This window comes from Erpetoichthys calabaricus, chromosome 1 (genome assembly GCF_900747795.2).
Source record: "Erpetoichthys calabaricus chromosome 1, fErpCal1.3, whole genome shotgun sequence".
Taxonomy (NCBI): Eukaryota; Metazoa; Chordata; class Cladistia; order Polypteriformes; family Polypteridae; genus Erpetoichthys; species Erpetoichthys calabaricus.
This window is the reverse complement of record NC_041394.2, coordinates 118372164-118516342: the sequence shown is the minus strand read 5'-3', so window position 1 is coordinate 118516342 and position 144179 is coordinate 118372164. Positions and strand designations below refer to the sequence as shown.

At 38.8% G+C, this 144179-nt stretch overlaps 2 protein-coding genes across 4 annotated transcripts; one reads left to right on the top strand and one right to left on the bottom strand.

Moving 5' to 3' along the window:
* The first annotated feature begins 43472 nt into the window (after window positions 1–43472).
* On the top strand, window positions 43473–110232 carry LOC114654979 (cysteine-rich protein 1-like). Its single transcript, XM_028805863.2, has 4 exons — window positions 43473–43637; window positions 87685–87779; window positions 109245–109302; window positions 110014–110232. Exons 1-4 carry the CDS (start codon window positions 43598–43600, stop codon window positions 110046–110048), a joined length of 228 nt encoding a protein of 75 aa, XP_028661696.1. The 5' UTR covers window positions 43473–43597; the 3' UTR covers window positions 110049–110232.
* A 223-nt stretch (window positions 110233–110455) lies between these two features.
* On the bottom strand, window positions 110456–141063 carry yif1b (Yip1 interacting factor homolog B (S. cerevisiae)). 3 transcript variants are annotated; one of them, XM_028805837.2, is made up of 8 exons: window positions 140800–141063; window positions 135146–135372; window positions 133862–133966; window positions 128789–128867; window positions 125654–125711; window positions 124538–124693; window positions 122913–123006; window positions 110456–112518 (listed from the first exon to the last, which is right to left on the bottom strand). In XM_028805837.2, the coding sequence occupies exons 1-8, from the start codon at window positions 140846–140848 to the stop codon at window positions 112363–112365; spliced, it is 924 nt and encodes a 307-aa protein (XP_028661670.1). In that variant the 5' UTR covers window positions 140849–141063; the 3' UTR covers window positions 110456–112362. The 3 variants fall into 3 exon arrangements, with proteins under 3 accessions (XP_028661670.1, XP_028661677.1, XP_028661685.1); XM_028805844.2 differs by having other exon boundaries at window positions 140809–141062; XM_028805852.2 differs by lacking the exon at window positions 140800–141063 and adding an exon at window positions 140453–140760.
* Window positions 141064–144179: the final 3116 nt, after the last annotated feature.

Sequence of the window (144179 nt, the reverse complement as noted above, 5' to 3'; positions counted from 1 at the left end):
CTTGTACGGGCCGCACTTCACCATCACCTCCTTCTGCTGGGCCCCTCAGACTCGTGTTTAAATAGCCCCATTCACTGGATGTTAAGATTCTGAAGAGCACTCCATAGATGGATGAGGAACAGATGGCGCTTCTATAAAGTTCGCTGTCACTTACATCACTCAGTGTCATCGCTTAAGTTGTGTCCCCTTGCAGTAACACTGCTGCCACTGAATGACCCCATGCATCTCAGAAGTAAAGAATTATTATTATTATTATTATTATTACAACAACAACAACATTTATTTATATACCACATTTTCATACAAAAAGTAGCTCAAAGTGCTTTACATAATGAAGAAAAGAAAAATAAAAGACAAAGTAAGAAATTAAAATAAGACAACATTAGATAACATAGAATAAGAGTAAGGTCCGATGTCCAGGGATGACAGAAAAAAAAAAAAAAAAAACTCCAGACAGCTGGAGAAAAAAATAAAATCTGCAGGGGTTCCAGGCCACAAGATCGCCCAGTCCCCTCTGGGCATTCTACCTAACAAAAATGAAATAGTCCTCTTTGTATTCAAGGTTCTCACGAAAGGACTTGATGATAATGGTCATGCAGACTTCTGGCTTTTAATCCATCAATATCCATCATATTATTATTATATGAAGTACTTTTGTCTGTTAACTGCTATAATATGTTGTCATTTTGAGTATTGTGTAACTACTATATATGGCATAACAACAGCAAATAGCATTTAGAGAAGCATTGTGGCTAGTATTTATACTATATGTTGAAACACTGGAACTACAGTATATTCTAGTGTGGTAGGTTTGGCATTTACAATTAGGTCCAGGGTATATACTTGATGCTACACAACGTGTACACTTGTGGATGCTGCTGCTACGCAAGCAGTGTACTGACTATACTTGCACGTATATTTTATGTAAATGTGGAGAACTCAACCAGGTAGCAGTGAGAGACATTGTTGCGAAGGTGCAAAAAACTACAGCAAGAGTGACACAGAAAATGATATGTGAGACCTTTAAATGTACCGTGTCATTATGATGGGATGAAGAAATGCACCATGAATACCTTTGTATGTCAGCATTTAAGTTTGATGATTTGCTTCACCACATCAAACCATTCATCAAACAATGAAGCACACACACTAAACTGATCCTGTTGGAACTGCAATGCGACTTGCCTTCACTGCATTACCTTGCAACGGCTGAGTCCCCACTTCTTTTCTCTGACATTTTCTACTTTGCACAAATGTATCTGTCTGGGAAAAGGCAGTCACAGTGCAGTGGGTGTTAAAAGTTTTAATTTAGTAATTTTTGAATTTTTTTTTTTGGTTGTTTGAAGGTTTAGATTTCATGCCCGGGGATGTGTGAAATGTAGTTAAGTTAGTTTGAGTGTAGGTGTAAAGTAATCATAAGGGAATGGATTCCCCTGTTTTTTCAGAATGGTATGAGACCATTGCCTTAGGTGAGCGTGACAGAAGTAGTTTAAAAGCCCCTGTGACAATAGTTTGGGGTCAATGCTTTTTTTTTTTTTTTTAACTGATAGCGGTTTAAAAGGTACTATACAACCCGCGGCGTACCATACGGCGCATAATCAGGCCGCTTTTTTAATGATTTTTAAGCACAGGGAAAAAATTAACATTTGAAAAATCCGTAATTTAATAAACCACCAAGAAAAGTAACATTGTAACAATGCACGGTACGAACCAACATACAATTGTCCGTGACTGACAACTGGAGGACCGCCGTCGCGCCTTCTCCTCCCAGAGCGAGGGACATGGGTGGACGGCACTCGGGCGCGGAGGGCAGAACGGGAGGAGAGGGGAAGGACGCCCATTCCACCCCCTCCATCATGCTAGTCTGCTGATTTCTCGTTCAGTATGCACTTCCTGCTCATTTGCCCACCCCCAACTCGTCACCTGAGTCGTTTTCGTCTTTGCACAGTCCACATGCACCTGCGAGTCACGTAGACTTTTCATAGTTCTTTGCGGTTGGCTGCTTTTCTATATATAATCCACCAAGTCACCCGACCATGGTAGTAGCGAGGGGGGGGGTGGGGGGATGGGGTGTACAAAGGGCAGGGACGTAATCAGTGCGAGCTTATGACCCGCACTTACTGGGAATTCCTCGTTCGTGGGGAACAATTGCAAGCCCCGGTTTCCAGCACGAATGGGGTTCAACGGCTTACCCACGCCTCTCTGCGGCGGGTAGACACACATTGATCCATTCAGTGTAGTGCGCGTGCAGTAAATGAAGATCTCATGGCAAGCCTGAAAGCATAAAATTGGAGCTGTGTGACTTGCGTTCTTTTTGCGGTTCACTTTTCCTCAACATGGGTCAATTGTATGTGCCAGCCTGGATCTCCGTAAGGGAATAGCAGTGGATAAACCATAGGGTCACAGTTCATATTGAGAACAGAGATACGCTTGCAAGCATCTCCCCTTGGATATATGCAAATGTCGCGTTGTGCAGGAGGTTCCCCGTCTTCACCTACAAAGATAGCAGCAACATCAGTTTGACAGGATGGGGCGTTATACCTTCTCATAACCAGACTTGGATATTCCATGAACACCATTAGTACAGCAGTAACAGGGTTACCGTGAGTGATAATGTCATGCATTTGCATGTAAGACTTTGCGAAGGGATTAACCTGTCGTATCATGTTGTCTAGTTGAAGCAACAAAATGTCACTGCAAGCGCTATTACATTCCTTTTGCAAACGTTGACTGGTAGCCTCAGCAGAATCGAAGATATATAGCTGACCGTATTGTGGTGACGTGTCAGGATTGGTATATAAAGGAGAGACTTGGTGATAAATTTGACCGTGGATTCTGAAAGCATACGGTCCTTGTCCAGATGGTTGAGCGATGTGTGCGCCCATTCACGCCAAAGCTAAAGCAGAGTTGTATTCCCTGATATGATCACAGTAATTTCGGAACAGCGGATTCTTGCCAGTCAAGAGGTCTTCTAAAAAAAGAGGGGGTTTGGATAGTGGTGGCAAAGACACCTTGCCAGCATGACAACACTTAGTGTAATATCCAGATTTGTTGACCTCTGCTGGCCAATGAAGAGCATTGCAAGAAGCACATAGTGCGGTAGGTAGGCCAATGTTATGTTCTTGGACGTGAATGGCGGTATCTTCTTCAAAAGCTGCAGAAAACTGAATGCGATGTTTGTGCATGAACGATTTAGTGCTGTGTTGACACTGAAGGGAATTGGAATGAGTTGTTTCGAAGCATTGCTGGCAATGTTCACATTGCATAATTCGTTCAGTGGAGTGTGTTTTTAAATGCATGTTGAGATATCTCTGCACTCGGAACATTTTTGAACAAATCGTGCATTGAAAGATCTGTTTGGAATGCGTTTCTTCAGTGGAGTGTGTGTTTAAATGTGCTTTGAGAGATTTCTGGCACGTGAAGGTTTTGGAGCAGTGTTGACACTGAAAAGAATTAATCAGGGAATGTGGTTTAAAAAGGTTAGTAAGGTATCTGTATGCGTGAAAGTGTTTGTCGCAAAGTTTGCATACAAATGTTTGTGTTGAATGGATCTGCATATGGTTATGGAGATCCATCTCACCTGTGAAGTCCTCGTTACAAAATGTGCAATTGAAGGTGAGAGTGGAATGAGTTTGTAAGTGTTTCTTGAGAGAAAAGTGGTTTGAAGCATTGCTGGCAATGTTCACATTGCATCATTTGGTTAGTGTTGTGTTTTTTTAAATGTGCGTTCAGATATCTCTGCACTCGGAAGCTTTTGGAACAAAAGGTGTATTGAAAGTCCTGTGTGGAATGCGTGTGTTCAGGGGAGTGTGTCTTTAAATGTTTTTCAGGAAGAGGAGAGTGGGCAAGTGACGTGACATTAGTGTGGCGAGCAAGTGGGTGTGCACCCTGTGTGCACATACCGACAGCGTCAAAAGATGTCACCAGAAGGTTATCACGTGTATATTTGAGAGGCATGAGAACCTCGTAATGCTCATGATCCAAAGGACAGCTAAAGAGCCGGGATATGGAGAGACATTGGGCCGGATTGTAAACTCGAGGAGAGGCATGAGGACGTTCTTGGAAGTAAATGGTGATAGTAGCTGGAAGGATTTGGGACACTGCCACAATTTCTGCCTCGCCACCATAGACTCTGGACGTATTCATGTAATCAGCGTATTGTTGAGCAGACTGTATAACAATGCCTCTGTGACTAACACACCACGTCGCCGAAGTTATCCCAATGTTGGCAAACAAAGCCAACAGCCATGTTGAGAAGTCTGAGAGCAACAGTTTCGTCAATGACATTTTTCCAGAAAAACCCAACTGATAGAAACAAACAGTTACCTGATGCAGGAATTTCTATAACATTAAAAGAAGTGTTGTTTCCATGAAATACATTTGAAGTGGTAGCCATGGAGGGCAAATGAACAGTCAACGTGGTTCACAGCTGGATTTGGACCTCAGCACAGTGAGTGAGTATGTGTTTGATGAGCTGTTCGAGTTGGCGGGCAGTGCTCTGAGGTGCGTTCCCTATCACGTGGCAGGAGGGGTAGAGTTTCTGGGCGGGGCTTCGTTGTTCCTTTCCCATGGTTTTTGATGGTGGACGCGGTCAGGTGTCGTAACCGAAAAGAATAATGAAAAGTCAACGTGGCTGAGGGGTGTATGTGGACTCCTAGCACAGACGAAAGCGACTTACGGGGTGGTCGGTGAGTTGTTGTGTCCGGGCACATGAGCAGGCAGTGTGAATGCCTAGAGAGCGAGGGTGGACGCGGGCCGGGGAATAAGGAGTGTTGGTGGGCGGGGAAACGTTTTCCGTGTTCCTGCAGGACCATCTAAGAAGACGCATGTTTGTCGTGGATGGGATGGATGCAGGCCGGGGAATAAGGAGTGTTGGTGGGCGGGGAAACGTTTTCCGTGTTCCTGCAGGACCATCTAAGAAGACGCATGTTTGTCGCGGATGCGAATTGCTGTATGTAGCGTGTAAAAAATGGTGCACAAGGTCGTGCGTTGTAACCGAAAAGTCAACGTGGCTCAGAGGTGCATATGGACTGTAGCACAGATGAACAGAAATGACGGCGTGTTTTCCGAGGCATCACGTCCGAGTTGGTGGGCGTGGCTCTGCGGGTTGTCGTCGTATCCAATGGTCTTAGAGTTGGTGGCCGTGGCTGTGTTGCGTGCTTTCTATGGGTGTCTAATTGTCGGCGGCTTAGTGAATTATATATATAGATATTTCAGCCTTGTTAAGCGAGGGTGCCTCCTAGTTTTTAGGAGTGCTTCAGCACTGGTGTGAAATATACATTTTTGAGCCATTTGATCAATTATCAGACTTTTGTTTTTTCCACTATTATTTTTTTATTTTGGCGGCTTTAGACTATCTGCATTGTCAGAGCCCTTGCCAGTAACTACAGTGAATGAAAGTTTTAGTTATTTATTGAATTTTTCATTTTTTCTCTGAAACAACTATTTTGGTTTTGCTGGATTGCTGCATACGTGTATTATTTTTATGGATTGTTACCTTACTCTTTTTGTTGATCTCATTTTTGTTGGTTTTTTTTTCTCACCAACAAATACTGAAGTGTGACTATTCATACTATAAACATCTATGAGTGTGTTTTCTAAGTACTTTGTGTGATATCTGTGTCTGGCTATGAGCTACTAGCAAGCACCGGCACATGCCAGTGTACCATGACAAAGTGTCCTCTGCACACAAAATATATTTTTAGGAGACTTATCATCCATAAGTTTATCCATTGTAACCACAGGCTTGTTTTTTAGCTGGGTCATGTTATAAGAGAACCACTTCTCTCTGCTGTTTAAATCGCTGCCCCTACTTTGAGCTATGCATTCTTTAGTGCCAGACTGGTTTTGAAATTTCAGTGTCAGTGAACTATTTTGTTCGCACCCAGTTTTAAGCTAAAGCCACTCATAGTTGTTTTCAGACATATAGTATGTATTACACGTCTGGCTCTCCAAGACTCATTGAGGTGTATTTCGGCCTCCATTTAGGAGCCTCAACTTATTCTTAAAAATAATCTTTGTTTAAAACTAATTTCTTATTCAGGTACATTATACAGAAGTTGCGGCCTGAATGTTGTTACAGCCCTCTCCTTGCTTGATGTCAATCATTTTGTGTTTAATCAGCAGTTGTATTAGTTGTATTCGTAACAGACATAAGACTTGACCAATCAGATGTCCTGTAATTAAGAAAGTCACACCTTTGACAAACCACTTGCAGGCAATGCAGCTTACGTAAGACATGTATGCATCTTGTGAAAACTGTGTAAAGTGAAAATACAGAACTCAGAAACAGAACAACCAAGTTTTAATGTGAAATATGAACATCAAAATCAAGGCCAAACAACCAAGCATTTTCAGCTAAGCAAGAACATTTTAAAATTCTCGTGCAAAGACCCCAGTTCCCGTACGACTGATTTAGATGTAGCTGAGCACAATGGAACAGCTACCGGGTATCGGGTCGCATAATCCATGAGGACTAATACAGTATATATTTGTGTCTTCGGGGTGAGGGCTCTAAGGGTCCTACTATATCGACCCCTATTCTTTCAAAGAAAAGGTCAATTGGGGAAGGGGAACGAGAGAAGCATAGTCCCTCTTGGGAATTTGTCGTAATTGACACTCCGGACAAGAAGTACAAAAACGTCGAACCTCCTCATTAATTCCCGGCCAATAAAATCTGAGCTTGATCTGCTCTAAGATTTTGTTGGTGCCCAAATGGCCTCCAAGGAGGTGAGAATGCTCTAATTCACAAACCTGCCACCAGTAGGTTCGTGAAATTAACAACAATTTTCAAACTTCCCCCTTATGCTCAGCGACCCAATATAATAAATCATTTTCTATTACAAAGTGAGGTCCTTGTGGCATGGACTGATGCCTGCATTGGCCATTAACGAGAAATACTGCGTTCTTTGAAAATTTTAGGGAGTCATCGTTCCATTGCTCCCTTTTAAATGAAGCCATCGTCTCTCTAAATTGAAAATGAATCTGGGAGAGAGGGTCTGGGTTGCCCTCAAGGGGTGGAGATTCATCCCAACTCGTCGAGGTGCGGGTGGATGACGTCATCCTTATCTATAACTAGGCCCAAGTGTGGATTGAGGGTAGTCAATAGTTCACTGCATTTATTATCAGACCAGTCCGGTCCCAGAATCACTGGAAAAGGTGGATTGGGGAGGACTGCCACAGGGAATTTTTTTAGTGATCCTCCCTGAGAAATGAAAACTAGGGCGGATTTATATTTACGGACTTCACCATGAATACATTTAATGCTGGTCTTTACTTTCATCCACTGTTGTGGTAAGACATATCTGCCATCAACAATGCAAATGTTGCTACCGGAGTCAAACAACACTTTGAGTTTGTAACCATTTATGAACACCTTTCCTGTATGAGAAACGGACAGGGGATTGTTAAGGGCACACAAACCATCCACCCCCTTCCACCTGCATCCCACCTCGCTCCCGGACAGGTTATCTGCCAAGCGGCCTGGGTACTTCTGAACAGGCTCCGGTTTATGCGGAAGAGACTTATGGTGTAGGACGTAATCTCTAGGGAATCCACTAGAGGACCATTCTGCTCTCCCAGATTTTGAGGCTGGCTTAGGTCTTTTCATGAGCTGTAATAGCTCTTCCATAGATTGGAAATCTCCCCAGACCGGCTGGGCAAAGTGCTGGGGAAGCCGTTGCAAAAAAATAAAGCAAGCTACTTGCTGCACTATCTTGCATGGGTTTTAATTCAAATGGTTGTAACCATAACGCCACCTGCTCCCAAAGTGCCATAGCTTGGTCCTGAATGGATCCCTTGGAATGGAACCTCCAGGTTTTTATTCTCCTTGCCTGCTGGTCTGGGGATAACCCATTTTTATCTGGGTCCTTAATCCCAATGGGTGGCTCAGCTCTCTCGTCCAAGAGAACATCATAAGCCCTTTTCGTTCTCCCCCAGAAACCAGCCTACATCTGTATGTCTCCTCTACACTCTCCTTCTGGTAAGATTTTAGCCTGGAGTTGTACTTAAGGAGCAGAGCCTGCACCGTGTCTTTCCTGACCACTGGACGAATACTTTCCTACCTTGTTCATGTGTAGGTCCTGGGACGAAATCCTGCCAACTATGCTACTGTGATAAGAATTGAGACCAGACCACATGAAAAAGGTTTGGGGCAGCCAACCATATAATCTCCCTGGCTGCAAAAGACTTTTAGAGTAGAACAGAGTTGTTCCTTTGACTGAGTCTAAGATAGAACTGACTCATTGATGTTAAGATGGCGGCTTTAAAGGCCCGCATGGGAAGTGACGTCATTGAAGGGGCTGGACCCGAAATTGACATCTTCTGTATGGGAAGTGACATCATCGAAGGAACCGGAAGATATGTCATCAACGGCCCCGGACCCGGAAGTGACATCTTCTGAGGCACCGGAACCTGGCAGGAATTCTTGGGGAAGGTCTGCAAGGAAGTGAGAAAGACAGTGCACCCCACCGCCCCCTGGTCGGATGTTGTATTACTGTTACTTAAGCCCTTTAGCTGCCTCCTACTTGCATATGTGTGACATACTCCAAGTCCTTTCAGTTGATGTGTGTACCACTCATAGTATTTTGTGCAGGTAAGAGCTCAAAAGTGTCTCTAGCCCAAGGGGCCCCCATCCTCATTTATCCTGCCCTGGTTATGCCACATATAATTTATCAGATTCAGACCTCAAAATACACTTTTCAGCAAAAACACAAATTCCGAAATATGTAATAAATGTTAAAGATATTGGGAGCACTTGTAAAATCCCTAAAAGCAGAATGCCAAAGAGGACAAAATGCCAAGTGGAAGAGATATGACGGATGTTCAAAAAGTTTCCGCACTTTTTTTAACTCTATTAGAAAGAATTTCAAAAACAAATGACATCACTTTTCTACATAGTTACCTTCGTTTGCGATGCAATTTTCCCAGCGTTGTACCTTTTAATGCCCAATTACTACTCCTCCCGCCTTCACGGTTTCCAATGAAAGTATTAAAGTGCAGAAACATTTTGAACATCCCTCATATATAAATGAAAATAAGTAACAGGAAGGGCTAACAAAGGAAAATCAGTAAGTGGTTACTGTCTGGCCATATTCATCAGACTGCACCTAAAACACTGACTGGACCTCTTTATCCTTCTTCTATTACAAATTGATGTAATTTGTAATTCTGATCTTGTAGTGAACATTTTTCAATAAAGATTACATTTTTTAGTCCAGGTTTTAAGGAATCACAATAGTCCTTTTCAGACATGACAATTTTCCAGTTTCCTATCTGAAATGAAATTTTGCCTTTATGAAGTTTCTTCAGAATTTTCAAATTATGCCATTTAATTATTCTGTGAAGTTTATTATGCCTATCATGTCTATCATGAATTTTTACCTTACTTTACATGTTTGATTAAATCACTGTTTTTCCTTGGTTTATCTGAGATGCATGTTTATTTAACATCTTTCAGGTAGTAGTGCAGGTGATAATTAGGGAAACTTGCTCATTTTCAGTAAATGTGCAGAATTACATGATTTCTTTCAAAAATACATTTGCATTTCATGAAATAGTTTTGTCCAGAAAGACTGGTGTTACATGGCCAACAAATACTTCTCTCTGTCCCTCTTCCTTTGGTTCTGAAGACATTTCCCCTTAAAGTTGTGAACTTTCCAACAGCTCTCTTTCTAGCTCGACACTTTCCTACCCTCTATTGGGAATATTAGGCTTTAAAACCCCTCCTAAGCTCACTTTTGATCTTCTCACAATAACTAAAGTATTCTAGGCAGCTCAATCTCTGTATTGGATACACCAGAACAGACCTCCTTCTAGTGGTGCCTGGGGTTCCTTTTGTCATGGGCAAACTATAGACTTTAAAGGGCCAGAGTTTGAGGGCAGTCCCCAGGTTGTATGCCTGGGTACTGATGTCTCCAACACCTAATATACTTTCCTAAACTTGTTAGGTGTTTTGAGGTCAGAGACTCCATCATGTTGAGTTAGCTGCACTTTGGCATCTAGCAGGAGTACTAAACTGACTTAAATGTATTTGTCTGCCTCTCCTTTTTTGCAGGTCCTTACCAAGCATTCATCTGGACCACCCACAAGACAATTTTGCACCTGGCAGTGTCTGGTTGTGCCTATATTTCTGCTGTTCACCTTTGTCCTCATATACTCTTTATTGAATTAGGGCAGTGGCAATTTCACTTGTATAGAGTAAATAATCATATAAATCAAGCTGCAAGCAATGTTGAACTGTGGCTGAACCTCCACAAACAAGGTTTCATTGCATTTTACTGCTATTCTACACATTGTCTTGCTATCTAATTAAAGAAGGAGTTTACTTACAAGCAGACATTTGTTTCAGATCACAAAAATGATTGTAATTGAAATCTGGTTTGGAGCAATAAGCTTGATGTTGTTAGTGTTTTGTGTGAGTATAAACAAGTAAAGATCTAATAGAGTAATTCCTTTGCTATTAGCTTTCAAGGGTTAAAAATAATAGAACAGTAGCATCTACACCTGTCTCCCTGTGGGTTTGGCAGGAAGTTGTGAATCAAGGTAAAACCCACTCCTCTGTCAAAAACCACATGGTTTACCTAAACCTCTGCTAAACTTTTAGGAAACCACATCATGTGTGGCTCTGCCCTGTTTGGCTAGTTTCAGAAGCTCCACTGTATATGCTTTTCTCCATTTCTTGGGAAAAAGTAAACATTTCCAGCATTAATAGAAGTGTAACACATAAAATAATTTGAATTGATAAGGAATCATATTTGTTCCCAGCACATATGAAACACATTTTCATAAATAATTAGTTTTAAAGCAGAAATACTTAGCTTATTAGTGTTTTTTCTACAAGGGGTACACGTGATCAGTTATAACCATTCCACTGTGTGTTCTGTCTTCATGTGGCACCTTGAAGTAGCTGCTGTTAAAGATGCAATCATCACACAACACATTTTAGTCCTTATTACAGTAATTTCACAAATTCACTGGTCATAGTAATGTGCCTTTTGGAAATTAATCTATCTGCCAGTATAGAAATATATGGTAATAACTGTCATATTTTAAATTAATACTTTACTGGGAGCCTTATATTACAATAGTGAAAAGAGCTTATAAAGAAAAATATATACATTAGACAAACAGGACCTGACAGCTGCAATATTACACAACCTTCTTTTTATTTTTTTCAGCATGCAAAAAACTTGAACCTATTTTTCTGTTAGGCAATTCAGTTATCTTTATTAATAAAATCCAAAAAAGTACAGATATACGGTATATGCAGTCAAAATAGATATTGTTGTGTTAATTTGTAAATCTAAATTAAACAGTAACAAGGCAGTATGGTTGTGTAGATAAAATATGTAGCCTCTTCAGTACTGGTTCAATCCCCCAGTCCAGTGCTCCTTGTGAACATGTGCTAGGCATAGTGGGTTGAGGAAATTGATTGATTAACTCAATAGTTAACATTCAGAACACCGTGACAGCATATAGATAAAAAATGTGGGGTGTTCTTAAGAAAAAAATGAAATAAAAACATGTTACAGTGTTATAGATCACATAGTGTCCATCACTGGGTAACGTGAGAAAGTATTCTAGCAGCCTACACTTAGTTCTTCAGTGGCATGGTGGGAAGGCAACTGTCTATGAGTCCTTCACAGACACTTGAGTCGCAGGAGCCCATTGGGCAAGAAAGAGAGCTTGTACTTTGATAAGCCTGGAAAGATGTTGAGAAAAAGAACAGAGACTTTCACAGAAAAAGTATAAATAGGAGCCCCATGAAGCCATTAGTGCTTGTGCTTGTGTCAGAAATTTTATAGAGCATTACAGTAGATAGCAGAAAGTGATGGTATTTACTGATACTATAATACTAACACTAGTCATTTGCAGGGTTACTGTCAAAATGACATGCATCTGTGTTCCATGCTCTTAACTAACCAGAACTGTATCTGCACACAAATATCACAGCACACAAATAGCTATTATAGCATTGGTGGTGTCTCATGAAAAGTGTCTGTGCATCATGATGTTGGTCAGAAGTACAAGGTGGTGTGGGTTTTTCTTGCAGATGGTGTATCTGTATGTGATCTGGTTTGTCTGGTAAGATATACATATCCTAACTGATAAAATTCTCTAGCACTAGTTTATTGTATTTCCACAGCACCTGAGTTAAGATTTCACTGTTCATCTGACGCTGCATGGAGCGCTAACAGGACCTCCTGAAGTCGATGGGGTATTTTGCACAATAATGATTGCAGCAACTACTGAAAGCAGGGACACATATAATGAAACAGTACATGTAAACCAATATCACACAATTTTTGTTTAAACTGGATGTTTCGCTATTCCTTGTTACAGTCTGTAACAGTTTATACAGCATGTGTGGTCATCTTACAGACTTTAGCAGCTTTTCTTCTCTTTTGGAATGAAGATATGGATTCTGGAATATAGAGATCCTTGAGCTACTTTTACATCTGCATTCACAATGTCTGCATTCTGCTGAAGCTGTGGACTGTGATATATTTAACTACATTCTTCTACCATTCATGATTATTGTGCTCATAAGAATTACTTGCTTAAAATCACTTTAGTATTTTTTGTCCAACACCTCCTGACTCACTGGTACAAAATAACACCCACTAATAAAATAATATTCATCTTGATGTCTAGTTATGCAACGCGGTTTTTGGGGTTCCCTGCTTTTTTTGGCCCTCCACACACACAAAAATCTAATTTTTGAACCATATTTTATGCAGGAAATTACACCTCTATGGTAAAAAGTAAACCAATAGATGTCTTCAGCAAAAATGATCAGAAGAACTTGCACTTGTGCATGCAACATCAACAGACCCCAGAAGTGAGCCCGAACCTCCACCACCAAGTTAATATCCGTAGGCTATGTGGGGTTTTCATTTTATGCTTTTTTGAAGTTGTTGATCACAAATATGATAATATTTTTAATATTTGATTCTTTACTGGTGGTCCAGTCCCTCTAAGAGACTCTCGCAGAAGGTTAAAAATGACAAATTTCAAACATATGTATATGGGGTATCTTTTTAGATCTTTTTTAGATCTTTTTAGATCATTTCAATGTCAGTGATAAAAAGAGAATTTGATTTTTGATTTTTGATCCTTTATTTGGATAAAAGATAGCCCCCTATGGACTTATATCATAGATAGATAGATAGATAGATAGATAGATAGATAGATAGATAGATAGATAGATAGATAGATAGATAGATAGATAGATAGATAGATAGATAGATAGATAGATAGATAGATAGATAGATAGATAGATAGATACTTTATTAATCCCCAAGGGGAAAATCACAAAATACCCTCTTATTTTTATCAGAGGGTAAAAATAACAAATCTCTTTTTTTTCCAGAATATTTAGAATTTAACATTTTTAGCACACATTTTAATATGTCAAATATTTGACGCAGCTATTCTTGTTTATTATTTACTTCTCCCTGATGAAGTAAATAATTAAATTTCTAATGAACACCCAGAATAAGGGTCTTTTTTCAATTAATTTAGAAAAAATATCTAAATTGTTTTTTTTTTCACTTTCATGTAATAGAGTACTCTGTGTAAAAATCTCAGTAAAGTATATTGTGATTACATCCTGTAACACAATAAATTGTGAAAAGTCCAAGGGGGTGAATATTTTTTATGGCCACTATGTGTACTTTACTTTTAATTGAGTTTAATTTTAGTGTTAACATGGTATTTTTATGTAATTCAGCATGAAATATATAAAAGCTAATTATACATAATTTTAAAATGGTTGAGCTTGCAATGCTTCTTGCTCTCACTGCTACTCAGATACAGTAGGTTCAGTGTATCCACAATCCTGTATTTGAAGTAAGATAAACAATGGATGGATATATAGATGATTGTTGGTAGTACTGTAAAACTGTACTGTACTGTAGTGGTTAAATACTGTTGCCATGGATGTTTAGGATGTTTAGGATCTCGGCCTGGTCACTGTCTTGGTGGAGTTTACATGTAATTTCTCCACATCTCAAAGACTGTTATATGTTACTCTAACTGACTTAACTGGCACAGTATGACTGAGTGTGGGTACCTGCATAACAGTGCCATGATATGAAAGATGCAATAATAAAAGATAGTTTGATTGGATTAGTTAGCAGTTCGACAATTTAAATATTATATTTACTTCTATCTAACCTTTTAACCAGATAAGTCATTCACTATGATTACTTGGTCGAAACATAACAAAAACACATACATTAATCATGGAAATACATTAAAAATGTTATTAATAGAAATAACAGAGTAAATCTGTTGACAGAGTATGTCTGTTTTTCAAGCTAAAAACGTTATCAAGTATAGATAACCGTCTTCAGATTACATAGGTATTGCAAAACAGTGTATTCTTGTCATTTGTAAGAAGGAAAAAAATCAAACATTGTTGTGACATTCAGTCATTTTAAAGGAACCTTTTCTGTGACAACCTTTCAGGGCTGGGCTTGTGGATTCACCTCATCACCAAGTGCCATTATTAAATATAGCAAAATACCCGCGCTTCGCAGCGGAGAAGTAGTGTGTTAAAGAGGTTATGAAAAAAAAAAGGAAACATTTTAAAAATAACGTAACATGATTGTCAATGTAATTGTGTTGTCATTGTTATGAGTGTTGCTGTGTTTTATATATATAATACACACACACACACACACATAAACATATATATACATATACTGTACATATATATACATATCTACATATACACATATCTACATATATATATATACATATACACATCCACATATATATATACATATATATATATATATATATATATACACATATCAACATATATATTCACACATACATAAACACACACATATACATACACACACACACACACATATATATATACACACACAGACACATATATATATATAAATATTTACATATCTACATATATACACATCTAAATATATATACACATATATATACATATGTACATATATATATATATATATATATATAGACATACATACATAGATAGATTGACACATATATATATACATATGTACATATATATAGGTAATTGTGTTGTCATTGTTATGAGTGTTGCTGTCATATATATATATATATATATATATATATATATATATATATATATATATATAGCAAAATACCCGCGCTTCGCAGCGGAGAAGTAGTGTGTTAAAGAGGTTATGTAAACATATATATACACATATACATATACACATACACATATATATATATACATATCTACATATACAGATATCTACATATAGCAAAATACCCGCGCTTCGCAGCGGAGAAGTAGTGTGTTAAAGAGGTTATGTAACTATATATACATAAACATATATACATATATATACATATCTACATATACACATATCTACGTATACATATGTATATATACATATACATATCCACATATACATATATATATATATATATATATACATATACAAATTTACATATCTACATATATATATAAATATAGACATACATATATACATACATACATTCACATATATATATATATATATATATATATATATATATATATATACTGTATATATACTGTATATATACATATCTACTTATTGGCTCCTGTATTTAGGATATAGCGGGTTGGATAATGGATGGATGGACATCTGTATGCATAGCCTTATTTGCCCGTTTTCATTTTTTTTCTTTTTTCAGTAATATTTCAGTAAACCCGGAGCTTGTCAGTTCAAATCCTGGTACTGACACCACTGTGTGACCCTGAGGAAGTCACTTCACCTGCCTGTGCTGCAAAAAACAAAAGTAATGTAACAAATTGTACCTCAGATGTTGTAAGTTGCTGGAATAAAGGCATAAGTAAAATAGATAAATATGTATTATACACATAGGAACTATTCATTTATTTTCAGTTAAGTCATCTGCAGCAAACTTTTATAAATGAGGGTTTCTCATTTTTAGATAGTGCAAACTGTTTCTTCTTCATTGACGTTTTCTCTTGGAGAGCTTTTTTCATTTCATTGAAAATTAAAGCAGCAGCTGCCAAAATATGTAGCTTTCTTATTAATTTTTCAACATTGTGTAAAATAAATGTATAAAGTAACATAAAAGGTTTAAATACTGGTTATCCGTTTACACTAAAATATTACTAAAGTGATACAAAAAAGTAAAATGGATATGTTCTTTTTCTTTAAGGAGATTAAATATTACTGAAGAAAGAAAAAAAAAATTAAACAGCCAAATGGGGCTATGCATACGAACTTAAAAGGTTTAAATAAAACAGAAATATATATTTTATTTTTACTTGCTTAACTTGTGGAGGGTGTATCCTGTAGCAAAGCCCTAACTTTTTTCGTGAAAGCCCATTTCAGTCAATAAGTCTTAAAAAAAGGTGTAAAGATATTGACAATAAGCTAAGCAAACCCAGGAAGACATGGAATCGTTTAAATCAAGTATCATTACATCTGCCTTTCTTAAAGAGAAGTAAGGCAGTACTTATAAGCTTACATATTTATATATAGACATACATACATATATATATATATATCTATATCCGAAGCCGTGCAAGCACACTCTTGAGAATGCAACGTATAGTTGTACAGAAGAAAAGCAATCTTGCCTCAAATGAATGGCAACCTTTTGTAGGTCTATGAACTTAATTTAAACTTTAGGTTTACACGGTGCTTTCTTTCCGAAGTACCTGCACTCATGAATATGTCTGTATGTGTCAGTCGGTCAAATCCACGCGCTTCGCACCGGCGAAGTACCGCTTTTAAATTTTTATTAAGAAGAAAATAAAACGTTTTTAAATTGAGGGAAAATATACTAATAACAGTTTGTTAAGGATCTGTTTTTTTGTGAAGCTGCCTTTACTCGAGTGATCACTTCGACCTGACTTGGTGGCCAACTATAAGCGTTACCTGGTAGGTAACCACCCATACAATCAGATTGTGAATCAGACTACGAATGCCGTGAATGTAATTACACACTCACTGCACTTGCTTACGGTAATCGAACCTCGGACGTCAGCGCTAGAGGGGCTTAGCAGCGGTGAAGTATTGCTTTTAAATTTTAATTAAGAACAAAAGAAAACCTCACAGGTTCGATTCCCGTAAGGAAGTGAAGTGAGTGGCTGGTTACCTACCAGGTAAAGCTTATGGTTGGACAGCAAGTGACGTAACATCAGCCACGGTGCCTTCAGTTGTGAGAAGCAGATCATAGAATGATTGAAAATAGTTTTGCATTTACCTTTTTAGTAAAAGGCGAGCTTTTAAGCCTGAGAAATCACCCCGTAAATGCACACGTTTAATTGCACATGTGTTAATATGTATGGTTACACAGTATTAAAAGACAGTGAACAACGTCATTTACCTTTGTTCCCGCGTTTGATAAAAGGCGAGCTTTTAAGCCTGAGAAATCACCCCGTAAATGCACACGTTTAATTGCACATGTGTTAATATGTATGCTTACACAGTATTAAAAGACACTCAAAAATTAACGTCATTTACCTTCGTTCCCGCGTTTGACTCGTGCTGTAAATCTCTTCCTTGTTTTTAGTTCACGTGATTACGTAGGAGGCGTGATGACGCGATACGTGACTCCGCCTCCTCCATTAGAGTATATGGACAAAAAACATGTTCCAGTTATGACCATTACGCGTAGAATTTCGAAATGAAACCTGCCTAACTTTTGTAAGTAAGCTGTAAGGAATGAGCCTGCCAAATTTCAGCCTTCCACCTACACGGGAAGTTCGAGAATTAGTGATGAGTCAGTCAGTCAGTCAGTCAGTCAGTCAGTCAGTCAGTCAGTCAGTCAGTCAGTGAGTCAGTGAGGGCTTTGCCTTTTATTAATATGTATAGATTGATGCACAGACGCAACACAAGCTACCAGCTGCTTCAATTTTTTGCCTACTCATGCACACAGCCCTGCTCCACCTCACTCTGCTTGCCCAGGGTCAGAGACAATTCGTTTGCCACACTTTCCCTTCAAGCTAAGTTTCCACACCTGAGGCTCGTCAGCACAGACACATCAGGTTTAATGGACTCTAGCAGCCAAGAGACACATTTGAAGTGCTCTCTATTGCAGTAGCTGTGTGCCACCCCAACCACCATTGCCACTCATGGACCTTCTTTTTTTCAGGTAGTGCAGAGCTGTCATTCCTGCCTCAGTGCCAGAGTCTGCATGATCTTAACATGTTCTCCCCACGTGTTTGCAGATTTATTGGAATGTGCGAGTCTCAGTGAGTTTACTCACTCACATGTATTGTATTGTCCTAAGCTCTTTTATTACCATATCCTCAGTAAAAGTGACTCATCATGCTTTAAAAAAGATAATTGGTTTGTGGCGCTTCAGTCTGTCTTAATAGACACTCTGCCTTTTTAATTTTCTGAGTGTTTTTTATTGTGCATTTTCCCAACACAGCATGGAAACTGCAGCATGCTGGTGGCTTGGCTCTTTCAAATGTCTAAGGCTCTTATTAAAAATACTATGCTGAATAATCAGTTAATTTCTGATTTACTGCTATTTGTACAAAGTACAATGAAACTCTTATACATTCTTTTCACTAAACGGCCACTTGGAATGAACCTTGCTCTGTAGGCTATGTAAAATATTAACACAGATTGTAATGGGCAAAATGTAAGCATTGTTTAGGGAAACATAAATAATTTGAGTGCACATCTCTCTTTTATTTTGAGCCATTGCAGAACATAACTGAAGAAGCAGAGTTGCAGGAGCAAAAGGATTATCAGCAGAATATACAGTACCTTGGCACTGGGGGCTTTTTGGTATTGTCATAACTCTAACTCTACCCACGAAGGCAGTTGTGAGCAGGCAAGTGAACAGGAAATGTATTCTTACCTCAAGAAAAACAGTTCCAAAACACTCTTATAAAGTAATAATTTCTACTTTCCTTTCATTATCACAAGGATGCCTTATACATGCAGAAAGCATGTTTTCTTACATCAAAACCCTTGCTGCTTCAAAACAGGTATATTAGTTCAATTTTAAGGCTTTTTATAAACCTATGGACCCCTTGGTCCCCATTGTAAGCTGCAAGAACAGACAAAGTATTTTTGAAATGTATAAAAAAGCTTCACACTAGAATACAATTTTCTGTTGCGGTACAATGATTGTGAAGAAATAACTTTGACTGGAAAATTACCAAACTTATCCTTTAAGGTAAATTGAATGTATGAAGCACAGTGAGCTATATTCAACGTATAAAATAAATTATATAAGTCATTTTATTAAATTATTATTTTCTGCCATGAGAACCAAGGCAATCAAATTGAATCAGCAGCTCTATTCTGAGGTAAGGTGCTATATAAATAAAATGTACTATTTTTATTATTACCCACAAAATGAAATGGAGCCATGTGTCTGCTGTTGTCAGATCTTCACTTTTAAAAGGAGAAGCTGAAATTGCCAGTACCCTTGAGTAAATATTTAATGTTCGTGATAGGAATGTGTGGAGCTTGTCAAAAATAACACCAGGAAATCTGAAAATCTGAGATCTTTTGTTTAAAAACAATGACGGTTTTTGGCTGTAATACAAAGCAAGTAACCTACACTGTTGATCAGAAATTGTAAATAGAAATACATAGTGTGCCTACACCCTTGACTAAATTTTCATTGTTACTAACAAAAATGTGTGAAGCTCTCTTAAAGCAAGATGAGAAAATCTAAAAAGCTGTCATACTTCAGTGAATAATTGCCTTCTTATGTTACAATTAAGTTATTTCCTGTAATTGTACAGTCTTCACTCATTCAGTTTCTCAACCTGCTTTATTGGTTATTGCTTCATTGAATCCAAGCAAGGATAAAATTTTGCGTTTCAAACCAGGTCACAATATTCACACTTCATGCAAAAATTGAATGACTTATGCTGCTGGTATACGCTCTCTCACTTTTTAATTTACTGTTGCTCTTGGCATTTTCAAAGCCATGATGTTAAGGAGAAAGCAGTATAAAAGGTTAAGGTTTGCTTTGGCAAATAAAATTCAATTTAATCAGTCTAACAGACTGTACTCAGTTGGCTAGCAGAAGTGAACACCAGCATCACATAATTGTACAGAGATTTATCAGATGTACAGTATGTGTTTCTTTTTTCCCAGTTAGCAGAGTTCATTCTTTCTTTCTTTTACTTGAAAAATATGGTGCTTAATGTCCTAAAATAAAATTCTAAACCTTCTCCTTTAGGCTCCATTTTTTAATCCAAGCTGAGAGTAAAGCAGCATTTCACAAAGTATTCTATATAATTTTAGGAAAGAAATATCACTATACCACATTGATGCTTGCATGATTCTGAGCTGTCAAGTTACCTTTAGATGAAACATTCAATGGATTGAATAATTTTGAATGGCATAAATTTATGTTGCTACATTTTGGATGCTTGCATACCGTTTTGAAAGCTTGAATTTCTGTGTTTGTGCATTCAATTAGTTGAGAACCTTCCTTAAAATGTTGCACTGATTGTTCCATTCCTCTGTTACACAAGTTTTTGTAGAATAGAAGGGTATGTGAGTATTGTGACAAGGCTGACAATAGTAAAACAAATTATCATTTATTATGCAATTACAATTACAGTATTATTCATATTTTCATTAAAGTTCCTTGGAACATTCTAGTTCATCAAGAAGTGTTTTACAGGCAGAGATTTACTGTAGATAACATCATCATAATCGAACAATGCATGGGACATACTAATCGACTATATAACATCTATTGTAAAGCACAACCTTTTGAAACCAACTCTTTGTTATAATGTATCAATTTCTACCCAAAACATATAAACGGTATACTCAAGAAACATTAATTATTTTTTTTGTCACATGTTAACCAGTACACTTCACATCTCAAAGGTCAGGGCCGTTTCTGAACTATTTCTGCCCCAGGCAAAAAAATGTGTCTACCCCTCATCCCCTTTTATACGACCATAAACAGACACACACACATACACAATATGCTAATAACACATGTTAATCACTTATTTAATTAAAAATAAATAAATGTAAATAGAATAATAAAATAATGTAACAATAAAACTTTTTTGCACATGCTGTAAATTGTGTATGTACCAAAAAATTACAAAAGTTATATAGACCAATAAATTAACAAAATAGAACCACTTTGTATGTAAGTAACTTATTTAACAAACTCTACAAACTTTATATAGAAAAAAGAAGTACAACAAATGAATAATTTTAGGAACATGTTGCTGGTAAATGCAACATTAATGTTGCAAATAAAAGTCTTTTTAAAATCAGACACAATTTGTCTTTCTTGCAGCAAAATCATATATAACATTATCATATGATATATTCCTAGACACGTCTCAGTTAATGCTCATTATTGCAACGCCATTGAGATGGTCTTGTGACATTGTAGACCCTGAGTATTTTTTTATGAGTTTCAGTTTTGAGAAGTTTCTCTCCGTAGAAGTTACAAGTAGTGGGAGTAGACCTCTCCTCAGGTTCATTCTCTCATCTTAGCACCTCCCAACCCAAGGAACAAATGATGCAGGTGGTGGTGATGACAGGAGGAAGCTACAAGGACTCAGTCACTCACTGGAGTTGGACTGCACCCAGCTTGGCTGTTGCTCACCATGTGGCACTGCACCTGAAGAGGAGGAGGAGGGGACTGGTACCCAGCTGCGTGTCCATCTGGCAGGCTGCACATCACATAGTAAGAGCAGGGGGTGAGTCTTGACTCCTGGTCCTGACTGCAGCTAACTGCTGAAGGTGAAGTTGCTGTGCCTCACTGTCACACATGCTGTGCACAGGTAGCGAGGAGGCTGCACTTCATACAAGATGCCTGGCACGCTGCCAGCACTAGTGTATGCAACAGCATAGAGATTATGCCACACATAGCTCAGACAGTGCAGACGCTGGTGAGGCGCACAACATAAACATTTCATTGTGCTCCGTTCTTGACAAATTTTTCTAAACAAAATAAAGATAGGAATCGCTACAGAGGGCTGCAGTAATATGCCCTGAGGCACTTGCCTGTATAGCCTATACCCAGAAAATATACCCTGCCAAAGGTGTTCAAGTTGGGATAAGTACTGGCTGTAAATTGTCCCAAAATAAATGATTATGAGTGTATAAAGAGATGATTTCTGCAATGGAAATACCATTTTGGATTCTGTAGTGTCTTTTTACCACTATCTCCATCTATCTATCTATCTATCTATCTATCTATCTATCTATCTATCTATCTATCTATCTATCTATCTATCTATCTATCTATCTATCTATCTATCTATCTATCTATCTATCTATCTATCTATCTATCTATCTATCTATCTATCTATCTATCTATTGTAATAAACAGCACAAAACACTCAGAAAGGTTTGGGGTTTTAGTCCCGTATACAGTAACAAAAAATTCCTGTCAATTGTTTTTACAAAACTCAAAAGACACTGAAGGGAGGGAGGACGGACAGTTTATAGGGAAGGACCGTAAATTAAACTGTGGAATGCTGGGAGAATCGTGGTGGAGTATGGGAGTATGATGTCATCAATCGGGAAGCAGAGGGAAGAAAGGGACCCGGAAGTGTGTGTCTCTTAAAGTCATCCAGGTGATCTTTACGGCGGCAGTGTCTCAGTCTTCCTGAAGAAGCAAAGAGAGAGAGATTAGTACGCTGCCGTTGTCCCCATACAGGACTTGTCGAGATGCAAAACGAGTCCTTAAGCTGCTCCCCAAGCGCTCATGCGTGACAGGACCTCCCATCACCCCCCCCCCCCCCTTAGCCCAGACCCATCAGGTCGGGCGGCCCGAACCGAGAGGTCGTGAGCCCGAGAGAGTGCATCAGTGTTGGCTTGCAGGTTACCTCAGCGATAAATGACAGTGAACTTGAATGGCTGCAGGTCCAAAAACCACCTGGTGACCCGAGGATTCGAGTCCCAGTGAAGGGCCATCCACTGGAGGGCAGCATGATCCATCACCAGCCCAACAGGTAGTACCGCAGGTGAGTTACTGCCCATTTGATGGCTAAAGCTTCCCGCTCCACTGCAGCATACTTCGTCTCCCGGTCTAACAGTTTCCGGCTCAGGTATATCACAAGGTGTTCGACACCATCGATGCTCTGGCTCAGCAAGGCACCAAGACCTGTGTCCGAAGCATCAGTCTGGAGAATAAAAGGAAGTGAGAAGTTAGGAGTCCTTAATACAGGTGCCGTTGTAAGGGCCATTTTTAAGTCACTGAATGCCCATTCCGTTTCCTCTCTCCACACCACATGTAAAGGGGCCCTTTTCTTTGTCAGGTCCGTCAAGTGTGCTGCCCTCTCGGAAAAACGAGGTACAAACCAGCGGTAGTAGCCCGCTAATCCTAAGAAGGCTTGCACCTGTTTCTTGACCATCGGACGGGGCCATTCCAAGATGTCTTTCATTTTGGTACACTGTGGCTTCACCAGCCCTCCTCCCACTACATAGCCCAAATATCGGGTCTCGTTCATCCCAAAGTAACACTTTCAAGGATTGATATGGAGCCCGGCTTTCGCTAGCGTCAGGAGTACTGTGTATACCTGCACTACATGTTCCTCCCAGGTGCCGGAATAGATGACTACGTCATCCAGGTAGGCGGCACAGTAGGTCTGGTGGGGCCTTAGCACTCTGTCTACCAGACGTTGGAAGGTCGCCGGTGCCCCGTGCAGCCCAAATGGGAGTATCTTGTATTGCCAGTGTCTGCTAGGGGTACTGAAAGCAGTTTCTTCTTTCACAGATGCCGTTAAGGGAATTTGCCAATACCCCTTCGTCATGTCAAGAGTAGTCAGATAACGGGCCATCCCTAGTCCCTCGAGGAGCTCATCCACTCGAGGCATGGGATAGGCGTCAAATTTGGAGACCTGATTGAGACGTCTAAAGTCATTGCAGAACCTCCACGACCTGTCTGGTTTGGATATGAGGACAATAGGACTGGACCAGGGGCTATGGCTCTCCTCAATGATGTCCATGTCCAACTTTCGTTGAACCTCTAGCTCCACCTCAGCATGTTTTGCCTCGGGGAGGTGATAGGGCCTTTCCCTGACAACCACCCCCGAGTCTGTCACGATGTTGTGCTGAATCAGCGAGATCCGGCCAGGTGCTTCACTGACCACCTCCAGGACAGACAGGATCGCTCTTTCGAGCTCCTGTCGTTGGAGGGGCAACAAATTGGTGCCGAGGTTAAGTGTGGTCTTTTCTGAGAAAAGGGAGAGAGCGGGGCCGGGAGGAGGGCCGTCTTCCCTGTCCTTCCACGACTTCAGTAAGTTAATATGGTAGACTTTCTCACTCGGCCGACGGTTTGGTTGACTTACCAAATAATCGACGAGTCCCTTCCTCTCCTTAACCTCGTAAGGCCCTAACCAATGGGCCAACAATTTGGAGTGGGAGGTGGGCACAAGCACCATTACGCGATCCCCTGGCTGGAATTCACGTAGGGAGGTGTTCCGATTATAATTCCGGACCTGCGCTGCTTGAGCCCTGGACATGTGTTCTTTGAGTAGGGGTCGAATTTGCTAATCTATCGCGTAAGGTTGGTGGAGGGAAGTGCCTCCCCTTCCCAGCCTTCTTTTAGTATATCCAATAGGCCCCGGGTTGGCGTCCATATAGCAACTCAAAAGGGGAATACCCAGTGGAGGCTTGAGGCACCTCCCTGTAGGCGAAAAGCACTAGCGGTAAAACTAGGTCCCAGTTCCTACCGTCGATGCTGACTACCTTGCGGAGCATCTGTTTAAGGGTTTGGTTGAACCGTTCTACGAGGCCATCCGTCTGTGGATTATAGACAGATGCCTTAAGATGCTTAACCCGAGTAACTTGGCAACCTTCCTGAACGTATCCGATGTGAAGGGCGTACCCTGATCCATGAGGATTTCTTTGGGTATGCCCACTCGAGAAAAAAGCCCTACTAGTTCCAGTGCGACGTTTTTCGTGTTAGCGGTTCACAGGGGGACTGCTTCGGGGTATCGAGTCACATAGTCAACCATAACTAAAATATACTTGTGACCACGCTCAAAAGGGAATATCTACAATCGGGATCAGAGGAGCACGGTCCCTTCAAGGTATCTGGCGCAGCTGATAGACGGGGCAAGACTGAGAGAAGCACCAGACCTCCTCATTGACCCTGGGCCAGTAAAACCGGAGTTATATCCTCTCCAGTGTTTTTTCGGCCCCAAGATGGGTACCTAAAAGGTGGGCGTAAGCTAGTTCACAAACCTCCCGCCGGTAGGTCTGCGGCACTAACAACAACTTCCGCACCTCACCTTCGTGCTCAGCGACTCGATAAAGCAGCTCGTTATCTAATACAAAGTAGGGTCCGTGTGGTGTGGAAGCCATTGACCATATGTCATCTGCGGACACGATAGCATTCCGGGCAAACTTCAGGGAATCATCGTTCCACTGTTCACGCTTAACACTAGAATTACCAGAGCCTACGAAAAAACTTGTAGATCCGGCACACCTTAAATCGCTTCTTAAATCCGTTCTCACCTCTTCTCCTGCATCCTTTGTCCTCTAAATGTGCTGATAAAAGACAAGCTGCCAGCCCCTGGCTATTCCATCCCCCCACTGACTTAGAGCGTGCACGAACTTTTCCCAGCTCATGCCTTGATTGATTATCTGGGAGTGAAGTGGAGTTTTAGAGTGGAAATAACAGATCGTTATTTGGAACACACGCATTTCATGTGTGTTCCGTTTCTACAGTAATCTGTGTAAACACATTGTTAAAACAGAAACTTTTTCATATTTTAGTAATAAATGTTACAAAATGTAGTAGGCATAAACTATAGAATGTGTAAAGTCCGAGTTCCAAAGATCAAATAAACACTTTCACAAAAGCTTCAAGGGCAACATAACAGTTTCTGTGGCGTAGCGCACTAAGATTTACTTCTTAGAGTACAGCAGCTTTGCCGTGCCTCACAGACATGAGTTCGATTCCCCGCTGGGGATAAAGTGTTCCTTTTTTTTTTCTTTTTAACCTCAAACAGACATAAAATTTATAAATTGGTATGCACTGTCAGTTAATGAGATCGTTATATTTTCATGTGGGATGCTCCTTTTAAAATATTTTTTTAACAATTGAGACTGCAATTAACATGAACAACTGTCCCTATATCTGTTATTTTTAAGATCCATAATACACAGACAGACAGAGCACTGCGTAATAGAGAGACAGACAGGCAGAGATATATAAATAAACAGGGAAGGCACATGTACTGAAAGAAAAAAAAATCAACATGTGCGTTGTTCCTGCTGCACTGAATAAGCTCACGCGCTCTAACATCACCCCTCCCCCCGATCTGACTAAGTAACAGCACAAGTACAGACACAAACCAAGTGCATGTGTGTACTGTATAATATTAACAAAAAGAGCAGCTTACTACTGAAAATGGCAAATATAGGAGTGAGTGGGGATCGAACCGGGGACTCTTGATTACACTTGGTTTGCGTCTGTACTTGTGCTGTTACGTCTTAGAGAGTCAGATTGCACTTCTGGGTCGAGGTCTGGCGCCGAAGAGAGCTCCCCTGGCCCCTCCACGTCATCACTAGTTGCCGAGGAGCACAGCATGGGAGCAGCTGGGCAGGCCCCTTGACCCTCCATAGTCAGACCCAAGCTAGGTATAGGAGTGGTGATAGTCCTACCGCATTTAGTTTCCGACCAGTCTCGTCCCAAGATGACTGGAAAGAGGGCTCCGGCATCACAGCAACCAGCAGTTGTTTAGGAGTCCCTTCCCAGGTGATGTAACACCTTGCAGACCTATATACCCTGGTCTCCCCGTGCACACATTTAACACTCGTACATTGAGCGAGCAATTGTCGCGGTAGAACATAACGGCGAGCAACAATCGTGATGTTACTCCCGGAATCAAACATTGCAACCACCGAGTGCCCATTTACCAACACCACTCCCATATTTGTGACCGCAAGGGGGTTCGACAGTGCACAATACCTCTCTCCTTTGGCCCAGCTGCAGTCCATGGGCTCCGCATTGAGAGGACATGCTGGCAGCCGGTGTCCCGGCTCACCACACTTGAAACAGCGCGGCAGCACGGGTTTCTGGTCTCTCGGTCTGGCCAGAGCCTCCGGGGCGCGGCGGGTGGGTTCAGGGGTGGAGACAAATCCCAGCCGGGACCCACGAGCTAGCCCCTCAGACCCCCTGAGTTGGGTGACCACCAGTTGTCTCTCCAGGACCTCCAGAAGGCCGCTCATGTCTTTGAACAGGTGCCTCCGGACCTGCTGGGCAAGGTAATCTGGCATTGCATGAATCAAGCCCTCACAAGCCACTTGCTCAACCACCTGGCTAGCCTGGTTTTTATCTGGCCGTAGCCAGCGCCTGAGCTTGCCCCAGTATTCAAATGTTTGGGCCGTAGCCGGGAGTGCGGGGTCAGATCTCCAGTGCTGCCAGACCATTGCCTGCTGGCCAGAGGTCACCCTGTAACGCTAGAATATCTCAGTCCTCAGGAGGTCGTATTGGGCAGCTTCCTCCTTGGGGAAGTCATGATAGGTCCGCTGCGCAGGCCCCTTTAGATACGGAGCCAAGATGGACGCCCACTCCATCCGCGGCCACTGGTTCCGGGTTGCCGTCTTCTCAAATATAGAGAGGTACGACTCAATGTTGTCAGTCTTAGTAAGAGGGATCAACGAAGGTGAAGGAGGCCTCGCAGGCTCCAGCCTTACCGCTTCTGCCGCTGCCGGCCACCTCTGGGTTTCGGTGAACTCTGTCTTAGTAGCCGCCTGCTCCATCTTGATGGCTTAGAGCTCTGCAACCAGGGTGTTGAGGACTGCGTTAAGGTCCTGTCCTTCACTCATTTTTACGGATCTTCAATCCTGCCAGCTACGCCACTGTAATAAAGAGCACAAAACACTCATAAAGGTTTGGAGTTTTAGCCCTGTATACTGTAAAAAAAATTCCTGTCAATTGTTTTTACAAAACTCAAAAGACACAGAAGGGAGGGAGGACGGACAGTTTATAGGGAAGGACTGGAAATTAAACTGTGGAATGCTTGGAGAATCATGGTGGAGTATGGGAGTATGATGTCATCAATTGGGAAGCAGAGGGAAGAAAGGGACCCGGAAGTGTGCGTCTCTTAAAGTCCTCCGGGCGATCTTTACGGCGACGGTGTCTTGGTCTTCCTGAAGAAGCAAAGAGAGAGAGATTAGTATGCTGCCGTTGTCCCCCTGCAGGACTTGTCGCAATGCAAAACAGGTCCTTAACTCTTTTAGGGCTAATTTTTTTTTTGTTTCTTTTCTCCCAGGGCTGAATATTTTTCCAAAAACTAACATTTTTTAAAAAAGAACACAAAGCAATTGTTTAACATATCAAATCAACAAAAAATAATTCCTTTTGACAAATGTTACTGTCTTGCATGTTGTATGAGCCTGCATACTCTCTGATTTCACATACATATCACATACATTTTACACAGCAAAGTCTGATCTCGCTCAAAGCAGCCAATTTCAGTCATTGCCACATTGCACTCCTTACAATACGTGTTGCTTTGGTGCCTATTTTTCAATTGTCTGTTGCTGCACTTTCTCACATATATTGTTAGTGTGTACTGTAGAGAGACAAGTCACCCATTTGCCATCGTGCCATGCCACTGCCACCAAGTTTTCTGCCTGCATGAAAACCGTATTGTCACCTCTTTTCATCTTCTGAAACTTTATGAACTTTATGTATGGCATTATAGCCTGGCTCACCCCATGGGATTTGCTTCTGTTTATTACAGAAGTGAAGAAAACTTTGCAGCAGCACGTACCTAAGCCAACAGGGGACAAAACACGTTTGGACCAATGCTCCCTGAAGTTATATCACCAGTTCTGTCCCATCTCTATTTGTAATGCCACAGCGCGCTTCATCTCGTCTTTCGTTGTGGGTTTCCACTTTGAAAAACGAGAATGCGATGCAAACGCAGCCCGCGATTCAAAAAAAATCTCTGCCTACCTGTTTGTCTCGTCTGACAGTAGCTGAAAAGCAGCATCAGGAGAGAGCAGCCTGAAGTAGTTCAGCGGCTGGTGATCTGTCGTGTCCAACAGCAAGCCATGCCATCTTGTAAACTCCGGTAGCCAGATCGGCTCTCAACGGATCAATGTCTGTGAATTTATCCCATGCGAACCTTGCCGTAGATGCATCGGCTGCGCGAAGGCACTCAACTGGCAGCAGATCCGCTGGCGCGGCATCGGCTGGTGTCTGATCAGCTGATGCCTGCTTCTCACTCTCTTGCTCGATCTCCTGATCACTGCCAATAAAGTCTGATTCTGAAAAATCAAGAGTGCGACTCCGCGATAATGTGCAAAACATCGTATGCCGAGTGTTTTCTTTTCTGCACTTGCTTCGCTGCCTTTTCACATGTCAGTGCCATCTTGCCTTTGTTTACATTTCGCAACTTACGCACACGCAAGGTTTAGTTGCCGAGTCAACGAGTCTAGCATTCCTCCAAGCACAGAGGGAATGCCTGTGACGTGACAGTGAGATTTGTCGCCATTAACAGCTGATTGTCGCCCCCTATCCCTGGATGTCGACTTTTGTCGACATTAGCCTTCAACCCCTCCTGTCGACAAAAGTCGACATCCGCCCTAAAAGAGTTAAGCTACTCCCCAAGCGCTTGTCCGTGACACTACAGTGCATCCGGAAAGTATTCACAGCGCATCACTTTTTCCACCTTTTGTTATGTTACAGCCTTATTCCAAAACAGATTTAATTCATTTTTTTCCTCAGAATTCTACACACAACACCCCATAATGACAACGTAAAAAAAGTTTACTTGAGATTTCTGCAAATTTATTAAAAATAAAAAAATTGAGAAAGTACATGTACATAAGTATTCACAGCCTTTGCCATGAAGCTCAAAATTGAGCTCAGGTGCATCCTGTTTCACCTGATCATCCTTGAGATGTTTCTGCAGCTTAACTGGAGTCCACCTGTGGTAAATTCAGTTGATTGGACATGATTTGGAAAGTCACACACCTGTCTATATAAGATCCCACAGTTGACAGTTCATGTCAGAGCACAAACCAAGCATGAAGTCAAAGGAATTGTTTGTAGACCTCCGAGACAGGATTGTCTCGAGGCACAAATCTGGGGAAGGTTACAGAAAAATTTCTGCTGCTTTGAAGGTCCCAATGAGCACAGTGGCCTCCATCATCCGTAAGTGGAAGAAGTTCAAAACCACCAGGACTCTTCCTAGAGCTGACCGGCCATCTAAACTGAGCGATCGGGGGAGAAGGGCCTTAGTCAGGGAGGTGACCAAGAACCCGATGGTCACTCTGTCAGAGCTTCAGGGGTCCTCTGTGAAAAGAGGAGAAACGTCCAGAAGGACAACCATCTCTGCAGCAATCCACCAATCAGGCCCGTATGGTAGAGTGGCCAGACGGAAGCCACTCCTTAGTAAAAGGCACATGGCAGCCCGCCTGGAGTTTGCCAAAAGGCACCTGAAGGACTCTCAGACCATGAGAAAGAAAATTCTCTGGTCTGATGAGATAAAGATTTAACTCTTTGGTGTGAATGCCAGGCGTAACGTTTGGAGGAAACCAGGCACCGCTCATCACCAGGCCAATACCATCCCTACAGTGAAGCATGGTGGTGGCAGCATCATGCTGTGGGGATGTTTTTCAGCGACAGGGACTGGGAGACTAGTCAGGATAAAGGGAAAGATGACTGCAGCAATGTACAGAGACATCCTGGATGAAAACCTGCTCCAGAGCACTCTTGACCTCAGACTGGGGCGATGGTTCATCTTTCAGCAGGACAACGACCCTAGGCACACAGCCAAGATATCAAAGGAGTGGCTTCAGGACAACTCTGTGAATGTCCTTGAGTGGCCCAGCCAGAGCCCAGACTTGAATCCAATTGAACATCTCTGAAGAGATCTTAAAATGGCTGTGCACCGATGCTTCCCATCCAACCTGATGGAGCTTGAGAGGTGCTGCAAAGAGGAATGGGCAAAACTGGCCAAGGATAGGTGTGCCTATATTCAAATACATATATATTCAAAAAGGCTTGAGGCTGTAATTGCTGCCAAAGGTGCATCGACAAAGTATTGAGCAAAGGCTGTGAATACTTATGTACATGTGATTTCTCAGTTTTTTTATTTTTAATAAATTTGCAAAAACCTCAAGTAAACTTTTTTCACGTTGTCATTATGGGGTGTTGTGTGTAGAATTCTGAGGAAAAAATTAATTTAAACCATTTTGGAATAAGGCTGTAACATAACAAAAGGTGGAAAAAGTGATGCGCTGTGAATACTTTCCGGATGCACTCTATCTATCTATCTATCTATCTATCTATCTATCTATCTATCTATCTATCTATCTATCTATCTATCTATCTATCTATCTATCTATCTATCTATCTATCTATCTATCCTGTATTTTGCTATTCACCATATTGCTTTACTAAACAAGTTGTTAATAATGGAATTTCTGCAGTTATCTTATCCTTCCTTGTTTTCATGAAACAACTTTTAAGTACTAAGGGATTAGTTAGCCACGTTGGTAATTTGGCTTACAGTACACCCAAGTGGTTTGTTTGGACATTGCAGGTTAATCCACAGAAATGACTGTACAGTGAAGGAGTTATGTGCTGACTTGAAGCACACATACAGCACATACTCTATATGATTATTCAAATTTTAAAAAAGGCTCCTATAATTATACCGTCTTTCATAACATTAGAAAACCTATTATAAATCACTCACTTATGTTTAAATGAGTAAGTAGCAAGACAGTGGTAGCAAATAAATGTAAATGCTTGTCACTGAATATAAGCATCCATTATGTTTATTTACATAAAGTATTTGTGATTGCTCTCTTATCTTTATCCAAGTCAGTTCTGTTTGCAATTCTTGTGTGTACTTGGGGGGTGTGGTGGTGGGTAGGTGTTATTGTAATATTTCTTGAGCTTCTATAAAAGGATAGATTCCCTCCTGGCACAAACAAAGTATTATCTATCTATCTATCTATCTATCTATCTATCTATCTATCTATCTATCTATCTATCTATCTATCTATCTATCTATCTACAGTATATATTTTGTATATATATTATAGGGCTGGGAAATATAACACATTAATTTTTGTGATGAAAATGGCCTGTTTAATGTGTTTAAAAATATTGTGGCATTCAGTGCAGACATCAAGGCGATTGCCTCTTGGTCAGGGCAGCATTTTCATATATTAATGTGTATATATGTATTTTTTACATTACGAAACAATAATAAAAAAAATTAAGTGTGAATGTAAAGAATTACATACTCATGCAGTACCTTATTTATATACTACATTTACATTTTTTGAAGACTAAAATTTTCATTTAAAGGCTTCAAATTTTGTATTATGAGGTTGACAACAGCTTGCCACATGTCAGTATGTGGTACTGGTGTTCTTTTTCTTGATTTATACATATCGACATAGATACAGGAAAGTGGGAGGAAAGGGGTTAGGGAGAGGGAGCAATACTGGAGAAATGTCACTAAAGTAAAAATTCTGCACTTTCCATTTCATGTTTTTGTAACGAGATTGAATCGATGTCATATCACATAAGTGCAAAATAAGTTATCTTTGAGTGGCACTAAAAGCAAAATAAGTCTTCTGTACCTCTGTATTTATTTTGCCAGTCTGCCAGATAGCTCACTGTGAGGACTATCCTAATGTAATGAAACAATTCTATGAAATAGACGTATTAAGATAATCCATAAACATGATTGAAATATCTTTTCTAATTCATAACATAAAGATTCAAAGTAATGCATGGTGTTTTTAAGTGATATAACAGCTCCAGAGTACTTTTTTAGTGTGTCAGGAGAAAAGGTGTAGGTAGAACAGTGTTTTCCAACCTGTGGTGGCACACTTTTTGTAACCCCCAAACAAATCCCAAGGCACATCATGATTCTACCAACCATAAAAACATTAAATCTATACACATGCTAAATGCTATGTCTGTAGGGGGGGACAGGGGGCAGCAAAAAAAGTAGCTCGGAGATTGCCATCTGTAGGCACAGAACTTAGTGACCACCTTGGATGCATTTTCCCGCTGTTCTGTCCCTTTACCTGCTCATACAGGCGGTCCTCTCTCTGCCAACTCGTATGCCCACTGTCCCTTGGCTCTGCAAGAGTCACTGGTGAACATGCACCCTGGCAGATGGACCTCGGACACGTCTCCTAGCTGTTAAAGTGCTCTCTAAGCACTGTGTCTAAAAGATGGCGATCACAGAGCAGCTTTATGTTGGCTTCTCCTGTATTTATATGCAATGTATAATGACCACTAGATGTCAGTAATGGAGATATGTTTATGAGAGTTATAAATGTTAGCTATAAGGTAGTTCTGAGAAAACTAGGGCAATCATATTAAAACAAGTGGTATAAAAAATTGTTGGCATCAAAAAATTGTTTGTTTCTTTATTCGAGTAAAAGAAGTGAACAAAACAGTCTCATCCTCCTCAGACAGGTTTCAACCACCTAAAGAAGGCGTCTCTCTCAGATCTGGACAAAAGGGCACTACTCTATTATTTTCAGAGCATACCTGGGTAGCTCTCACAGTGCACCAATTGAAAATATTTGGGTAGAGTATAATTATCAAGTCGTTAATGTTGATGAACAATTGATGATAGTATCATCAGTCTTTAGCAGTGCATTCAAAGTCTACGGTTGCTTTGATTGTTTAATTTTATTTTGACACGTCTGTGTCTCATACAGTATGCTATGTCAATTTGAGAATTAATACATTGGCATTGTTTTCTTTTTGCCTTCTTTTCATCTTGTCTTTTAGGAAGTCATCCAAATACAGGTTGTACTTCCTCAAGTACAGTCATGGCCAAAAGTTTTGAGAATGACACAAGTATTAGTTTTCACAAAGTTTGCTGATTCAGTGTTTTTATATCTTTTTGTCAGATGTTTCTGTGGCATACTGAAGTATAATTACAAGCACTTCATGAGCTTCAAAACTTTTATTAACAATTGTATTAAGTTTATGGAAAGAGTCAATATTTACAGTGTTGGCCCTTCTTTTTCAAGACCTCAGCAATTCTCCCTGACATGCTGTCAATCAACTTCTGGGCCAAATCCTGACTGATGGCAGCCCATTCTTTCATAATCAATGCTTGGAGTTTGTCTGAATTTGTGAGTTTTTGTTTGTCCACCCATCTCTTGAGGATTGACCACAAGTTCTCAATGGGATTAAGGTCTAGGGAGTTTCCTGGCCATGGACCCAAAATTTTGCTGTTTTGTTCCCCGAGCCACTTAGTTATCACTTTTGCCTTATGGCACAGTGCTCCATTATGCTTGAAGTTGCTCTCGGACGATGTTTTGGTACCATTCTTTATTCATGGCTTGGGATTATGGCTCTGGGGATATACATAATATATAATACATACTATATTAAAAATGTTTTCCGTTTTGTCCGTGTTATTCAGCCTTGACCACTTCTCTCCACACCGCTCGCCCAATCGCTACTTCTACTGTACACTTACTTTCTTCATATCACCCTCAGTGACACTCTCAGTGGTAACTCGCCCTTGAATGCAGTTGGTTATAATGGCAAGGCAGAAAAGCAAATTATCTATTCAAGAATGTCGAATTTTACATCACAATAGAAAAGGAGCGGCAAGAGCTGATAATGAACATCAAAAACAAGAAAATTAAAAAATAGAGCTGCATATAATAAAAATCAAGAAAAAAGGGAGTCGTCCAGTAATCAAAAAAAATTATCCTGAACAATATGCAAACAGAAATGTGAAAAAGCATGTTTATAGAATGTAAGCTAGAGGATAAAGTAATTCATAATATTGTTTTTGGTGAGGTGTTAATGTAATTTACTTTTTTACTTTTACTTGTAATAGTAAAAGTAAAAGTACAAGTACTTGTACTTGTAATAATAAAACTTGCTATGTTTTATTATTCATTGGTATTTAAAATAGACAGCTATAGTGAAATACTCAAGTACAGTAACTGTTTTTCTTTCTGTAATAACTAAAGACCAAACCGTGTTCCTCCCGCACCCTACATACTCTTCTATGTACCATCTATTTAAATACAATTGTTTTGTCTGATGGAGGAGCATCCTGATGCCCTTTAAGATGGTGGGTGCCCAGTGCCCTCCCCAGGGGGTTGGCGAGCAATATATACTGTATATATCTAAAACACCTTACTCCCTGCCTGTGAAGAACAATACTATACAGAGTCAAAAGAACTGTCTACAAGCAGCCAGTGGGACAAATTCAAGTGAATAACAGTACATAGTCAGACAGAAATAAAGGAACAGAAATAAGGAGGGTGAAGTCCTGTCATCACTGACCACTAGACATCCAGTGACCAACAAAACTGATGACCGAAAAGCTATTTCCTGATATTGGACCCAAACAATCTGTTGATTCTCAATGTTGAGAGCTCCAGACGATTCAGAGTATAGAAACATCTCTAAGAGTGGAGCAAAGAAAGAAAGAGGTTCTTTCCAGCAAGAGCCTAGCTCCTGTTTGGCGGTGATGGTCCCCAGGAAAAAACAATATCAGCTGGAATGGATTAAGAGAGAACATGGACATGTTCAGGAGATTAAGGGCTGCAAGACAAAAATAACAAGTAAGCATCTCCTATACTCACTGTCACACTATGATAGTACCGTGAGGAATCTGAGTATATAATGTTTATTGAAAGAGTTTAGTTCTTTTTTTATGTTTCAGTGTGCACTTGTGAACATCAGAAATAATTGAAAAAACAAAGAAAACTGAAAGATGTTGAATGATTTAAACACTTGAGTGAAATAAAATGAAACCATAACAAAATGTTTGTTAATTTGACTGATCTGATATCCATGCCAGTGACTTCCAATTGTCATAGTGTATAGATGAAGGAATTGTATTAATAAAGTGTGCTTTGTTTGAAATACCTCAGCGAAAATGGAAGTTTCCTGACAAATACCCTTGAAGAGTAAAGTGTGGTAAATTTTAACAAGACAGACAGATATGCAGAAGGCATTACATGCAAATGCACCTAAAAATGGTATGTAGTGTTATAATAGAATAAAAATATCTAATCTTTTTTAATCCAATTCAGCATTATAGAGCCAAAGTCTGTCCTGGCAGTACTGGGTGCAATTATACAAAAGTAACTATAATTACTAAAGGAGAAGTTGAACCGCTGTTTAATTTAAGTTTATATTAATGAAGGCAGCATATCACAATGTGAGCAAGACACTTCACAAAACAAGTCTTCAAATGTTCATAAAGATAATACAGCAGGGATATTACAAAAGATAAAACAGTGTACAGTTATATTAAACAAAGAATCCTGTCAGTATCTTTGGATGAAGTCATTAGACAAAAGAGTACACTGACAATGCACCATGCAATAACAAAGACCTCACACACACATTCACAAGAAGCAAATGTGAAAAGGCCAATCAAAAGAACCAATGCGTCTGTGGAGATGTTGGAGAAAAACTCAAATATGCAGATGGAGACATGAACAAACACAGGGAGGACATGCAGAATCCACACAGATAAAAGGCTTTGGACTCACTACACTATTCTGTTATTTGTATTCTTATTATTAGCAGCAGTCGTAGTAGTAGTCATTTTAATTGAACATGAAATGCAAATAAATAAAAAGAAAGCCAGTCAATATGTCTCAGTTGCTACATGTTTTATGCAAAATGTAATTTAAACAGTCATAAAAAAAAGGATATGAGCCAAATTCTTATACATACAGAAGTGAAAAGGTTTGTTTATTCATCCATTTTTCTGCTAAATAAAAGAGAGAGGTGTTAGTACTCTGTTCCAAGACCATTTTCTGTGTATTATTATGCTCCGTTGAGCCAGTCAGCTGCTCCCTAATCGCACATGTGTGACAGCATGTATGGAGACGTGTTTATGGTAAAATAAGTTATATATACTTCTTAACCAATTTTCACAAATTTTGCACTTTTATAATTGTTTGACACATCAGCATATATATAGTGTAGATAATAATGTGACCCCTCTTAACATAGAGAACAGAGCAATCTAATGCATAGTAAATACATTTTAATAATAATAATAATAATAATAATACAAAGATAGTGGCAGGTCCCAAAATAAATACAATAAAGTAATTAATTAATTAATTAATTAATTTAATTTAATTTTGCTGAAATAATATTAATTCTCCAATGTAGAAATTAATCTTAATTCAACTACAATATTATATAATAATAATAATTCTTTGCATATATATAGTACAATAAAATTCTGTACAGTGCTGTTCTGATTTCAAGAAACTTTCACTTGTTTATTTATTTTTTGCTTATTGATTCTTTGTCCTGTTGTTGCCTTTGTTTTACTCTTATTACTAGTTAGCATCAGAAAAGGTATCCAACCATAGAAATCATGCCAAAACCTATAAAACACTAACCCCACATAGAAGTGTAAAAAGATTAACAGGAAGATTATTATTATTATTATTATTATTTGTTGTTGTTGTTAGATAGATAGATAGATAGATAGATAGATAGATAGATAGATAGATAGATAGATAGATAGATAGATAGATAGATAGATACTTTATTAATCCCAATGGGAAATTTTATTAAATTGTAAATTTTATTAAATTTTCTCATTTTCTTTGAGGTTTGCTGGATTCAGGGGATTTAAATTTTTAATCTGTACCTTGACATAACAAAGGCCAATATGACATTCGATTCCATACTTTGGACAGGTAGTTTTAACATAACTTTATCCAATCTCATAGGTATTAATATCCTTGATACAATCATTTTGCACATATTAATGATAATATATTCACTACCAGTCAAGGTTTTAGGGAACTCACAATTTATCCAGTTTTTATTGCAATTTAGGCCATACAAGTCCAGTAAATATCCTGACATGGTACAAAGGAAAGCAATAAACTACCAGAGGTTAAAAAAAAAGTTTTAAAAAAGATCCTTTTCAAGGAGCAAGAAATTGTTTAACAAGAGCTTTTATGCTGCAATGGAAGTTAACAAAGCCTTGAAAGCTGATGCAAACAGTTCCTACAAGTGTCCTGACTTTTGTTGATTACTTACAAATCCTCTGTCTGTATTAAAGCAGTGTGGGAAAAAACTGTGTTCCTACATCCTTTGAAGTATATTTTTGACAAAATTGCACTGTATACTGCTATCATAATGATGAAAAAAGGCAATTAACCAAGGAAGACAGGCAGACCATTATACCCTTTAAAGTGTACTTGTATAGAAAGCCAAGGTGTCAGTGAGTACAGTGTCCTACACCATCAAAAAGAACTCTTAAAGGAACAGGTCTGGCAGATCCAAAACAACAACAGAATCAGACGACAAGTTTCTGAGAGTCTACAGCTTCAGTGGTAGGTACTTCACAGGACAACAGCTTCACACACAGCTGTACTTTATCCCCATCTCCATTTCTGTTGCTTTTGTCACTTTAATTTCAGAGTACTTTGAGACTGGAAGTGGTTCCTGATCCAGGAAAGTCTCTTTCATTTTTTGTAAGTTTTTCAATGGCTTTTTCTCTGTCAAACCTGCAGCTTGAAGTCTTCACTTCACAGTTAAAAGTGACATTTGCATACTTACTTGCTCACTGTCCTGTGGTGTATGAGCCGCTGGTTCTCAAAAACTTGTCATCTGATTCTGTTGTTGCTTTGGGTCACGCCCCAGCTGTGAGAACAAGGCTTTGGACATAGGGGGTGCTGCTTCATGCCTTCTGGGGGCTTAATATACATTATTGTGTGGGATTGGGGCACTGGACCTGGGGGAAGCTGGAGAATAACCAGTCTGCCATAAAAGGGAAAGCTTGAGAAACAAAGGAAAACCACCCCCATTAGCCACCAGGCAATGAGTATGTCACAACCCCTGTGCCCCCCATTTCACATCCAGAGGGGCAATACATTTTTTGCAACCAAGAGCACTTCACTGCTGCATCAATATAAACCAGCACAGGCCACTTTCCGCAAGACATATTGGTTCATTACACAATGTAAAACCCAAGGGGGGCTGGGAGAGGGCTATTAAACACAAATTAAAAACAGGTACTCTTTGCCACTCTTAAATCACAAGCACCACAGATAGAAATACTAAACTAAAAACTTAAATCGGAAATAAATAAATAAATAAACAAACCAATGAATAAATAAAGTAAGCAAGTATTTGCATGATTTGGAGGGGTCTGGCCACACTGCTCTCACCCCACAACAACAGCTTTCTAATTCTGAGGCTTGCATGACATCTGTTGGAATACAGGAAGCACTACAAGCTGCTAGCAGCTGACAGCCAGATGGCATTATGTTGATTTGAAGAATTCCAGACAGGCTTCCATACCTAATTTTCTCGTTTTCCAAAGTCCCCACAAAATTGCAGTTCTTTTTTTCCAGCTCCTTCCAATCTTTTCTTCCATTTTTCTCTTTTCCAAATCTTATTCCTAATCTTCCTTATAATTTCTTATTCTCAGAATTCTGATGGTACTGCATTTAATATTTATTCCTATTTGTATTTTTTTCCTTCCATTGCCTTTTCATCATTCATATTTTGTTTGTTAAGTTTCAGTCCTGATGCTTTGGAAAGCTTTTCTGCTTGTTTTATTGCTTGCCTTATTGATTACAGATAATAGTAATGTTATCCATATAGGCTGTACATTTCAGTATTTTTCCTGCACTTCCTGGGATTTGGATTCCTTTTATATTTCTTTCTTTTCTAATTTTTTCAAGTAGAGGTTCAACACTTCATATAAAAAAGTGTGCTGATAAAGGGCACCCTGGCCTTGCTCCTCTTTTAATTTCGAAGCTTTGTGTCAAATTTCTGTTTACCATTACCTGGCTTGTGATGGTATTGTAACAGTCTTTAATGAAATTTCTCATTTTTTCCAGAATTCTTATCTTCTTTAACACTTCCCATATGAAGTTGTGGCTTATGTTATCAAAAGCTTTTTCAAAATTTAAGCTTAATATTTCCACTGGATTTCTTCTCTCTTTTGTAAATTTCAACTGTTCTCTTATTAAGATCAGGCTGTCTGTAATTTTCCTCCCAGGTAGAACATATCTTTATCGTGGTGTCTAAGATGTTCCTTAGTCTACGTTTGATGATACTGCTCTAAATTTTATAATTTTAATAGAGTAGAGTTATTGGTCTCCAGCTACTTAAATTTTTCAAATCTCCCTTTTTTGGTATAAATACTATTATTCCTTTGTTCTATGTGTCCAGCATTTTTGCTTCTTCCATTACTTCTTTAAAAAATATCTCCATGTTTTCACTGTTGAAAGCCCAAAACGTTTTATTAAATTCCGCTGGCAGTCTATCGATCCCCAGTTTTATTATTTTTGCAAGCTTCCTTGGCATCTTCTATTTCTTTTATTATTACCTGAGCTGATAATTGCAACTGCTGAATTTCTTCTGTTTCTTCACTTATCTCATTTATCACTTTTCTAATAATCCTCCTTGTTTATGTTTTTCTCTTTGAAAATGTACCTGTAATAGTCTTCTTCTTTTTCCAAAATCTGTTCTTCTTTGTTATATGTTTTTTGGTCGGTGGTTCTTATTTCATTTATCTGAGCCTTTTCCTTTTTTGCTTTGATTTTTTTTGATGAATAAACTTGTGCACTTTTCTCCTTCATCTCTTTCTTTTACTCATCTTTGGAATTTGGTCTTCTTTTCTTTTTCTCTGTAAGTAAGCTTCAATTTTTTGTTTGACTTCCTGAATCTCTTTTTTCATGTTTATCCCTACACTTTCTGTCATATAATAGTTCTCTAGTTTTTTTTTTTTTTTTGTTTTCTTCAATTCTTGTTTTTGTTTATAGTTTTTCTTTTTACCTTTTTTTGGAAAAAGATCCTTATTTTATATTTTGCAATGTCCCACCAGTTGCTCTGGCTTTTACAGGCATCTTTTAAGGAAGTCCGTTCCTTATACTTTTTCTCATATTCTCTTCTAATTTTGCTATCTTCTAAGAGCATTACATTTAATTTCCAAACGTCTTTCCCTCTTTTGATTGTTTTCCCTTCTTTGGTTTCCATTGTAATTAACTGATGGTCCGAAAAAAAAACTAGCTGAAGCCAAATATGTTTTATCAGGAGATTTGCACTAGTCAATATAAGGTTGATTGGAAATTTCCTTTATCCTCTCCCTCCCCTCCACGTATAACCTTTATCGCCTTTATTTATTTCTCTGAAGCTATCTTTTAATTGATGTTCTTTTATGATGCTTTTTAATAATTTTGCCATTTTGTCTGATCTTCTGCTCCTTACGTCGTCAATTATCCCCTACGACAATCTTTTGTTTCTGTTTTAATAAAAGAATATATAATTTTACAAAAAGGTCATACCTTTCTTGTTTGTCGTTTGGGATATATACATTAATTATTTCCTGGGCTACTTCCCTTTCATTACCCAACTTCGACAATCTCCCTTTTAATTTCTTCATTTTTTTATTTTAATTATCTTCCTTGCTGTCGCCCATTGCAGTAGTCATACTTGGGCTGGTAGCTCACTTTTCGAATGTGGGCCTCTACCTGTCTCACAAATGCGGTCTTTTTTATTTTGTTTAACAACTGAGCCAGCGTAAGTTCCATTTCTCTTTATAGTCATTTTTAACATTTAATATCTCTCCCAGAGCAGCTAGTGGTGCACCTTTATTCTGGCCTCTTCGCCTCAATCTTACTGGCATGTTTGGCCATTCCAAGAGTATAAAACTCCCACCGGCAACGCTCTAAGGATCATAAGGGCTCTCAAGCCCCCTCACCCCGACAAGGTGGTAGACCTTAAAGGGGTTATTATTATTGTTATAGACAGTAGTAGTGGTAATAGTGGTAGTAGTTGTACTAGAACCGTAGAAATAATTTGAGTGCTGAGACTAAGGTTATATACCAAAAATGCTGTTTACCTTTTTAAATTCATGTAAACACAGTATTTTGTTTATTCATATTTAGGCCAACAATTTGCCTGTTAACATTAATTTGTCATGTGTGCATCAATAACCGCTGATTCTCATGAAACAAGCATTATATCTAATGGGTAAATCTCAACCTCCCTCCGTTCATTTTGCACCCCGTTTATTCCAGTTTATCTCAGGGGAGGCAGCATCGGGGAAGTAACAGCGGAGGACCCCCCCAAAACGTGCAAATTCCATATGGATATTGACCGGGCCGGGATTCAAATATGAATTCTTGAAACTTCGAAGCAGTGATGCTCTCTTTACACCCCATCTCACCATACGCAGTTTTGTGAACAAATTCATGTAAAATTCTAGGGAGTTCGTGGAACAAGGCGACCTGTAAATCTGTCCCTGGAGACGCAGCAGGCAATATCATCAACCTACGACTGGATTCCAATTATTATTTCCATCCTCTGAACTTAACTACTGTATGTAAAAAAGCTATCTATCTATCTATCTATCTATCTATCTATCTATCTATCTATCTATCTATCTATCTATCTATCTATCTATCTATCTATCTATCTCCACTAATATTACGGAATAACGTTTTTAAGAGCTATCATATTTGCTTGTAACCAGCAGGTGGCTCGCTTGACTTTCAGGTTACTTGAACTCCGATTTCTTCAGTTTAGTTGTTGAGACGAGGTGAACACGCCGGTGTCGTTTGAGTGCTGTTTCTACATGTAGCGCTTGTCAGACTTGTCGTTATATAAATGAAGGAGCCCCACTTATTGGGTGTCGTTTGATTACAGTCACGCAGTATTTCTTAGATAAATCTGTTATAAAGTGAATGGCTGGGGTCTTAATAGTCCGAAGCCAAATATATGGTAATTGATCATCCACATCCTGCGCTATTCGCCCAGTTTAAAATGTTTACGCTCACATATACAGGTATCCCCCTACACACGTAAAACGTCTGAATGTTATAGATTTGTGTGAAAGGTATTATTAAAGAAGTGGTTTCTGCTTGAGTGTTAGTTACATATGTAAGCGAATGTGAGCTGACATCCCATCCAGGGTTTGTTCCTGTGGTCCTTGGAAGACGATCATTTTCACACGTAAATGCTGGTCATGTTGAAAACGCGTTAACCCTTTGCAGTCGTATTTAATTTTCAACGTCACGCTACATTAGTCGTAATTAATTATTGAAAAAACGCCAATAATTACAGCAGTTATTTTTTTCAAGCACGTAGGAATAACACAGGCCACTTTTCTCGACCAGGCGACTGTGCAAATCGGTCAGAAACTTGCAGGGCCACCAGCGGTGGCCTGACGACCTATAGCTCACTTTTTACTAAGGCCAGTTTTCTGGCCTAACGACCGCAAAGGGTTAAAAATCAGAAGTAAAATATGGCAACGTTATATGACATTGCCGACAAACTTCTGAGAGAACTATCGGTCATTAGAAAGGTGAAAAATGTGTCATGATGAATACAACTTAGACTTTGTTGCTATCGTTGTAATATCTCTATTTCGTGTTAGATGCGAGAAGATAGTGATATTCAGTCCACAACACCGAGCAAGTACATCCCGCCTACACAATTTTGAAACTCCATGCGCGGTACGTCCATAGGCCCCTCATAAGAAGGAAGCTGCTGCTGAAAAACTAAAGGGGCGGGACTCTCAGCTATAACAAGCGCCGGTAACTTGTATCAGGACACAATAAAAGTGAGACGCACAGTCCAGAGAGAGTCCGGCTGAGATCGACTACACCACTTCAACATGCCCAAGTGCCCGAAATGCGATAAGGACGTCTACTTTGGTAAGGAAGTGCGACAAACGGAAGGATCACAGTTTTCAAAATGTTTAATTGTTTAGTCAATCAAACGAATCAGTTTTTAGGAGAATCACAAAGAGAAGCTACTGTGCCTTTAAATCGGATTATTACATATGGTAGAGAAGGAACTCCAAGCAGTAATTAAAAAAGAATACACTTAAAATAATTAGATTAGTAAAAGATAAATAACAACGTATATACTTTTAATCAGAGCATCAGTTAACAGATTAGGGGAGAGTGGGGTAAGTTGAGCCATTTTTTACTTAGGCTGTCCTCTAGGCAAGGGAAAGTGATATGTAAATAAAACCAAAATGTCTACATCTTTTTCAGGATGTTTCCCGTCAGTGGAAATGCTAAGAATGCATACATGACATATGAAAAAGAAAATGTGACCTCTTGAAAAAAAGTGGTCTTGTGGCTCAACTTGCCGCAGCTTAGGGGTAAGTTGAGCCAAGCCAGGGGGTAAATTGAGCCACCTCTGTGTAAACTGACCAATATACTTTTTCCAGTTTAAACCTGATTGTCATTTTGAATTATCATAAAGGAAACTTTAAACTATATATAAATGAGTCAAATGCAAGTGTACTGTTCAAAATATTTTAATAAAAATGATGATATAACAATTGAACACTATCAACAGTGTAGAACAACTGTAACAAACTCACAAAAAACAATAGGCCTACTGTGGTTTTCCTTAACTATCTACTATTCTATTTTCACTTCTTTTTCCTCATTTTTTTGTATGAATCTGCATAGTGTTGACCTGTCAATCTTTCTCTCTTTTGCTGCTGCTCTTATGGATTTTCCTGCCTTGACTTCAGCGGCTGATCTCTCTATCTCTTCAAGGGGTGTTGAACCCCAGTCTGTCTTTCTGCTGTATTTTCTTGGCATGCTTGCTTTTCTACAAGTAAAACATTAGGGGGAAAACAGCTATGTAATACCACAATAAAATATTTTTGACATTTTAAACATAATATTACTTGAGCTTCAAGGTGGGGTAAGTTGAGCCAGTGGTTCAAATTACCCCAAGGCATCTGGCTCACTTTACCCCACAGCCACCACTTTGGAAAAAGTTACCTAGCTTAGCAATTCAAGCTAACCTTTAGCTAAATGGTTCACATGGTTTAATATGCTAGTAAATCATCAACATGTATGGTATTAATTTTTAGGCCTGGATAAATTAGCTTTCATGTTACCGTCAAAATAACTGAAATGCAAAAAATTTACTTTGACAAGGCAAAAACAGGTTTTTGTGAATAGAGCATACTTACCACATTACCACAAGCTTCTTTCAATCACAGGGGCAGCAAAATGGAGGGTTGCTTTCAAAATTTATGGTTACATGACAACAAATCTGCACTATTGCCTTGATACAGGGGGTGGGTCAACTTACCCACTGGCTCAACTTACCCCACTCTCCCCTATGCATTGCATTGCAAACGCAGGCATTTGTCGTCTCAGATAGCGAGTAAATTAAATGGTCAGCACGCAGTGCTGCTTTTGAGTTCGAATATTGCTCCGGTATTGCAAACCAGTCAGCCAATCAATACTGAATTAGATTACTCACTTTGAGAACAGTATGAATGTTAACTAACAATAACTAAATGTCCTAGTCGATGTGAGAAAATGTTTACGTATTACACACACACACACCTTCACACACATAGATATGTCTACAGAGTCGTTATTGTCACTTGTACAGAGTACATTTACAGTATGTTCTTGCATGCAACACATCCCCTGTCTTACGCACTATGCCCAACGAGTTAACGACATTACATCGAAACGTCTGTCTTTCTTACCTCAAAAATTTCGTAACATGGTTATTTAGCCATTTTGAACAATATTAATTTTTCAGTTTTGTAGCTGCAGGAGACTGGGTTTGAATTCCACGTTCATCATTGTATGTATATTTCCAAGCCCCCCCCCCCCCTTTTTTTTCCAGGGTGCTTGGTTCGCTTTCCACATTCCAAAGTCAATTGGTGACTTTAAGCTGACCTGTAAAGACTCAGGTCTCAACAAAGGCTGGTTTCTGTATTCTGCCCAATGCCGCTGGAAGTGGTTTGAGTTCCATGTGACTCAAAGCTGGCGTGTGCTAGTTAAGTGAATAAATGGATGAATGTTAATTTAACAACTGAATATGGAAAAATAACCATCTGAAGACCCCAAATGCAGTTAATAGTAAAAGAGTAAATGTAGCCATTAAAAGTTCAGAAGTTTAAAAAGCAAACTAATATATACAATATATATACTTCCTTGCACTACCCCCATATACATAAAATGACTATTATATGTAATATACAATATACATATGGTATATATATATATATATATATATATATATATATATATATATATATATATATATATATATATAGTTAGATAAATGTATATTTAAAACATTAAATGCATTAAAAAACATGCATGATGGATACAGAACACTTAATTGATTTTCATGGTGGTGCAGTGTTTAGTGCTGCTACACTGTAGCTCCAGGGATCTTGGTTCAAATAGAGGTCTGATCACAGTCTGCTTGTTTGATTTATTGATGACTACACTGAAAAGCATGAGTAACTAGTTTATAGTTCAACAATTAATTAATTGACAGTATTCATGGGTTCCTTTTACTATATATTAATCAGTTTCAAACTATTGTACTTTTGTTTATGGTTTGCTTAAACAAATGTGTGTCTTTTGTGTACTAATTCCGCATTTAGTAATTTGTAAAGTTTATAGTTACATTTCATGTGAGAAATTGCTACAGCGCTCTGCAAGTGCATTCAGCAGCGACTGCTATACAGTAATAAGCTGAACAGAATTGAATTGAATTGAATTGTTGATGAGTGAAGAGTGTGTGAGTGATTGACTGGCATTCTGCCTATTGTTGGATTCTACCTAACACAGGCTCCAGTTTCTCAAGGCCCCTTTGTGAAACAGAAAATGTAGAAAATAGATGCATGGATTGATTTAACTGCCAAAGGTTTATCTGAATTTAATGACACATTTCTTTTATAAGTTTAGTCATCCACCTTTATGCACATATCCTAAAGTATAAAGATTAAAATAAAACATTTTTTAATATATGAAATAAATGAATTAGCCAATTTTTATTATATGCATCATGCTTTACAGGGCCATGTTAGCTCTCCTTGTATGCAAATTATGCAAAAAAATAAGAATTATGGCAAATAAGAGGAGATCAGCAAGATACTTTTAAATGTTGTCAAGGATTTCTTTTCAAGTCTGTCACTGGCTAGTTTGTTGCAGATTCCCATGATTGTTTCTGTGAAGAAATGTTTCTTGGTTTCTTTAGTCTTAAATTATTTTTCCTTTAACTTTTGGTGGCATCCTTGATTCACTATTTAACATAAAGAATTCTGTTGGATTGACGGATTTGATCATTTTGGAGAACTTTGCAGCCTTCTGTGCTGCCACCTAAACTGGTTTGTCTTACTGAACTTGTCAGAGAAGGATGTGTTTTTGTCCTGGAATGCACTTGGTGACTCTCCTGTAAACAGCTTCAAGCGCTGGACTGTTTTTTTTTTATCGTAGCCTGGTTACCAGCACTGCACATAACAATCCAGATGTGGTCTCACTACCACATCATGTACACAAGGCATATTGTCCCTTCACTTATATTTAACCATTTTTCTTTAATGGAAAACAATGTTTCAGAAAAAAGACAGATGATGGATAGAAACAATACAGTACAGTACACATGATGGCTGACAGAGTTGGTGCGATCAAATAACGCAGATTCAGTTTATAAAGAATCACTTATAGACAAAATTACTAAATTACAACAAACAGAAGGGAGGCCTCCAGTCTACAATTAAACATTATTAATGATAGAATGTCACAGAGAGATAAAAACATAAAACAGCAGAGGAAAGATTCCACAGATTTGAATGTCAACTGATACAAAGTGGGATATTGTTGAGCACAATGTTTAAACTTTCTAATTTTTCTTCCAAAGCAAGCATCATATACAAATACTGTATTTAGAGACACTGGAGTTTACAGTTTTGTAAGTCTGGAGCTTAGTTATGAAATTAATTTTATATGACAGAATGATGCAAGTGTAGCCTAACCAGCTGATTGATAATATGATTATTGAGAGCAGCATATCAAAGCAATTATTCTTTGTTAATACTCAGTGCAGGAATGCCATTATGCAAACAGATGGTGGTAATCCAGCAGAATGATTTGTCACAACGTCCTTCAACATCTGAGACAAAGGGGTAAAGCAGAAGTTTGGAAATGTTTCCAAGATAAGAGAAAGTTTTGGCTACAGCTGAGATGTGTAATATACAAGGGAAATGGATTTGGACTAACCAAGTGCCAGAGAGGTAGGTGTGTATGTGGGACTAGCACATATTTAGGTGTTTTGTCACTGTATTGGGGTTAAAATAGCAGGGAGGTCAAGAAGATGGAGCTTGGATAGTAATTGTCATTCAAAATATTAACAGAAGTGGAAGAATTTATATTGATGATTATTAGTAAGAGGTTAAATAGGACAAGGAAGAATATAGACGTGAAAATAAGGATTGATTTGAAATGGGGTGAAACAGACTCAGAACACAAGAGCCATGAGCTGTCCCCTTCAGCTTAGGAACAGCTGTGACAGCCTTGGAGGAGACAGAATACAAGTTTGCCAATAGAGATACAGAGTCTATGAATAAGAAATGGTGTACAGCCAGTAGGATCCAGAAGGCAAATAATGGATTTGCAATAAAGTATAAAATTTGAGAGAATGTAGAAGTAGATAGGAGGGAGAAGAGGAAGAGCGAAGATGAGACAGACTGTGAGGTTGAGGGAATAGATGAAAGTGGGAGAGGGCATTTTTCCTAACTGGAAAGGGGCTGCATTTAGACTTCTGAATTAAATTAGTTTGATTCATGAAGTCTTGCAGTTCACATTTTTTCTAGAAATCAGAGTAATTGCTGAGTTGTAATCTAATATTGATAGTGGAGGTGAACAGCTGTGTCACATAATAATTGCCATTTTCAGCATGTAGTACTCAGGAGTTGGGACTTCAGGCTAATGGAGACTAATGGAGCCTCACAAAGATGTGTCAGAAGAGGGAGTAGAAATGACAAAGGCAGAAGGCATGGCAACAAAATGTAGGAAACAGAGACAAGGCTTTCATCAGAAAATACGGTATATTGGTCTCACAGGTTAATTCAGAGTGACAGGTATTCCTCAAGGTTACGATTTCTACGATTTGTAAGAGAATAGCTGGGTCTTGAGGATTCCTCTAAAATGACTTGTAAGGCCAAATATATAATGATTTATATCACACTAACACAAAGATCATGGAATCTTTTTGAACTCTTAAAGAATATTTTCATTCAGGATGTTGAGTAAATGATGATAAAATGTTGATATGTTAATGAAATGTTGATAAAAATTTACATGTCTGTGTGCCCTGTGAAGACTTTCCCAGTCTAGAGTCATGCCTGACACTGCCAGGAGCCCTGAAATAATTAAACCAGATACAAAAAATGGATGGATAGGTTTTAGCACACACCAGTTTACATTACATGCACCATTCTGTAAGGTATGACTTTCTGTCTATTCAGCCATTTTCTTTCTTTATTACAGAGTTACGAGGAGCCCTAATTATCTTAAAACAATTTATTTTTACATTTACATTGTGGGATGTTTCACCATTTGCAAGACTGTGAAATAAATGTACCTTTTAAAAAGAAATTCTTTATGAAGTGTCCTACTATTATGCTTATACAGTATACTGTTTGTATATTTGGTTGTTTCCCTCTGTATATTTTTGTGTGGGTTTTGTTCTTTTCTGGGGTTTTAGAATAGAAAAATTGTCTCTGTTGTTGCTCTTTCATTTTAGATTTTTTCACATTTTATTTTCTTTTTATTACAACTTACTTTTATTTTTCATGAGAGTCACCATTTTGTGGAGATTTGTTTACCATTTCTAAACTGGTTTCTGTGCATGAAAGGGCATGACATGTGATATCACTGTAGTAAAGGTACAAAAGTTAAATTCTGTTTACTTTCAGATTGTCCAAGATTGCTGATTTTCCCTAAAACACCTGTATATCTTTGATTTTCAGTTTAGTTTTTGTAAATTTGGGGCTTTTGCAACTTCTTTTGTTCTATGAGTTTTCCGAGCTTTTGGGTCCAAGCACTAGATTTTGTTCTTCCATTTTTTGACCTTAGCTAATTTTTTTGACAGTTTTTAGTTACTCTCAGTAAGATCTTTTCTGTCACTTTGTGTCAATACATCCAGCAGACAAACTATTACCATTTTCTTGGGTATTCTGAAAATGACCATACTCCCAATTTCTCTTTTCGTTACAAGGCCTGTAATCAAATAATCTCAATAAATCATAGACATGTAAACCACTTTAGAAATAACAGGGAGATGAAATATCTTTGAAAGTTCTATAATGCACTGTAAATGGAGAAGTAGGCCATCATTGTTTTCCTGGAGGCTGAAATTATTCCTGTTGGATTAATACATAAAATAAATCACCAGTATGTTGTCAGTGCATTGAAAATACCTATGCTTATAAATGTAAATTGTAATTTGTTTTGCAAATTAGTGCTATTTTGTTTTCATTTTATTAGGCACCATTTTGTGGTTATGTTTCCATAAAGCTTTATGCTAATGTGTTTTTTTTACTGTGATATTCGGTTAATGTTTAGTTTTGACAAGAGACAGAATCGTCCTTCTGGTTTTGATCCTCACATAAACTCTTGTTCCATCTACTGATGTATATCTTTGGCCTTGTGGTTGCCTTAATCCACGCTTAGCAATAAACAGTGTCACAGTTTTCAAGAGACCACTTTCCTCTCTTGGTCTGCTCATTATCAGCATCTGTACTTACTGTGTTTTCTCTTTGTAGTCCAGTTTTTATCCCATTACCCAAAGACTTGCAAGTTAAGTTAATTGTTGATTCTAAATTTGTCCTGTATTAGTTAACCCTGCAATGGATTAGCACTAAGTTCAGAACTGATTATTGCTTTGTTCCTGAAGTTATTATTATTATTATTTCTCAATATTGTGATGACATTTTTATCCAATGCGACTTATAACATTTGAGATACACTATACACTACAGTGGCAAGTAAAGTGTCTTGCTCATGGTCACAGTGTCAGTAGCAGGATTTTAACCCACAACTTCGGGGTTTGAAGTCCAAATTCCAAAGCCTAAAGACACTGCCTGCCTGACTTGCCATAATGGGAACCAGCTCTGCACAGCCCTAAATAGGATTAAGGAGGTTTAAGATTTATGCTGTTCCATACGTGACAGTTGTTAAGTTTTTTGGCGATTGCGAATTGAGTAAGTGTGAGTAAGTGCAGTGTACTGGCATTTTGTCCATTGTTGGTTTCTGCATTTCACCTGATGAATATGGCTCTGGTCATAGATAATGAGAACTGGATCTAATAGCTTTGAAAATGGATTAATGGATTTTGCTGATGGCTTTTAAAGATATATTATGCTATTGTACTGTATATCTCGTTTGGTATCTGACTGACGTCTTCTGTTTCAGTCTAGGAAAGGATTTCCTAGATGTGTGAAGTTTTTATGTTCTTTCTATATTCGCATGAGGTTCCTCCCACAGTCTAAAGGCACAATGTCAGATTGACATAATGAGTGTAAATGTAGTGGACAAAGTTTTGCCCAGCAGCTCAATTGCTGCCTCATTCTGGGCTGGTCTTTGTCACATACCTACACATCTGGGTTTAATGGTAAATTAATGATAAAATTTCCACAAATGTTATAATTTTTTTCTTTACACAGAGAACTATTGATACATGAAAAAGGTTACTAAGTAGTCTGGTAGACATCAGTACTTTAGGGACCTTCTATACTCGACTTGAAAAAAAATGAATCGGGAATGACCACCTATGTTGGGCTAAATAGTTCTTGTGAGAACTTTTCTTATGTTTGCATGTACACATCTAAGCACAAAATTACTGTTTGCATACCAAATTGCAGGTGTTTTAAAATACTGCTTGCTCAAAATACCACAGAAGTAATCTCTACTCATCTTGAGATGCAACTCTTATAAAAAATTCTGTTGCAATGTGCGGTGTTATTTAACAGGGTTGGTGACTGTCCCATGGGCTGCAGCCTATCGGTATACTATCTCCTGGAGGTATAACGTCAGGCTTGTTCACACAGGAATGTAAAGTGATAAAATGATCTGTCAATGAGCAGGCCGGTTAGGGTGGTCTCCTTGGAATTTGAAAGAAGCAGAGTGCAGGAAAGCTGAAGGCTGATAACCACAGTGCAGACATTCTTACCTGGAGGTAACAGCTGGGCTCACTTACAAAAGGAAATTAAAAAAGATCTTTTGATTTACAGGCAGTACCTAGCCATTTCATAACATGATGTTCTTGCCATTTTTTTGACTTTGTAAAGGCACATGTGTGAGTGTTCGATGGTATGTTGTTAGATAAGGCTTTTCTTTGGAGTTGTCTTTTATTCTTATATAATGGCCTAAGAGAAGAGAAGAACAGAAGAAGAAACATGTGTTGGAAGATTAGTGTAGATGTGTGACTTAAAATAAATATGCATGAATGTAAAAGAAACTGTTCAAAGTATAAATAAATATTTCTTTCATGAATTTACCCATTTATTTTATTACCGGTAAATAAAGGAAAAAGTTTGTTAAACTTTAAAAAGAAGGAGGAAGTGACACTTTTAATAGTTAATACACACAATAGTGACCCAAACACACTCATCTTGATTTGGAGCTGTTTGTAATCAGAAGTGTTGATCCCAGTGCCTAACCCAGCAGTGCTGGCACAAGACAAGAATCAACCTTGGTCTTCTTAGGACTATGGGTAGCCAGAATTACAGCACAAGATAAGATGACTGGTCTGAACAAAGTGCCAGGGTATTACTGAGCACACTTATACACACAGCCACACTCACTCAGGCCAATTAACTTTGCACTATATTAATGTCACTACAACTTTAGAACATTAGAAAAATTGTAATGAGAACAGGCCATTCTTCCCAACGAGCTCATCCATCCTATTCACCTAGATTGTCCAAAATAACATAAAATTGAGGTTTCATGGTCCCTAAAGTCCTACTCTGCACCACGCCACTTGGTTATTTATTCCATGTGTCTATGGGTTGTTTGCATACAAAAAAAAATTCTAGCATTTGTGCAAAAGCTCCCGTTAACAAGTTTACAATTGTGTCCATGTGTTCTTGATGCAGATTGTATTTTAAAGTAGCAACTGTGATTTACTGTACTAATTGTACTAATTCCTTTCCTAATTTTAAACATTTTAATCTTGTCTGCTCTTAATCTCTGTTTTCCTAATGCAACTAAAAAAGTTCAGCTCCTTCAGGCTCTCCTCATAATTAATTCCCAGAATCAGCCTAGTCATTCCTCACTGGACTTTCTCTAGTACTGCTATGTCTTTCCTGTAACATGGAGGCCAGAACTGTACCCAGTACTCCAGGTGAGGCCTCACTATTGTGTTTTATAATTTAAGGATAATGTCCCTTGATTTGTATTTATTTACTGTGATATATAACCTAATTTGCTAATAGCATCCTCAATCGCTTCTGTGCACTGTCTGGATGTACATTGTATAGATTGTATTTTATGAAATCCTTATATATTTTACAAAATAATGGACACTGCTTTGAGTTAACTACTCATTTGGTGAAATCCCAGAATTACAAGGTATTTTAAAATGTAACTATTTCTCAGTTTGTTGTTTATAGAAAGTGGACCACTTATCAAGTTCAAATTAAATGCTGAGCAATTCACTGTATTCTACTCAGAGTAATAATTAATTTGCTATTTCATAAAATATTATAATTTAAGCAAATCTTTAACATAGTTCCTATTTATTCTATAAAAGAAGTAATGATAATATCTCTCTATATAGAGAGAACTACTTAACGGATTTAGATCGGGTTTTTTTCTACAATTTGCTTGAATATTCTGATTGATTTTGTGACCTGTCTCATCGTGGTAAGTATCATAGTTTGCTTGTGGTACTGATTTATTTGCACAAATCCGAGAGAGACGCAGTGGGGCGGGGCCCTCCTCACTTACGCGCCAACCTCGGGGCATATTTTATATCTGCTTAGCTAGCGAATAAGAGAACTATCCATCCATCCATCCATCCATTTTCCATCCCGCTGAATCCGAACACAGGGTCACGGGGGTCTGCTGGAGCCAATCCAAGGCACAAGGCAGGAACCAATCCCGGGCAGGGTGCCAATCCACCGCAAGACACACACAAACACACCCACACACCAAGCACACACTAGGGACACCCACGCAGACACGGGGAGAACATGCAAACTCCACGCAGGGAGGACCCGGGAAGCGAACCCAGGTCCCCAGATCTCCCAACTGCGAGGCAGCAGCGCTACCCACTGCGCCACCGTGCCGCCCATAAGAGAACTACTTAACGGATTTAGATCAGGTTTTTTTCTAGAATTTGCTTGAACATTCTGGTTGATTCTGTGACTTCTCTCATCGCACTAAAAATCATAGTTCGCTTGCAGGAGTGATATATTCACCCTAATCCGAGTGGAGAGCCAGGCAGGGCCCTCCTCACTGTCCTGTTTCACTACTACGCGGGTGAAGCCATGGGAGACAGCTAGTACAGAGATATGTAAATAAAAAAAATTCAGAAAATTTGAAGTTATGTGCCCATCCATTTTGTTATCCAATTTTTCCTGGCAATTGTTCCAGTGACACAGATGTATCTTAAGTAAAATCTTAAAATTGTTACCAGGTAAAGCTGACATCAGTCATTTAACTGTAAACTGGTTTTGTGCACTTTCTATGGGAATTGTGCTTATTTATCCAGAGCAGTCAAATTTATTTAAAGGAATTTGGTGTCTTAAAATAAGTGGATCAAATGGGCTTAATACAAAATAAATCCACTACATAATAATAGCAAGTTGTTCAGTGGTAAAAATTACTGCCTTGCGATTTAATTTTGATGTAATGCAGCTCGTCATCCTATTTTTAATTGCTGGTTAGTGTAGTTGCCTCACAGCCCCAAGGACCTGGGGTCAAGTCCATGCTTGTTTAGGATTCTTCTAGAATTCTCTCTGTGTCTGTGTACTTCTGTACTTCTCCTCCCACATCCCAAAGGTGTGCTTGTTAAGAGCAAGTGTGAGTGTGAGTTAATGTGTCCTGTAATGAACTGGCATCTGGTTCATGGCTATATTCTGCCTTCTGCGCCATGTTGTTGGCATATTCTCTTTCTTTTGGGGATGGAATGCGTTCAAGCAACTATCCCAAAGAAGCACAGGATTCATATTTAATAAATGTCATCAGTTACTTGCTAGTTAATAATTATTTGCCCTACATTTTTACAACAATGCACATATTTGTTTAGCTGACAGTAGTTTTTATAAGGTGCTTTCAATATGTTGCCAGTGCCAGTGGTATTTTATGAATATGCTAATAATCAATGATTGAGTCAAGTCAAGTTAAGTTGGGGAGCATGCACTGGTAAAGTGCATTTCCACACCCACCGCACGACGAAACAACTTGGGTTCCTGGTTGGCAATCCCACAGGCAGACACACAGTCCAATCCCACCCCCTAGAAATGAACCTCTATTTGCTGCAGCCAGGTGTTATGTGGCCTGGTCCAGCCACTCAGGTCCCCAACAATGAGGATCCTGCGAACTGGATCACCCTCAGGGAAACACACCACATGGCTGTAGTGCCGTAACTGATGCTCCCTCACAATACAGGTAATGTGCCTCATTCGGAACTCCATGAGCAACTGCTCATTCGGTACAAAGTCAAACCAACGGTACCCAAGGATTCTCCAGAGAGATACAGTACCAAAGGAGTCCAGTCTTCGTCTCAGGTCACTGGATAGAATCCATATCTCGCAACCATATAGCAAGACAGGAAGCACCAGGACACTAAAGACTTGGAGCTTCGTCCTTTTGCATAGGATATCAGGAGCGCCACACTCCCCTTTCCAGTGACCTCATGACCCCCCATGCTCTCCCAATCCGTCTACTGACTTCACAAGAAGAGTCACCAGAGACATGAATGTCACTGCTGAAGTAAGTAAACCTCTTGACGAGGTCGAAACTCTCTCCACAAACAGACACACTGCTGATGGCTGTGCCCAAGAGGTCATTAAAGGTCTGTAAATGTTATAGAAATAATGTGACAGATGTTCAGGAAACAGACAGATGTGTGATTGATTAAAGGTTATTTTTTAATAAATACCAGAGATCCTGACTTGGATTATGGTGGCATAAAAAAAGATTCAGGTGTACATGGGAAAACATTACTTGCAGCTGATATCATCTATATGTGTTAATAAATATACTCTTGAGATTTTTCAGGTAAGCAAGACATACATTTGAAAGTAAGATAGTTGCAACATTTTTAATAATAGTGGAACAGGACAGTGATGACGCGCTGTGCTGTACTCTGTACACATGACAATAACAAAGTCAAAGCCTGTTTTGAAAAAAGAATATGGTGATCCACTCATTATGGCCATCTGTCTACTGGATTAAAAAGGTGAGAGGTACATATTGGAAGAAGGAGGATGGATGTTTTCATAATTTTTTAAAAAAAATGATAATATTCTCAAACCCACTTTAGTTCAGAATTGTAAGGAAACCAGAGATGAGACCAACCCTGGACAGTGTGGCAGTCCGTCACGGGGCCTACTCATGTACACCCAGTTTAGAGTTGTCAGTTGACCTGCAGTATCTCTTGGAATATGAGAGGAAAACCTGAGGCCATGAAAATGGGAAGAATGTGCAATGACCAGGTGTAGGATCTGAATTAGGATGCAGGATCTGCTTAGCACTATACTATTGTGCTATTTATCAAGTAAATATTTAAAATGTTCAGCAATGATAGCAGGTTACATTTTATCTTTCAATGTAACTTTATACTATACATTTTTAATGTGTTTATAAAGCATACCGTTTGTTATGATGTAACACTGTTTTAGTCAGCAGACCAGGCTGGTTGTGTCATTGTATCCTAACATTACACATGATCCTTGAATTAACCTTGTCAAATGGAACTAAGGGGCTTAAAAGCCAGGTGTTCAGGGACTTTGGGTAACCAAATGACAGCAGGAAAACAGGGACACTTGAGTCTAGCAAGGACTTTCCCATTCACCGCTCAGTGTTTTTAGTGTTTTCAGTCTGCACTGTTAAACAAAAAATAACAAAATGAAAACTCACTTAACAGTCCATCCCGAAATAAACAAAGTAAACAAAAAGCAGTTAATTCTTTTCATAAAAGTGAGGCGGAAATAGAGGACGTAGTCAGAGTTATCTCCTGGCCCACTAAATCACAAACCCAGCAAAGACATCACAGACTAGCTTAGGAACACCAATGTCACAAATCATAAACCCAATTAGTTTCATGCTTTGCTGTTAATTTGGATAGCTTTCCAGTCAACCAGAAAATAAACCCTAACTCCAAGCAGACATCTGTGAGTTTTTTGAATTTTTTTTATTTTCAGTCCTGCTGAAAAAAGTTTTAATTTCACTGAATTATGTTGGTTAGTCTTCATGCTTTGGATAAACTCTGAATAGAGCCCTAATTCCATTTTTTCTGCACTAGAGAAGCCTGCTGGTCACCCAGGTAGGAAGTAGAACAGAACAACAATTGCTGTTGGCTTTCTAACTTATATTTTTACTAGCATAACAATAAATGTTGCTGAATTTATTCTCATTTAAATTGGTTGCATAACGCAGTGCCTGAAGGGGAGCTTTTTGGGCCGCTGTTAACAGACACCTATTCATTTGTGAATGTTGGACGAGCCGCTTCATGATACAGGGTTTTTAAAATAATCTAACAAGAAATAACATGCTCCATTAATGAAGATAAATGTAAACTACTGGCACTTTAAAACATAACAGAACATCTCCAATTCTTATTAATCCATTTTAGGGCCATGGATGGTTGGAGCCTGTCCTGGCAGCATTGGACACAGGGCCAGAGTAACTGCCAGACAGATTCCCAGCAAATTGAAGCACCCACTTCCATGTACAGGGCCAATTTAGAGTCAACAGTTAACTTAAAATGCACATCTTTGGGGATGTGGAAGGAAAGATTTCCCACCCAGACACAAAGAAAATGTCCACATGGACAACAACTGGGTAGCCCAGGACACTGTATTTGCCAGGCAGCACAGCTAACCACTGCTCTCTCAATTGCACCTCGGTACTTCTGGCTCCACCCTTTTCTCCGCTGAGGAGGATTCATCAGCCGCTCATATGTTCTCTAACCCCTTTTCCAACTTGTCAGGAGACCCCCGTTTTCTTTTAGGGACCTCCTGTTTAATCTGGGGCTCGTGTACAGTTTGGGTCTCTCTATTGGAACAAGAGAGCCCTTTTACTGTCTGCACGCCCTTTGCTTTAAACCTAATTAGAGGTAGCATCTTCAGCACCACATCGCCCCGAGAGACAGTACCTTCCAACTGCTCCAGTTTGATTGGCGCTTCTCCCGCCCCTTCTGTTACCAGTGACAACTCCCTTATATCGTGAATTGGGGTCTTCAGGTCCGCCTTGATCCGAGAAGCCGTCTCATACAGCTACCCCGGCTCGATCGGTCCTTCTCCCGACCACTCGGTTACCATTCCAGACTCTACTGTAGGGCACACAGTGCTTTGGCACCCGCTACTTATTAACCGCGGGGCCGGATCACACTGTGTCCCTTTATACTGTACGGTACAGATTGGACTTACCTGTACCGCCATATCAACCATAACTGGAGCCTCTTGACCCAGTCGCCGTAGATATTTCATTAGTCCTTTCAGCGGCGCCTCGGCTGTTGCTCCCAGCTCCTCCACTCGTTCCTTCAGCTCCTGTAAACCCTGAAAGAAACTGTTCACGGGCTCGAGTAATCGCTCAAGTTCCCGAAGTCCAATAAAGTTATGTAAAATCGACCTGAGGCAGGTTAGAAGCGTCATCAGCCTTACTTTCCGGCCGGGAGACAATGGGCACGTCCACTCCTTGCACGTGATCTGTTGGGTCGCGCAAAGGCTATAGGGAATTGAAGTCTTTAGAGGGACGGGTGGCTGCTCCCGGCCGACTGAGATCTGCCTTTTCTAAGTTAACGGCAGACCATTCAGTCACATCCCGCCCCTCTTTCTTACTATTAATATTCGACGCTGCTTCGCTCGCCTCCCCCTTCCTTTTCAAGGAGTTCAGATTCGTCAGGGAATAAATGACCTCACTGACAGACCGCTGTTGACTTTCTTCCCGACATCCTTCGGGCGAAATCACGAGACATGTGTCCGCGAATAAGCAGGTCTCTTCCTGGTCAGGTGACTCCGTATTTTGATGACGGTTTACCCAGCCTGCACCAGGCAAGTCCACGTGATCGTCGTCGACGAATAGGCTCCCCAGTTGTAAATCCATAGACTCCTTGTTTTCGTGGCCATCTTGCCAAGGTAGGAGATATGTGTCTTTCTCATAGTCCAATTCGTGCCGCTCGGCCTCTGCAAAAGAAGAAAATACAGGTCCCGGTGCCACGGGCGTTGTCGCGACACATACCTCCGACTTGTGATGGCTTGTTTCAAGCTCCAATAAAGTAGTCCCCTGATTGTTCTTTTGTCGCCGTAACTACCGGTCTCTCTCAGCCATGATCTCGGCTCTGATTTCTGCAGGGCCCGTCAGGTAAGTCCATAACATCGCTGCGTCCTCCGGGGGCCACTCCTGTCCGAGGGTCTGTTTCTTTTGGGAATGCCCATTCTTCTTCCTTGATTTCCTTCCCATCCCGAACCAATACGAGACGAAGCTTCTCACCGGCGTACTGCTTGTAGTGAGAGGTGTTTCTACCTCCGTGCTCGTGACCGGTACCATCTTAGGGTTTTCTGCTACCACAATTTTTTTATAAAACAGGTCCTCTGCCAAACCGACAGCCAGAGTATCCTGCCGACTACGCCAGTGTAGCAGTAGGGGGCGCTAGAGCTCCCTTGAACCCCCAAATACCACTCCAAACACCAGGTAAAACTCCAATTATTATTTATTTTATAATAATACTGTGCACAAAGCACCCTCCACTCCACACTACACATACAATACACTATAATCAATAATCAATACACTAATCCTCCTCTCCCAAACACTTCGCCACCCTTCCTCCCAGCTCAGCTCAACGTCTGGGCTTTCCCACAGTCCTTTTATATTCCCTGATCCGGAAGTGGTTCCAATCCTACAGTCCATGATTCCTTATTACTTCCGGGTCAGATTAAAAGTCCTTTTCTTCAACCTGGAAGTACATCGTTCCTTCCGGTCATATGATCGTGACGCACTTCCGGGTTATAGGGCACATATAAGTCCTTGGGCCTCCCTACAGCGTACCCTTGTGGGCCCCACGGTGTCCAGCAGGATCGGGAATAAAAACTCCATTGTCCATGATTCCCTGCTGGTCTTTGGGGCACTCCCATGCTACAGGGAGGGCTCCATCTAGCAGCCTGGGGGTGCTGGCCGGGATGAACAGCCGGCCATCTCCCACAACATCTTAAAACAGTAACACCACTTGTTTGCAGAAAAGTCTGTATCCCAGCTGAAGTGGGTTGTGGGTTTCCCTTGGCAGCTCAATAAATTATCCTGGCAGCTGTAGCTGAACTCTTGATTGGTCTACATGACCGTGGCCTGATAACAACAGAACCCCTAACTTTCCTCTTTTTTATCAGTTTCAACACTACTGATAGGCATTTTCAGATCTCTGGATATCTTTTTATATGCTTTTACTGATTTTATACAAATTAACAATCATTTCTCGCAGGTTCTTTCACAGTTCTTTTGCTTTCCCCATGGCTTGGTATCCAGCAAAGTCAGTGCAGCTCTGCATGAATTTAAATTGACTATTTATACACAGACACTGATTACAATCAAAGAGGTTACAGGTATGGATACTCTCCATTAATTACCCTTAATTTGAACCTCCTGTGTGTGTCAACTTATGTGATTATTATATTATCAGCCCCAAAATTTAAGGGTATGTATAGTTTCAGTCAGGCCCATTTCGATGATTTCAGTTGTCATTATTATTTAAAAAGGGCACATACAATTATGTGATAATAAACTGCCTTGTCTGAGCACACTCCCTAATTAAAAGAAAAGCGTTCTGCATGATTACTCATACTTTCCAAACAGTGATCAATATTTCACAAATTCTGCCAGGGTATGTAAACTTTTCAGCATGACTGTATTTAAATAATTGTTTCATTTCTTGTGAAATGCCTGCCAAATATATATACTAGCTGTGTAAGCCCATGCTGTAAAAAGCCTGGGGTGCTAGAAACAATTGAAATCGTCAAAAACAAAATTGAAATGTAGAGATGTCAGATAATTAAAAGGAACTACTCTGGGCATCTCTCTCCTAGGAGGATTTGTTTTGCTGATGTGCTCACATCACTTGTGCATTAGTGGCAGGTGGAAAAGTAAAAGGGATACTGTGTGTTGCTGATGTTAGCGGCTAAGCGACTTTTTCTTTCTTCAGAGGTTTTGTTTTGCTGACATGCTGGCCTCGCTTGTGGTATTAGCGGCTAAGCAAGTTTTCTGTTTCCTCTGAGGTAGAGCCCTTACCCCGACTCCACCTCTCACTTCCGGGCCGGACAGACACACACACTTCCACGCATAGACTTTTATGTGTAAGAATATATAGGGTCAAAAAGCAAGCATCTTGATATATCTGCTTTCTTTCTAGTCCAGTTCACAGGGAGCTGGAATATAATGTTACTGGTAAATACTTGATGGCCATATAGTCAACATCAAAGACCAGATAGAAAATGTTCACAAACTGAATATATGAAGGATGGCTCTGCAGCCTAGCAAAGCATTAGACAGGTACTTTTCTGACTGAGATCTTGAATGGCTATCAAGAGTGGATTGCAGCATAGCTAAAAGAGTTTATGCATAAGTCCTTTACGTAACAGGGATAAAAACATTTTCTATATTACTTATGCTGGACACGGTGGCTAGCATTGCTGCCTCACATCTCAAGGCAACTGTGATTTAAATCCTGGTCCTGTAACTATCTGTGTATGTGTTTTTTTTCTCAGAATACTCTGACTCCCTGTCTAAGACATGAATGTCAAGTCAAGTGTCACCTCTAAATTGCCCTACCTTTAATGGACAGGCCCTGTCTCCCTGCATCTTTGAACTGAATTAAGCAAATTACCAAAATGAATGGTATGTTCTCATGCCTTTGCTGGTCCTCCCATCAGAATTGTCTATGTAGATCACTTGGTTATTTATTGCTTACTTAATATACAGTACATAGAACTATTACAAGTTTAGCAACAGACCGATGAGGGATCTAATTATATTAGCTTTTCCAACAATCAATCCATTTTTAAACCCTCTTAATCGCAGTTTAGGGTTACAGGAGGCTGAAGCCTATGGAGGAACCAACTATGGCGATGACACCGGCCCATGGCAAGGCAAATTCATGCTTACATACACACACACGCCCCCACACACACATACACACAAACACACACAATTCTTCTTCTTCTTTCAGCTGCTTCCGTTAGGGGCTGCCACAGTGGATCATTTTCTTCCATATCTTTCTGTCCTCTGTACTACGGTCATGAAATTACCTAGCACAGAGACCTTTGAGATGTAGGACAAGGCCAAAGTACTTAGGGAACTAATAGCAGTCTGTGCTTAGGCAGTGACTTGGCTTGGACTATAGACTAGTGAGGCCACAGCATTAGCTACTATGCCACCAGGATGGCTATTCAAATACTGTATATGGCTAGACTGCTGCTACTCTTTTATGGTAGCCTGTGATGTGAGTGCAAAAGACATCACTCTCACTTTGTGGTGATTGAAGAATAAGCAATGAATATGCATTCTGTTGAATTCTCTAAAAGATGACATGGTGGCCAAGTGGTTAGTACTGTGTTTCGTCATTTTTTGTTTGGAGTCTACATATTCTCTCCATGTCTGTTACTACTTCTTCAGGCACTCCAATTTTCTTCCAAAAGACACACTTGTGACAAATTGAAAATTCCATATTGTCTCCATGTTGCTGTGCCCCTCAACGAATGGGTGTTCCCTTTAGAGATTGTTCTTGCTGCCAAATAGGCCCCATAACCCTGAACTGTATTAAAAGGATGGAGAGAATGTTATGCATGTAATGTCATGCACTTTATGTAATCTACAGTAGCATATAATGGACTGGTTTCTTCTTATTCTAGTCTGCCATCAATATAGAGAATCAATGTCTGTAATTGAATGTAAAATATAAAGAGGATGAGCAAACCCTAAAACTAATACAAATAAGCTTTAAGCTGAAAATCAGACAGGAAGGAGGTATCAGCCACCCCATCCCAACCATAATGTGAATGCTTTTCTAGATGTAGTTGTCCAGATCAGCATAACCAAGACCTTAAGAAAGTGCTTTGTGAGAAGCCAAAGTCTTCTAAATAGATGGGACCAAATCCATCATTGAACTATTAATTCAAGTGTCAATGTCAGCCTAATGTTGGCCAGGGGAAATCAAAAGACATCAGGTGACCTGACTGCTTATCTCAGGATTGTGAGAGGAAGTCCATTTAAACATGAAGTCCATCCATACACGTGAAGTTGAAACTTGGAGAATTCTGGTGTTGGCTGAATTTCTGTACTGCTAACCAAATTTGCTTGGATATGAGGACTCCACGCTCCTCCTGAATAATCAATTGATAAGTTTTTTTAGCCTTCAAAGTACTTGATTGCCATTCTGTTGAGTAGGTGAGTTGGTCAAAGAAAAGCGGATCCAGTTCAAGGCACAAGCGAGGTGTGTACAACCAGCATTATGTTTAATTACCCAGAGTGTACTCAGAGGGTTAGTAACTGGGTGGTTTAATGATAATTTTGGGATTTATATTCTATGGCACCTCCTTCGTATTTGACATGACGGCCCCTCCCCATCCCACATCCCTAACTCTTGCCAGGATGACATTGTAAAAATGAATCACTTCTGCTTTTCACCAAAAAAGGATACAAGGCAAATTCTTTGTAGGTATTAATTATTTATTTACTTTTTTTTTTGGGATGTTGCCTCTGACAACCTCTTTGAAGAGGAAACATCTGCTGGTGTTGTTATGTAATTCCTTTTTTTAAAGATCGTCTCTACATGTTAGAATTCCTCTGTCACCTTGCGTGGGTCTTTCTTAGACAAGCAGATGTTGCCTGAAGCTTAGCAGTTAAGATTTTAAGGAACAGCCTAAGCTGGCATCCCAATCCTTGCCTTGTTCCCACTGTTACTGGGAAACACCCTGACCCTAAACTAGAATAAATGAGGTTACGAATGTTATGCTATGTTAAAAAAATCAGGGTTTGAATACGCCCTACTTTATTTCACTTATCTCGGTTCATTTTTTAAATTGTTGTATCACAAAGTCTTTTTGTACCTTTTTGGTATTAGTAAAAATTGAGCCCGTAGTGTGTGTGGATGTCAGTGTGTTCGCCCTGTGATATGCTGGCATGCTGTCCGGATATTGTCCCTGTCTTTCACCCGATGCTTGCTGGGATAGACTCCAGCAGCCCTTGACACTACTCAGGATAAGTGGATTAAGGAAGATGGATGGATGATGAGCCTGGACATTTGAGAAAGTATGTTACTGTTGAAACATAGACTTGTCAATCCACCGCTGGGCGCACTGAACCAGTGAGTGTAATCAAAATGGGAGGAAACTGGTATACCCAGGGAAAATTCTCACAAAAACACGGAGAGAAAATGCAAATACTTTACATATAGTTCCCTACGTAGGCTGAACCAAAATTGAGCAAAAAACATTTTATCGTGTGTTTTTAATATCAGAATGGCAGGTTTTCTTTTTACATAAAGAACTACCGGCGGCACGGTGGCGCAGTGGGTAGCGCTGCTGCCTCGCAGTTGGGAGATCTGGGGACCTGGGTTCGCTTCCCGGGTCTTCCCTGCGTGGAGTTTGCATGTTCTCCCCGTGTCTGCGTGGGTTTCCTCCGGGCGCTCCGGTTTCCTCCCACAGTCCAAAGACATGCAGGTTAGGTGGATTGGCGATTCTAAATTGGACCTAGTGTGTGCTTGGTGTGTGGGTGTGTTTGTGTGTGTCCTGCGGTGGGTTGGCACCCTGCCCAGGATTGGTTCTGTGCCCTGTGTTGGCTGGGATTGACTCCAGCGGACCCCCATGACCCTGTGTTCGGATTCAGCGGGTTGGAAAATGGATGGATGGATGGATAAAGAACTACCATTGAGGAAATGTTTTGAAAATCTCTGATTATTCAAGAGCAGCAGCTTTGTTAAATGTCAAGTTTTGTTTTTAAATTCTTATTTACAAAGTAGGGTGGCTTAGGTTCTGGTGATGAACCCAAAGGGTCAGATGTGCTCATCCATTTGGTGGTGGCTACTGCTAGCAGGCCAGACCCATTTACTCAGGGGTTGTAAGGCAATGGAGCTGCTTTGCTTTGTGGACGATGAAGTCACAATGAGCTCTGATTCTCTACATATCTGTGATGGAAAAAGTGGATTCAGAAAGTGGATGAATGGATGGATGGTTACAAACTGCATATATATATTCAGCCTTGCATCCATCCATTATTGTACCCATTTTATCCAGTTCAGTGTCATTGAGTAAATACGTTTAATTGAATTTACTTTTGCAACATTCTCACTTTCCCAACATCTTTCTTTTCAAATTTTTTATTTAAATAAAACTAGGGGGCTCTGCCGTTAGAGAAAGTGATTGAATTTAAAGAGATGGTATATAGAAGCGTATGCGGGTTGCGGGAGGAAGACAGTTTGGTCCTTAGTTATTATAGATGGAAAATCAGTTACTTGAGTGTTTACTACAACTGCCTATTTAAATACCAATGAATAATAAAATGTAGTAAAAAGTAAAAGTAAAAAAGTGAAAGCAGAAGTAAAAAAGTAAAATGTAATAAAATGCAATAAAAACTAAATAAAAAATTAAATTACATTAACGCCTTGTCAAAAACAATATTAAAAATTACTTCATCCTCTAACTTCCATCCACAGGGTCACGGGGGTCTGCTGGAGCCAACCCCAGCCAAGACAGGGCGCAAGGCAGGAAACAAACACCGGGCAGGGCGTCAGCCCACCGCAGGGCACACACACACACACACTAAGCAAAATTTCGGATCACCGATGCACCTAACGCAGACACGGGGAGAACATGCAAACTCCACGCAGGGAGGATCCGGGAAGCAAACCCGGGTCTATCCTCTAACTTACATTCTATAAACGTTTCTTTTCTGCATTTCTGTTTACATATTGTTTGGGATATTTTTCTTTTTTTTTGTTTATTGGACGATTCTCTTTGTTCTTGATTTGTATTATATGCAACTCTTTTTTGTTCATTTTCTTTTTTGCAACATTCATTATCTTTTATCCCGATCTAAGATTCAACTTTCTTGAATAGATAATTTGCTTTGTTTTGCATGGCCATTATAACTGACTGCTTTGAATGGTGAGTTAGCACTGAGAGTGTCACAGGGTGGTACAGAGACAGGAAGTGCGCAGTAGGAGTAATGATTGGGCGAGCAGTTTGGAGGGGAGTGGTCAAGGCTGAATAACACAGACACGACGGAAAACGTTTTTAATATAATAGATAGATTAGCACTTGATTGGAGATAATCCATCCATCCTCTTCCGCTTATCCGAGGTCGGGTCGCGGGGGCAGCAGCTTGAGCAGAGATGCCCAGACTTCCCTCTCCCCGGCCACTTCTTCTAGCTCTTCCGGGAGAATCCCGAGGTGTTCCCAGGCCAGCCGGGAGACATAGTCCCTCCAGTGTGTCCTGGGTCTTCCCCGGGGCCTCCTCCCGGTTGGACGTGCCCGGAACACCTCACCAGGGAGGCGTCCAGGAGGCATCCTGATCAGATGCCCGAGCCACCTCATCTGACTCCTCTCAAGGAGGAGATAATAAATGAATCAATAAACTATCCATTTCCTTACCCACTTTACAGTATTTAATTTCGGGGTTAGTCCTAGGCACAAGGCAGATATGTACCTTGGATGAGGAGTCATTCTTTTGCATGACCATATTTAGATGTTCAGATATTACTTCAGTTTATTCTTCCAAAATCCTACATTGGATTAAACAGTTCAATTATCCATCCATCCATCCATCCATTTTCCAACCCGCTGAATCCGAACACAGGGTCACGGGGGTCTGCTGGAGCCAATCCCAGCCAACACAGGGCACAAGGCAGGGAACCAATCCCGGGCAGGGTGCCAACCCACCGCAGGACACACACAAACACACCCACACACCAAGCACACACTAGGGCCAATTTAGAATCGCCAATCCACCTAACCTGCATGTCTTTGGACTGTGGGAGGAAACCGGAGCGCCCGGAGGAAACCCACGCAGACACGGGGAGAACATGCAAACTCCACGCAGGGAGGACCCGGGAAGCGAACCCAGGTCCCCAGGTCTCCCAACTGCAAAGCAGCAGCGCTACCCACTGCGCCACCGTGCCACCCCAGTTCAATTATCTATCTGGTAAAACTTCTGAATTTGGACTTGTTATGGTGTATCTCTTACTGTACTTATTGCAATGTAACACAAAGGCCTTGTTTCAAAGCAGTAATTAATTATTCGATGCAGGAGATCACCTTTATTCTGAAGTCATCATTGGTGCCTTTTGCATTTCAATTAGACAAAATAAAGTATTTAAGTCTTTGTAACTGACTAATAGATGTACTCGGTAGGTGTTGGCCAATTATCCTTATCCATGATTCCTCACCTTTGGTCCTGGAGGGCTGGAGTGAACCCATGTTTATGTTTCAGCCCAGTTTTACCACTAGACATCAATACTCTAACAGGAGTTTTTTTTTTATATATAATTTAATTTCATGGCTTATGAGTGTTTTCATTCTTCCATGTCACATCATTCTTATATTGTAGATTTTTCCTTTCCAAGAATATTATCCAAATGATTTGCATCCCAGAGTATATTTCAATTTCAAAACTCTCACTTTTTGCTCTTCCATTTCATTCCAAATATTGAATTAAAATAGATACTTCAAGAACACACACCAGTGTGAATGGGACCAAGTTAGATGGTGAGCTTCTGGTTCCTTTGTCATTTGCACCTTGGTGCTTATTGGGAGACAGCTAAAGAATAAAAATGTTGCTTAAACATTAATGACCTCAACAGAAATGATTGGCTTCAAATTAGAAAACTGAGTTGGAATAAAGACCTGTAGCCGCTGTAGCATGCCAGGACTTAACTTAGGAACTCCTATTCTAAACCTATACATCTCTTTCCTTTATTTCAAAGATTTGTGAGCATATGAGGGCAATTGGTGGCTCTGTTTTGGGCGGTCACAGAGATTATACTGTGCAATGAACTGGTGTCCAATGCAAGCACAACCCTGTGACAGCCCAGTGCCTGCAGTCATGGGGGCCAATCTCTAAAAGTGCATCAGTAGTCATAAACCAAAATGATCCAGTGCAAGTGAGGAGATAGCCACAATATTTTAGTCAGAAGTTTATTAACAACAAAGAATTAAACTGACACAGTGCATAATTCAATAAATAAATCTTCATAAAATTCATGCCCTTAAAAATAAAACAGTGCCTTTGGGTGTTCCATTAATGAATAGTCCAAATTAAAAAAATACTTTTAAAATCCAAATATGCCTTCATGTTGTATTCCCTCCATCAGGACATTATCATGCTTCTCTTTTTACATAGCCTACTGCATCCCAGTCTGCCACCTTGATTGGTGACCCAGAGACACAAACTGCCACCTCAACTGGTCACCACAGTTCCTGAACTGCCACCTGAGTAAGTCACCACAGCTCACCATGGTGCCTTGCCCTCAAATGGATGCAGCTGCACTCTGGATCCTTCTATCTTAGCTGAATATTCCTGCCTCTCTCCAGTCTTATGTGCTCACTCGATATCAGCAGACTTCAACACAGCTGTGCCCATGTAGAATGAAATACTTATTAGACCCTTTTTATTAGGTTAATAAAAATCTTAATAAAAGCTTGATCCCCGCAAGCCCGTCTATTGATAATCCACCAGGACTTGCTATTTATATCTTCCAGATTTCATAATCAGGTATAAGTGTTCTGTTTATTGATCATCGACTTGACAAAGAATTCCATAAGAGGAAGAAGGAAAATGAAGTGCAGCAACATCTGCTGAGCACCAGGCATATCAAAGAAGACATTTAATACAAGATACAAAATGCAAGAACAAGAACAAAAGAGAAATGCACGTCGACAAATGGAAAGTTACATCACCAATGCGATCACTGTGAAGCTGTACTTTTTCATGGAGAAAACAAAACACCGTCTTACAAAAATGGAAATGTTCAGCTTGCGCTATTTGAACCAACTTTATTTGAAGACAGGGGTCCAAGTGTTTCCTATATGTTAATAAAAATATTTATGAAATTTCACACTAAACATCAAAACAGAAAATATTATTACATTCACCAGGAAATTGTTCTGTAGCTTGTTGCAAATCCAATGTATCGCCCGACCATACGTTGCCACAGTGTTAGGGTAACCTTGCAAAGAGAAGAAATTTTAGAAGGCTTCAGCGGTGAGCTAAGCAGCAGGAATTAATGCAGCAAACTGAAGTGAAATCCATTTCTTATAGAACCACTAGCTGGGCAGAGCTAATAGAACTATAATTATAAGAATGTGGAAACATGAGAAGAGATAAACAAAAGAAAATAAATGTCTGGGATATGTAACCTGAAAAAGTCAGGCCAGAATCTCAAGGCCAACTAGCCATCCAGCCAGTTCCTTTGGCATTCTGCAGGCTAGTGTTGAGTGAATCTTGCAGGTTTTTGCTCACCTAACTCATAACATAGAAGTAAGATATAAAACATGAATATACCATATGTGTAAATTATCCCCAGATTCTTGTCCAAGATTGGCTCCTGCCTCACAACTGTTGATGCTCAGACGGGCTCCAGCTCGTGTGTAAATATTATGGATTACTAGGGGTTTTGCCCACTGATCGCTTCACTCGCCAACCCCTTGGCCTGTGCTACGTGCCAGCCACTTCGCGTCTCTGAAGTTGTGAAGAGGGGGGCTGAACGCACCCCAAGGAGATGTGGTCGCTCCTCCGTAACCCTCTCTTAAATGGTGATACAATGGGAAACAAATACAGTTTTTTTTACCTCCTCTTTGCTCAATCAGCTGCTGGCTTGCTGCTGCACACGATCTACATCTCGTGTGGTGCTTCGAACATTTAAAAGCCTGTACAGCAGCTGTCCTACTCTTTGTCTTTTATTTCCTGCCCCAGGTGTGGTTAAATGTCTTGGCACAAAATCTCATCTCGCGGGATGTGAGTTCTTGATATTTTTTAGTTTATAACTTAAAAATGGAATAAGAATCTGAAAATCTAACAACATCACATTAAAGTTTGATAAAATCTGAAAAGGATGATACCAAACATATATATATGTAGGTGTTAAAATAAGCCAGATTTAAAGTGTGACATAAAAACATCACATAAAATTGTTGCACTTTTAGGCTTAGGATCTTATATATATATGTAGAGTTGACAAATACAGTACCAACATCTATATTGAGGGTCGGCAACCTTTCAGCAGGGTTGTGCTGAACTTATGTTAAAATGTTATGCTGCATGCCGAAATAATTCTGCCAATTTTGTTATATATAGTATCAAAATTGGTCCAGTTATAATGGGCATACTTTTGAAGCCCATTATAACTGGATTTTATATTATTGGTCATTCAATATTTTAAAATACAGGTACATAGGATCATATGTGAAAAGAATGTTTTGTCAAATTTTAATTTTCAACACATTTATTAAAAATTGTATTACAAATTATAAATTACAAGTTTTTTCAATGCAAAATTCATAGTTTGAAAAAGAAAAAAATATCAAGAATTCTAATTTGATTAATCATTCTTTATTATTAATCAGAGCTATTAATCAATTAATGCGAAGCAATTGTATAACTACATTCGGTGGCTTATTTTTGGTTCCAATTATTTGACTAAAATAAGTAGTTTGTTTCTTAAAGCCAGAAACAGCCCTTTTTATAGCTTCACTTTTCTCATCAGAGTTTTTAAACGTGGAATGATGCTTAGTTTGATAATAATCTTTGTATACTTGATGTACGACACTTTCACAGTATAACGCACACACACAACATGATCCTTTTGTTGTACAAATCCATATTCATTCATCCAAGAGTCTTGAAAAGAGCAAACATCAAGTTTTTGTCTTTAATGAGTCATTTTAGAGCATTATATTACTTAATGCCTCGCAGTTAGGAGACCTGGGTTCGCTTCCTGGGTCCTCCCTGCGTGGAGTTTGCATGTTCTCCCCGTGTCTGCGTGGGTTTCCTCCGGGTGCTCCGGTTTCCTCCCACAGTCCAAAGACATGCTGGTTAGGTGGATTGGCGATTCTAAATTGGCCCTAATGTGTGCTTGGTGTGTGGGTGTGTTTGTGTGTGTCCTGCAGTGGGTTGGCACCCTGCACAGGATTGGTTCCTGCCTTGTGCCCTGTGTTGGCTGGGATTGGCTCCAGCAGACCCCCGTGACCCTGTGTTTGGATTCAGTGGGATGGAAAATGGATGGATGGATGGATATTACTTAATAATAACAAGAGGTTTGTTTTAATGTACCACAGCCTGCACTGAACACATTGTTTCCATTTACATGTAAGTTGCATTCGCAAAACGTAAGTAACATGGAAAATGCGTGTGCTGTAATTAAAATATAATTTTTTACTATATTTCAATTCAATCAGAGTGCTGCATGCCATAGGTTGCCGATCTGTACTATACAAAATATGTTTCTTGAGTGGGTTGTCCTGTCATATGTCAAAGATACTTTATGTGTGCTAACCTAATTGATAAATGGGCCCTAGGCTCAGTAAGTGAAGGACTGGTGGACCATCTACTGTTGGTTAGGGTGCTGTCAAGCTCTCCAAGCCTCCAAGACCCTGAATCAGATAAGCGGGTGAGAAAATAGTTGGATTTTGTTTTACATTTTGCTTTCATTAGATTTCACTTGCAGTAGTACAGTTTTGTAAGATAAAAAATTAAGTTATGACATTTACAGTATATAATACAAAACACATACTTAAAAAACCAAGACAATCATATTTATTTTATTTTATAGCTAAACTATTGAGAGGGGTAACACAATAGCACAGTTGCTGCTGTTTTACAGCTCACATGTACCAAGGGTGAATTTCATGTGTGGCTCTTTTCTGTGTGCTGTTTGCATATTCTTCCAGTGCCTCTGTGGGTTTTTCTCCTGATTCCTTCCATATCCCTAAAGACAAGCTGGTTAAGGTAGCTGATGATTTCACATTGGCCTCAAATGAGTGTGCGACTTGGCCTTGTGAGAGATTATCTCTGTCCAGGGCCAATTCCTGCAATATGTCCTGTGCCGGCAGGATATAGTCTGGCTTTCTGCAATACTGAATTGGGTTAAAAAGGTTCTGAGAATGGTATTTTACATTAGTAATAATAAAATAAAGGATTAGATATGTGAAAAACCTAATTTGATAGATTTTTCTTTTTTTTTCACTTCAAAAAGTAACAAGCCTTATCTGGTTCAGGAATGCTGAGGCATGGTTCATGAATTGGAGATATTTTTAAAAAGAAAAAAAAAGTAACGACTTTCTTCACCTTCTGTGACAGTCACTCATGACATTGAGACCATCCCCATGATATAAATAGATGTACGTTTTATCACTATAATTCAATTTAAAGGATCACTGCCATCCAGGCTGAGGATATCCGTGCCGAGTCATGCCACCCTCCCCCAAAGCCAAGCTGCCTGTTCATTCTTGTGGTTAAAATAAAAAAAGAAACATAATTAAGACTGCTTGGTTGATGCAGAGAGAGGATATGAATAATGCAATACTTATGGGACATTTTGGATAGCTCTTGTGCTCCTCATTCATACTGTAGATCAGGGGTCCTCAGTCACAGTCCTGGAGGGTCACAGTGGCTGCAGGTTTTTTCTCCAACCCAGTTGCTTAATAAGAAGCACTTATTGCTCAAGTAATGCTTCTGCTTCACTTTAGTTGCCTCGCTTGTTAAAATTTTAAACCCTTATTGCTTATTTAATGTTAAACAGCTGTATTCTTGGTTTTTAATTGATCCTAATTAGCAATAGCATGCAAATGACAAACGAGACCAGCATTTCTCCGTTTAGCGTATTACCATTTCCACATGTGTATATGTCTCATGCACTATTGGGTTTAATTAAATACTTGGAAGGGAAGTGAAGAGAAAAAAGTGAAGGACTGAGAATTACTCCTCCATTTTAGCCTTCAAATCATTTGGATGATATCCTTAGAAATGGCGAAGAAAATCTAGGATATGACAATTACCTGGCATAGCAGAGTTAAAGCACTAGCAAGCCATGAAATTAAATTATTGGCAAGAATTGCTTTCTAATTTAGCAACTGGGTTAGAACAAAAACCTGCAGGAACTACGGTCCTCCAAGACTGTGATTGAGGACCCCTGCTGTAGATGACTGGCAATCATATCAAACAAAAAGTACACAAAGGAATGCTATCATCTGATTGCTGTAATGAGCTTTGGTGCATTCCAAAATAACCTAAAATGGTGGTAATAGCGGTAATAGCTACAGTGGCACCACTATGACATCAGAAGGTGATGTGAAATTTCTGAATATTAATCAAACTCAATTAATATAAACAAAAAATAGCCCAAAATGACTGTACAGGATCCCACACTGATTATGAAGGTTATGGAGAGTGTCCTTTGCTCCTCACATCATGCTTATTATGGTTGGTGGGGTCTATTTCGCAAACACCTGAGCAGCTCAGTTTCATTTTACCGAAGATGTTTATCCACTGACGGAGAGGGCGATGTGCTGCCCTGGGAATAAAAGCAAGGTGAGAAAGTTTTAGAATTAGTCTGCCATCCATTGTAATAGGCAATGTTTGGTCGCTGTTAAATAAGATGGATGAATTGTCTCCTGTTATAGCAGGTAATGAAGCATACAAGTACAGTGGCATTTTGTGTTTTACAGAGAACTGGCTTAAACTGTATTAGTGCTGCATGCATTTACTCTTATTTGTGCAGACAGAATCCCAGTGCAATATGGAAAAAAGATAGGAAGGGACTGGTCATCTATGTGAATGACAAATGGTGTAAAAGAGAGCATATTAACGTTAAAACTACAGTTTGTAATTCAGACATTGAAATTCTGGCTGTGAGAATTCGTCCCCGTTATTTGCCCAGACAGATACATTTTATCATGCTTATTAATGTGTATATTCCTCCCTCAACAAATGATGACCTAGAAACGAAAGTGATTCATTGTGTTATCAACATATTAATGATGACTCATTCCGACTCTACAGTTATAATATGTGATGACTTTACGATGTGACCTTGGAAAGAACATTAACAAATTTCTATCAGTTTGTGTGTTGTTCCACATGAGGAAATAACAAGCTGGACCTGCTCTATTCAAATGTTAAACATGTCTTTACTTGTAATGTACCAGCTCCTAGGGACAGATATGACCACATCCTTATTCATCTTATTCCCAGCTACAAGTCTGTTATTAGATGGTAACTTATTAACACCAAGATAATGAAGAAGTGGAGCCTGGAAGCTGAAATTGCTCTGAATGACTTCTTCCAAATGACAGACTGGGAAATGATGTGCGAGTCACATGGGGATGATATTGAGGGACACCGTCACTGCATTCCAGACTATATTAACTTTTGTGTTGACACTCAAAGACAGTACTTTGCTTTCCAAACAACAAATTTTGGATTATTAAGGACCTACAATGGTCTCCTGAATGCCACTGAATTAGAATGCTCTCTTTTCCAAAAGAGGCTCTGAAAGACACACAGTAAGTAAAAGCTGAGTGAAGGAAAGGAAGCTTTCAAATCTAAAATAGAAATCAAATTCACTCAGAATAACTTGAAAAATGTCTGGAATGGATTGTGCATAATTACTGGACTCAATCAATCCAGGGCTCAGGTGCTAGAAGGAGATGTGGACAAATCTAAGACCCTGAACCAATTTTTTATTAGATTTTTCCTTCCCACTTCCACCTTCTTCCAGTGACCAGTCTGCCCACAACATCCCTACTACATCAACAACTCCTACCACATTAACTGGAATGGCCAGAGACAAGCCCACCTCTGACCTTTAGTGTGGAATGTCCATAACAAAACACTAAGTAAGAAGACAACCAAGGAAACTACACACAGGAAAACTACAGCACCAGATGGAGGAATCAGTTCTCGAGTTCTTAAGGCATGTGCTGACCAACGTTGTGGTGTCCTCTGTCACTTAAGGCTCCAGAAAGTGCCACTGCTGTGGAAAACATCCTGCATTGTTCCTCTTCATCTAATGACTACAGTCACTTATTTCTCACATCATGAAGACCATTGAGAGACTGATCCTGGATAATATGAGTCATCTTGTGGTGAACCACCTGGACCCACTGCAGTTTTCCTGTTGAACAAAGATTGGAGTCGAGAATGTAATTATCTGTCTGCTCCAGGTGAGGCTTATTCTCAATTGGACAAAGCTGGCAGCACTGAGAGCATTATGTTTTTTTGTTTTCTCCAGCATTTTCATTACCATACAGCCATCACTCTTAAGGAGTAAACTCTGAGGTATGCAGGTGGATGAGCCTGTGGTGTCCTGGATAATGGACTATCTGTTGGGCAGACTGCAGTTTGTGAGACTGAAGGACTGGGTTACTGTGACTCTAATATGGATGCGAGCAACACTGGAGCACCACAAGGAACAGTCCTGTCTTCTTTTCTCTTCACTCTGTACACCTCTGACTATAAATACAACACCAGGTCACATCACTTGCAGAAATTCTCAGATGATTCTGCACTTATGGGCTGTATTGATAAAGGGGGTGAGATGGAGTGTAGGAGTCAGGTGGAGGGCTTTCTTTCTTGGTGCAAACAGAATTGTCTGCATCTTAACATCAGCAAAACCAAGGAATAGATTACAGTAATCCCTCACCTATCGCGGGGGTTACGTTCCAGAGCCCCCCGCGATAGGTGAAAATCCGCAAAGTAGCGACCTATATTTATTTTATTATTTATGCATATTTTAAGGCTTTATAAACCCTTCCCACACTCTTATAAACCTTTCTCACTCTCTTGTTAACCTTTCCCACGCTCTTATAAACACTTCCTATGCTCTTAAACACTTTCTACATTCTTAAACACCTCAGACCAACACTGCACACTGCACGCTGCGATCAGACGTCAATGTGTCTGCACTCGCTTTGTGAAGGGGGGCAGCTGAACTCATGCTGAGCAGAAATGGACTTTGTGCTGCTTCTGCCAAAATGCCTGCTTGTCGCTCTGTGCGTTCGGAAGGAGGAGTGTGTGTGTGTGTGTGTGTGGGTGTGTGAGAGCTGAACGCACCTTCGCTCAAACCACCCCTCCCCGGAAGCGCAGTACGCTCCTGCCACTTCGCATTGTCAAGGGGGTGGGGAGCTGAATGAACTCTAAGGAGAAGTGGACTTTGTGCTGGCTTTGTGCTGCTTGTAGCTCTGCGTGTCAATAATTTTAAGCCTGTACATCACCAATTTTCCTGTCTCACTGTCTTGTCTTGCGTGAAGTTAAAATGTTTTATAATAGTGAGATGTTACTCATATCCTTAGCCCGACATCCACATATCATATGTGTTAACAAAGTGTGTTTTATAAGTTTACATGTGTTTAAAGCATGTGGGATGGGTATTTTAAGGCTTAAACTATAAAAATGTTTATTTATATGGTCTTTCTATATCGCGGATTTTCTCCTGTTGCTGATGGGTCTAGAACATAACTTCCGCGATAGGCGGGCAATCACTTGTATTTAAAAATCCGCGAAGTCGTGAATCCGCGAAAAGTGAACCGCGTAGTAGCGAGGGATTACTGTATAGACTTTCACCATACCAAAGATCCTCTGTGTCCTGTTGCTATTCAGGGAGTAGATGTAGAGGTGGTCCACTCCTACAAGGACTTGGGGTTCCACATTAATGACAGGTTGGACTAGTCTCTGAACACAGAGGAACTATATAAGAAAGGACAGAGCAGACTCTTTAGGAGACTGCATTCCTTAAATATGTGAAGTGACATCCTTCACATCTTCTATAACTCTGTGATGGCAAGTGGTGTGCTAGGCTGGCAACATCACTTCAAGAGAGGCCCACCAAATTAGCAAATTAACTTTCAGCCAATGAATCTGGAGCTAGACGAAGTGTGTCAAGAAACTACTGGAGTTCCTTTATACCAACAGCAATATGTCTGCATAATGTCTCATTGTGGCCGTGACTGCCAAGTCAGAAAGTTTTTTTTCTTTCTTTTTAAAATGTTCTTCCTTTTTAGTCATTCTGTTTTGTGTTCAGGCCATAATTGTGAGTGTATATATATTTAGTTATCTACCTATTTGTGAATTTATTTATTTAAAGACCTTCTGTAAAAAGCCAAATTTTCCCCAGGAACAAATAAAGTTCTATCTATCAAGATACCCCTGGGCAAACTGGGAATTGGATTTCTTCAAGTCAGTCCTTCTGGGTTCCTTGGATGCTGCCAGGAGGTGCTGCAGGAACTGGGGAGCTCTACTTCATTTGGCTTCCACCTTACTCAGAAGTGCTTCCAAACCACATGTATGGAAAAATACATGTACTTAAACTAACATGCACAATAGTGGGTATCGACATTCGATATCGACAGTAAGGCCAGGGTACTGTAGGGGACAATCTCTCCATTCTGAAATGGTGGACTTGTTGCTTATATTGATGACACTGGGATCAAGGCAGGAACTAACCCTGGACAGGGTGCCTCTCTGCTGCAGAGTATATTCACAGCCAAACACCCATATTCACTCATTCATTGAGTAATTTAGGCTTGACAAGTAACCTGCCATACATCTTCAGGAGAAAAGACATTTCAACACAGAAAAAAAAATGAGAATGGCACAAAAAAAATATTCATACCAGAATTCAAAGACAGGTCAATTGAGCTGTACCTTCTGTGCTATTCAAAAATCAGTAATCTGTATTTTACAGAGTTATTATTTACAAACAAATCAAGAAGATAAGGGGTAGCACAATGGTGTAGTGGTTAGCGCCGCAGCCGCACAGTTGAACAGTCCTGGGTTACTGATGCCTTGAGATCACTGACTGTATAGTTTTTGTATGTTCTCCCCCGTGTCTGGGTGGGTTTTCTCTGAGTATTCTGGTTTTCATCAAACATTTAAAAGAAGTACATGTTGGGCTATGTAGCAAATGCAAATTGTTTCAATATCAGAGTACTGGTATGTGTGTGAGTGGAAGGGTTCTCTCTTAGTCTTCGTGATTGATGCCGGTTCCCTGTGTCACTGAACAGGATATGTGAGTTGGATGAATGTATGGATGAATAAAAGATGACTGACTTAAGAGTTTCTCATAGTAAGGAATGGCATATACTGTACACCCGCAGTTGTACACCTTCAAGGTCAGCTCCATAACCACCGAATCTGGCTAATTTCCTTCAAAGTCCCACTTAAAATTACTTTACTGCAAAAAACAGAAGTAAAGCACCTGGGGGAGAAAACAGACGATCAGAGTGCATAAGAAGCACAATTTGCCAAGTGCAATTTTTATTTTTCTCGCACCACTTACCTACCACACCCTGACTGGCAAGCTTCAACATGTAATTTTGCAATTGGAACCACAAGAATGAGGCAGGCACACTGTTTGCTGAGGCTTGTTTGTGTGGATTGCAACATCAGGCCATCTTTGTAGAGCAGCTGATCATCCCAAATGTAAATGGGAGGCTGAGAGACACAGACATGACTTATGTAAGAACTTTGCAAGAATGTAATTTACTTTCAAATACATTTCTAAGTGGCAGTCTAGTAATAACGATAATGAAATAACAAGCCTTAGCATAGTCATCAGAGTCAGCAGTACTCCATCAAAACTTTTCCAGTTTTCACTTTTCACTTACAGGTTTACAGAGTCATTATTGTCATGTGTACAAAGTAAAGGAAAAATCTTACTTGCACGTGCAAATTAGCATACAACATGTCACCACTCACTGGTGTCATGATTAATAAGTATTATTACCTCGAAAACCTCTGTCTTCTTTGCCTAACAAATCTCAGAACGCATTTACAATACCATCTACCATTAAAAAAATCAATTTTAATACTAATGCTAATGGCACTAAACTGATTAAAACTGATTAATGAAATGCATCACAGTGCTGAATACAACATATGGAGTTGCTGCTGCATGATTGGAGGAGGCATCTATTTGCATTAAAGAGCTCATTGATCTAATAAACTATATAAAAATAATTACGCTACAGAGCTGCACTTTTAAAACTTCTATCTATCTATCTATCTATCTATCTATCTATCTATCTATCTATCTATCTATCTATCTATCTATCTATCTATCTATCTATCTATATATCTATCTATCTATCTATCTATCTATCTATCTATCTAGAGGGGTAGCCGGTGTCCTTACCTGGCTGAGACACCCTCAAGGTGGAAGGACTGGTGGAGAGAGTGTCCACAGGCCATTATCTGTCCTGGGGACCGCTAGATGACAGCCTCCCTCTGCTGCAGCGGTGCCTCGGATTCCCACAGGGCATTCTGGGAATTGGAGTTCATGGGGCTTCCACCTTACTTGGAAGTGCTTTCGAACCACGTGTACGGAACACCATCTTTCATAGATCTGCCTGTCTCAGTTCCGTGAGCTAGATTCATGAGGAAGATGGATGAAGCTTGCAAGGAGGAGTGGAGGAGGCAGTGACCAGCAGCAGAGAGAGAAAGAAGGAGACAGAGACAATAGAGTTAAATAGTTGTGTATATTGTGTGCTGATTTTAAGCTGTGGCATTGGTGTGGGAAATACTTCATAAGGAAGATTTTCCCACAAATAAATCCTTTTTTTTATTTTATACTCTTGGCCGAGTCTGTTTGTGTTGGGTGTTTGGGGAGCTGGAGCTCACCCTGCCGTTCACACTATCTATCTATCTATCTATCTATCTATCTATCTATCTATCTATCTATCTATCTATCTATCTATCTATCTATCTATCTATCTATCTATCTATCTATCTATCTATCTATCTATCTATCTATCTATCTATCTATCTATCTATCTATCTATCTATCTAAAGTATATTGGGATCACCTAATGCTCCAGCCACCTACAACCCTGACCTGGGTTAACATTGTTTAGAAAGGGAGGTTCAATGGTTAGTTCCTGTGCTTCATATCATTTTAGTGTGGGGTCTGCACATTTTCTCTCTCTGTTTGCATGAATTTCCTCCTCATCCTTTTTTTTCAGATTTTTTTTTCCCATAAGGTATCTCTAGGAATGTAAGTCTATGAGCAGCAATATTTTACAAAGGGAAGTTTGATTAACTGGTGACTATGAATTGAAAAATTTGGGTTTTACTTAGGTACTGTGGTTTCCTTAGACATTGTGCAAATTAAGCTAATGGTGTACTTTGCAATGAATTGGCATTGACATTGTATCAGAACACAAGTCATCTGTAACACTAAGATGAGACTGACAAATGTCAAAACTGCTCTGGCATAATGCCGCCAGAGATTGGACTTTTATTTCAGGCTGCAGTAATGTGTTAACATTCAACATACTTTCACTTGTTGCTGACATCAGTGCTTAGTCCCCCAAATAAAGGTTCTTTGCATGGCTTTATCTTAGAAATGAGAACTTCTGTCATACATTACTGGATGCGTCATGTAGGAGGCTGCTCTGCCAGCCAATGAAGGTCAGCCGCATCATGATTGCATATGTATGAGATTGATTAGCATGGTACATATATGGTTATCTCAGGGTGGAGCCGGGCAGAGTTTGAGGAACATTAACGAACGCACATTTATAAGATGATTGTGATTTAGAAAGGGTAAATTGTGTAGAAACGTACGCATGCCAGGTTTTATAAATGTAATATTTTTTTTTTGCTTTACTCATTTTCCTGGTGTTTAGGCGAATGTGTATTTTCACGCTCAGAATCATACAGTGTTCTTAATGACATCCTAAGGCTGTTTCTTACCTTGTGCCCAGTACCACCACAATAGGCTTTGGCTCCTATGACTCTGAACTACACTGAGCTACAATTTCTGTGTTGGCCTGCTTCCTTCCACAACCCAGTGGACAGTGTATTAAGTTATTTGGTGTATCTGCATTGGCTTGCTCTACGTTAGTGTGGCAGTGTAAGAGTCCTGGAGTCCACTGAATAGACGGCTGGATAGTGAAGGCACAGCTGGACCCCAAGGTGTTCCTTCATTGTCTTCCTCATTCTCAGTATCTGTAGTTATTACATCCCTCCTCCATTAAACTTGCAGTCTAACTTCAACACTTGACGGAGCACACACCAATAAATACAGTTTGCACATTTTATGTCAATTTGTTTAAGTTCTTTGATGGAAGCTAGGTGATAATGAGGCACAAATGAAGAATAGCAAGCCAGGGAAATGGATATCATTTGCTCTTTTTAATGTTCATTATATATAGCTGTTGGGATGGGTTCCTTGTTACCCTAAAATTGGATCAAACATGTTTGGTGAATACACGAGTGAGTGAATATTTTACTTATAGAATAGAGCAGGTTTAGTGAATGAATGAACATTTTACCAAAACAATTTGAGTAGGTTTGGTGAATAAATGAATTAATGGCTCAATGCTTTTCTTAACAAATTAAAGCCGGTTTAGTTACATTTGACTTGCTTGTATGGAATGTTATTTTATTTTAATGAATTTAATCTATAATAATAAAAGGCAAAGCCCTCACTGACTGACTGACTGACTCACTGACTCACTCATCACTAATTCTCCAACTTCCCGTGTAGGTGGAAGGCTGAAATTTGGCAGGCTCATTCCTTACAGCTTACTTACAAAAGTTAGGCAGGTTTCATTTCGAAATTCAAAGCGTAATGGTCATAACTGGAACATATTTTTTGTCCATACACTGTAATGGAGGAGGCGGAGTCACGTATCGCGTCATCACGCCTCCTACGTAATCACGTGAACTAAAAACAAGGAAGAGATTTACAGCACGAGTCACACGCGGGAACGAAGGTAAATGACGTTAATTTTTGACTGTCTTTTAATACTGTGTAAGCATACATATTAACACATGTGCAATTAAACGTGTGCATTTACGGGGTGATTTCTCAGGCTTAAAAGCTCACCTTTTATCAAACGCGGGAACAAAGGTAACTGACGTTGTTCACTGTCTTTTAATACTGTGTAAGCATACATATTAACACATGTCCAATTAAACGTGTGCATTTACGGGGTGATTTCTCAGGCTTAAAAGCTCGCCTTTTACTAAAAAGGTAAATGCAAAACTATTTTCAATCAGTTTATTGAAACGCTCCCGTTAAGGATTGCAATAACATATTCGCGAGATAAAAGAACGAAGTAGGGGGAAATGGAGGAACAGCCGCGAACAGCGAAGAGCAAAAAATTAATTAAACAATTGAGAACGGAGCGAGTTAAGCATACAAGCATGTTCATAAGGGAAACAAAGCACGGTGTAAAACGTAAGTTTCAATTAAGTTTATAGAAACGCTCCCGCTGCGGATTGCAATAACATATTCGCGAGATAAAAGTTTAATGAGAAGACACGAGGTATAAACGAACCACACGCCGTGGCGCAACGTTAGGGGCAACAGTTTCAACCATTCTATGATCTGCTTCTCGCAACTGAAAGACGGCACATGGCGGATGTTAGCCGACTTGCTGACCGCAACGTTACGGGCTTCAACTATGGCGCTGACGCCACATCTCAGTGCCAACACTTTGCAGACTGTACTTAAAAGACACGCCCTCCTCACTGGACAGTTAAAAACACCAATCAAACTAACGATGACATCAAGTATTACCCAATCCAAAGTAGGAAAGGAGGCATCTTCATAAAATGCGTGTGGGATGATTTGCATGAGACGCTGCTTTAAAAAAAAAATGATAAAAAAAATACGGGATAAATCCCGTCCAGTATTGATTCAAAACGGTACGCGCAATTTCATTCTCAAACGCGGCACGATTCCGTATTTTAAAGGACGGGTGGCAACCCTACAGTGCCAGGTAACCACCCATACAATCAGATTGTGATTCAGACTAGGAATGCAATGAATGTAATTACCCCGATCTACATACAAGGCGAAAGTCTTGCAACATTCAAAGATGATGGTTTGGGATAAGTACACCATACAACATAAAAGAGCTTATGAAGCCTTGAACCCAAAAAAGCAACATCTCAGAGATCATAAAAAAAAAAATAGGAGGTAATGTCGTTTTACTCGCTGTAGATTTTAGTCAAACATTACCAGTTATTCCACGAGGGAGACCAGCAGATCAACTCAACGCGTGTTTAAAATCCATGCTTCTCCCACGCTCGGTTATATGTCGCGTGTTCTCGGGTAGGTGCACCAAAAAATGTATACATTTAAGCATGTAATGGGCAAACAAAAAATGAGGTATACCCGAAGGCACTGCAGTAGTACTTCATGTAACTTTACTTCTTAAATGTTAATGTTTTACTGTTTAATAATTTATACGCTTCTTATATGTTGTTCAAATTCTTTTATCAAAATACCACTGACAGCGCAATGCACGATAACATGGAGTGAATACACCATACGCATCCGCCCACGGCTGCCCTGCTGTGCGCAGATAGGAGTTGATTCTACAATAAAATAAAATAAAGATAAAAAGAGTAAAACAATCATCACCCATAAAGCGGATAGTAGACGTGACGTACTATATGTGTACCACATTTCAAGTGTATAGGTGAAACGGTTTGCGAGCTACAGGTCATTTAAAATCCTGGACAGACACACAAATTGCCACGGTAGCAAATTACAGAAGAAGATTTTACTGTTTAATAATTTATATTTATATGAAAAGTGCTTCTTATATATTACTTCATATTCTCATATGATGATGATGTTAATGTTTATATTGATTTCTGTGTTATTAAAACTGCATGTATGTGTGTATATGTATATATATATATATATATATATATATATATATATATATATATACTAGCAAAATACCCGCGCTTCGCAGCGGAGAAGTAGTGTGTTAAAGAGGTTATGAAAAAAAAAGGAAACATTTTCAAAATAACGTAACATGATTGTCAATGAAAGCCCGTTTCAGTCAGTAAGTCTTATGTGTGTGTTTATGTATGTGTGTATATATATGTAGATGTGTATATGTAGATATGTATATATATGTATATGTATATAAATGTTTATGTGTGTGTGTGTATTATATATATAATATATATATATATATATATAAAAAACAGCAACACTCATAACAATGACAACACAATTACATTGACAATCATGTTACGTTATTTTTAAAATGTTTCCTTTTTTTTTCATAACCTCTTTAACACACTACTTCTCCGCTGCGAAGCGCGGGTATTTTGTTAGTAAGCTTTAATAAAAAAAGCCTTAATTGAAGAATGAAAGTAGATTAAGTGAACAAAGAGCAGGTTTGATGAATGCATTAGTTAATTATTGCTATGCTCAGATAATTAAAGCCATTTCAGTGAATGAATGGATAAATTAGTGAAAACTTTATTTACCTAAGGAATTAAAGAATGAATGAAAACTTTACAAAAATAATTAGAGCATGTTCTGTGAATGAACAATTAGAACAGGTTTGGTGAATATATTAATTAATAAATTAATTGTGAATTAATTATTTAGTAAAGTATTGCTTTTGTCAGAGCACATATTATTTTACACAGGCTTTATTTCATTTGTGAACAATTTGAATTTATTTACATTTTCTTGTTTATTATTTACATGTTGCAAATCGTGGATCATGTGACTGTGGCCATTGTGCCTGTTACGGTGCCTCCACTATAAATATGGCCACGGTATGAGTCAAGATTATCTTTCAGTTGGATAAAAACAGCAAACCTATAACATGAGTTAGTTTCCTTTCTAAGTAGGCCTAGAATTGGGTTGCTTTTGTTTTGAATCTATTGTTGACTTTTATTTTTGGTTTGCTCCTGTGTTTTGGTCAGTCTGGTACTTCTGATTTTAGACTTTTGCCTGACACTGATTCAGATTCCGGTTCACATTATTATCTCCTGGTCCTTCTTCATCACTCACTAACATTCTAGAAATACTATCTCATCACAGATACAGCTGGTAAATTAAAGTAGCTTCAATTAATGAATTAACGCTTTATTGAAATAAATAAAGTATGTTATTTGAATGAATTCTGTAGAAGGTTAGGTTCATTTAACATGGTTCATCAAACATTTTACCAAAGCAATTAGAGCAAGCATAGATAATGAATAAATGATTGCTTAGCCTATTAAAGTAGGTTCAGTGATCAGATACTTTACTTAAAAAATAAAAGCAGGTTTTGAGGTAGTCATTGCTTTACTTAGTGAATTAGAGCTAGTCCAGTGAATGAATGAATGACTTCATTGACTTCAAGTTCACAGGTAGATACAAATACACACGTTACAAATTACTAATTACATAATGCATACACATAAAGTCACATATTTGTTTAAATAGTCAGAAAATAAGTGGTTTGAACCAGATTAACATTAACTGACCCCAGCAATATTTGCCCATTAATTAATTGTTGAACAATGACTAGTTGACAGGGGAGGAGAGGAAGTCAGAAACTCCTGTCAGCAGCAGCCCTGGAAAAAATAAACCTCTGTGGGCTCCACAGTCAACTGTAAGAGAGAAAATCAAAGACAAAGTCAGGGTTCTGGAGACCTCAGCCAACTGGCCACCCACCACCCTCCTGGGCATTCGACAGTGCTGAGTCATCTAATCTGATGACTTACATAGTGATTCCAGGTCTCCGAGTATCTCAGGTGTCTTTTCATGGGCTGGAGAACAGCTTGGAAGCAAAACAGTGGCACCAAATGCCACAGTAAGATACCAAGGAAAGAAACAGAATGGAGGAGGGTTTGGGTCCCTTGACTAAAAGTGCAAGCTAAGACCTTCTTTTATCACTCCTTGGCATCTTGAGATCATAATGCACACTCCAGTTTGTAGGTAATGCTAAGTTCAGATGGGTAAGCAGGGCCTTGGTCATTGAGGGCTTTATTGGTAAGAAGGAGGATTTTGAAATTAGCCCTAAGCTTAACTGGAAGCCAGTGTTAAAATTTAAGGACAGGGGTTATGTGTTCATTCTCTTTAGTTCTTGTAATTTATTCTTGCAGCAGCATTTTGAATGAACCGAAAGCTGTATAAAGAATAGGCAGTGAATAAAGCACTACAGTAGTCGATTCCACTAGAAATAAATGCATGAAGCAATTTCTCAGTATCTTCCACAGGGGCATCTTTAGTTTTACTGCTTATTAGGGGCTCAGCACCCCTCTGTTAAAGTCCTTATTAATTAAAGTGGAGTTTGCTGACATTGCTCCCATGATTTTTTTTGAGTTTACCATTCTCGGAGTTTTAGCATGAGTCTTCTGCACATATTAGGTAGTGTGACAGCAGGTAGGAGTGTTGGTGTATCGCAGATCTGGGGCTAGACGAAGGACATCAAAGAATTTGTCTCACAAGATTAGGAACTGGGTGCGTGAGATTAGGGGCTAAAGTCCCAGAAACACATAACAACGCCACTGATCATTCATACTTAAAAACATTCATTTTCAACTATTTTTAAGATGGAATAAATAGGTTGAATGAACGAATGATTGACTTACCAATGGAACTATATTAGCTTCAATGCTTTTTTGAAATATTTAGTTTACGCTCTGTGGACGAATAAACGTTTTACTAAACTAAATAGCACAAGTGAACATATGACCACTTTATAACACAACATTCTCAAACCTGCTTAATCTAATTCAAGGTCATGGGCACAGAACTTATTCCAACAGTACTGGGGAGAAATAGGAATCAACTGTCAGTGGGTGCCAGTCCTTAAGAGGACAGGATCAAACACACCCACACACACACAAAGTCAATATAGAATCATCATTTAACTGAGCATGCACATTTTTGGAGATGCGGTAGGTAAACTAAAGCACCTGAAAAAAAAACATAGAGAAACAGGATGAATGTGCAAACTCCATAAAGACAGTGACTGGGTGAAGTATTTACACCAAGGGTGCTGGATCCATGTGGCAGCAAAACTAACTAGTGAGTCACCATACTGCCCAGGAATGAATAACAAATAAACAAAATTGCAAAAAAATTAAGGTAGGGTAAGAAAATGAATGAAGGAGGGAATACCTTAGGTTAGTTAAAAAAATAGGTTCCACAAGTAAACGATTGACTTATCAACTAAAATCAATGATAAAATACATCAGAAAAAAAAGAATTAATGGACTTGAGGAATCATTCTCAAGTAGTATACATTTGCATGAATTACGGACTGAACAGGATGAGAGAAGGAACAAGGAGGATTGTGATTGATCGATCAATCGCAAGAATTGAATAATAATTGAAAAACTGGATGGAGCAGAAATCTGTCCCCACTGTGTCCCTCAACCTGGTTTGTGAAGACACCAGTTGGTTCCGGCGTAAGGTGCCTTTGAATGTGGATCAGAGAGTCACATCAACAGGTGGTGAGTGGCAGTCACAGCAGGTGAGGATGATGAATGGTAGACTGAGGCCCAAGAGTGACTGAGATCTTAGCACAGAGGGCCGATAAACAAAACTGCGTCATTCACAGCCAGCACATGTAACTGGAGTGAGTGTGATCTGCTGGTCAGGGATTCCCAAGGTTTTCATCCTTGTAAGCGGTGTTTTTATTTATTTATTTTTTTTGCCTTTCCTGGTGGGCTCGCCTCAACTGACAGCTTACAATGACATGACAGGTGTCGTCCTCTCAGTATGTGTCCTGTGTTATTTTCTTCACTTTAGTGTCATCTACGTTTGTCTGAGTAATCTTTGCTATCAAAGTGTGATATTTTGAAAGAGTGTACAAAGAGAAAGTTGGCACTTGGTTATAACACCCATGAAATTAGAACTTATGAGTTAATAATTAAGGCTACACATCAGAGAGGGGACTTTGGCGTTGTGCCTAAATGGTAATTGTTTGTGCCTTGTGTTTTTATACAGCTGAGAGGGTGAACTCACTGGGGAAGGACTGGCACAGGCCATGTTTGAAGTGTGAAAAATGCAAAAGGACTTTGACGCCTGGATCCCACTCGGAGGTAGGAATCTGACATTTGTCTTGCCCGACAAACCTGAATTGAAACTCTGTAGCTGACAGTCAATGATCCATCGTCCTCAAGCTGCATACGTGACCACAGCTGGACTAATGCATGTGATGGCTTCACCAGGCCGGGAGAGCGTCTGGCCTTGATCTCTTCTTCTTGTTTTTTTTCTAAAATAGCCTTAGTGTTCAAGGGCATTCTAAACGTCTGTATAGTGCAAGATAATCCTTGATTATACCAGTGATGGTCAAGAGCAAATAAATTCTCCTTAAAAGACCTCCTACCATCTAAATGATTCAGTCATTTCCACTTGCTTTGATTTTTATTCTTGTTTGCATTGTTAAGCAACGTGAGCTTAGAGAGAAAGGCACTATATAAGATAAAGGTGGACTGATTCTTTTCAGGGCAGCAGAATGATGCAGTGTTTAGAGCTGCTGCTTTACAGCTCCAGAGCCAAGGGTTCAAATTCTGACCCATGCACTTTCTGTGTGGGCATTTTCTGGAGTTCATCCTCATTCCTTCCATGTTACAAATGTTTGGTGCATAAATGTGCCCCACGATGGGCTGGTGCCTCATCCAGTGTTTGCTCCTGCCTTGTGCTTAATGTTGGTGGAACAGACTCCAGCTCCCTGTGCCCCTGACCCACTTTAGTGTACTAGCATATAGGCAAAAGAATGATTCTTTTCAAGCTTTAATTAAAAAATAGCCCAGCATGTTTGTCTCTTTAAAAATTGTTACTTCTTTGAAATGACCTTAGTGAATGACAGGCTGAGGGAGTCTTCAGCGCACAGTATGTGTGTGGAACACGTTGCCTGTCTGTTTTCACTCAATAAACTTTGTGCTTTATCAATATTTTATTTTTCACAGCAGATGGCATGGCAGCTCAATCCTGGATCTAGTCATTTTCCGTATGAAATAAGTTGTTCTCCGCTTATCTAGTTTCCTGTGAAGTCTTTGGTATCTTTCCATCTCCCAAAGACATGCAGGTCAGGTTAACATGTAACTTTAAACTGGCCCTTGTGCTTGTCAGTCTGGCACACTCTCCAGTGCTGTTACCTGCCTCATGCCCAGTGCTGCTGGGGCAGATTCCAGCTCCCCATGACATTGAACTGGATTAAGTGGGTATGTGAATGACTAGCTGACTGAATTATACAGTTTCTCTATGAATCCAAAGCTGTAAATTTGTCTTGTCAGTCAGTCAGTCACCCTGATGCCCTATCATGTAGATCTCTGTTTAGGGGAGTACAGATTTCATTCTTTAAGGTTGATGTCATAAAATTCTGTTCCTGGCATTCAGGGATAAGCTGTGCAGCTCTGTACTGCAGTGGCATGAATAGCGAGGCTTTGGAAGTACAATGCCTGAAGTGTATCCGGCGCGTGCTTTACACTCTATGTAATAAAATATTTGTTCATTTTCCAAATCCTTTTATTGCAATATGGCAACATGTCATTGAGTGCTGAGTACTAATTCAGTAGCATCAGGGCCAAGGCAGGAATCAGCTGTGGATGAGGTGCCAGTCAATCACAGGGCACACTCACTCAAACACCCAGAATCATTGATAGTGAGCCAATTTAGGATCACCGTTCTACCTAACTTGCATGTACCTGGGATATAAGAGGTAACCAGAGTCCCAAAGAAAACCCATTTAGACACACTTAGATCAGGCAAAAGTACACAGGCTGTGACTGGGCACATAATACTTTTGGATTATTTGTTGACTCCTCACCTACACCAGGTTACTATTGGGGTATCCTTAATACAAACAAAGCTCAAAGGATTGCTGAAGCACACAGATTTTACCATTGTGTCAAGGCTACAGTCCTTGGAGAGGAGGACACTTACAGTATAATAAATAACGGAGTTAGCTGGCCTTCCCTGGAAAGTCATCCTTTATTTGTATTTCATTTTAGAAAGTCATCCTTTTTTGTTGTGTGCCCTCCTCCACCATAACCTGGGGGAAGAGCAAAAGCTTTAGATTCATCAAAAATTTCAATCTTCGGTTTTTGACAGATCTTGACATTTGATATCTCGATGATGAGTGCGTGTCTGTGTGCCACAATTACTTGAAGACAATCTAGAGCTAAAACGGCTGGATGGAAAAATACCAAACTCGAAACTTAAGCCTGTTATGAGATGACGATGCGCTGCTTAGTTTTTGAGTCAAATCATGCAAGAGAAAGAGGCCTTCTAGAGGAAGCCTCAAATACCGTAATTCTGCAATTAATTATGAATTCTACTCGTCAATTGCTATAATAATGACCTATTTTATGATCTGAAAGATCAGCATCAGAGCAGTAAATAATTACTGAAATGTTATAATAGTTTGGGTAACTTGGTTCCATGGGTGCAAAGCCTACTGACACTCACATCCACATTTTTTGTGTTTCATTTCTATAATGGAATTAAAAGTTTGCATTGCCTTATTCTTTGTTATGCTGCAGATAGAGAGCAAAAAAAGCATGTCAACTTTTAATGGAATAGCAGTCCTCATGGATAATTTGATATTGTGCTGGAAAAAGCAACAGTGGGAGATCTTTAATAATAATAGTAATAATAATAATAATAAATGTTGAATGCATAGAAGAGTTACAATTAATTTTACCTTAAAATATATATAACATTGCGTAAGATTCTTAAATTTCCTTATCCAATTTAGGGTTGCAGGGGCATCACATATTACAGTATATATATATATATATATATATATATATATACATATATATATATATATATATATATATACACACACTAGCCGTGTAAGCCCGTGCTGTAAAAAGCCTGGGGTCCTAGAAACTATTGAAATCGTCAGAAAAAAAATTGAAATGCAGAGATGTCAGGTAATTGAAAGGAACTACTCTGGGCGTCTCTCTCCTAGGAGGTTTTGTGTTACCGACATGCTTGAATCGCTTGTGGCTAAGCGACTTTGTCTTTCTTCGGTGGTTTCCTTTTGCCGACATGCTCGCCTCGCTTGTGTATTGGTGGCAGGAGGAAAAGTAAAAGGGACACAGTTTTGCTGATGTGCTCGCCTCGCATTTTTATTAGCCGCTAAGCGAGTGGCTCTTTTTTCAGAAGTTTCGTTTTGCCCATATGCTGGCCTCGCTTGTGTATTCTCGGAGGTGTAGCCCTTACCCCGACTCCACCTCTTACTTCTGGGATGGACATACACACACACACTTTCACATTTAGACGTTTATATATAAGGTATATACATATATACATATACACAGTGGGTATAGAAAAGAATCACCCCCTTCAAAATATTCCCATTATTTTTTGCTTTACAGCCTTAAATGAAAACACACACAAAAAATATTTCTTCCCAGCTTTACTTACTCAATGCAACCTATAACATCCAAGTGAAAGATATCACAGCTACAGTTCATAAACAAGACATACTGAGATTAATAAAGGACCACCCCCCCCACCCCATGTCAATATTTTGTTGACCAACCTCTTGCTTTAATGACAGTTGAGTCTGTTGGGATACTTCTCTATCAGCTTTGCACATCTAGATTGAGCAATATTTGCCCACTCTTCTTTACAGAACTGTTCAAGTTCAGTCAAATTGGATGGTGAGCGTTGGTGGACTGCTATCTTCAAATCTTTCCACAGATTTTCAATGGGATTTAGGTCTGTGGGCGGCACAGTGGCGATTCTAAATTGTCCCTAGTGTGTGCTTGGTGTGTGGGTATGTGTGTGTGTGTGCCCTGCGGTGGGCTGGTGCCCTGCCCGGGGTTTGTTTCCTGCCTTGCGCCCTGTGTTGGCTGGGATTGGCTCCAGCAAACCCCCGTGACCCTGTAGTTAGAATATAGCGGGCTGGATAATGGATGGATGGATGGATTTAGGTCTGGGCTCTGACTGGGCCACATGAGGACATTCACTTTTTTCTCCTTCAGCCACTGTGTGGTCAATTTTGCTGTGTGCTTCGGGTCATTGTCGTCTTGAAAGGTGAACATTCTGCCCATCTTCAACTTTCTGGCAGAGGGTAGCAGGTTTTCCTCAAGGATTTGATGGTATTTTACCCCATCCATGTTTTCCTTCTACCCTAATGAGAGCCCCAGGCCCTGTGGCAGAGAAACACCCCCACAACAGAATGCTGCCACCTCCATGCTTTACTGTAGGTATGGTGTGTTGTGGATGGTAAGCTGCATTGGATTTCCGCCAGGTGTACCATTTCGTATTGAGGCCAAATACTTCGATTTTGGTCTCACCTGACCATAAGACCTTTTTCCACTTGGCATCAGAATCTTCAAGGTGCATTCTGGCAAAGCTCAAACGAGCCTTAATGTGGCCTTTCTTGAGAAGTGGCTTTTTCCTTGCGACCCTCCCGAAAAAGCCACAAACGTGGAGCGCTTGTGAAGTTGTTGTCACATGCACACAATGACCACTCTTTGCCATAAAATCCTATAACTACTTCAAAGTGGCCATTGGCCTCATGGTAGCCTCTCTTTCCAGTTTCCTCCTTGCTCTTCCATCCAGTTTGGAGTGACAGTTGGATCCAGGGAGGTTCCTAGTAGTACCAAACACTTGCCACTTCTTTATTATGGACTTTACTGTGCTCCTTGGGATTGATAAAGCCTTTGAGATTTTTTTGTATCCATCTCCTGCCTTATGTCTGTCCGCACCTCTATCCCTGAGATCTTTTGAAAGTGGCTTGCCACCCATAGTCAGTTGTTTGCTGTCAGTTACACTACCAAGTAAGGGAATGAATGCTCCAGGAGCAGCTGTTTTTATGCTTCACTAATCCCACTGATTACAATTGATCACAGGTGGAAGCCAGTAACCATGGTCTGCAATGGAAATGGTGGTTACTTACACCTGATTGAGTTTAGGAGCGGGGCGATCCTTTAATTAATCTCAGTATTTCTTGGTTTTTATTTTGTTAAATTCTTCTGAACTGTAGCTGTGATATCTTTCACTTGGATGTTATAGATTGCATTGAGTAAGTAAAGCTGGAAAAAATATTTTTTGTGTGTTTTCAATTAAGGCTGTAAAGCAAAAAAAATGGGGATATTTCGAAGGGGGTGATTCTTTTCTATATCCACTGTATATAAATAATACAAAGCTGATTGACTCACTCACTCATCAACAAAAACATTAACTAAAAATCTGAAATTTGGCAACATTGTACTTCTAGGGCAGTAGGCATCACTAAGAAAGGATATTTCGATATATCAATATTTAGGGGTAAAAACAACCCACAATAATAACTAAACTAATCTAAATACCCCAAAAGCTCAAAAATTCCAAGACAGATTTGATTGAAATTTGGTGACGTTGTAGAATAAATAAAATTTGCCAAAACATGTTTTTTTTTTTTTGTATGTGCAGTTATTTGTCATTAATAATGTTGTAACGAGTGGACCATTTTATCACAGTGGAATAACGCCATTTTAAACCATCTTTGTAACATTACCGAACACCCTAATATGGTGATGTCCTTTGTTGTTCTGCTGCAATCTCTTTCACACCGCCACCAGGAAGGACTGTATGTAGCATGTTCAACATTAAGCAGCTCAAGTGAACTAATAATATTAGCTCTAAAAAAACGCAAATATTATGTAAAGAATAGTGCTTAGCTAGTAACATAGTTGCTCTGATATATCCAATTTACCAGCGGCACAATAAAAGAGGCCCATTGTCTTAGATAATTACCTGGTCGAAGCCAAGAAACACAGTCTACTTATAATGATAAAAATAGGTAGTTAGTTAATCTTTATTAATAATAAGTGGAAATTTTGCCATTTAGTGTTTCTCATGGAATGGATATCACAGTCATCATGCGAGTACATGTCTACAATGAATGTCTACAATACCAATGGCGCACGTATGAGCTGGAGTGATCATTTTAAACTCTTGGCTACATAAATGTTTAGGAGCAACTCAGAAACGTAACAGTGCAGTAGAAATGAAGATTGCAATTTCTTAATGGGTATTAGCAATGGAATCATTTTAAATTAAAATACAGAAGATGACAATGGAAAATTCAAAGGTAATCAAAAGATGTCATTATGCTTCCAGACAATAGTATAAAACAAATGCACATTAATATTTAGGAAACAGGAGTAGATTGTTAGAAAAATGTGGACACTATTTTTTCTATGATAAGTAATAAACAATTAATATTCGATTCTTGATGTCACTTATGTAATGTTCATTATTATTGTTCTGGAAATGTTTTTCTATATAAAGCATAAATATGTTGAAATTAAAAACATACAAACAGGATCTGAACCATAATGACAACAACCATTTGTCCTATTTTGCAACCTGTCTACAAAACTGAAATGGCAATTTCAGACTATTAAATGCAATACATCCTTGTGGTTTTCAATACTTTTTTTCCATGGCTAAATGAATTTACATCAAAACAGAATTTTTTCAGCCTGAGGGCTATTAGATTGATCCATTAGATAGATAGATAGATAGATAGATAGATAGATAGATAGATAGATAGATAGATAGATAGATAGATAGATAGATAGATAGATAGATAGATAGATTAATGAAACATTCTTCCTGATGTGGTCTTCAAAACATCAAAGAATTTGTTAATCACAGATATGTAGCTTTATAGATAATAGATACATATCATTTGAGCTTTATGTGTATAAAGCAACTAGGCTCACAGACCACTGTGACTTGTTAATAAAGTATCTATCTATCTATCTATCTATCTATCTATCTATCTATCTATCTATCTATCTATCTAATCATGGACTACCTTCTTAATGAAAAAGCATAATTCATAATTTGAAATTCTTCAAGCCTTCTCAATCCAGTACAGAACTGAGGGGAGTCAGAGCCTTGCCCAATAGAATCGAGTGCAATCCTGGACTGGATGCAAGTCCATCGCGGGACCCCCACACACAAAACCTCACTTACACATACTGACGTTCATACTAAGTTCAGCTTATGTGCATATCTTTAGGATAGTAGGGGAAACCAGGAGTACTCTGGGAAAAACATATACAGACATGGCAACAAAGGCAGTATTATGTAGCAGTGCTCACAGCTATGCCTCCATGCTGCCCTATTCGAATAAAGACAGTAGATGGATTTTATTGATAAAATTATTATTAAACCTTGTAGGTTTAGTATTATTGTATTAAACATTGCCACTTTGACATCTATTTGCACGTTTGAGAATCCTGAAATAGCATGGCATATAAGGGTAAGATTTTCACTCATAAATCGAGAGTCCTGAGCTTGAATCCCAAGTTTCTGATTTGCACCTGATGCTCTGATCTCAGTGGCCCAGGGATGATCAAATCTAAAAGCAGAGAGACACAGAAGTAGTGCAAAGGCTAACAGAGCTGCCTTCCAATTTCAGACTTGGGTTCAAATCCTAGCGCAAGTATTGTCAACAACTTTGGGCTGTGTGGCCTTTCTTCTCACTCTTTATCATTGATGACATATTTGTCACTGTGGAGTGAGCAAAGTCATCAGTTATTGAACGATGCACACTGACGTTCATGGACCTTGGGTAGAGACTTTATGAAAACAAAATATCTCAAAAATTTGAAGATAGGGAACAGTTTTACTTTACAAAAGGAATTGCCTCTGGGTCTTCTTGTTCCAAAACTACAAATCAGTTTTAGGGAGGAGAAGTAGCCGTTGTATTGTTGCATTTATAGCTGACTAACATGCAATGTCGCCACTCCCTGGCGCCGTGATAAACTAGAATGCGTTGAAATATAGAACTTCATTTAACTAAAAGAAAACACATTATCAGTGTAGTTAATTTACTCCTTACTCCTTTTTCTATGCTCCCTTTACCTTAAAGATTATTATCTCGTAGCACACATAGGTGAACTTCTTATGCTAAGATTTGAACACACGAAAGATATTTGAATTTTAGTAGCATGAGCAAAGGCCAAATTTCAAACTTTGTAAATTAAAAGCAAACTTTTAAGCAATGTGGGCGACGCACTTGGAGTCACAACAGAGAAGACTGAGCCTGAGCGGCATGTTTTTACATCTCTGGATCTCATTGCTGCAGTGGAGTTAAGCCAGAGGTGAGGGGATTAACGCTGTGGGAGCCACAGGGTCTTCTGGGTACTCAAATTAATGGCGACCTTCAGCTGACACCCTTGTCAACATGGTTCACATTTTTGGAGTGCATTTACAATTTGCTTAACTGGTTGTTAAAAAAGATTACGATGTACTTTTACAGAGGGTGGAGAAAGAAAGAAACACGTCATTACTTCAGGCGATACATCCAGATGTTACAAATGAAATTTTTTTTTTAAGAAGCAAGACCAAACAGGAGATAAATTAGTGCACAATTAAAATGGCATTCCTGAGAGGAGACGTGTAGCACTGTTGAAGTCAGTTCCTTCATGTAAAGCAACAACCTACTTTGAATGAAGGCTCTGAGGAAGAAATATACACCATACACTAATGGCTTAGGGGTGCTTGAGAAAGCAAAACACAAGGGTTTCTATCGATAACATGATGAATAACATTCTCAGACCAGTTCAATCAAATTCTCAGTCATGGCAGGGCCGGACTGTTGTTCTGTGCTATCTGCCTCACTTTATTTAATTATTTGAGCAATTTAAGTCCTCCAAGTTCCAGCAGAGGTCAACTTTTAAATTGCTGAGCAGACCAGGTTGGTCAGAATGTTGGCTGCCATTGTACTAGGAGGACATTTTTGTGACTTTGAGATAGATAGATAGATAGATAGATAGATAGATAGATAGATAGATAGATAGATAGATAGATAGATAGATAGATAGATAGATAGATAGATAGATAAACGTTCATATATAAGATATTGTAACAATTACTATTAAATTTAAACACCTCTTCTCATACTCACCAAAAAATAATGGAAAAAGCTACTATAAAGTCATTATTTGAAAGTGCTGTGGTCTCTAGAAGGTTACCAATAATTTGTCACGTTTAATTATTTCAGCACTATATCAATAAAGATCTGATACATTCTAAAAAAGTATGGAGCTGTTCCATATGAAAATGTACTTTTTTGTAAGTTTTTAGTTTAGAATTCTTTTTTCTTTTACCTTGGCTAATACAATAGGTGAATACAGCAAGTCTGGCAAATTGTCTGATTTGGTTGCTGAAAACATTTCCTGATGGCAAGTCAAAATGTAACAGCATTTAAGGACTGCAAACCAAGACAATATATTCCTCCAGCCTGATGGGGGCAGCACATTTCTATGGCAGTTTGGTCTCCTACAGGGTTGCCTGGGAGCCATGGTTCAAGCAGGTGACTGTGTTGTGAACCACTGGAGTCTCCAGGAAGAGCTCTTGGAATATAAGAAGCATAGGGACCAAAAAAAAAAGTAAAATCATCTTTACGCAGAGGGGAATGCATAGTTACATATCAATCTTTTCACCGTGACATTTAAAGAGCTGCAGTTTTAGTATTTCAGGAGTGCAAAAGTTTCTGGGAGACTCCATCGCACCTTGAAGTGCTCATAGGTTACACTCCTGTCGTAGCAGTCAGACTGTAACTCAGCCATGGGGGTTTCTGTAGTTGGGAGTAGATTACTGCAAGAGCTTACCTGGCATATAGTAAGAGATAGAGAGAAGGGCTGTATTTAGAGGAGATTACGTAATGTTGTCACTCGCATTCCCCAGACTTGGTCTGCTTTAGTTGTGTTATTGGCCAGGAATGCAAAATCACTCCACTTTTGTTACACTGCTGCCTTCATTCTTCTATCTCTTTGATCCCACAAAAATAAATCTTTATCACTACTTCTTCGTTTTCAATAAACAGGTCAGGCTGGGAAGCATTCACTGGTTCAGCACGTTGTTGCACCCACGACACGATGAAACAGCTCAGGATCCTGGTTGGCAACCTCCCAGGCAGATAAATGGTCCAGCCACTCTGGTCCTCAACAATGAGGTTCCTGTGAGCAGGATCACCCTCGAGGAAACGCGCCACACGGCCGTAGTGCCATAACTGACGCTCCCTCACAATGCAGGTAATGTGCCTCATTAGGGACTCTATGAGCAACAGATCATTCGACACAAAGTCAAACCAACGGTACCCAAGGATTCTCTGAAAAGACCCAGTACCGAAGGAGTCCAGTCTTCATCTTAGGTTACTGGATAGCGTCCATGTCTCGTAACCATACAACAAGACAGGAAGCACCAGGACTCTAAAGACTTGGACCTTCGTTCTTTTGCATAGATATCGTGAGCGCCACACACCCCTTTCCAGTGACCTCATGACCCCCCCATGCTTTCCCAATCCATTTACTGACTTCACAGGAAGAGTCACCAGGGACATGAATGTCGCTGCCAAGGTAAGTAAACCTCTTGACAAGGTCGACACTCTCTCCGCAGACAGACAGACTGCTGATGACTGTGCTTAAGAGGCTATTAAAGGCCTGGATCTTGGTTTTTATCCAGGACACTCGCAAACCCAGACACTCAGACTCTCGAGTGCCCCAATCACAGATCACAGTATCGTCAGCAAAGTCAAGATCAATGAATCTTTCTTCGCCAACAGATGCCCCACAGCTGCTGGACCCCACGACCTTGACCAACACCCAGTCCATGCAAGCATTGAACAGAGTAGAAGCAAGAACACACCCCTGACGAACCCGAGAATCAACTGGGAAAAAACACAAAGGTTCTGCCTCCACTCTGCAGAGCACTCACAGTACCAGTGTACAGGCCGGCCATGATATCCAGCAACCTTGAGGGGATCCCACAGTCTCAAGGATGTTGCACAGGGCAGCTCGATCAACTGAGTTGAACAATCAATTATTATAAACAATCAATAATTATAGTAAAGTCCATTAATTAACAGTATAAACACAAACATGCAAAGGCAATAACCCTGCATCATGAAGTTAAACCTTTTGAAATGGACATGCACAATTCATTGTGCCTCTATTTGAAGAATAATATCAGAAGGTGAGACCATGGAAAAATCAGCAGGCCCTTAACACCTGATCAAGAACAAATAAACACATGCTTTCAACAATGGCACTGGGAAGTGTTTCTTTCTTTGCTGCTTTGGCAGCTCTGGCTACAAAAGAAGAGCCCAAGTGACTTTGAAACTAATCCTAATCCTCTGAATGACAGAGGGATAGGCTATTATTGTAACAACTATGTAAGTCCATCTTTCCCAGACAGTTGCTCTCTGTGTCAAAAACAAAGCTACAGCAATGCCTCTGAACACTCCAAATCGAGAGTCACGGACTGGTGGCTCTGAGGCTAGGGATCTGCACTGGCAATCGGAAGGTTGCCGGTTCGAATCCCGTAAATGCCAATAGGGACTCTGCTCTGTTGGGCCCTTCAGCAAGGTCCTTAACCTGCAATTGCTGAGCGCTTTGAGTAGTGAGAAAAGCGCTATATAAATGCAAAGAATTATTATTATTATTATTATTAAAGTAAATAAACACTAATAATCAACTTAGGAGGATGTAAAAAAATGTCAGCTGACAATCGGCAAAACAAATAAAGTGAATTAGTCAGCAGATACGGTCATGTGAAAAAGTAAGCACACCCCGTCGAAAATGATGACTATTTCAACATACTTGCACAGGCAAACAGTAGAGCTTAATACAAACTGTGTCTACAGATAATTATGATATGTTTTAAAACACAAGAGAAAAGGGCCTTCACAATAACGTATTCATCAAAAATATCAAAAGATGTAATGGTCTACTGGGGAAATAGTAAGTAAGCCCTTGGCCTTAGAAGCTGGTATTGCCCCCTCTACAGAGATGACTTCTTGACCATTCTCTGACATCAACTCAGTGAAATGTTTGACCACTTCTGCATGTAAAATCCCTTATTTACAAGATGTTTGTGGGTTTTCTTGCATGTACTGCCCATTTCAAATCCCCCCACAACATTTCCATGGGATTCCCAGCAGGGCTTTGACTTGGCCAGTCCATTGTTCTTTTCGAGCCATTCCTTGTTAGATTTGCTAGTGTGCCTCACATCGTTTCGTGTTCAAAGATCCATTTCTGCTTCAACTTCAACTTTCACATAGATGGCCTCACATTCTCCCCAAGCACCCTTTCGTATGATGCAGAATTCATAGTTGACTCAATGACTGCAAGCTGCCCAGGTCCCGGAGGCAGCAAAGCAACCCCAAATCATAACATTTCCACCACCGTTCTTCACAGATGGTTATGAGATTCTTCTCCTGAAATGCTGTCTTTGTTTTGTGCCAGACATGCCCAGTGTCCCTTTGACCTAGCAACCCTTTATTTAATTAATCTGTCCAGAGCAAATTGATTCAGAAGGCCAGGGGTCTCATTTATAAAATCTGTTGTACAGACATTTCTACGCAATTAACAAATCACAATCATTTTGTAAATGTGCATGTGTGAATGTGCCTCTAACTCCACCCGTTTGCTCCTCTGAAATTGCCATATATGGACTATGCTAATCAACCTTGAGTGGATTGGTGGCTCTAAGGCTAGGGATCTGCGCTGGCAATCGGAAGGTTGCCGGTTCGAATCCCATAAAAGCCTGAAGTGACTCTACTCCGTTAGGACCTTGAGCAAGGCCTGTAACCTGCAATTGACATTAACCTGCATCCAGCAGGGAAAACTTGGTAATTGGTGGCAGAATTGACACTCCAGCCACCATAAAAAAACTTCACAATGTTCCATTCCATCTGAACTAGTGTGGTGCTGAGGTGTCACCATTGCATGGCAGCACTTGGGTCCTAATCTGGGATCCTAAGGTGGTTCGTCATGTGGTGGGTGCAGCAACGTGCTGTATCAGCGCATGATCCTAACTTCTCTCTCCTCCTCAAATCAACCTTGTACACACAGTATGCTATCACGATGGTGCAGGCCTTTGTTGGCTATTGAGCAGCCTCCTTCTTGATGGATCATGCTGTGCTCCACAACCGAGTGCACATCAGCATGCACAGCATTGTAGCACCTCTCATCTACACTTTGGGGGTTGGAAAGGAGTATGGTGCCAGCGTCCGAGCCGGTAGCCATTATCACCTGGCACAATTGCTGTGTTAGTGAATAAAATAGGCCATTGAGGGTTCAGCCTGTTACCCTACCAACAAGGCAGCCACCACATACAGTACTAACATAGCGTTGTCTGCCAAGACACAATGCTTGTCAGTATCACCTCGGCATCACAGATAACCGGTGTGTTAATGGAATGTAATTACTCACGATTAACAAAAACAGTTTCATTCTCGCTAGGTGCCCTTATTGCCTTTTAATGTTGGCCAAACTATGTTTTCACGTGTGTAGACTTGCACCAAACAAAAACCAAATGTAGTGCCTTGACGGTTAATGGTTTTCAGCACAGCAAGCACGATGGAGTGAAGCATGGCTGAGATATCTCTGACCTGCCTGCCAGTTCCCTAAGAAGTGACAAAAGGTAGGCTATATAAAATGACAAAAACTTAAAGAAGGTTTTCTGTACAAATGCTCGCAATTGACCCTCTTAAATAGGAACTAAAATAGAGTCTGTACATTATATTTATCACATTTGTCTTGTCAACACACATTCTAATAACTGCTCATGATTTGATATTTTATGTGCGTGAGTTGTCATTTGGCTGGTTTGGTTGCATTTACCTTCTTTATCAAGGGTGTCATCACTTGCCAGTTTCTCCAAAATGTTGCGCACTGATGGGTCAGACTTACTGTAAATACGAGGGGCAGTCAAAAAGTTCCCAGAATTGTGATATAGCAGGAGAATGAGAGACCAGATTACACACACGTTGTGGAGGGGAGCGCAGAACGTCTGTAGACCAGTTACAACAGGTCTGGATTGGTTTTGACATATAGTATCGTTTTAATTACCATTTCAGTTAGACGGGTGCATAGTCATTCGGTGCAATGTCGTAGTTTGATCAACGTGCTAACATCAAGTTCACGTGCAAATTGGGGAAATCAGCTTCAGATATGCCAGTGGCACTGCAGCAAGTTTATGGTGCTGATGCACTGAAGTAAATTGTAGTTTACGACTGGTTTTCCCAGTTTAAGAATGGATAAGAGACGTTGGAGAATAAAGAAATCATTGAAAAAGTGTGATGACTGGTTCGAGCTGATCGAAAAATAACCATTGCGTAGTTGGAGCAAGAAGTTGGTATCTCCCACGGATCAATTCATGAGATTCTAACCGAAGATTTGCAAATGAGATGCATCTTCGTGAAGTTTGTTTCGAGGCTGCTGACCACAGATCAGATGGAATTTCACTTGTTTGTCGCTGCAAATCTGTTTTAGAAAAGTTCGCAAGACCTAACATTTCTCGAAAAGATTGTCACTGGTGATGAGTCATGGGTGTATGTCTACAACCCGGAGACGAAGATGCAGTCATCAGAGTGGCACACAAAGTCGTCTCCCCGACCAAAGAAATCACACCATGTCAAATCCAAGACAAAAGTGATGCTCATTTCTTTCTTTGACATTGCCGGTTTGAATGAATTCGTACCGCCTGGACAGAGTGTTACTTATGTTTTCTACGTGCAAGTTTGGCAGAGGTTGCACGATGTAGTTAGAAGGAAGCAGCTCAATAAGAGGCAGGGACATTGGTTTCTGCACCACGATAACGCACCAAGCCACACATTGCTCGTTGTGCAATAATTTCTTGCCGATAAAAACGTTCCAGTCATCACTCAACCACCGTACTCGCCGGATATCACACCATGTGACCTTTGGTTGTTCCCTACTTTAAAAATGAGACTCAAGGGAACATGTTTTTCAACTGTAGAGGACATCCAATCAAGTGCTACAGCTGAACTCTGGAAGATTCTACATGAAGCCTTTCACCGGTGCTTCCAATAGTGGCAGGATTGATGGAGCAAGTGTGTGTGTGCAAATGGGTCCAACTTTGAAGGTGACTAGGTATGTGTTATCATATGTCTTACCGTTACATTGCAATAACATCATTGCGGGAATTTTTTGACTATACTACGTATACACGTTCTCCTGTCAAGTTTTCATTTATATTCACACGTTTTATAAATGCGACCCCTGGGCTTTGCCTATACTGTACGTTCAATGGCAAACTGTAGTCTTGCTCTGATGTTCATTTTTGAACAGCAAAGGCATTTTCCAGGAACACATACACTCTCTTACTCATTGTATATGCATGCACTTTGACACTAGCTGTTGCAAAAGTTACCTGCAGATCCCATGGTGAAGTTTTGAGGGTTCTTGGAAGACTTCTTTTAGTACCAGTCAGCTCTTGGGCTGAAATTACTGAGCCATCCAGTCCTCAACAAATCAACAGTTGTTTGAATTCCATGCCACTTGTGATTGATTTTCTTAACAGTGAAATGATTGATTTCAAATTAAGTTTTGCGACCTTTTTAAATCCCTTGTCAGACTCACACGTATCTGCAGCCTTCGTTTAGAGGGGCTTAGAGAGCTTGGCATGATGACATCACATATATCAATAGCAAAGAGAACACCAGGTCGTACGCTTCTGCTCTTTAAATAAGACAGGCTGCACCTAACATGCTCCCTAATTATAATAATATATAATATATAATTATAATCCTCTAATCATTGGCCCCTAATCTGGTACACCCAATTCTAATTTGATTGATTTGAAGTGGTGATACAGTAAATGTAGGGGTGTACTTACTTTTTCCCATGTCACAGATTTGCATTTGTGTTAATTTAGATTGAGAAAATGAATGCACTGCTTGGATGAAGCTCTAATATTTGCCTGTTGAAGTTATCTTGAAAAAGTCACCAATTTCCTTTGGCTTCATTTACCTTTTCATACAACATGCTATGCAACAGAAAATTCCATGTAACGTGTACATCGAAATATACATGTATATCTTGTGATGTGTAGGGGGCATAACAGAGCCCCACAGACCAGACACAACTTCATCCACACAAGTCCCAAGTTCAAATAACTATTTTTTTATTGAACAAAGTACTGTCCAGCAGGAATCAATACAAACCCAAACACAATTCTTTCCTTCTTTCCCCTCCAGTCCTCCCAGGAGAGCTCTGTCACTTTGTTGTCGTCAGCGATATTATCATCATCCTCGTCCTACTGACTAATATTTACCTGAGTAAGGTAGAGTGGCTGCTCTTAGGATGGACCCAGGAGTACTACTGGTGCCAGAACATTCCACCCAGGAAGCACTCCCGGGTCTGGCAGAACTGCCAAAAAACAAGAGAGTCCTCTTCCAGCAATGTCGTCTGATAGCATCTTGGGAACCAAACAGTGCTGCCCTATGGGTGTCCGAATCAGAGCCATGCTAGTGGAGCACTGCCATCTATTGTACTGAAAAAACAGCTGTTATCTGGGGGAAGTCTCCCACTGTACATCCATTACATCCAGAGGCAACCTTAGGGGTGTGCGGGACCTAGGACTGACCAACCCCACGAGGGGCCAGTTACATCAAACGCGGTTACCGGTATGCATGGACTGTATAAACTTGTGCATGAATTTAATAAAAATAATGTTAACATACACCAGATTTTCTCATTACAGTATTGAGCTAAATTTTTTGCAAGATAACATGTGGACTTTATCAAAATATAACAATATAATTGATTTAAAAAGTGCAATTTATAATTCATAACAATATCACAACAGTGTGAAATGCGATGGCAGTGTCATGTAGAAATTAGCAGGACCTCTTTTAGAAAAGTACCCAAATTGCAAGTATACTCTGAGTCTCGATATGCAGGATGTCATAGTCATAACTCACTTTGATGTCATGTCATCCAGTTATCATTAGTAATACATGTTTTTGTGCATTAATATTCGGACAGGTTTATGGCCTACAAGTAAAATGTGAGTTTCGGTGTTTCGACAGATTTCGTGAAATCTCTTACCGTTTTCCAGGTTCAGAGACAAAAATCCACTTTTCTTGCCTTCTGATTGGAAAAGTCGTTGATGAAATCTGCCTAATGTGGATGCAATGTCTTTTTCTATAGATAGGATTGCCAGACCACAAAGCCTGTCTTGAGACGTGGTTGATCTATACTGGAGAACATAACTTGACAAATCCACTCGAACGGGACACACGGACCTCAAAAGCGGGGCCCCCTTAGGTGCGGGGCCTGGGGTGGTCGCCCCAAACGCCACTCTTGATTACATCCTCCTCCTGGCTGGGAAAAGGAAATGGAACTATCCCCCTGGAATGCACATCCATCTGTGCGTCCATCCACGATAGCCTCCTGGACGTGTAAGGGAGCACCCTCCATCCCAGTCATGATGCTACTCCATCCACTACATCTATCACATTCTATAAACAGGATATTTTTCTCTTTGTATAAATACATCTGTAATAGGAGCTTAGAGAGAATTTCACAGATGAAATTCCTAGATGCAAATTGCAGGAAATTTTAATCAGAACATATTTAAGAGGTAAAATAATAATTAAACAAAACGTAAACGGTGTTGTTTTTACAATTAGCCTTTGATTCATTTGCTAGATGCCTTTATCCATTAATAAATAATAATTATTATTGTGGGGTAGCCTTGCAGCTCCTTTGCCATGGATGGTTTGAATCCTGCAACTTATTGTTGTCCAGACGGAGTGTGCACATTCATTTCCTCATGTCTGTATACATTCTGTTTCACATTCCCAAGCATGCGTTAGGTTAACTGGGGGTTTCAAACAGGCCTCATTGCAGGTGTGCACACGTCTGAGCTCTGTGGTGGGCTGGCACTCTCTCTACAGCTTTTTCCTGTCTTAGCCTACTGCAGCCAGAATAAGCTGTAGCCCCCTACACCTCTGAATTGAATTAAACAGGTTTGAGCATATTACAGTATTATTATTGTTATTATTATTAACCATGGCTTAAACAGTGCATTAACTTACATGCTAAACCACTGCCTACAGGCTGTTTGAGGTATAAAACTGTATTTATTTTAAAGGAAGGAAAGATGTGGTCATTTCCTCACACTTGACCTTGTAAAGAATTCATACACGAACTCGTCTGTGTAGAAGGGGGGATACCTCAAGTGCCAGCTTGTATTTAGCACATCAGAGTGGTCACAATGGATTAGGGAGGCAGAGAAGAACAAAGTACATCTGCCTGTGTTGCGGCTTGATATTGTAAATGCCTGCAAACTGGTGGAAGTAGCATCAGATGTGCACTGCATAATAATTTTTTCACCCTCATTAATTTTCCATGGAAAACTGGGCTGTTTAATTAAGAATTTTTTATTCATTTAAAAAAAATAATGTGCCTCTCTTTGCGGTTTAAAAATGTCTATGGGACAGTTATCCAAACTTGAAGCCAAAAGCCTAAAAACTTACGTGGTAAAGGTTTCAGTTTCAGAAAACATTCCTTCCACATTTTTGAGGTTATGTATAAGACAACAAAAGGAAATTTGGAGCAATAAATTTTATTACAGGTTCTTGGCACTACTGTCTTGACATAAGGCAACGTCATTTTGGTTGTTTTCATGTAAATAAAGTAAAGTAGTAAGAAACCACACCTGTGTGTGAAGTGTTTAGGACAGTAAAAACAGAGGTGTGTAGTCTTAGCCATAGAAAATTACTTTACCAGCAAACAGAACGTTCTGTATAGATGGAGATTTCTTATGTAGGGACACACATAAGAGCCTTGCTGCTTTACAGAATTACGGTCCTGGGTTTGAATCGTGTCCTTGGTTATCATCGATCTGCAGTCTGAATGTTCTTGCTGAGTGAGTGTGAGATTTCTTCCCTATACAAATGACAGCCTATTAGTCCAAATTCATCTGCTGGCCCACCAGCCTATTAGTCCAAATTCATCTGCTGGCCCATGAAATGTAGTTTAATGGTTTTCTAAATCAGGGGCCAGTCGGTGCCCATTGTGCTTTTTCTTGCCTTTGTGTTTATTGTGTTCATCCAAAAATATTGATTTTTTTACAGTTCATTTTCTCATTTTCTATTATAAAAAAATTTGGTCATCATTTCTTTTTCCAAAAATGTATAGTGATAAACTATTTGAAAGTAAAAAAAGTGAAGGTAAGAACAGAAATGTTTGAGGAGCAAATGCACCTGAATTTAGCTCCTATTTAGAATACATTGCTGGAGGCAAACGTGTGCACCGTTTTGTTGCTTTTAAATGTACTCATTTAAAAACAATCAGTGGCCAACAAAGAAGTAAGAAGGAGTGAAGTGAGCACCTGTATTAAAAGTTATGACAGTGCATTCTGGGTCAGGATAATTTAGGATTAGAAAATATTTTAAATGTTATGTGGAAAATTATTTTAATAAAGGTACACCATGGTACACAACAACACAACCTACAACTGCCCTATGAAAGTTATTCCTAAAAGAACTTAAGTTATTGACAAGAGTAAAAGTAGAGACAGGACAGAAGAAGAGAAAAGAAAAGAAAAATGATTTCCAGAACTATACAGAGAAAGAACTGGAAGATTTCCAGCAAGAAGCTAGGATTAGTTTGCAGAGATAATACCGAGCTAAAATAACCTCTGCTGGACAAAAGCAAGGGTAAGAATAGAGAGGTCCAGCAGACATGTAGGAGGCAAAAACTCAGTTTTAGCAAAGAGAACAGAAGACAAGCAGCTAGTAATAGCAGACTAAAAAACAGTGTGGGGTTTAACTGCCAAAACATATGAAGAAAAGTGCCACAGGCACTCAAGTGATACAACTGTCAAATGGGATCAGTTGCCAAATGAATAGCATAAAGTTTGCTACGGGTAAAGTTTAGACAATGTACAAATGCAAACTGACCATGCTGATAATTTGGACTATTAGAAGATACGGTGTTGTTGTTCAGCATAGTTTTCTTCAAACTGGAAGAGAAGGGGGGGGGCTTGCTACCAGACTGAAAATAAATTAGAAGTCTAGATGATACCTTATGTAGATTTGCACATAAGGGTTAGGTTTTAAGCTTGGGGATACCAAACATGAAAGGTTATATGGGGGTGGGAAGAGAGTGAGGAAGATACTGGCACACTGTTTGCTTTAAGGACTGATCTGAGCTAGATAGACAAAGAACCTGGAGCTCAGTCAGTGGAACTCTCACTCTCATAGCCAAAGCAGAAGATGGATGTGTTGCCCCCAATACAAATAGCAAGATTTTGGAAGATGGGGGTGTGGTAGTGGCAAACAAGAGAATAGACAATAAAAAGTTTATCAACTTTGCAGATCTGTAAATTGTATAAAAATAAGGGACTTAAGGTAGGGAGACATGATTTAAATTTGAATTGAAGAGCAGAGAGAGATCTGATGGAGACCCATCTTGAATTCTATCAGAAATGAGGACAGTGGGTTAGCAGGTCAATTTAACCAACTCCACACAGGGCGAAGGCTAAATACCCAGTGATGTTACAATCAATCAGACTATGACACCCCCATTTAGATCTATACATTTCTTAAACTGTATTAAGGAGTGATTGCTTGCAATTAATTTAAAAAAAAAAAAAAAAAACACACATATGAATTATAAGTGTAGCTACACAATAACAAATTAGTCATTGTCCTCCTATCTCTCCTCTAAATCTATCTGGTATGAGCAACTGCAAGCCTATGCTTGAGTGTTGGAGTGGAATTGAATTCTGCCTTGCACATAATGCTACTTGGATAGGCCACTGCAAGAAAAAAAAATACAGAATATTTATTTATATTATGGCTGAAAATAAATGCTGTGGCCTGTACTATATATAGTAAGGAACCAAGCTTGAGGAATCCTAAAGGTACACGTAGAGATTTCTATGAATGGTGAAAAAGGATGAGATCTGCAGACAAGAGATCAGCACTAAATATGCAAAAGAACTACAGAGTGAGCTGTTTTTTGAACGAAAAGCTATGTTAGGAAACAACAAAGTTAGTCAGTCAATCATTGTCCAACCCGCTATATCCTAACACAGGGTCTGCTGGAGCCAATCCCAGGCAGCATAGGGCACAAGGCAGGAACAAATCCCGGGCAGGGCGCCAGCCCACCTCAGGAACCAACAAAGTATGCTACAAAATAAAAGGTTACCATAAAAGTGTTTTTCATTCAGCTTGTGGCAGGTAGTACATGCTTAGCAGGTCTCAGGCCTTTTTACACTTTATCAAAAGACGTTTTGAGTGAATTGTGAATGGACATATTTTGCCTTTTAGAAAACTAGCCATGAAACCCACAGAGGTTCGTTTTTTTATTGCTGCTCACTTGAGGATTTTGTTTCCTCTCCTCTTTTATAAACGAACCATATCTCAGCTACAAGTTTAGTGGACTATATATTGTCTGGCTCCGTTTTAATGTGTGTTTAACATACTTTCTGTATTAATTTTATGTACACTTTGTACAGATTATAATTTGCTCCAAGTGCAATGTAAATTGTGCTGTAAGCCTGTACTCAGTGAAGAGTGCTTTAAAAACATAAACTGAATTGGTGAACTAAAGGCTCTTAATTAAACAAGTGCTTTGTGTAATGGAACTTACCTGTATCACTCCATATGCATATCAGAATAACCAGTCAGTCAATACTTAAATGTAAGATGTGACAATATCTTTATCAAACAGTGCCACAATTTTCATTTCTTTTATTAACAATATGCCTTTATCTTACAGCATGAAGGGAAGCCGTACTGTACAAAACCCTGCCATGCATCCCTGTTTGGGGCAAAAGGTATAAAGTTCTATAATTTACTTATTACATGTTATGAAGGTGCCAAACTCTAGTCTTCACATTTCCATCAGGACTAAGACCAAAGTTTTTAAAATACAGTTACTAAATTTAAACAGTATTTTTGAAAGTCAACACCTGTACCTGTCCTCTTTTTACTCAGCTAAATTCTTCAAAAAGACTGTTGTGTCAAGACTTTAAAATAGCACCATGAGGACCTCTGATTACTCTTAATAAACTACTACAAGTAAACAATAGTACTGGTGAATTGTTTTATGTAACTTGGAGTTCCCTGCAAGAACAACTGCAAGTCAAGGATGAGATCGATAGCCCACCAGCACAGAGGCCACACCATCCCTCATGACTACCCTGGCATCATTTAGGTCTGGTGCATGCACTAAAAGGTGTCTGTATCAAAAATAGGTCCTGCAGTTTCCACTGATCAAAGATGATCCTCAAAGTTGACCCCGCTTTGCAGATCCTCAAAAATCTTAAAGCAGAGCACACATTAGTTTCAAAATTTAGAATATTATTTCCATTATCAGGAATTTTCAGGATCATGTACTGTATACACGTCTTCTGACAATTTTGTTTCTGTAAAGTATGTGTATATTAAAAATAATATTAAAACAATTACTATGATGATGATTATTATTATTATTATTATGTAGACAGACTTACCATTTTGCTTTTATCATCTCATTGATTTTACAGGCCCAGGCAACGAAGGACTTAACAACAGAAGATAAACATAGGGAGCAAGCACTGAACAATTCCTGCCAATAAAACACATAAGAAGAGAGGACACTCTCTATATAGTTAACTTTTTTGTATTATCTTGTATTTTGCATATTTTTCTAGCTAGTATGGCATATTCATAACAATAAAAGCATGATGCTGATTATTACCTTTCAATAAATATAAGCTGAACCATTCATTGTGTTTTACAGCAGTTTACCTTGACTACGTTCTGCTTCTAAAGATGAAGTCTTGGTACTGCATATTCTTTTTCCCAGCAGATCAAATTAACACCAAATGTTGGAGAAAGCTGTACTCATTCATTTCAAAGATTTTACTTAGTACACTGATTTTGCTAGGACATCTCACAAGGTATGCCAAATGAGTTGGTCATTATTTAACGAAAATAAAAAAGACATGCTGATTATATGTTTATTATTTTACAAGTTTACATGTATAAATATCATATAAAAACAATTACATCAACTTTTAAAGAGGCAGCATCAATTTCACAAAACGATTTCTTACAATTGCACAATCACACAAGTGTAAGTAGAAGCAAATATTTACCAGTGTTCATGCTGGACAGAAATGTTGACATTTCTGCCTGACAAACAGTTGATATCCTCCATGCTCCCATTATATAACATAAAGCTTCCACTAGAGCTATTGCCTACTCCAACAAGGCAGTGCAGTAGGGTTTGTCTTAAAAAAAAACAAACTTAATGAGGTTTCTATGTGCTTATTTATTGATATGAGGAGCATATTAGCAAAAAAGTAAAATCATCTTTACACAGATGGGAATACATAATTACACATATTTAAACAGCAACATCTAAAAAGCTGCAGTTGTAGGAATTCAAGCAGCTCCCACTGCAAGATGATCACCAAAATATACTCCATTCCAGTTTGGATAATGAATGATAAAATAAATAGAGGTGTTAAAATTTCAAATTAAAGCACTAAGGAGTTAATCAAGGCAATGGCCATTCTCATTAGCCATTAAGAAGTATGGCAAGCTGTTTGTGCATAGACTAAATAAATTTATGACTAACACTTTTGTATTCATGCAGTAAGATCACCTGCCAAATTTACTGTGTTTTTAAAATATATTAGACCAAATTTGAGTATTTCTGTAAACTAAAATTCTCCAAAACCTAATGGCACATAGTTACTGAAACAGTGCTCTTTCTTTAGTACGGCTATAGCAGCTTCAATGTTATTCATAGGGTGTAAGCTTCTAATAGATTTCTGCAGAAATATGTTAAGCAGTATGCTTCATAGCAGTAAATTGTCTCTTTCCAGTATTTAAAATTGATGCAATTTCATGAAAAAAAAATAATTTCCAGGTTTTACCAAAATTGAAAAACATAACATCCAAACTCAAACTGACATTTGGGAATTCACACTTTAAATTGGTTTGAGAAGAATTAAAAGCAAACAGTTTACTTTCAAAAGCACTTGACAATCAAAGCATATGTTTAAATCAGTGGAAGGAAAATTAAAAGTACACATTTAGTCAAAAAAGGACCAACCTATACTACAAAGGACTGAAGGACAGGCCAGTGTTTACAAAATCCTTCATTTTGGCAGGCGATGAGAAGGCATTTGTTTTGTCTAAATGCTTTGGTGACACCCAGAGGCCACATATGTTATTGCACCAGCAGCATATAAAATGCTAAACCATAAGGAAAAAATAATAAATATGACCTCTGACATATCTTAGTGTGTTGTGTAAACAAGCAATTACCGACACATTAACATGTCACTACATTTAAAGTTTATCTATATTAAAAAAGAACACAATGTGCTTTTAGCTTAGATCAATTCAAAAATATAAAAGTGAAATACAATTGTGCATATTGCCTAGTCTTATTTTCTTCTCAGAACAAATCAGAATGTGTATGCTTTAGAAGCCACTATATAAAAAGGCACCACCTAATATAAATGCTAGTCCCCTCTCACATCCTGAAAAGAAGGCCACAAAGGTGCTGAAATTTTACTATTTTCGTTTAACCTTCTTCCAACCAGTAGACTGTTTGGAGAAAAAAAAAAAAAAACTTGTGAACCGCCAAAGTGTCAGTTTGAGAACAGTGTCATTACAATTTACACAACATTACAAAAACATGAATCTAAAATCCTACTCTAGTCACAATGGCTCACTTGCACTTGAGCATCCATTTCAGCACCAGCTCCACTGTCCATCAAGTTTATTAAAGGATCAATTTTGAGATGAAAACGGTTATTGAAAGTCAAACGACTGTAATTTGTCTGCATTAATCTGCGCCCTGAGTAGGACAATAATCTGTTCCTGTAAAATTACACTCATCTGACAAGGTGGTATGTAAGTAAATACATGACTATAGGCTGGACAGCGGCAATGGTTATGGTGAGGTACATTCTTAACTGGTTTTTGGCCCCTTGAATCAACTTTCCTTCTGCAGCAGCTTCTGATAAGATTTTCAGTCTCAAAGAGCGGACCTAAAATTATACATTTGGGAGAAAATTAAAAGTTTAATTGAAATTGATAAGACATCTAATATAAATCATGGCAAATAAGACTTGGTTAATTTATCATTTGTTTACATGATTAACATGTCATCTTAACAAATATCCAAAAATGAGCAACAAATGAAAGAAATGCAAACACACACAGTATGAATCCATTCACGGTGGTGCAGTTTATACTGGCAAAAATGAGAACCCTGCATTGTATCTCACTGCCTGGTGCTTCTCAAACACAAGGTCACTCTCACCAAGGTAATTCAGAGACCCTAGCCAGCATGGCAGTCCATCTTTAGAATTTGGGATATGGCTCATGCGAAAACATGTTCAGTAAAGCCCAGAAATTGAAAGCTCTCAACCCAGACATTACTAAGACATTATTACTAATAATGTTGATCAAGCACATTAGAAGGGTGCATTGCTTGGGGCTTCACAACCAGTGTAGAACCTCCTATTTTAGTTGTATATGTGTGTGAAATAAAAAGTCATTGAAAATAATCACCCAAAGCTGTCTTTTCAGACAGATTTAAACTCCTGCACTGGAAATAATGGGATGTTTTAACATTTTATGTCATATTTATCAGGAAAAACTATTTATTTTGGTAATAAAACACATTAGATCAGTCTTTCTCAAAGTGGGCGATAACGCCCCCTTGTGGGCGCTGGAGGCCTACAGGGGGGCGTTAAAGGGCCCAGAGAAAATTGGGGGGTGTTGAAGCGGTTTAGGGGGGCGATGGCTGATTTGTGTTTTTTTTATAATATTTTAAAATTTAAACTAAAATCAAAACCTACCTACTATACTACATCGATTATTTCGTTCTTATTCCTGTCCTGTTTGATTGTATAAATATAAATAATTTATCATGGCTTTCGTAGGTAGCCCATGAGCAATCAAGATTTAACAAGTTTTTATTAAACAACACGATTTGTGCAATCCTGTATCAAGAGGCCGGATCATCGATACTTGTTCTAACTGATTCCAGTTGTTTTTATCGAAAATAAAAAATATCGAATTAAAAAATGTCGAAATTTTCGTATAAATAAAAAATTAATCTTAGCCCTAGCCTTAACTCCTAAACCAATTTTTTATTTATACTAAAATTTCGACATTTTTTAATTCGATATTTTTTATTTTCTATATTTTTTATTTTCGATAAAAATGACGGTTACCGTTCTAACTTGCTCAGTACGAATTCTGTCAAATGAGGTAAACGAGTTTGTGCATGGTTGTCTTATTCCTGTCGGTGCGTGCTGTATTTTAATCCTATATAAGAGCGCGTAATACTTCTTTTATTTTCATTAGCGTTTTCGCACGCAATCGTTAGAAAGTTTTTTAAGCTCGATACTTTACTCACATATTTGTAAAAACAAAACCATGTCGAAAGCAAAAAAGAAGAGACGGCAATACAGTGCGGAATATATTAAATATGGATTTGTTGAAAATCTCACAAATCCATCTTCGCCTATGTGCCTTCTTTGTCAAAAAACATTTTCGAATGAAGCGATGAAGCCTTCTAGGCTACAAGATCATTTGTATAAAATGCATCCAGATAAGAAAGAAAAAAATGTGGCCTATTTTCAAGACCTGGAAAAGAAGTACATAGCTCAGCCAACTGTATCAAAACTTTTTTCAGCGGCTTCTAAGCAAGACGATGACAGACTTCGAGCCTCGGACAATATCTCTTTGTTAATTGCTCAAACAGGCAAACCACACACTATTGGAGAAGAGTTAATTTTACCGGCAATAAAAGAAGTAATAACTACTGTGCTCCATAAACCAGCGGCAGATATTATTCGAAAAATTCCTTTGAGCAATAGTTCTGTGCAAAGACGAATTGATGAAATGGCTGAAAATATTGAAGACTCATTGTGCGATCATCTGAAGACTAGTCAATTCTCAATTCAGTTGGATGAGTCCACTTTACCAACTAACGAAGCACTATTGTTGTCATACGTGAGGTTTATTAAAGATGAGAAAATATGTCAAGAACTATTATTTGCTAGAAATTTAGAGACAGATACAACTGGAGAAACCATATTTAACACGCTGGAAAAGTTTTGTGATGAGAAAGAAATTCCCTTGAAGAATATTATATCAGCTGCTACGGATGGCGCTCCGGCTATGACAGGGCGTCACAAAGGCTTCATAGCGTACTTAAAAACTAAAATTCCAGATGTGCTCGCTGTTCATTGCGCCATTCATCGACAACATTTGGTTGCGAGAAATTTGAGTTAACGGCTGTTTCAATCACTGCAACATGTCATCAAAGCAGTCAATAAAATCCGAAAGAGCTCTTTAAATGACAGATTATTTAATCAGCTTTGTGTTGTTAATGATGAAGATTTCAACCGATTGCTGTTTTACACAGAAGTGCGTTGGCTATCAAGAGGTACTTGTCTGACTCGATTTTATAATCTGTTTGACTCTGTGATAGAGTTCTTGGAAAACAAAGACACAGAATTGCGCAACAACCTCATCACATCAAAGAATGATATTGCGTACTTGACAGACCTGTATAAATTGTTTAATGATATCAATCTCCAACTTCAAGGTGACGACTTGAACTTGATTAAAACAAAAAATATCGTTGCTGCTTTCGTAGCCAAACTGCTCTTACACAAGAAAAACATCGGCAGACGTGAGTTTCACAATTTCCCTAATTTATCAGCAGTACCCTTCATCAACGACGACTTGCTTGTTTACTGCCAACATTTGGAGAACCTCCACAGTGATTTCAAAGAACGGTTCCAGGACATTTTAAAATTGGAAATACCGGACTGGGTGTTGGATCCTTTTTCAAATGTCAACACAGCAGGATCATCCCAGCTTGAGGAAGAACTTATAGAACTGACAACGAACAAGGAAATAAAAATCAAATTCAAAAATGGCTACCAAGAATTTTGGCTACAAAAGCCAATCCCACAATTGTACCCTGGATTGTGGTCGATTGTTCAACGATTTTTGGTAGCATTCCCATCGTTATATTTGTGTGAACGTGGATTTAATGCTGTGGCAACGCTGCTAACTAAAAAGAGGACTTACGGCTGTTTTTGAGTAAATTCATCCTTCACATCAGATAAGTTTTAAAATTTTAATTGAAATGTTTGTTTTAATTTGAATAAAAGTCTTTTTAAATATTATAAAGTTGTGTTTTTATTGCTCCCGTTAGTTAGAAAGTCTCATTTAAAATGTAAGTTTGAACTCAGAAACAGGATAAGACACATATGGCACGCTATAATTAAAGTAATGATTGCGTTTGTGATTTTTAAGATGTGGTAAAGTTAAAAATTTTGGGGGGTGCTAGAAAATAATTGATTCTCAAAGTGGGCGGTAGACAAAATAAGTTTGAGAACTTCTGCATTAGATGATGAAATGCAAGATGTAAATTATGATTCATTGAGACAGCAGTATCATTTTTTCAAAATATGCTTTATGCATGAGAATCACAACAGATTATTGTAAAACAGTGTTTCTCAAACTCGGTCCTGGGGACCCCCTGTGGTTGCAGGTTTTTGTTCCAACCAGATTCCTAATCAGTGACAACACCTGATAACACTGACCTCATTTAATTAGCTGGTGTTTATTTTCTTTTATTTGACATTAAGAAAAGCATAGCAGCATGATTTTTACGTTTATAAGACATTTATAAAATTTCTGCTTTTGCTATAGATTTAAATGCTTAACTTTCTTTTGTTGATTTCATTATACTTTGCCCTTTCTCTGTGCAGTTTTTCCCCCTTTGTCGTATCTTAATAATGACAACTTAAAATGAGCAGATCAGACACGCTGGCAAACACACTGAATAATCAAAGGCTGCAAGTACTTTAGCAACTGACCCACTAATTAGTAAATAATGGATTAATTAAACAATTAGAACACCTAGAAAAGTAGAATGAAAATCAAGATGAAAATACTGTTAAAAAGAAAAAAAATACATTATTCCTATATAACTGCTTGGTACATTTTAATATATATTTTTTTTTTAGCAAACTTAGTTTTCTAATTAATATATTGTTCCCTAAACACAGAACTTGGGAAATATCAGTTCACTTAACTAGCCCAGGAGTTCAATTAAAAACAGAAGCTGGTTGGAATAAAAACCTGCAGCGACAGGGGGTCCCCAGGACTGACGTTGAGAACCCCTGTTGTAAAAGCTTTATTTTCCTAACTTATACTGCAGTTATCACTCCAATTAAATCTTCATAAGCCAGGCTTTCTGCTAGTTTCTGTTCAAGGCAGATCACAGTAATTCCATTTACGTTCTATTAAGACTTGCTCTAAAAAACATCTAAATACAGAAGTCCCTTTTTGTTAAACAGCCATGAAAATAAAAACTGGCCTAACTTGATTTAACCGCTTAAACTGTCAATAAACCTTGTGGTTCATCCTGTCCTTTGTAAATGATAGAGAACTGTGCCAGACTTCCCAATAAAGTGGGCAAGTGATGAAAGGTTTCATCACACATATCAACAAATAACTTAAAATTCAGCCTCACCTAATGTCAGGCTAACGAAACACATGGCCGGTTAACAACAAAGGACAAAATAGACTTCCTAAACATGTCATTTGGATTTCTAGAAAAAAGATCTGCCTTAATTCACATTTGTAGTGGTCACACAGTGCCTGTCCTGGCAGCATGAAATGAAAGGCAGACGCACTTACTTTAAACAGACTCCACTCAAGGCTGCACATAAATGGACCATGCACATGTGAGGAATACCAGATAGCAAAGAATCTCACCTGAGGAAGTACTGGTGATAAATGGTTTGAAATTTTCCTATTCTTATTTTTTGGGATATCATTAAAAAATGAAATTTCAAAATTAAATTGTTCAGGCAAGAAGAGCATGAATGAGCATGAATGTAACGAACACATTAGTGTGCAGTACTACTTGTTTATACTGCTGCAGAAGCTATGTACCTGTATATGTAAAGCACTGTCATGTGCAAATATTTAGACACCTTGGTTAAGTTGTATGTTTGTTGACTTTCCTTTTACATGCCCCATTTTATGTTTTTACATTTTTTTTCCAATCAACAGTGGAACCTCGGTTCACGACCATAACTCGTTCTAAAACTCTGGTCGTAAACTGATTTGGTCGTGAACCGAAGCAATTTCCCCCATAGGACTGTATGTAAATACAATTAATCCGTTCCAGACCATATGAACTGTATGTAAAATATTTATATTTTTAAGTTTTTAAGCACAAATATAGTTAATTAAACCAAAGAATGCACAGCGTAATAGTAAACTAAATGTAAAAACATTGAATAACACTGAGAAAACCTTGAACAACAGAGAAAACTTAACACTGCAATAGTTTGCGCTATAGCGCTACCAACCGCTTGCTAAAAACACTTTTTTTTTTTTTTAATGAGTTTTAAGCACAGGGAAAAAAATGAACATTTGAAAAAATCCATAATTTAATAAACCACCAAGAAAAGTAACATTGCAACAATGCACACTACGAACTGATCACTGTAAACAGAAGTGAAAACAAAATCAAGCCCAGTGCATTCTTTAACTGCCTTCCTACCTTATGAGTCCAGCCCCCTCTCTCTGCCTGTGTGTGTGCGTCTGTCTCTCTCGAGCTGCCTGTATGTGTGCGCGTCTTTCTCTCGAGCTGCCTGTTTGTGTCCGCGGCTCTCTCTCGCAGCTGCCTGTTTGTGTCCGCGGCTCTCTCTCGCAGCTGCCTGTTTGTGTCCGCGGCTCTCTCTCGCAGCTGCCTGTTTGTGTCCGCGGCTCTCTCTCGCAGCTGCCTGTTTGTGTCCGCGGCTCTCTCTCGCAGCTGCCTGTCTGTGTGCGTCTATCTCTCTCTTATGCTGCCTGTGAGTGTGTGTGTGCGAGTGTGTGTATGTGTGTGTGTCGCGCTCTCTCGCTCTATCTCTTGCTCGCTGCCCAGGAAATGCACAGGGAGAGACTGAACATGTACAAACCGAAAGGGAAACTTGACTTGTTCGTATACTAAGTGTGTGGTTGTGAACCGAGGCAAAAGTTTGGCGAACTTTTTGGTCGTAAAGCGATTTGTACGTGTACCGATACGTTCGTGAACCGAGGTCCCACTGTACTAAATTCACCTAATAAATAAACTAATACTGAAACTAAAAATTACATTTTTATCTGTTTCTTATCCCTTGTAGTTTTTAGTGACAGGCTTCAAAAATGTTGTATCTCATGTTTTCATGCAGAAGGGGAGAACAAAAGTTTTAACAGAATAGGTGTCTATGGTAAACAATGCTGGACAATACCAAAAGCATCCATAAAAAAAAAAAATCTCACTTTACCTACATAATCTAAATGTCAAGTCATCCAGACATATGCTCACAATGTCCCAAACACCTATATTTCTACTAAAAATACTGGTAAATATGCCACTTTTGGAGAAATGCTCTTGTAAAGTAAAATGGAACACGCTGAATTGCAACTGAGCATTTGAATTGAAAACTCCCCCAACGCAACCTCATTTACTGGTCGAGTCCAGCTCAACAACAGTCTAACAGTGTACTTCACTTGATATCAACAGTGTAAAGTTCACCCAGAGACGTATACAACTAAAGGCTAAAAGGCAAACAAAAAAAAAAGTAAGTGGAAAAAAAATATCAGGAAGAGAATATGCCTTGTACTTGTACATATCTGAGACACTTCCATAAGCAAAATATCAATTCACCTGCTGCTAAACAATCATGAGGTACTCCAGTTTTGGAAATATGCATAAATGTAACCACGAGAGACAGTTTGCTATTTAAATGCTCACTTGCATTTGAGTGCATTTCATTTTGTTCACAAGAGCATTTTCCTGGAAGTGGTTTATTTAACTGCTAGTTGTGCTTCCTCTCTAAGATGGGCTGAAATCTAAATAATCAATGTAGACCTCAGCATTACTGTTTGCAGTGCAACATGCAATGTACATTTCTCGGTTATATGTCATTTGGTTTGAGATTCATAAAAGCAGTGTTAACGTTTGTGATGCACCATCTATTAGAATGACAACTGCAATGCATTTTATTACTGAAAATGTTTGTGTTGCACCATCTTTCAGAATGACAAAGACAAAGAAATCTGACAGACACACAGGCACTTATCCATTTATTAAGGTGGATATCTCTCTATTATAAAAAAAAATATAGGGAGGGAGACGAGACGTGATCTTCTCGAAAGACACTTTGACGCCCCGCAAGGCAAAAGGACAGCTGCTGTACAGGCTTTTAAATGATCGCCGCGCAGTGTGACAAGCAGAACACGCAGCTTGCCAGCAGCAGCAAGCCAGCAGATGATCCGACTGCATCTCCTTAGTGTGCGATCAGCCCCCCCCCCCCTCACAACGTGAGCTGCAGAGACGCAAAGTGGCAAAAGGATAGCTGCTGTACAGGCTTTTAAATGTTCAACGCGCAGCGTGAAAAGAAGAAAACGCAGCACACAAGCAGCAGCAGAAAGACAGCAGCTGATCCGACTGCATCTCCTTAGTGTGTGTTCAGCCGACACCCCCTCCCCCCCTTCACAACGCGAGCAGCATTATACGATCCGCGAGAAAGAGATTTAACCACGCCCAGGGCCGGAAATAAAGGACAAACAGTAGATGACAAAGTAGAACACCATAAAGAATTCAAAAATGTTGGAGCGGTAGGTTAGAGATAATGGAAGTACAAAAATTCCAAAGTCTCAAAAAATGGATAGGAAAGATCGCATTAGTGCAAACAAATGGAAATTATTACTCGAAAAGAGATCGAATATATTGTTCAGATTTAAACTTTAAGTCAGAGACTTGTAGATCTTCTAATTCGTGTTGCCAGCGAGAATTAAAAGATTCTAAAAACGTTGTTGCGGTATGAAGTCCTGTGAGACAGAGACCTTTAACAGGAGATTCTTTCAAGTCACGCCCTACTTACAACTATTTTCAAACAACACCACAGTCATCTAACCTCAGTCGTGTGAATGCTTTTGTCAGGCACGCTTCCTGTGCTCTCAGCTCTTATAAACTTTATCAGGACAATAATTTTATATGTTCAAAATGACATGTCAACGTCAAAGCAAAGAAGAAAGAGCATGGGCAAACATTCAAGAAAGTCATTTAATTTATTAGAGAGAAAGAAACGATATTCACTCACAGGCAGTTACATGTTGCTTGTCACGATGTAAGTCCAAACACGGAATCAAAATTCAATGCGATCTTGAAGAAAAGTAAATTCCAAATATTGTTTTTACAAAAGTTTAAAAGTAAAAGTAAAAATAATGCATATGTAACAATTCCCATGAATTAGTAAAAATACATGTGATGTGTGAGCATACAACCGGATGACCTGACATGTGGATTATGCTACATGAGTAATGCAAGTTATTTTCATAGACGTTTTTGATATTGTTTGCTCCTGTCTAGCACTGGTCATCACAGTCATTTGTTCTATAAGAAAATTGTTTTATCTCTGTTTAGTATGAAACAGGATATTAAAAAAAAAATTCTTGGCCAACACTGCAAACTACATGGAGTAAGTAACATATAAAAAGTCATTTCTGGATGCACTGTTCATTTAACTTTGACCCCACTGACAATCAGAATGGCAGGTTCTCTTTCACCCTAAGTCCATAATTGCCGCCCCCTGCCCCAATTTCCTCACACTATGCTAGGACAGGTTCTTGCTTCCTGTAAAGGACAAAGCAGGTAGGGGTAGATGTATACAGTAAGAGACTCTTGCCCAAATTACTGTTAAAATTTGAACAGGCTATACGTTGGCTCATCTAATGCTCTATCACAAAACAGAGAGCATGTTTCTGGAACATTTTCAAGATACTATTGTATGTCTTCACTATCAAATTTAAGCAATAATTTATTCATTATTCACTCATTTTCTGAACTTGTTTATTAGAATAAAATTTCATTGGAGCTGTCTAAATGGGTTGGCAATCCTCTGGGGCACACCCTTAAATATACACACAGAATCATCCACAATGGACCCACTTACAGCCCCCAATCAACCTACACTGTTTGGCTTTGTAATTTAGAAGAAGCTGAAGTACCTGGAGATAGTTTATACAGGACAGGAAGAACATGCAGACCCAATGCATACAGTGACTGGGAAGCAGTGTGTGAGAAGCACTTACCACTGTAAATTCCTTCACATTTTCAATTAAAAGACTGAGTAACTATTGAAAATGCATACATGAACTTTATCAAAAGTGCATGAAAGTCAATTTGCAATTTGAATACCAGAGCGTAGTATACAAATAGTATAAGACTTATTAAATGAGCAGGAGGAAGTGGAAGAATTGGTGAGGCTGCTCACAAAAACTGAAGAGACAAGTGCACTTTGTAAAACTAAAATACGAACTGGAGACGGGAACAGCAGACCAAAAATAAAGTGTAGGAATGGAGCACTGCACTTAAAATATATATTTTACTGAAGTTGATACTGAAGTTCATTTAAAAGCTGCCAGGCCCTATTTATACATATACTAAACTATTTTATTAAACTGATCTTTAAAAAATTTTAGTATCATTTTAATAGCATTCCACTGCTAGATTATGCAAAAGGATATGCACATTAGTTTGTATTTTAATTATGCAGTGTTCAGTGCTTGTAGATGGAGGTATGCTATGTAAGAATAAACTGAATATATTGTACTAAGTGAACAAATACATTCACTTTATGGGATGAGTGAAAAATAGCTAATATAAAATAGCAACCAATTTTCATGAAGTTATATAATCTTCTTTTTTTTCCCCTTTTTTGGGTAGTATTACATAACAGAATTGAAATGTGAAAAATCACAAGCAAAGCTGAAGCTCAAGTTCAAGTTCGTTTTCTTTGGCAAGTAATTTCCAAGAAAATACCTGCAGCTATTATTTCATTATTAATGCAAAATGAGTGCAACTACTCAATTCTGAAGGACTGAGTCAAACAAAATTTTAAAAGTGCTCACTTCACACATGCACAATATTTAACTGATTTTCAAAATAGCTGGCCACATAAATGTTAAACTTAGCCAGATACAGACATTCCCTGCAATCATTAATTCAGGAGTTACAAAAGAAGCAGAAGAAGGAATATAAAGAAAACTCCATTCAGGTTTATCAAATCTGCTACATGTAGATTTTTTGTGAAGGCACTGATAAATCAAAAGGATGTACATTAATTTCAGATTTAAGCAAATTACTATGATACTGCTTAATTACTGTACATCATAGACTCACAATGGCAATCAAAGTACCCATACTTAACAGATATGAGTAAAAATGTATTTTAATATGTTAAATTGCACGGGTTTTATAGTATACAGTATGTTATTAAGACATACAGCCAAATTAAAAGTAAATCCGCTTTAACTTAAAATTTCTGAATATTGAGACTTGAAAGGATTCATTGGATGAACTTACCATAAACACAACTATAGCAATACAGCACCATAACAGCATGAGGTAATAACAAATTCTTCCAAATATCAACCCAGACAAAACCCCAATAATCATTCTGAAAAAGACAAAGAAAAAATGGGTGTTTGGACCAATTTCCCTCAGTCATATAAGTACTTACAAGCGTATCATTCTTGTTAATTAAACATTGCTTGGGGTGGTAGAAAACATTATTCATCACCAGTAAAGACAACAAAAATTACATTGGTCTGACTGTTTAAACAAGTAATCTTCAAACCATATCAGATAACAATGCTCAATGAAAATCTAGCACTGAGGTGCTCTTTATATTGTACATCTACTGCATCAAAATTGTATTTAATTAAAAATGGGAATCATTGGTAACACATTTACCTCCGTATTCATAATGTCTTGACGGCAAAAAAGAGATATCTTTCGTAAAAATCGTCACATAAACAGAAGGCACAACATTACGGGTAACTAGCACCTGGAATTGTAATCTATTTCAGCAACCTTGGGTTGTGTTCAGGGACTTGCCGTGCAAGTTAGTTTATAGATGTATGCATTCTAATGCTCTAGCAAGGTGAGCTATAAATAATTTCAAACTCATTGTAAGACATTTACACACAGATGTTTCCTGACAAGATGTCACAAAAGACTTCCTGGCTTATCTATATAGCTTTAATTCTGACTTGATGGGCAAAAGGCTATGGCATTGATGTAATGCAAGGTTGAAAACTATGAGGGGGAGTAAAGCTAAAGTTAGAAAATGGGATTTATGAAAAAATGGAATGAACCATAATAAACTGATAATGCCATCTCTCAATGTAATCGCCATCCTTCTCAATGCACTTGCACCACCTGCCTGGAAGTGCCTGGATTACAGCAGAATAAAAGGTTTTGCCTTGTCGTCAGAACCATTCGTGCACCACTGTCTTCACATCTTCATGTCTTTAATCGACGATTACCCAGATGTTTTTTTTTTAGCGGTCCAAAAAGGTGGAAATCACACGGTGCCAAATCTGCCGAATAAGGAGAATGTGGCACTACCTCAAACTTCAGTTTCTCCAGACAAGACTTGGTGTTCTTAGCAGTGTGTGGACGGGCACTGTCTTGCAGCAAAAGGACTTCCTGAGACAGCAGTCCCCACTGCTTGCATCGAATAGCAGGCTTTACATCAGTCTCCAGCAAGTCACAGTAACTTGCACTAGTGACTGTAGTACCCCTTGGCATATAGTGTTCAACAATAACTCAGGGGCACAAGTGGTTGTGAGGACAAGACAAACCCTTTTATTCTGCTGGAATCCAAGCACTTCCAGGCAGGTGGCGCAAGTGCATTGAGAAGGGTGGAGACTATATTGAGAAATAAAATTATCAGTTTTGTTAAGGTTCGTTCCATTTTGTAATAACTCTCATTTTCTAACTTTAGCTTGACTCCCCCTCGTATTACCCACAATGGAGAAAAAAAAAGTTCTTCCTGCATAATTGTGACACTGATTATGTAGTATTACACTTAACTTTGTTGCACAAGAAACAACTGACCAAGCATACACCCAACAAATTAGAAACAAAAATGTCTTAGGCAGGTAATGCCTTGCAAAGAAGATAAAACAAGGTCAGCTACTTACCCCACATATTTATACCCTGAGAATGCTATAAGATCAATAGTAGTCAGATCTGTGTTGACAGTCATTATGTAGAGACTCAGCAAGGTAACCCCGACCTCTATTATGAGCCAAATTAATGCAGAGCTTGCTTGCATGCCTAATATTTCTGGGGAAAATCTATATAAAAAAAAAAAAATAAAACTACAACATGTCAAAATTGTGACAACAATTCAGTTATCTTCATGAAGACAGTCAAAGATAAGCAAGCACACAAATACAATTAAAACTGAGTGAAAGTGGTAGTGTGTGTCCATAAGATTGTTACATATTTACTGATCATGGTATTGGATAGACACATAAGTAACAATTTAATTTTCCTTTTTACATAAGAAAATGAAACTGAACTTAAAAACATGGAATTTATGCTATATGCTCCATAACCCAGTGTCAAAAGATATACAATATGACCGACTGGCTTCTTTTAACTGTCACAGCATGGATGTGGGTTATTAATGTGGGATCCAGTCTATTTAATATTTACTCCACTTTATACTGCTGGGATTCCCTCTGGTCACCCACTAGCTGTATACATGGATTCAAAATAATGGACACATAGATGGATTTCATGTTTAGCAGTGTAACATTATAAATCCACAAAACTATTTCACACACAAACTAATTCTCAGACAGCATCCATTTGTGTGCTTACACAACACCAGGAATGCTTCTAGATCTAATGTGTAACATTAAAAGACAAGCACTATACATTATATTTACAAAATATCCATATAAAAATAAATGAACACAATAAAAGTGATACTGATAATGAAGTTTTAACATTGCATTAAAATAACCTAATGAACAATTTAGATTTTATAATGCTATTACCATTATGCTGACAAACATTCTTATTACGTGGACCTTAGTACCAGTAGTAAGTTTTGAGAATACTTTAAAGGAATTATTGCAAACACAGCTCAAAGAAGACCACATACATTTTTATTTGTCAACACTGTTGCTGTTGCATAGGAAGACAGCTTTCAAGGTGGGAAAACTATGGCAGTGCCAGCTAGCAGCCAGGTGTTTTATATTTCCGTACATTTATAATCTTTACTTTATCAAAGATATAACCCTCACCTGTTTTGTGTTCCCAGTGCTAGGCCAGCTACCAATATGTATGTAAGAAAAGCCATTGCTGAAACAGGAAAGATAACAAAATTATGAATGTGCACAATTCACAATAAGCAAATGAAGTCCAAACAGCCTAACCACTTAGGGCATTAGGAGGAACCATAAGCATGGGATCTATCCAAAACTGGAATACTTCATGATTATTTACATTACATACTGTTCTTTCCACTAAAACTGGATGCCCTGTGAGATTGGCCGAGGTCACAATGTATTAAGTTGTTCTACTGTAAAGGATTTTGTGGTTTTCTTGCAAACTACAAAGGTTTCCTGCAGTTCTCCCCTAAACCAATATATTTTGACTTTCTACAACTCATTATATAAGAAGGCTACAAGCTAATCTAACACAGTTAAATAGTCTTAGCGAACACTGTATAGTTGTTATCTGATGTTATCCAACCCACTATTTACCAAGTCTTTTTGATAACTGTAATTTATGTCCTGAGGAATATATAGGACTCAACCTGTTCTTTGCCAGGCTGCTGGTCTCATACTGGTATAGCAGGCAAGATACAACACTCCTCTGTACTAATTTGTGTAAGGACTAGTCCGCTTAATTTTTTTTACATTTTTGTTCCGTCTAGTTACAAGTGAAATAGAGCACATCCGGAATTATTTTACAAATAACCACTTTGTTCTTTAGGTAAAAACACACTTTCATTGAAAATTTTTCCCTTTTCAAGAATAACAATATACAGTGCATATAATAAAACAGATTCACCAGATAAAACAGATAAGCATGGAGGGCAGCATGGTGGCGCAGTGGGTAGTACTGCTGCCTCGCAGTAAGGAGACCTGGGTTCACTTCCCGGGTCCTCCCTGCGTGGAGTTTACATGTTCTCCCCGTGTCTGCGTGGGTTTCCTCCAGGTGCTCCGGTTCCCTCCCACAGTCCAAAGACATGCAGGTTAGGTGCATTGGCGATTCTAAAATTGTCCCTAGTGTGTATTTGGTGGGTGCGTGTGTGTGTGTGTGCCCTGCGGTGGGCTGGCGCCCTGCCCGGAGTTTGTTTCCTGCCTTGCGCCCTGTGTTGGCTGAGATTGGCTCCAGCAGACCCCCCGTGACCCTGTAGTTAGGATATAGCGGGTTGGATAATGGATGGATAAGCATGGAAACAGTATTTCCAAATATAAACACTTTTAAGTGTTTAACACTGGGGATTTTGCAATATTGTTTTAACATTTGATCATTAGTAAATGATTAAAAATTAAGGCACATAGATAGATAGATAGATAGATAGATAGATAGATAGATAGATAGATAGATAGATAGATAGATAGATAGATAGATAGATAGACCTAGTTCATCTATAAAAGAAAAGTCTGCAAAGACCTGGACATTGACACAAATTGATGAATACACACAAATCTGGTCATCAATAGAAAAAAAAAATCTTGCTGTACTTCTTTATATTCCCTGCTTTGTACCCCTTTAAATACAAATTATCATCAATATACCAATAATCTAATTGTACATCACTCGGAATATGGAACAATGCACAAAGCACTTTAAGGCACAGAAGTTTTTATCTGTTGCACCTCTCTATGATAATCACTTTTTCTTTCTACCCTCTCAAACCTACATAGTATTTAATCTTTGGAAAATGTCTGGGATTAAAACAATTTGACAACTGTGTGTAGATAAGCTCTAATGAACAATTATGCTTCAAATTTAACTTCCCGGCAACATAATTTCTCCGCTACTTTCAAATCAGAAACTTTGCTACAAGGAACATACCCAATTTTCCACATCTCCCACCCATTTCTATTCCAGAAGAAATATTAATCAGTCTTGAAGACTCAGAAAGCATCTCAATAATATATAAAAACATTTTCATGTCTCATCCTTTCAAAGATCCCTGGGTACGGTGGGGGAAGGATATTTCATTTACAGTAATAAATCAGAAAAGGAGTGGAAGACAGCCATGCATAGAATATGCTCCAGATCCGTATGTGCAAAGCATTCGTTTGTTCAACTTAAAATTTTTCATCGATCACATTTATCTTGTTTAAAATTGTTTAATTGTTTAAAACCGTTCCCAAGGCACATTTTAAAGCTCGTGGTGAAAGGGCTTTTTCTGTCTGTGCACCCAAGCTCTGGAACTCCTTACCTTTAGTGGTTAGGCAAGCCGCTTCAGTCGCCACATTCAAATCAAACCTAAAAACTCACTTCTTCACATTGGCTTTTAATTCTTAACCTGTCTTATTTCCACTTGCTTTTTGCTATTTCTCTGTTTTATTGGGTCCCCTGACCTGTTTTTTAGTGTCTCTGTTTTAATTCTCTCTTAATGTTTGTTTTTAATATTTTGCTTTTAGTCTTGCTTGTTTTAACTGTACAGCGCTTCGGTCAGTTGTAATGCTGTGTTTTTAAGCGCTTAACAAATAAAAATGGTATGGTATGGTAAAATTGTCCAAAATGTATCCAGGGCAAGATTCAACCTGTGAACGTTGAAATCTTGCTCCAGCCTCACTAGGCCACATGTTTCAGACAAAAAATGTTTGAATGCCTATCAGACAGCGTTGGTGTCACAACCACTCCTAATCCACTAACAGCTGTTTGGGGTATTCCCAGATGGGCTTAAAGTGGAGATGGGCAACTTCATTGTAATTGCCTTTACCACATTACTAGTATGCAGACTTATCTTGCTCTGCTGGGAGAACCCCCAACCCACCTTTTATATGTCAGTGGGTAACTGATGTTCCATAGTATCTGAAATTGGAAAAAATCAACTTCACTTACAGAATCTGTTCAAAACCTTTTAAAAATATGTCAAGATCTAATTAATAACATTTTAGAATAAGCATTTGAAAAGGGGAAAAAAGGACATTCTCCCTGCTGTGTTGTTTTTAAAAGATTTGATCATGCTGTTGGTTTAAAGATTTCATCCTGCTGTTGGCTATCCTTTCTCTCAGATGGGAGCTGAATTCTGTTTTGTAAAGTTCGACTTGATTGTATGCAATGTTGTTATCTTCTTCGCTGTATAAGTTAGGCTTTACTATATGGAATGTTCTCTTCAAATAAAATTAAAAAAAGAAAAGAAAAAAGTCTGCAATTAAGAGAAGTAAGTTGTTCTGATGCAGTCTTACCTGGAATATAGAGGTCAGGTGCATTAATGTCAAATCTAGGTGCTACTGGTGTGTCTTGCTGGTACCTCACTTCCCAGTTCTACAAAGGTAACAAAAAATCAGTTCAAATTACTTTATCTTTCTATATATTATGTACAGCAAAAAAATCGAATGAAAGTTTTGAAAGTTATTCTGTTTTTCTTCATAAATTTGTAGCTGAAAAACATTTTAGTTTTTAAATATTAAGTAACAAAAGAGTTGTGTGAACAACCACTGAATCATCCAATCATTTCTCATATTTTACTCAAAAAATTCAGAGTAAAATACATAAAAAAATCAACAATTGTACTATATTGTCACATGTATTAAGTACAGTGAAAGATGGGTGACATGAAAATTGGAGATGCGTCAAACTACAAATATTCCACTATCATAAAAAAATGAAAAAAGTTTATTACTATAGGATTATCTGAATCTAATAAATAAGAAAATAAGGAAAAAAACACAGGTGTGCATGGAGATACTTGTAATTTACTTGCATAACATGTCAGGTCATTTGACACTTGCTGTCTTTTCAGTAAGATGCAATACAGTTAGACTTTAAAGCACATAAAAGTAGTTATTAGAAAACAATTCACATTTACCAACAAAAACTCTTATAATAGTTTCCTTTTAACTATTTTGTTTATTACCTTAAAATTCAATATAAAAAAAAATTAAAAACATACCTTATATTTTTTATTAGTTGTACTTAAGAATAAATGAAGGCACAATATTTACATTTATAACATTAGTAATAAACATTAGTATAACACAGCAGCCCTTAAGAAATTTGTAAGTTGTTACTGTATTGTGGTGGCTGCTATGAAGAAGCAACAGAATGCAAGTAAACAATAAATTAGACTTTCTGTTTTTATTACATACATTAAAAGGTTATAAGTGTATAAACCAGAGTAAATAAATTACAAATGAAAGATATTAATGACCATTTATATTTAACAGTTGTACTTGGATAATTATGGGCAAAAGTAGAACTATTAAATACGATGAATTTGGGCTCAGGTGTGTTGTCAGTTAATGTAAATTTACTATAAAATTAATTTTGATTTACTTTATTAAACACCAAGGGAAAAATCGACTTTTCACATGACCTTTGGGAGTCAGAGCGCAGGGTCAGACATTGTACAGCGCCCTGGAGCAATTTTCAGGTTAAGGGCCTTGCTCAAGCTGTTGTGGAAAAGATGATGGTGGCAAAATTAGATGCCATCATGAAAAATCATCTCTATTCTCTCCGGAAGGTGCCTTCTTAAAGAACTTTCATCCACAGGCTCATTTTACCACAGTGTGCTAAAAAGCATCTCTGGGGATCTTTTCTGTCTGCTGCCATCAAGCAATTCAGTGCTTCCTCCCGACGCCACAAACAAAACGCTGAAACTCTGAGTTCATTTCAAATTCCGCACAATATGCATTATTTATTTATTGATTGACTGATTGTATCATTGGTCCTATGAGGGTGATCACCCACGTAACTATGAAAATGCCTCTGCCACCACCACCCATGAAGAGACCAAAGAGTTCATGTGCACTGGTGGACATGCTTGGAGCTACATTTACCTCTGCCAAAGACAATGCTGCACCAAAATCTGAACATAGTGCTGCTGTAGCTGAGATTAAAGGTTTAGAGAAGAAACTCCTTTGTCACTCCCAAAAAATTCTCAGTTGATGGAAGGAACAGAAACATAAATACCCTTAGCAAAGCATTTCCTATTTATTCCTGGTACAAGCATCTCTATGGAGACACAGTTCTCTTCCATGGGAGACATTGTTACCGAGCAGAGAAGTGTCTTAAAAGATGGGAATGTTCAACCAAATTTTCTTCCTCCACAAAACCATGACATTAAACAATAAGCACTGACCTACATAAAAACTAAAATAACATGTGAAATACAATTTAAAAGCATCTGAGAATGTTCCCCATCTGTATATATTTTTGGTTACATTTGTTTAACATTTTCTTTTGGAATCCTGCAAGTATTTTTATATTTCATTGATATAGGCAGATGTAGTTCTGTTGTTCAGATTTCATAATAAATAGTGTTTTGAAATTAAATTTTACTGGGACTATGCATTTTATTAACTACGCAAGACTGAGAAATAAATAACTGGTATACATTATACTACAACAGAATGTGAACCTTTAAAGCAGGATCTAAAATATGTACTGTGTTTCTCTCTCTTTCTGTACATACATATAAAAACACTATTTATATTTTTTATGTTCTTAATTTGTATACCTAAAGAATCCTGCAAGCCCATCACTTTTTTTTTTTACTGATACAGTGCATCCGGAAAGTATTCACAGTGCATCACTTTTCCACATTTTGTTATGTTACAGCCTTATTCCAAAATGGATTAAATTCATTTTTTTCCTCAGAATTCTACACATGACAATGTGAAAAAAGTTTACTTGAGCTTTTGCAAATTTATTAAAAATAAAAAAACTGAGAAATCACATGTACATAAGTATTCACAGCCTTTGCTCAATACTTTGTCGATGCACCTTTGGCAGCAATTACAGCCTCAAGTCTTTTTGAATATGATGCCACAAGCTTGGCACACCTATCCTTGGCCAGTTTCGCCCATTCCTCTTTGCAGCACCTCTCAAGCTCCATCAGGTTGGATGAGAAGCGTCGGTGCGCAACCATTTTAAGATCTCTCCAGAGATGTTCAATCGGATTCAAGTCTGGGCTCTGGCTGGGCCACTCAAGGACATTCACAGAGTTGTCCTGAAGCCACTCCTTTGATATTTTGGCTGTGTGCTTAGGGTCATTGTCCTGCTGAAAGATGAACTGTCGCCCCAGTCTGAGGTCAAGAGCGCTCTGGAGCAGGTTTTCATCCAGGATGTCTCTGTACGCTGTTGCAGTCATCTTTCCCTTTATCCTGACTAGTCTCCCAGTCCCTGCCGTTGAAAAACATCCCCACAGCATGATGCTGCCACCACCTGCTTCACTGTAGGGATGGTATTGGCCTGGTGATGAGTGGTGCCTGGTTTCCTCCAAATGTGACGCCTGGCATTCACACCAAAGAGTTCAATCTTTGTCTCATCAGACCAGAGAATTTTCTTTCTCATGGTCTGAGAGTCCTTCAGGTGCCTTTTGGCAAACTCCAGGCGGGCTGCCATGTGCCTTTTACTAAGGAGTGGCTTCCGTCTGGCCACTCTACCATACAGGCCTGATTGGTGGATTGCTACAAAGATGGTTGTCCTTCTGGAAGGTTCTCCTCTCTCCACAGAGGACCTCTGGAGCTCTGACAGAGTGACCACCAGTTCTTGGTCACCTCCCTGATTAAGGCCCTTCTCCCCCGATCACTCAGTTTACATGGCCGGCCAGCTTTAGGAAGAGTCCTGGTGGTTTCAAACTTCTTCCACTTACGGATGATGGAGACCACTGTGCTCATTAGGACCTTCAAAGCAGCAGAAAGTTTTCTATAACCTTCCCCAGATTTGTGCCTTGAGACAATCCTGTCTCGGAGGTCTACAGACAATTCCTTTGACTTCATGCTTGGTTTGTGCTCTGACATGAACTGTCAACTGTGGGACCTTATATAGACAGGTGTGTGCCTTTCCAAATAATGTCTAATCAACTGAATTTACCACAGGTGGACTCCAATTAAGCTGCAGAAACATCTCAAGGATGATCAGGGGATACAGGATGCACCTGAGCTCAATTCTGAGCTTCATGGCAAAGGCTGTGAATACTTATGTACATGTGCTTTCTCAAATTTTTTATTTTTAATAAATTTGCAAAAACCTCAATTAAACTTTTTTCATGTTGTCATTATGGGGGGTTGTGTGTAGAATTCTGAGGAAAAAAGTGAATTTAGTCCATTTTGGAATAAGGCTGTAACATAACAAAATGTGGAAAAAGTGATGCGCTGTGAATACTTTCCGGATGCACTGTATATACAAATGTCAATTCGTATGATTTTGGATGTTACAGGGACTATGAATTTTCTTTTATTAGCTGCTTGAGAAATTAAAACCGGCACACAGTGAATATTTAAAGCAGAATCTAAAATATAAGCACTTTATTTTTATTTTTTTACCAATACAGGGAAATAATTCCTTTGCTCAGACTTCATAAAAAGTAGTTCTATGTTGTTTGATGTTACAAGAACTGTGATGAATGCAAATGCAGATACCACTATTCTGAATGCATAAAAAAGTAAACTTTCTTTACTCAGATTTTATGCATGTGGTGGTGTGTTCTTTATACTATAACACTTTTCCTAAAATTAGATAAAAACAATTACTGTATTACAATACATTGAATCATAACCCTATATCATAATGTGTGTCATATTGCCAGATTCTTGCCAATAAACAATCCTAGGGTTTTTTTTTATATATATATCTTACAGAGCGAGATTCACGCTGAGTGGCACTCTTCATACCCCAGTGAAGAATACACATAAGAGTTTCATTGCACTTTGTACCAATAGCAATAAAAAGTGAACTAAAATGAATATGCTGCATTGTATTTTTAATAAAAGTCTTAAATCGCTTTTGCTGAGAGTATGTTTTTGAGTGAGTAAACTCACTGATACTCGTTGACGCCAATCAATCCATAAATACACATGGAAAATGTGCAAATTTCACGCATACCCAGGGTGCTGTGAAGCAGGAATGACAGCTTTACTAAACATACAAAACGTTAACCTGATTTAACTAAAATGTACGCCTAAAAACTCTGTTCAGTTGTTGTCACTTGATTGTATGCTACATGTGAATCCATGTCCATGGCACTGTTTTGCAACATTTGTGTAATCCCAAGACACAGATCCACACTTGACAAACTTTTTGGCTTGAAAAATGGAAGTATTTGGTAAATTGCAATGCTTATTTTCCCCACATTGGGAACTCGGTACCTATCAGCTACACTATAAAAGACAAAAACAAGCTAATCATTTTTTAAGTACTGTACATAAAATATGCTTCACTTTAGAATGGAATTTCATGTGGTAAATGACAATGAAACAACTTTGACTTGGAAATATACAGAACTTATCCTTTAAGACATACTATGGGAATCTTACCTCATGCATGTATGGGAAGACGAGCAATCCAAGTTTCTTCCCCACATACATTGTATCCACAGCAAAGTAGTATTTCAGTTTGGAGATGGGGATGAACTGGTACAGCTGCAAAATTGAAAACATAAATTCACATAAAGGAAAAAAAAATGTATTGAAACAATACAAATCATCAACCATCCATCCATTATCCAACCAGCGATGTATTGAAACAATACAAATCATCAACCATCTATCCATTCATCCATTATCCAACCTGCGATATCCTAACTACAGGGTCACGGGGGTCTGCCGAGGCCAATCCCAGCCAACACAGGGCGCAAGGCAGGAAACAAACCCCAGGCACGGCACTAGCCCACTGCAGGACGCGCACACACACACACCAAGCGACAATTTAGAATCACCAATCCACCTAACCTGCATGTCTTTGGACTGTGGGAGGAAACCGGAGTACCCGGAGGAAACCCACGCAGACACGGGGAGAACATGCAAACTCCACGCAGGGAAGACCCGGGAAGCAAACCCGGGTCTCCTAACTGATCATCAACCAGGTACTGCAAATTATAAGGATATAATAAAGGTATATTCCATCCATCCATCCATTTTCCAACCCGCTGAATCCAAACACAGGGTCACGGGGGTCTGCTGGAGCCAATCCCAGCCAACACAGGGCACAATGCAGGAACCAATCCCGGGCAGGGTGTCAACCCACCGCAGGACACACACAAACACACCCACACACCAAGCATACACTAGGGCCAATTTAGAATCGCCAATCCACCTAACCAGCATGTCTTTGGACTGTGGGAGGAAACCGGAGTGCCCGGAGGAAACCCACGCAGACACGAGGAGAACATGCAAACTCCACGCAGGGAAGACCCGGGAAGCAAACCCGGGTCTCCTAACTGATCATCAACCAGGTACTGCAAATTATAAGGATATAATAAAGGTATATTCCATTTACTGCTAATACTATTAACAGATTGTTGCATAAAGATGATTGATGTCCATAACAATCAGCATTATTATAAAAAATTATTTTTTTTGTATTCAGGATAAAAGTTATCAAATGAAACAACATAAATATTACTGAACATTCTAAGTCAAACTTTATATCTACCACTACATACAAGAAAAAACTCTTACTTTAAAGGAGAATCCAGGTGGTATTCAAATCGTACCATTTTCTAAGCCCGCTTAATCGAGAGCAGGGTCGCAGGAGGCACAAATGGAAACCAAAAAATTTAAATATATACTTCTAATTCTCACATCCAATAATTCACTTACTCTCTTATCAACCATATCTTTTCCTTGGGTGGCAAGACTGCTTCCATAAACCATAGCCAAATTAGACATTGGATCTGACAGCAGAGACTGAGCTGTAAAGTCAGCACTCTGTGTTTCACTAGCTCTATATCCCATTCCTGGTGAACCAGTATTGGTACTTGTGTCTTCAAATAGCTGGTTTGGGTCAGTCATGTCTGCTGCTGAGCCCCTCATCCTCATTCTAGGAGCTGTAATTAAAGTGATAAAAAAGCGATTATAATTAATCACAACTGCAGCAGTCTGTTGATAGACCAATCCAGGAAATCAGTTAGTGAAAAAACATACCATTATTTATCTAAGGAAGCAACATTACCATGGTGTAGACTTATGAAGAAGGATAATGTATCTACTGATTTTCTGCAGCTGCTTTTCCAGTGTAGTTTCATGCAGAGATATAATTTATCTCAGTGGCAATGTGCACAAGACAGGAAAAATATCTGCATATCACACATATGTTAAAAAGAGTATACTGATGCACTCCAGTCAAAATAGTGCTGCAGGTTCCTAACAAGCAGCATTCACTTAATGTATTATTAGAACAGAATATATTGCAACTATGTACAGATATATTTTTTTTTACAGTTTAAAGTCCAGTATCTTTGTCTAATAAGATGGAGATTAACTTTTTGGTTGATCAATAAACTTCTCTATTTGAATATAAGCTTTTTGATATTCTTATGAGTGATAAGTCATTATCTACAAATTTTAAGGTTTAAAAGGAGCCCTTGCACTGTGATTTGTTTAATTAGTACAGAATAAAACACACTTGCTTGCCTTGCTCACTGTATAACAGGTCAGAACCAGTCAAAAGAGGAACCCGAAGTCATCTAAGATGACACATTAACCACAGTTTTGTAGGCAGCGAGAAGAACAGAAACAGTTTAGCCTGCCAAAGGACACAGGCAGGCTTAATAGAAGGTTCAAGAACATAGGTTTTGCCTAGCCAGGATTGCTCTGGACGTATATGGACAGGATAAGGAAAGGATGTTGGTCCTTAAGCTAAACACACTATTGGTCAAGGGGTATAATAAAGAAGAAAACACCAACTTGCATATTGGGGCACACCAGCAGTTACTTATCTCTGCCCTTCCATCAACATCCATCCAGGGGCCAGAACACACTGACGACCTACCACCTCAGAAGCACAATGCAAGATTGAAAGAGACAACTGATACCTGGGCTCATTGGGTGCTCCACCCAGGTCACACAGTTGTTACATCAACTATCACTTTGCTTTTGTTTTACGTACAGGTACATTCAGAATGTGAATGTATATACATATATACCAATGTGTAATCTAAAATGAGTGAAATACAAGTTTTAACTTCCTGTATCTTACTGTCTGGGAACTAGAGGATTAATGAAAAAGGAAATAAGTAACTTTATCAGTCAACCCTGGTGTGGTTAGAGTTTGAGAACAACCAAACAGAGGGAGGCAGATAGCTGCAACCTGATATCTAGGCTGGTGAGTACTGTACAGCTATGAGAAGGTAATGTTTCAGTTTCAAAATATTTAACATATTTCGTGACTCCTCCACAATGAAACAATGTACTACTTTTCTCTATTTTAACTTATAATGACAATAAGATTATTCAGAGTTTCTGTTTAGTCACTAAAGAGTAAACTAATACAGTGCTAAAAAGTGTTGATTACATCATCTTTAGACAAACTAACAAGTAAGCAAACTAAAGTATAACATTTTTGTGGTTTACTCCCAATAAACTATAATAAACTGATGTCACAAATTATAAATGACAGATTAAAAATCATCAACATTAAAGTATCAGTATTACTCTTTGAAAAAAATGTACTTTTGTGAATTATTTTTGTCATATTTTAAAAATCTGTCATTAATTTAAACCCAAGACAAAAGTTAATTAATATGTAGGAGATGACATTAAAACAAAATCATCGATGCCTGCATCCATTTGTTTAACTCAAACACATGAAAATTTTGCAACATTTGACAATAATTATTTCTATTGTTACAAATGTAACAACTAAAAGATGATTGTTAAATGTGGGAGGGGGAGAGAGAGAGTTATGCAAGTACCATATGATATACAGTAGGTCATAAAGCAGAGCATTTCCTTTAAGTGCTTCACACTTATCCTCTTCCCTTCATATAACATTCAGGTTTAAGTGCATGTTTATTTATACAAAGTCAAAACCTTTAAAAACCAGGCTTGGATCATATTGGTTTTCTGAAATCTAATGCAAATGGTTAGCTATTATAATAAATACAGGCTAATTCATTCACACAATGATTCTGTTATGTCATTTTTCAAAAAAAGGCACAAGAGAGCAAGTAAATAGTCACAGTCATATAGGTGAATTAGCAACATCTCCAAGATTTACAAATAGCAGGCAAATTTAAATCTGAAGTGAAATTTACAGAAGTCTGGTATTAGGACCATAAAAAACCATAAGCAAAAAAAGTCTTATTGCAGACTGAAGTGAATATCTTCCTGATAGAAGTCACATTTATGCACTATGAAGAAGAAGGGAGTGCACAAGGCTAAATAGGAACACTCTTTAATTAAGCAGTTTGACCCTAAAAAGCCATAATACTAAATTTGCTTTTAACAGAGTTGTCAAGAGATGTCTGCAGAAAAATCTGTTCCATAACTACTCAGCACAGAGCTAAAACCTTCTTAATTATGCATGTGTTGAGTATGGATGAGAAAAAAAAAATATTGAGTGGAATCTTGGGATACGCACTGAGGGCATGTCCAAAGGGGAATATTTGCAGTACATAGGATAGGCAATGCATTCTCATTATTTTTAAAACTCCTTTGGGTCTACTAATGCAACCTTAAAAGTTAAAAACGTTTGTTATGTTTTTGTTTAAAATAACTGCTTGCAAAAAAGCCACTTGCTTCTTTTTATTCTGAACATCTAATGTAATAGACCTGTCCAGGGGTACTCAATACTCTAAAGTGCACTTTGTGAAATGTGTTAAGCTTTTTTTTGGCAATAATTAATAACTGCAAGTACAAAAAATATATTTTAACATTTTTTATTGGCCTTTTCAAACAACATTCCTTATTTATATTTAAATCTAACATTTAAAAGAAGACAGCAGTGTTGTTTATAGGTATTACAGTAATTGATAAAGGAGGAATTTGTCTGACTTGTAACCTTAAAAATACACTCTAGTCCATCCACCTCTCTGTCAATAGAAGAAACCAACTTAGTCCAATTTGGGGTCAATGTGAGTCAGCATGCATCTCAGCATCATTAGACACTTGTCATCACAAAAAATGCCCACGCATGCCTGGCTGATTTAGTGAACGTTCAAATACTTGAAATGTATGAAGAAACTGGAACAGCTGGTGTTTCTAACTATATCTTTGCAACACTAAGGTACACTAATGAAGGATTTCAATGTGTTTTATGTTTTTCCCTATATTTAATCACAAATAAAAAATCCATCCATTTTCCAACCCGCTGAATCCGAACACAGGGTCACGGGGGTCTGCTGGAGCCAATCCCAGCCAACACAGGGCAAAAGGCAGGGAACCAATCCTGGGCAGGGTGCCAACCCACCGCAGGACACACACAAACACACCCACACACCAAGCACACACTAGGGCCAATTTAGAATCGCCAATCCACCTAACCTGCATGTCTTTGGATTGTGGGAGGAAACCGGAGCGCCCGGAGGAAACCCACGCAGACACGGGGAGAACATGCAAACTCCACGCAGGGAGGACCCGGGAAGCGAACCCGGGTCCCCAGGTCTCCCAACTGCTAGGCAGCAGCGCTACCCACTGCGCCACCGTGCCGCCCAAATAAAAAATGTTTTACTGAAATGATGTACATTTATTAAATCAAATTAATGAACATGTGCAGATTGTTTAGGGGTAGAAGAAAATTGAACAAATAACGGGTTAATTATAACAATTTGAAAAATACGCTGACTTTTTCAACATACTTTGTGCATTTATAAAACAAAGGTTTTAATTCATAGAGCTGTCTCACTCACCTCATTCCACATATCATTTTTCAAAAACACTGTTGCAAAGATAGACGATATCTGCAATAAAAGCAGTAATAAGGCGCATCACACTAGCACAGCTGGGTGCATTGTTATACACAACATCAACATAGTCTGTGGAAAATGTGACTTTGTGTGTGCAAAATAGCTCCCACATTGATTTGGGTGAACCTGAGTGTGAGGGCTTCCACTCAAACTTTACATACATGCTGTCTGGTCAAAACTGACCCTTCTAAAAGGGCTCAAGATGATAAAGCTGAGAGCGCACTCAGTGCTCCTGAGAAAGGAATCCAAAGACTGACAAGGTGAGTAATGTATGAATACAAAAAATATTTGAATCATTGGTTATTTCACTTTCTATAAACCTATAATTAGTTCAATAATAAGGCTAACTATTCAGGTTCATTATTTAATGCTTTATTTGTATAATGTTTTATTATTTTAATTAATGTTAAATACAGTACTAACCATGAAAAGGACACATGAAAAAAATATAAAATCCATTCATCCATTAGGTTAGGAGCTGAACTTGTCCAGTCTGCACTGGTCCCAAGATGGGGACCAGCCCTGGGTGGAGTGATTGTTCATTGCAAGGATTCTCAAACCAGGCCAATCTGCAGCCAGTTGTACTACCATGCAGGTCTTTGGGAGGTGGGAAGAAATCCAATTCAACCACACAGAAAACATGCAAACTCCACATAGTGCCAGGGTGAGGATTCAAACCCAGAGCTCTGGTGTAGTGAGGCACCATCAAAATACAACCCCCAGTGTGACGCCCTAACTGCATGAAAATGATCAGAAAATTATTTGTGCAATAGGCTGAAATTACACACTGTATGAACGAAATACCAGACAATACTGTATACGACAAATACGTCCTGATAACAAACTGAATAGTTTTATTAGCACCCCTATATTTCATACAGTTATACAGGATTCAAAGTGGTTTGTACAACCTGATCATTTTATAAAACCATTAAATGTAACAATATCTAAATTTCATTTTGAATTAATACATGCAACATAATCAAGAATACTAATAACTGTTTCAAGTTCTGAAAGACAATTTAAAGGCTGACGCTCAAAAGAAACCATGCATCTAGCGGATGTTTTTTCACAAACTTGATTTACCACTGAAATCATTAGACAAAACGAAAGCTCCCTTTAACTAAGGTTCACACGGTGTGATTCCTTAATTCATTACCTACACCGGTTCGCTAGAAAGGAAGCCACACAAATAGATCTTTAACCATAAAATATCACGCACCGCAGCACGTTTCCCTCAGTTTATCTTGCTTGTGATCACTGCGTCCATCTGTATTCACGATTTACCAGAGAAGACGCCGAAACAAAGCAAAGGACATGTGATTTCTTCGTTCAGCAGTGAAGACTGCAGATTTCAAAGGCGAATGAGATTCTTTCGGAAGGAAATCAGCAGTGGAAGAATCTGTTCGTAGGATTCGTGTCAAAAATTCTCGCTGTATCCGGTCGGATCTAACTGACGGGTGGTGGACTTTACACAATCTCTCTTATAATTCTAATGACAAAACAGGTACAGTTGAGCAAAAAAAATCAGAACGCTGTCTGAAATATATAAAAAAATGACTGACGTACGTAACTTACGCTGTCTAAAACCGCTGGGAGTCGCGAAGCTGTGGTCCATGTTTCCCGGTTGACAAAACAAAAGGAAGAATTCCGATCAATAAATTACAATATTATAAACGTTCCTGATTTAAACATAATTTAATAACTTTGGCAATTATGCGACATCAATTCGTCATTCAAATTAGAGGCCCTGCCTCTTTAAAAAACAGAAACTCGTTGTCAATCATTAAAACGAATGGGAAAAGTCGAACTGCCACTCAAAGCGTTGAAAACGCTGTCCAATGAACGCCGTGGAAGATGCATACGTTTTGCCGCACCGGAATATGGAAAAGACCGCCCCATTCTGTGATAGGGTGGTGAGTATCCAATTACAACAGAAAGCAAACACTGTGTGCTCACTTAGCCAATTGGAGAAAATGAAGGCGGGCAACAGGGGTTAGATTGACAAATACAACAATATGCTCCCAATCATTCGACCAATCAGTAGTCGTTCATTGCGACAACGCCTCATACGTAATTTTAATGACGTGCAAGCGTTTTCAGATACTTTCCGCTTCCTGTTTGGCAGGGAGCGAAATTTAACTGTCTGATGTGGAGTTTGTGTGGTTATCAGGCATAGTCAATTAAAAAGGAGTTTAGGGCGTAGTAAGGTGGACATTGACAGGGTGTGTCCTGCGGTCGCTGCTGTTATTTAGTGTGAATTTAAATTGTGTTTATTTGTGTTACGGGATTAATTATCTACACCGTCTTCTTTATGCCAGCTGGAGTTCAGAACGTAAGAAATTTGACCATTCAGTCCATCAAGCTCGTTTATTTAGCACAGGCATTTTTAAACTTTTATCTGGGGACCCACATTAAAAAATCGGTGCCATATTGGGATCCAACCAGAAGATTATCACCATAACGATAGTGAAGTCATAAAGAGACAAATAACAAAGAAAACTAAAAAAAAGTTTTGTTTGCTTTCATGCATTTTTCTTACATGAATATTAGTAAAAGAGAGAAGCGGGATGCAAATGTATTGTGAAAGTAATACTCCATCTGTCCATTTTCCATCATTCAAAACAGAAATAGATTCCTAAGGTGTATCGCCGCTAATGTAAATGCTTGGTGCAGGCTGTAGTAAAGTTGAGGGAAAGAAATTCTTCAGGTGCGGCACAAAAATGTAATGACAGAAGAAATGGTCATTTAACTTAGTCACTTTACACATTGCACCAGTTAAGGAATAGAGTAATTAAAAATTTAATTACTTGATTACAGTTTTAAAAAGTTTTATTCTAATGAGCTCCACAATAACATTGCGTTTTTCTAGAAAAGTTTGCAAATAATTTAATATACCATGATTTTCATTTTTAACATTTTAACCAAGTTAAAAAAAATAGCTAAATTACTCTTAAAAGATTTATGTGCAATTTGTATTTTATACAAGTGATAGGATAAACCTTGCAGAATAATTCGGTGAACAGTCCAGTTTGAAGTGTTTTAACTAGCGACTGACATCGTGCTGAATGTCTACCGCTTGTCTTACCCTTTAAAAATATTTTTTGGTTTTCTTACTGTTCTCCGTTGTCTAACAAACACATTTTTCACACTATTGATGTGAATGATGGACATTAATCAAATGAATTTTAAACAGTGTGAAGAGAAGGAATTCTTCCTTGCAAAGGCACATTAAACTGCATGCATAATCCTCTTTACATTTACAGATTTTGATGAAATGTATGCCATAACGATAAACACACGATGAGGCTTCAGTTGTTCATGACTACTGAAGGTATATTTAGCGTACAACACTGCATGGCACTATATATGTTCCTACTCATTTCACTCACCCTTCATAACACCCTGAAAATCGTCACATTCTTGTTCCACTCCTATTATTTTCATCTCCATTTCAATCCAGCACTGCAGTCACTTCACCTTACAAGCATGTCAGTGACAGACTCCTTTCTCCCCATTTCTGATATGTATCTTTACTGTCACTCATCTCATTTTGATTGTTTAATAGGTTGTGATGTATGAGGGTGGGAATACGTGTTATATTTTTGTGCCACAGTAACAAAAGATTTCTGTGGTGCGTCAATGGCATTGTTTCACATACTTCTGCAATAAAAGCACAATAAATAGCAGGTGGCATTGCAAATCAGTCGACAGAAAATTCGCAATTGATATTACATAACTACACAATCAGCTCCGAGTTGTAATGTTTCACCTTCCCACTTCAGTGTGTTGATTTCTTGTCAGAATATTCAGAAAAATGTGAGATTGCTGTTGATTTGTTATTTGGTCTGCTAAAAAAAGGCAATTAAAGATAAATGGCATTTATTGTGGAAATAAAAAGCAAAATAAACGTATTGAATATGTATATCTTCACTAAAAATGCATTTCAACCCGACCAGCTTGTATGTTTTATTTTAAACATTTGACTAAAGTGGAAGATCAGCATTACATCACAGCTCGGACAATTCGGGTAGGTTTGTTCTGTCTGAATTGTCCAAGTTATAATTCCAAGTTCAATGAGGGTTCACATGGTATTTCTGACCTGACATCTCAGATTTACCATATGTCTGATAGCACTTGAACCCAGCAAGATTAGCTAACAGAAAAAATCCATGGAGAGGGTCATGCTTACCAGTAGAGACTTGCCACCACTGACTTCTGCATGTAGGTCTCTTTTTGCCAAGTGGCTCTACATTGGATGTTAGCATTATGACTATTTTCAGTAAGCCAATGAGCTTATTTTATTATTATTATTATTATAGTATTTTATCCAGATACTTCTTAAAGGTTGTAAAAGTGTCTCCTTCGATTACATGTCTCTGTAGTTTGTTCCAGATTCCAACATCTCTGCATAAAGATGTGCTTCCTGACTTCAGTTCTAAATGTACTTCCCCCAATTTCCACTGGTGCCCTTGAGTATGTGATTCATCTCTAATTAGAAAGAATTCTAGTGGATCTACTTTACAAGTGCCAAGGATTTCGTAGACCTGGATTAGGTCTCCACTGAGTCTCCTCTCCTTGAGACTAAACAGGTTTAGTTCTCTAAATTTTATCAGAGTAGGAAATGTCCTTAAGTTCGGGGTTGCATGTGATTGCTCCCCTTTTCAGGTTTACTTTTTAAAAATGCAATTATTTAGCCATTTCAGACAATGTTTTAGTATTTTTCCTTTATTGGTTTAGGAATATACTTATTTTTAGCTTGGATCAGAAAGTCTCTAAAGAGATTCTCATTTATAGTTAGAGTTTCAATCATTCCCATTCTCTGTTTTCTAATACTTACTTTCATAGCCCTGTAAAGTCTGCTTTCCTCAAATTCTAAGTCTTTGTTTTCACACATAGAGAATTAGCTGGACAGAGGTTGTCTATAACACATGGAATTGATCCAGAAA

Bases quoted from the DNA above. Each gene is read 5' to 3' on its own strand.
- LOC114654979 (XM_028805863.2), top strand. From the start codon at position 43,598: ATGCCCAAGTGCCCGAAATGCGATAAGGACGTCTACTTTG. The intron at 43,638-87,684 runs GTAAGGAAGTGC...GTTTTTATACAG, and splicing joins CGATAAGGACGTCTACTTTG to CTGAGAGGGTGAACTCACTG. The intron at 87,780-109,244 runs GTAGGAATCTGA...TTTATCTTACAG, and splicing joins CGCCTGGATCCCACTCGGAG to CATGAAGGGAAGCCGTACTG.
- yif1b (XM_028805837.2), bottom strand. From the start codon at position 140,848: ATGGACCACAGCTTCGCGACTCCCAGCGGTTTTAGACAGCGTAAGTTA. The intron at 135,373-140,799 runs GTACGTCAGTCA...CTTTAATTACAG, and splicing joins TTTTAGACAGCGTAAGTTAC to CTCCTAGAATGAGGATGAGG. The intron at 125,712-128,788 runs GTAAGACTGCAT...TTCCTGTTTCAG, and splicing joins ACCTGACCTCTATATTCCAG to CAATGGCTTTTCTTACATAC.